This window comes from Pseudonaja textilis, chromosome 1 (genome assembly GCF_049901715.1).
Source record: "Pseudonaja textilis isolate UNSWEBS1 chromosome 1, rPseTex1.2, whole genome shotgun sequence".
NCBI lineage: Eukaryota > Metazoa > Chordata > Lepidosauria > Squamata > Elapidae > Pseudonaja > Pseudonaja textilis.
In genome coordinates this window covers 88,724,840-88,869,018 of record NC_141990.1, presented here as the reverse complement: position 1 = coordinate 88,869,018, position 144,179 = coordinate 88,724,840, and the positions used below count along the sequence as shown (strand labels likewise).

Sequence of the window (144,179 nt, the reverse complement as noted above, 5' to 3'; positions counted from 1 at the left end):
TTGGGATTAGCTTTGTTTTTTTGTTCTTTCCCATGCTATGTCAACAGCTCAGAAGTTATTAAATGGAATATTTCTGTCATGATAAGCTTCACATTCCTTTTCAAAAGAATATTGATATACTGTATACCCAACAACTTTCCTCAAACTGGTACATGTTGATATTGGGTATTTCAATTTCCAAAATATCTAGTCAGCGCAATCTTTGTACAGAATACTTCTTGATACGTTTAAGATTTTAAATAGAAGATCTAAAAAAGTCATTTTTATCTATGCAAGTAAATTCTAAAATCACTAGTATACATATTCACATGCTTTGCTTGACTAAGATAAAACCGTTTGCTCTCTACTCCTTTTAAACTTGTGAAGACTTTGTATTTAAGTTTTTGCAAGGGACTCACTGCCATGCACATGCCAGGCTGATGAAGAGCATCAAATTCTTTAAGTTCAGTGCTTACATTTCTTGCTTAAAGCAGGGCTAGTCACACCACTGCAGCTGTTATTTCCCTAGCTTCCAGTTGAAATTAAAGGTATCATATTGTTCTGTGATATGCTGATCTAAGTGTCTTTTATGACATGTCCAACCGAGGCTTCTGTACACATAATTTTCAAGCACTGAATATTATGTCTACAGAAGCTTTCTGAAAGTATTGAACTAGGCTTCCTGCAAACAAAATGACTTCTGCTATCTCTGAAGGCCAAATATGCTGCTTCCACAACCTAACTTGCGCTGTTGAAAGAAATTAAGAGTGTCTCACACAACCCTACTTTCTACAAATGTTAAAACTACAAACCTAAAAAAACAATCCATCAAAAATAGCAGCTAAAATAATAATATCTTTGCATCAATGCTGCTATTAAGACATTGTCTTAGGTTTTCAAAGAGGCCTATTTGAATGGCACCTTCTCTCATATTGTTTTATAAACATGGACAGAAAAGTTATGAGCACAATGGAGAACTCCCAGGTTTGGAAATTTGGGCAGTGACGGCATGCTTGCATAACTTGTGCGGGTAGCTGGCAACTCTGTTACTCTTAATCTGACATTATTTCCTATTACTGCACACTCAACAAATGAAATTTTGGGGCCAATTGTGATCATTAAGTCAAGAACTACCTGTAATACACTTGCATATAAACAATATATGTGCAGATTGCTTTGTACTTACTGTTTTGACAGTTCCATGGATATTTGCTCTAAAGAATATCCTTTTGTCTCTGGTATACAGATAATGAAAAAAGCTAATGATGCTAGGCTCATCAGGGCATAAATGAAACATATCCAGGGTAAGCCAAGTAAATCTAAAAAGAATAAAAATTGTTTGACTCAGATACTTTAGGGACACAAATTCTTAGACAAGCAATCTGAGGTCACTCAAAATTTGCTGTAACATACACATCTTAGTACACAGAATAACCGCAACAACGAAACCAGCTCAACATTGAAAAATGCTCAACAAACATTGTAGAAGTTTCATTTTCAACGTATAGAAATTACTAGCTTACAAAACAAAATCTTATAGCAGATACTAGAAAGGATATTATGAAATATTTAAAAATACTACTCAATTGTCCATTTCCTTGGACATAACAGGTAATGACTATTTTCCTTCTTTTACTTTATTTTCATTCTAGGAGTGATTTTGTTATATAATACTAAAAATATCCTTCTGTCTACAGAAATCCTGTAGTCCAAGGGTCTCCAACCGTGGCAACTTTAAGATTTGTGGACTTCAATTCCCAGAATTCCTCAGCCAGCAAAGCTGGCTGAGAAATTCTGGGAGTGGAAGTCCACAGGTCTTAAAGTTACCACGGTTGGAGACCCCTGCTCTAATCCAACTCCTTGCCTAAGAGCAGGAATCCTCATCCTATCTCAGACAAGTGGTTGTCCACACTTTGCTTAAAAACCTCCAGCAATGAAGCATCCACAACTGTTTGGCCTTTCCCAGTTTCCTGGAATTCTGCTCAAATATGCATCAATTCACTACATGTTTAAAGGATTACCCCAAGAGGAGAAAAAGGGCTGACTATGTAATTCCCCAGCCACAGCGGACTTACTTGTTATAGTCAAAAATGTTGATGAGATAAGGAGATTAACCCCCCAATTGATGCTTGACGTGAAAGCAATTGCTCTTCCTCTGATCCCTCCAGGAAATATTTCACTTAACACCAACCACGACACTGAAATAATAAAAAAAAATCAGTTAGCTAGTCAAGTTTCACACTTCACATTTCATAGTTCCATTAAATTCTGGATTCTCAACTATAGCAGAGGTTCTAGAAGCAGCAGAAGTATGAGACCCATAGATAATAAAAATGGAAGGTTTATTTTAGAAAAATAAAATAAAAAAGTCACATAAATGATCCATTAAAAAAAAACAGCATTTCATCCAAACACAAAATGCTTGGATACTGTGATTAAAATATAAAAATAAAGCAGCTTATAGTCTCCATGTAATAAACAATGGGTTTTTTGTTCTAGGTCTTAAACAACAACCTGACTTTCTCCTGTTTGGGCCTTGAAACTCCATTCTAAGCTGACTTACATAAAATGACCTTGAAGGACTTCCCAAGTAGGCATGGAGACCAAATGAAAGTATTCTGATTTATCGTCCCTGTTGACTTAACTGAATTAGTTACATCTGCTGATCAGGAACAATAGTTCTTTTCTAAGCATGTATCTGGGACACTCATTTAATTTTATTTCGGATGTTAAACAATGCCATCATAATGCTTGGTTGCATAGTTGCAATCTAAATAAATGATTACCCTCTTCCCCATTTCCATTGTTTTTACCTGTTTTGAGTCACCCAGGGTCACTTAGATGGGATGGGTGGCCATAACAGATTGATATGGTTGGTCACATAGTCGGCCAGATATATAGACTAGATCTGGTATTTTCTAGATCAGGTATTATCAAGTCCTACTTCCCTACATTCTACCTATCAAGTCCTTCCCAAGGACCAGGATAGGTAGATGTTGTTGTTTATTAAACTTAGCACACAAGCTGTTCCAAGTAAAGCTGCCTTCTGCAATTGATGGTGATTTTGTCAATGCCAATTGTGTTCAAATAGTCCTCCAGATTTTTAGAAATCATTATTATCTAATCTTCCTTAACTGAGGAACAGTAACATCTCAAAATTAGCTACCTTTAAGTTAAGCTCCTAAATGGCATGTCAACTTCGAACCGAATTTGGCGCAGCCATCCTTCTCTTCCTCAGTTGTCACACAGAGGGGAAGGGGAGGAGGATGGGAGGCATTACTAGACACAACAAAGAGCTTTCTCATGAGAAGTGACGTCATCTCTACTGGAAACCGATAAGGCTGGGGAAGGGGTTCCTGGAGAGCCCGCCAATTAACCCAACTGGCCAGTGTGACCTGTGACACTTGGGGATGAGGTTATTTCCTACTTTAATTATACTGAAACCGCGGGAAAGAGTTTTCCATCAAAGCTGTGCTGATACGATGTATTCAATAAACAGGACATTTGAGAAGAAGCCAACTCTCAGAGTTCTGATTTGATTGGGTTTATTAGTCGGAGCCTTGACAAATAGGTAGTTGCCAAATAAAGATCTCAATCTTAAGAAGGCAGCCAAGATCCATTCACTTGCTCTTGCTCCCATACCATTCTACCACTTTTGAGGCTTCTCCTCCTTGCTCTGCTCTGAGGAAAAGTTCTTGTGCAGAAAGAGGGGGCATGAAAAAGTGAGAGGCCCCATACAGTAGCCATAAGCACAGTCCAGGTCTCTAGAAATTCAAGTACAGCTTTGGTTTGGAATGAGGCAATATTATAAAAAGAAAGTAGACTACAACAATGCCCCATCCTGGTCTGTGGCTTTGATTCATTGTCACTGAGCATTTGAAGCAAGTAATCCTACCAACATCATGTACTAAAAGCAGCAAAGTTGATGATAGTACACTTTTTCACATCTATTATTCAGAACAGGGCAAGCCTGTTCTTGTCTGGTTTTCAGCAGCCTTCCTTGGAGATGGAGACTGTTTCTTTCACATTGATAGAATTATTAATAATTGTGATTCAGGCATTTCTCAAAATAGTGAAAGGAAGGATTTACTCAATGTTGGATATTCAAGCTACCATCCTATTCATTACATCTAATCTGCTAAAGGTTTGAAGAAATAACAGACAGACAATTTAAGTTTTCATCCCACCTGATGCTCTGAAATACCACAATGGAATCAAAAGATAAATGAAGCAAAAGGGATTTTAGGAAATCTGAGCCACAGAGGCCAAAAAATTACTAATAATTACAAACAATGGGAATTCTTCATTTTTGAGAGTATTGATGTATGCATTTGTTAGCTGCTAATAATTTAGAATAACCCAGACTAAAATAGAAAGCAGAAAAGAGCTGCTGGATTTAATTTAATCACATTTAAGAATGCAAAACCGATTTTAAAAGCTCTCTTATTCCTTTTACTTTTTATGTAATACAAACAAGAACAAAACTGGTCAGCTGCCCATTTGTTTATCATGGTTTTTACAAGGCAAAAAGAGCTTTCTATTAAAAACAGTCAATGTCTTTTTAAAAGCCTAGTTGGCTTCAGGCATAACCCTGAATCATAAACCATAAACTACAAACCACAATATTTTAGTGTTACATTATTTTCAAATAGATCCCATAATGGCTTATTATGATGTGTGCACCAGCCACCGGTATCATTTTTTCACCTTGTTTTCCACAATCTTCCTTGAAGTCAGCCTAGTTCCCTGCCCTATCTAAATTCTATTTATTTTGGTTGATATATTTTAAATAAAAAAATATAATAATGCTATATAATACAGAGCATCAATTCATTTGATACCTTTTTTTCCAAAATGCCTTTGGCACAACATAGCCCATCCCTAGGTCAATAAAAGGTAAATGGCTGCAGCCCAATCTTTGATTAGAAGCTTATCCCCTTAACCTGAGACAAAGCAATGGTACACTGAGGTTAAGCACATTCTCCAGGAGTTAGAGGAAATAATGGGGTACGATATCACCAGCCTGTTTTCAAATAAATGGATGTTTTGTGACCAGCTATGTTCATGATGGCAACCATTCTCTGAATTGATCCAAGGTAACCTCTCAAAACATATTCTTAAACTATAAAATAAAATGTATCCTCCAACCTAAAAGTATTGTTTACTAACGAGACAGACACTGTAGCAGAATAAGATTTGGAGCTTTGGCAACTCTAAGATGTGTGACTTCATCTCCCAGAATTCCCCAGCCAGCCAGGCTGGGAAACATTGACCTAGTGAATCCAACTGCTTGCAAACAAATCTATTTCCTACAGCAGGGGTTCTCAATCTTTTGTTCAACATAGACCCCTTTTAAATACCTTTTGTAGTTACGAACAACCTAGACTTAACTCAAGACTTAAATCATAACACTTTTTCAAACCTTTGCAGACCCTCTATGACAGTGGTGGCTAACCTTTTTGGGCTCCTGTGCCAAAAACTACGCACACACTTGAGCAATCCCTCCCACCACACCGCTCCCTTACCTGCACTGTGCCTTTCAGCTGATTTTTGGCCGGTTTGAGGCCTTTTTCGGCCTCCCAGAAGCTTGAGGAAAGCCTCTGCAGGCTGAATAATAGGCCCATTTCGTCACTTCCAGTATTTCCAGAAATATAGAAAGTGATGAAATGGGCCTGTTTTTCAGCCTCCAAAGGCTGCAGAGGCTTCCCTCGAGCCTCTGGGAGGCTGAAAAAGGCTTCAAACAGGCCGAAAATCAGCTGGGAGGTGCACACATACGCAGTGAGGTAAGTTTGGCTGGGGCTCACGTGCCGGCACAAATGGCTCTGCGTGCCACCTGTGCCATAGGTTCACGATCACAGCCCTATGACATTGCACACACACACCGGGGTCTATGCATCACCACTGTCCTAGACATCATACTGTCTTGGCAGAGCATATGCACCAAAGACAAATTCCTTGTGTGTCCAATCACACTTGGCCAATAAAGAATTCTGTTCTGTTCTGTTCTGTTCTATTCTAGTGACTTCAACCCAAGCATCTTAACACTACACCAAAATATGAGAGAAAAATATACAAAGCAATATATGTAATACTTACTTGGTCCAAGTCCTATGGAGAAAGCTGCAACATAAACCAGCAAGCTAGCCAAGGAGAGCCATTTCAGAAAGGGTTGCACCTTGGCCGATTCAACTGCAACCTGGGAGTCTGTATGCATTCTGACAAACGTTTTGTCTCCTACTAATGTTGTCCCGTTCTGATCCTCAGGGTCAGCAATTTCATCTTTCCACCACGAGGAACTTTTAACAGGTAAAGTTGTGCCAGCAAAACGTTCCTTAAAAGTTTCATTAGCGAAGGCTCCTGCTCCCTGAAACAGAATCTCTTCCATAGACTGGTTTTTACAGACAGTGGTGACATTCACATGTATATTTTGCATCACTAATCCTAAGGTGATCAATGACACCGACATAAGGGATGAGCCAATACAGAGAAATGTCTTGCTTCCTAAGTGGTCCACAAAAAGAATAGCTGGTACCGTACTGATCACTTTAACTACTCCAACCCCGGTTGAGGCCAAAGTAGCCGCTGCATTGCTCTGGAATCCAACTGATTTCAAAACAGTGGATGCATAAAACAAGATGTTGGGTTGCCCAGTTACTTGTACAAAAAAAACGAGAGTGACCCCTATCAGGAGCCGCGTTCTCATGTTGTCTTTGGAATGGAACAAATCCAGAAAATGATATTGGTGTTCATCTTTCAAGGAAGATTTGATCATGGTGAGTTCTTCGGTAGTGTCTTCGGTTGCCCTGAGTTTTCCAAGTACTTTACTAGCAGCTTCATCGAAACCTTTCATAACCAGAAAACGAGGACTGGGCAGAAGAAAATATAAAGCAACTATCTGTAAAACCCCCAGTGGAATAACAAGGCCGAACATGTACTTCCAGCCATGAGAAACATTAGCAAAGGCATAATTGGAAACGTAGGCAAAGAGAATGCCCATAACAATCATGAATTCATTTAAAGACACAAGCAAACCTCTTCTGTGCTGCGGGGCAATCTCTGCGATATACACACATGTCGCAGTTGAAGAAAGGGAAACAGAAACCCCTATCACAATCCGTCCTGCTATAAGTAGTCCATAGGAGGCAAAAACGATCAGAATTAGACTGCCCACAACTAGTAAAGCAGATGACAACATAATGGTAAATCGCCTCCCATATTTGTCTATCAGGATTCCACTAGTTACTGAAGCTAATAAGGCACCAACAAGAACTATGCTTACAATAATTTCTTGTTGTCGGCACGAAAGTGTTAGGAGGCTAGTTAGCTGAAGAAGAGCTCCAGAGATAACTGCAAGCTCATATCCCATCAAAAATCCACTGATGGCAGCAATGATAGATGACAGGAGAGTGAGCATTCCACAACCTGGAATTAAAGGATATGAGAAAAATCAATTTAGTTTTTTTGCATCAGTAAATATATCTTAGAAACCATACTTTTCTATGACGCTCCAGCAGTTAAGATGGAGAATTATATAAAAAGAATTTTAAATAGATTAACTATTTTTATTTCAAAAACCAGAATGCTGCTGTACAGTGGTGGAATTCAATTTTTTTTACTACCGGTTATGTGGGCATGGCTTGGTGGGCATGGCAGGGGAAGGATACTGTAAACTCCAGTCAGAGGTGTTATTTGCTGGTTCTCCAAACTACTCAAAATTCCCGCTATCAGTTCTCCAGAACTGGTCAGAATCTGCTGAATACCACCCTCTGCTGCTGTAGGAGCCCAGATAATTAAGAATTGACTAAGGAAATAGTTAGTCATGGGCAAGCTATGTCAGTTTTCTGAATCCAGAATGGAACCAAGGTCTGCTGATGAGTGGAGTCCTACCAAGTATCATATATTTTTGTCATCAACAACAATTCCATGACAGAATGGGCTGGTTAGGAGTTGAAGTGGTGTATTCACAACATAACATCTTTGATCTCCATAATTAATTTTTTTAAAAGAATTTTCCACAAGGTTTTTTTCATCCTTTAGATTTAAGATTCAGGAAAGGACCTAGGTTAACTATACTAGAATTGCTAAACTGCAACATGAATTCACATGAAGTTCCAATTGAAATAATGTAGCACTGTAAAATTGTTCAGATAATAACTCCCACACTATTTATTTGCATTTGGTTTTGGTTTTTTAACAAGGAAATCACAACACATCGCAGAAAAGACATCATAGATGAGGCATACAAACACATTGTATAAAACCTATCCACATGAGAGATTGCAGATTATTATTCCATCTCTCTCTCTCTCTCTCTCTCTCTCTCTGTATATATATATATATATATATATATATACATACACATTTAAGATCTCAATCTATATCTATACACACACACACATTGTATCTGTGTGTGTATGTGTAAAGTTTAACTCATGCAGACTGTCTTGTAAGTCTTAGGTTTGTATTATTTATGATTTAAATTTTTACCTTAAGTTTCCCCTAAGACACATTTTAATAATTTAAGTTGGTCTTTCCAAGGACTAGAATGTGTGTTCCATTAATTGCACTGTTGTTAAATAGTGCGCCCAGGATCAAATACAGATCACCATGTTCATCATTAAGGAGAAGGAAGAGATTGAGACACTCCTTATTTTCAGAATAATCACTGAAAACAGGTAATAGAAGTTGATTAGCTTTCCATGAACCATTACAATTTATTTTTAAGTAGGTAGTTATTTAAGACAGAGTCTGTACTCTTTGCTAGGCATTCTGTCTAAGATGTGTTACAAAGACATTGGCTCCCAAGTCTATTTTAATGATTAATTTCCTTAGATTTCCTTTTACTTGGTCTTTTTAAATTATTTCATGCTACATTTCACTTTATTTTTGTTAGTCATAAAAAACTGTACCAGTCAATACATAAACCTGAACAGTAATTGCAAAAAGTATTTTTACTTAATATTGAGAACCATTTTTAAGTGTGTATCCATTACACTAAAAACAAATTACTTTTTTATTTCTCATACTACCTGTTATTATAATTGCATATTTTATTAGCTATAAATTCAACATTTGACACTATTCTGAAATGGCTTATTTATTAATTAAATAAGTTATATGCTGTTCATGTCACCATAGCGATTCATAGTGATTAAAAAATAGTTTACAGAAATAACCCCAGTAATATAACACATGCCCAATATCTAAAAATCATTCCATTTTCAGTCAAATAAAGAACTAACAGATAATCAGAGTTGGAAGAGACCTTATAGGTCATCTAGTCCACCCCCACCCCACCCAAGCGGGAGACCCTACAGGCCTACACCATTTCTGACAAATGGCAGTCCAATCTCTTCTTGAAAGTCTCAAGTGATGGCGCTCCCACAACTTCCCAGGGCAAGCTGTTCCATTGGTTGATTGTTCTCACTGTCAGAAAGTTTCTCCTTATTTCCAGGTTAAATCTCTCCTTGTTCAGTTTCCATCCACTATTCCTTGTCTGGCCTACAGGCACTTTAGAAAATAGATTGACCCCTTCCTCTCTGTGGCAGCCCTTCAAATATTGGAAGACTGCTATCATGTCTCCCCGGTCCTAGTAGAACAAAGAAAGATGGAACCTGATTGTCGTGCAAATAACATGACCCTGGTGCCATGTAGAGCTATATAAGTGATGACAACACCTTTTAATTGTACTCAGAAACCCAATGGAAGGCAACACAGTTTTGGGGTTTTTTAATGAACATATTCCAAAACACCCAAAGCTGCCAAATCACTGCATGAAACCTTTTTCATAGATGGTCCTTAATGGAACTACAACATTAGAAAAGTTGCTGGTGTAGCAATGTTCTTACTTGCATTGTCACTGCATTGTCACGACTATTTCCCCTTCGCAAAACCGGGCGTGGGTGTGGCCAGCACGTGACGCATCCGGACCATGCACTGCAAGTTTGACAGCCCTGCTCTATGGCATTCAAAATTCTATGAGCAAGAGATCTCTAGTTTGGTCTGGAGCTTATGGCCCCAGACTACAAACCAAGACACTGTAAGTTCTAGACCCATCTTAGGCAGGGTAACTTTGGACCAATCCCACTCTCTCAGCCCATGATATCAGGCTCAGGTGACAAGCTGGTTAGACTTGTTACAACCAATGGATCAACACTCCACTGAAAAAAATAGATCCTGCACTTGCTGGAAAATACCAGGAAGAAAAAAAAAGCAGAAGTTCTGTTAGAAGTTCTAAAAAGTTCTATGGTATAAGAAAAAATTGCTGGTGTAGCAATGTATTGTCTGGATTCTCTTTCTCACCTCTCTGCTTGCTGCTGCCAACTATTTCATCATAGATGGGAAAGCATATGATTTGGCTAGGTGAATCATGCTCTGGGATAAGAAAAGCCACCAATCAGGAAACAGGGTGGAAAATTGTAATTGCCTATTCAGTCTAATGAGACCGTGAATAACTAATGGAGAAAATGGAGATCACCAGAGACTGTTGTTTTTTGGCTTAGTCAGGTAAATGAAAAATTAATGATGGATAACTGGCACATATTTCAGTCAAGGTAATCAAGAAAATAAAATAAAATTTATATTTCAAAGTAGCATAAAAATAATCTATATATAGCATCCAGATTAGGGCATACAGTATACTATTCTCCAAGTGATTCTAATATTTAGGAGTGGGAAGTATAGACGAATGACAAACATTTGGAAACTCATATGAGAAGAAAGTGAAGGTGATGATGTCTAAAATGCTACTATGAAAATAAGAAAAACATAATCTGGCATGATTCCAGTTTCCCATACATGTTACTTTATTAAAATCCACACATAATGCAATTTATTTATTTCATTAAATGCATTATAGCGGCCATTTCCAGCACACTACTCATACTCTTTGTCACTCTTTTTTAGGACGGCTGAGTTACAAAGGACCTTTCCTTTACAAGCAGATTTTTGATGAAAAACAACATCATCTTCTTAGAATTATATGAAGCCTTATGATTCCAGAGGTGGTATTCAGCAGGTTCTGACCAGTTCTGAAGAACCGGTATAAGAAATTTTGAGTAGTTCGGAGAACTGGCAATCTCTGACTTGCCCCGCCCCCATCTATTCTCTGCCTCCCGAGTCCCAGCTGATTGGCTGGGTCTTTTTTTGTTGCCCTGCACAGGAGAACGGAGCTGGAAAGCAGGTTAGTGGGGTGGGGAGAGAATGGGAATTTTACAGTATCCTTCCCCTGCCACACCACCAGCCACACCATGCCGACCAAGCCACACCCACAGAACCAGTAGTAAAAAAATTTAAATCCTACCACTGTATGATTCATCACAAGATTTAATGCCTGCTTCTTTTAGTAGCATTATTAGAAGTTTACTAATATCTAAGCAATAAATTTTAAATGAAGGTACTTGCATTTGTTCTTGTACAAGCATGTTTACTTGCCCAGGCTTGGATTTTACGTTTAGATTTCCATTTTACATTTAGAATTCGGCCTTCCCCAACGCACAAACATCTACTGCATAGCTTTCTAAAAGTATGCACTTCAGAGACCAAAATGGCAAAAGGTTCTCCAGGACATGATCTAAATCTAAATGTCTTAAATGCACAGCAACAGAATTGTCCAAAATATTGTGTTGCTTACACTGTTTATACTATTCCTCCCCTATTTGCTTTCTCTTTCTCCAGGACACAGGTAATTTCAAGGACATTTGTGGTTTGAATGATCAGAGGTAGAATTCTGGTTCTTCCAACTTTTGTACAAGCAGAAGCTTTTCTAAACTTTTTAGCAGTTTACTAACATCTAAGCAATAAATTTAAATATGAAGGCACTTGAATTTGTTCTTGCACAAGCATGTTTAATTGCCTAGGCTGACTTGCACTAGTTTGGATTTTACAATTAGATTTACCTTTTACATTTAGAACTTAACCTTCCCCAATACACCTATACTTGAATAGCTTTCTGAAAATATACACTTTAGACCAGGGGTCGCCAATCTTTTTGACTTCAGGGACTACCAAACTCATAATTTTAAATCCCGCATACCACTAATATGAATTTTGACTGATGGTGGCTTGGTGACGTTGATGGGAAAGTCGGTCCCATATTCCAGAACTGCAGTAGACACAGGACTGGCCCTTTGGTCATCCTGGAGCAGCTGCTCCTCCACCTGGGTGCACCTGCCTGCCATGGACTGGAGGAGCTGCTCTGGGATGATCAAAGGGCCAGTCATGACCACTGCAGCTGTGGAATATGGGACTGACTTTGCCACCAACATCAGCAAGCCATCCCGGGGTAGATTTCCCTCCCCTGCTGTTGGTCTTACCTTCCAGTTCCAGCTCGCGTGGCTCTACTCAAGGTAAGATTTGCGCTCAGCCAAAGGGTGGTGGCCAGCGGGTGGGTGGCCCATGTGGGTGGTGCAGCCTGGATTAATTGCTTTGGAGGGGTGCTTTGGGGGTGGCATTTCTCTGCGGACCACCAAAATTTTCTCATGGACCACCAGTGGTCCCCGGCCCACCAGTTGGTGACCACTGCTTTAGAGACCCAAGTGTGAAAAGGTTTTCCTGGACATAATCTAAATTTCTTAAACACAGAGTAACATAATTGTCCCAACTGCTGTGTTGCTTACACTATTAATACTATTCCTCCCTTTTTTGCTCTCTCTTCCCTAGGACACAGGTATTTTCAAGAGTTAGTTTAAGAAAGTTTCAAAGGTAGAATTAAACATGTTCTTTAACAAATCAGAGCTGGTATATTATCTTTGGTTCAGGGGATGGGGGCTGTTTACCCATGTATTTTTATATAAGAACTACAAAAGCACTTGGGTAGTTTGTTATTTCTCCCTTCAGGAGAGAAAAGCAATGGTCACAGAACACTCAATGTTTCTCCACAAACCTGTGAGATTGGTTGGGTAAAGAAAGACTGACTGGTCAATGTCACTCCATGAGCTTTCATGGGTGACAAAAGACTGGATTTCTTTAGTGCCTATCCAACATGTTCAGGAATGACTACAGGAATGACACTGAGAATAAGCGAAATGCTTATTCTCAGTGTCATTCCTGTAGTCATTCCTGAACATGTAGCATAAAAGTAGCATAAAAAGAATGAATGTATAGCATCTGGGGCACACTACTCAGCAAGTAGTTCTAACAGTAGTTCTTCTTAGGAGTGAGAGTTATAGGCAAATGACAAAACTTTGGAAATTCATGGAAGAAGAAACTGAAAGGGATGATGTCTAAAAGGCTACGATGCAAATAAGAAAAACATAATCTGGTATGGTTCCAGTTTCCCATACATGTTAGTTCATTACAATTAGCACATTTTATTTCTTTCATTAAATGCATTACAGCTGCCAACTCCAGCAGACTTTACTCAAAATGATAACTTCTTATCTGGTACTACAGAATTAAGCACTTAGAAATTAAGTAAGTGCAAAGAAAATTGATTATTTATTTATAATTTAAATTTCTGCCCAATTCAACACTGACTCCAAGTGCTATACTAATTAACATTACATGAACTGTTTGACACATGTTCTTAGGACAGCTGAATTATAAAGGACCTGAGCCATCTCCTTTCCTTTTCCCCCACAATCCTGTGTGGTTGGTTGGGCTAAGAAAGACAGAATAGAGTGGAGTGGAGTAGAACGGAATGGAACAGAACAGAACAGAACAGAACAGAACAGAACAGAACAAAACAAACAGAACAGATAAATGGTTGTCCAATCCCTTCTTAAAAATTTCCAGTGTTGGAGCATTCATAACTTCTGGAGGCAAGTTGTTCTACTAATTAATTGTTCTGTCAGGAAATTTCTTCTTAGTTCTAGGTTGCTTCTCTCTTTGATTAGTTTCCATCCATTGCTTCTTGTCCTGCCCTCAGGTGCTTTACAGAATAGCTTGACTCCCTCTTCTTTGTGGCAACCCATGAAATACTGGAACACCGCTATCACGTCACCCCTAGTCCTTCTTTTCATTAAACTAGACGTACCCAATTCCTGGCTGACCAATGTCAGTCAATGAGCTTTCATGGCTGACAGAAGACTGGATCTCTTTAGTGCCTGTCCCACACGTTCACCACCACATGAATGACCCCGAGAAGAAGCATTTCTTGTATATTTCATAGTGAAGAAATGCATATAACATATGAAGAAAGAGGGGGATGTAGAGACGTCAACCTTAAATTACTCAGCTGCATTACTGCCAATGAATTCAGGTTAATGAACAACATGCTCCTAAGATAACATCTTGCTTCACTTCCCAGTGAGGCTAGAATGCTTCTACTCCACCTGCTGTTCCAACGTTCCAATGAAGAGGGAGAACTCAATAAACTGTGGCAGCTACTTTGCGTTTTTGTCCTACCTACTCCTGCTCACTACGTTATACAAATGGCTTTCAGAAGAAGAAAAAAAAACTACATGGGGCTACTATGAAAAGTATCCAAGAGCTTCAACTGGTAAAAAAAAAAATGTGGTAAATTTGTACATTTTACATTGCAATTTCATTGTACACATGTTGTACACTGACAATAAATTTTTGATTTGATTTGCAGGCAAACTTGTGTTCCCAAAGAATGCTACCTGAGATGCACTGAGTACTAGTCTGCTTCCAGGTTCAATTCAAGGTGTTGGTTATAGCCCTTAAACCTGTATATGGTATGGGGCAGGGTTACCTATGGAACCATCTTCATCTCGTCACATCAGCCTATCCCACCCACTCAGACAGGGATAGTATTCTGTGGATCTTGTCAACCAAAGAATTCTGACTGGTGGGGTCTAGGAAGAAATCTTTCCCTGCTGTGCCCTCACCTTGTGGAACACTCCCGCACCCTCCAGAGGTGATGCAGGCCCCCACTTTCTTGACCTTCCGTAAAGGTGTAAAAACATGGCTCTATGCCCTTGCTTCAGGTGTGTAGAGGAACCTTCAGCCATAGGGTGGGTTAGCTCCCTGAAAGTGCTCCCTAACTTTTAACATTCCTTGCCTCTTTTAAATTTTATATACCATGTTATGCTTTTAATATTTTACCGTACACCACCCAGAGTCCCTCTGTGAGAGAGCTGGGTGGTTCTTAAATATGATAAATAAGGGAAATTTACAGAACTTTAATGTTGATTAACTTCTAACTTGCTAACCTGAATAGCACGCATATATCAACAATGTACTGTGTGTACATTATGTCGTCTTATATCAATATAATATTAACAGTCTCAGGCAGGCAGTATGGTCAGGTGCATTTGAACTCAGAGATTTGAATTAATGGTCGACAAAAGGAAGACAACAGAAATAGAGCAAAATGAACGAGAAGGAAGAAGTAGAAAACAGCACAAAAAGAAATACTAGGAAGAAATGGAATGCAATGGATGCAATGCAATGCAATCCAATCAACTTTCACTTTGAAGATCTACAAACATTGACATTCTTTTAATCAAAATATAAGCCATTGATGAAAAGTCTAAAAAATGTGATTTAATTATACTGTAAAGCCTTTCTAGGCATTCTTTCCTAATATAAATTATGAACAACGTAACAGTGTTTTTTATAGTAGATGCAGCAAATTTAAAAGATAAAGGGTTTTTACAAAATACTCACATTCATGTGTATATGTGCATATGTGTGCATGCATTATATGTATGTGTATGTATCTATGTATGCTTATGTGTGTATGTATATACATCCAACTATTTGCATAATTAATATCTACATACTTCTTTCTGCAGCCATATATGGTCACTGGGGATGAGGAGCCTTTGAAATGATCCAAAATCTAGCCAATTAATGTTGCAGATATATGAAAGAAGCCATTTTCGGAACATCATTTTATTACATTATCAATGGGGGATTTTCAGGGGGGGAAACCAGTTATTTTACATATAACTGGATATAAGGTACTGAATAATCTAAATCTAATCCACATTTAGACCATTATCAACCAACACAATTTTTACCTCTACCCAAACCTACCATCTGAGAATGTCATTCTGGGACAGATGCTGCGGCCCTCAAATTCAGAACGGTCAATATCCATTGTGTTGACTGTGTGATGTCTCTTTAAGTGAGAACAACGGATATCTGCCAGTTGTCGAATACAATGTTTCTCAACCTTAGCAACAATATGCTGGCTGTGGAATTCTGGGAGTTGAAGTCCACACATCCTAGGTTTGCCCAGGTTTGCTTTACTTATTTCTCACCTTTATTATTTTTACAAATACCTCAAGGCAGATAACATATCCAACATTTCTTCCTCCATCTATTTTCCTCACAACAACCACCCTGTGGTAGTGAGCTTGGTTGAGAGTATGTGACTGGCCAAAAGGCCATTAATTTATGGCTAAGGCAGGACTTGTACTTACAGTCTCCTTAACCACTAGGCCAAACTGGCTCTCAAGCTGGTTGAGAAACACTGGTCTAATGAAAGAATACCATAAGCCACAACAAACCTGACCCATTCAATATATGGGTCCCATTCCCTCCCATTACCAGAATGCTGTTATCAAACAAAGCAAAGGACTGACATGGCCCCCATCAAAAACACTTGCTAGGGAAGCGAGCTTGGCAGCTTCAGGGTTTGAGGTGAGATGGGAAGTACGTTAAGAGATGTTAAGAGATGGAGGCAATGAAGACATGGGACCTTTTCAGGTAGGGATCCCTGAACTCTGGAGATGGTCACTAACACCAAAAGTAAAGGCTTCACAGGAATAGGTGGCACTTCTTCAGGGGAGCGCTCCTGTTCCATATTTGCTGCCAATTGGATCACGCCCCTGGAACGCTCCTGACTTTGTTTAAGATTAGAGCGAGTACTCCCTCTGTTAGGGTGACTTCTGTGTTAGTCTGGCAACAGTCAAAGGAGGTATAGGACATTTGGCAGCTCCGTGTCTGGGTTGTTTACAACGGAAGAAGGTAAACACCGCTCGACCTCTTTGAGGAGGCAGTTGTTTTAGCTCCCAATAATCCCCTCCGACTATTACTTCCAACCTCACTCTGTCCTTTAAGCCGACGTAACCCAGAATCCAGTTGGGGGAGATTGGGGGTGGGGGTTTTTTGGTGCTAATTACAGTTAGTTCTCGACTTACAACCATTCAGTGACCGTTCAAAGTCACAATGGCATTGAAAATAGTGACTTATGACCATTCCTCACACTTAACCACGGCTGCAGCATCTCCATGATCATACGATCAAAATTAAGATACTGGACAACTGACTCATATTTATATTCTGAGGTCATGGGATCATTTTCTGTGATCTTCTGTCAAGGAAAGTCAATGCGGGAGCCAGATTCACTTAATAATAATGTCACTAACTTAACAACTGTGGCAAGAAAAGTCGCTAAATGGGGCAAAACTCACTTAAGAACTGTCTTGCTTAACAGTAGAAATTTGGAACTCAATTGTCATCGTATGTCGAGGACTACCTGTGTACTTGCTCCTTCTGTTAATCTCCTATGCCATTTTCCATGAAATTCTACTCCCTGCTTACTTAAAAGGAGGGGGCTGATCCTGCCCATGTTCTTTCCTCAATTAACTAATCTAGCAAGTAGTCAAGGTTAATCAACCATACCCATTAGTCCTTATCTCGTACCAACACAAGTTCTCTTCCAACCTCCCACATTCCTTGCTGCAGGCTTTTAAGAGAGGGCATTTGATGAATTCACTGGCTAGAACAGAAGTGCTTCCTAAAAGGATTTGTGTGTGTATTGAAAACAGTCATCTGCACAAGCCATTCCAAGTATCTCAGCTGTCATGTGAAAGTTAAATCCTTAGCATCAGCACATTGTGAATCCACCCCATGTAGCTCTTTTGTGTTACTTTTGGAAATCTGCAAAAGACCCAAGGAGGCATAAACAAAATGGAACAATAATGACATTGCAATCTTAAGGGTTTTTGAAAACACAGATGATACCAGTCTTGCTGTGCTCTGAAATCAGAGCCAGAATCATCATCAAACATTTGGAAAGACAACCATAGTCAGATGAAGAATTGAAGCTTCAAGAGAGGCAGGTGTTGTTTTCATGGTGTACTGCAAAGAGCACAACAGTCATTCTAGGTTATAATAAATCTTGCAATAAGTTTGGGTACCTTGTCTGTCCAATTAAACCAGGAAATAAAATAGGTGCAAGATAAACAACCTGCCCTCACATGCAAACTGATGCAAAGGCCATTCATTGTTCAAGGATCAAAGTGCTGTAGCAGAAGGAGACTTAACTGGACCAGGAAAAACTGCATTAAAACTGTATTAAAAAAACTGTATTAAAACCTATTGTTTAAATGAGAGCGAGTTGATATACATAGCGATTAAGACTTCAGGCTAGAAATTGGGGGGCTTGCATTCTAGTGCTGCCTCAGACACTAAGCCAGCTAGCGAACTTCAGCCAGTCACTCTCCTTCAACCAGAGGCAGGAGGCAATGGCAAACTACTTTTGAAATCATGCCAAGAAAACCGCAGGGATTTTCCTGGAAATCATTAGAAATCAAGACTGATTCCAAGGCGCACACCCTGCCTGTCTTTGCTCAGTTTTATACACACCACACAGAAATGCTACCAAACTAAAATAGAACAAGCAGAATTCTTTCTCCTTCTGCCTCCTCTGATCGCCAAATGTACATATACCTATAGTGTAAACGTCCAGCACCTTTCTAAAAAAAGACAGGAATAAGAAAGTGGAGCTGACAAAACGATTGCAAAGTTTCCGAGATATTTTGTTTTGCCCCTCGTTGTTGTTCTGTTTCTTGAAACTGGAAAGTTACAGGCGCGCATTTTTCTGCATCTGTTAAGTCTGCAGGCATGACCGCAATCCGGATTCGGCTGTTTTACCTGTTTGAGCTGGAGGTTCGTGAAGGCTCGTGCATGCGGTACCCTCTTCTGTCTCGCTCTGGCTTTTCGGACGGAGGTCCTCCTTGTTCTGCCCGAGTAACATGGCTGGAGCCTGAAAAAGCTCAGGGGCCCTTCGAGACTCAGACGCCTTTACAGGAGGGCCGCCTTCGCCAGGCGCTCCAGACCGCGATGAGTCTCGCCTCCCTGCTCATGGCAGCAGGATGAAATCTGAAAGTTACTACAGCGATCCGCGAGTAACTTTTCTTTCCGCTACCGCAGGCTTTGCCCTTTTCGTTGACCCGGCCTGTTGCTATTCTGGCGGAGCCTATCAGCGGCGCGAAAGGGAGGGTTTTCCCCCCCCCCCCTCTTCTTCAGACGTATTGTTTTCGCTTTGAACAAATAGCTGAGAACCCGAAGAGGAGGAACGCGGAGCTCAGCCGAAGTTCTGGAGCTCCTCGTTCTAATTTAAGCTGTTTCTCCGCAAGGAGTATTTTACCCCGCTCCTATTTACTCCGTCCCCCCACCGCCGTGTGTTTGTGTGTGTGTGTTTTAAGAACTGAAGTACTTGCAGGGCCTACACAAACAAGCCAAACGAGCACACAGGGTACCCTCCGTACACAGGACCATTCTTTTTATACCTTTATTTTTAACCATTCTGAGCAATTAAAGAAATGAGGGAAAGAGTCTCCTAAGACAAATTCAATGCTTGTTGGTCTTGCTTCTTTTTTGTCCCTCCCCCCCCCCCCTTTTTTTCTGGGAATGAGGAGGAAGCAGAACCCTGGATATGTCTGAAAAGAAAAAAGGGGATGCTTATAAAGCCAGCTCGAAAATAGATTATTTCTATAAAAGTTTAAAGATGTTTTGCACAATCTTAGGATGTGGGTGTGCATAATGATTTTGGATTCAGCTGTCCTGCAGAAAGTACATGAGAATGTAGCATTACCTACGGTAAATTTAATAAATATATTAATCTCATGATGTTCTATTTAAGTAGCATCATTTCCTGAACAACCCTGTACAATTTCCTGTACAATTGTTTGGGTTCACACATAACCACTAAATTATAAACCAATTGGAGGATTACAGGATTACAAACCCCAGGGGTTGATTATATTGCACAAAGCAAAACCAGACTGCCTCAGTACAATGTGTCATCCTGCCAGTAATATTTTAAGTACTAAATTCCTGAACAGGTAATGCTGTAAATGTTGATCATGGCTTTATAAAGTGTGCCTTTAAAAAAAAAAGAACTATTCTAAATTTCAGTACGTGCATTCTGCTAGCTTTGAGGACAGTGGAAAACACAAAGTGGGGTTGTCTGTAAAAGTGAAAAAAGTCAAGAGGAGGGCCACGATTGTGTGGTTGAAGCTCTGTAGCTTTTCACACAGAGCATATAAAATGTGTATAAAAAGTGCGTATAAAAAGAAATGGGGATTTGATCATACCACTCCTGTCACTACCTTGACTTTTTGATAGAAGCACCCCTCAAGAGCTCCTGTCAAGAATGTTACCAGACTTCATTTAACTTAACATTTAAGCAGGGTAGACTATGATTCCATATTCATTCAGTGTTCTCTGCAGTGGAATTTATAGTAACAATCACCTGGTGAATGGCAGAAGTACTAAAATCAACAGAAAAGTGAGGAAAACCCAAAGCAAATGAGAAGCTTCAAAGATGCTTTTATTTTAAAGACAACTGGACTTTCTGGTTTCTCTTTAGGACATTTCACTTCCCATCCAAGAAGCTTCTTCAATTCTAACTAACTTGAGGGGCATGGAAGGCGTTTATACTCTCTTCAAACAGCCGGTCAACAGTCTGAGGGTTGTTGAAACTACCTTGGTGCTAATAATCTGTGTCCTCTCACATAGAATAGAATAACAGAGTTGGAAGGGACCTTGGAGGTCTTCTAGTCCAACCCCCTGCTTAGGCAGGATACCATTTCAGACAAATGGTTACCCAACATCTTCTTAAAAACTTCCAGTGTTGGAGCATTCACAACTTCTGGAGGCAAGTGGTTCCACTGATTAATTGTTCTAACTGTCAGGAAATTTCTCCTTAGTTCTGGATTGCTTCTCTCCTTGATTAGTTTCCATCCATGGCTTCTTGTCCTACCCACAGGTGCTTAGGAGAATAGCTTGACTCCCTCTTCTTTTTGGCAACCCCTGAGATATTGGAACATTGCTATCATGTCTCCCCTAGTCCTTCTTTTCACCAAACTAGACATACCCAGTTTCAGCAACCATTCTTTATATGTTTTAGTCTCCAGTCCCCTAACCATCTTTGTTGCTCTTCTCTGCATTCTAGAGTCTCAACATCTTTTTTTACATCATGGCGACCAAAACTGAATGCGGTATTCCAAGTGTAGCCTTACCAAGGCATTACAAAGTGGTATTAACATTTCACATGATCTTGATTCTGTTGCTCTGTTTATGCAGCCTAGAACTATGTTGGCTTTTTTGGCAGTTGCAGCAGACTGCTGGCTCATATTTAAATGATTGCCCACTAGGACTCCAAGATCCCTCTCACAGTTACTACTGTTGAGCAGGATGCCACATAAACTGTACCTGTGCATTTGATTTTTCTTGCCTAAATGTAGAGCCTTACTTTTAGATAGCACCCAGTGTTCAAGTCTGTCAAGATCCTTCTGTATCTCAAGCCTATCTTAGTAAGAACTGAAGAAGCTTCTTGGATGAGAACTGAAATATCTTAAAGAAAAAATCAGAAACTCCAAGTGCCTTTAAATAAAAGTGCCTTTGGGACAATTGTGACTGGGATGAAAGGGAACCTCTATAGAAAAACGAGTAGCTGTTCATCAAGAAGAACTTTAATTGTACTTCCAATGTGGTCTCATTATTTTCAAAGAGTAATTCAAAGGAAAGGTTCATCTATAAAATATTTTTCCCAATTCAACAATGGGACCTGTAATTTTTTTTAAAGTCAATATTTGTACTCAGATGCAACTTAGTCGTTTTCTTTCCTTCCCTACTTTCTGTACTGCAGGGTAGAACAGGAAAAAAAGTCACTACTGAAGGGCAAATGTTGCACTGTATAAAAAAAATGAAGACATCATTACATCTTCACTTCTTCAATTCATAACTACAATTGGGACCAGAATTTCCATTGCTAAGCAAAGCAACTGTTAAATAAATTGTGTTCAATTTTATGACCTTTCTTGACTCAGTTGTTAAGTGAATCACTGCAGTTGTTAATAATGTAGAAATTAAGTGAATGACTAGCTTCCCCCATTGACTTTGTTTTTCAGAAGTTGGCTGGGATGTTGCAAATCGTAATTACCAAAGGCGGGATGCTACCAGTTCGACCCAGTTCTGCCGAGCCGATAGCTCCGAAGATCAGTGGGGATTGAACCGTTTTGTTCCGATGATCAGCTGTTGGGCCCACCTGCCCGCCCAGGCTCCCATACTGACCTTTATTTCTTGCTTTTGAAGCGCGGCTGCTTTGTGCGGCACAGCAGATTGCTGCATGTCAACTATTGAAGACACAGGGAAAGTGCAGGATTGCACGAGGTGAGTCTGAAAGCCTCTGCATGTGCGCAAAGCATGCATTTGGCACGTGTGTGTGTGCAAAGTGTATGTACATGCACAAAGCATGCCCACCAAGCCACAGCCACAAAACTGGTGGTAAACCACTTTGAAACCCACCACTGGTAATTACATAACCGTGAGACATTGCAATTGTCATAGATACATGGTAGTTGCTAAGACCTGGATTTTGATCATTTTGATCATTTTGATTTTGACCATGGGGATATTGCAGTAGTCATAAGTATGGTTTTCATAAGCTCCTGGTCATAGAGTAAGTCATTTTTTTCAGTGCTGTTGTAACTTTGAAACAGTCGCTAAACAAATGGATGTGAGTCAGGGACTATCTGTATTATTCCTTTGTTATCAAGGCTTTAAAGTATTCGTGCTATTCAAGCTGCAAAAAACAAATGGCAATAAAGAGAGGACGCGCATGCGATGTTGAATTTTTCAACTGAGAAATTCTTAGAAAATGTCATTAAACCCAAAACATTCACTGAGTACTTACAGTCAACCAAATGGTGGATGAGGGAAGATGTGACTACATATATTCAGGACAAACATACATATAACTCAAGGAGCAATATATTTCCAATGAGAAGACAGACCCTTGCTAAACAAACCCTGATATACCGTAGTTCATACCGTACTCTCCAAACCAATGTCATATACCTATTACAGCTGTTGGATTTTTTTTTTTGGTACGTTTTTGAGTCATTGTTGACTCTGGGTGGCTGCCTGGACTAGACCCTGCATTTTTCTTGTCAAGATTTCAGAAACGACTTGCCCTTGTCTTCTTCCTAATGTTGAGAAGGACTGACTGTACAAGTCCACTCAGCTTTCTTTGTACTTAAGGCAGGACTAGAATTTTTGCTCTCTCGCTGTCTAGCCTGGTTATATTGATTTTATCTACAGCAAATATTGACAAAAGTGTATTATTTTCAAAATATTCACTATGATTAGGTGTAGCCCCCAAAGGTGCAAGTATATATGTAGAATTCGTTGGAATGTAATATTGGCGTCTTCAGATAGCTAAACAATACAGAGCTGTCTTTTGCAAATGCATTCAGCACAATCTATTCAGCAACAAACTACTGTAAAGGATGACAAGAACAGCGCAATACAACCAAATCCAGTGAAGACACTTGAACGTGAAATATATTGCAAGGATCAAAACCAGTGGTGGGATTCAGTCAGTTCACACTACTTCGGGAGAACTGATGGTTAAGTTTCTGAGCAGTTTGGTGAACTGGGTGTTGGAAGAAATCATTAGGGTAGAGAACTGGTTGTTAAATTATTTGAATTCTACCACTGACCAAAACCAGACCAGAAAAAATATAACTGTGGTTTGTTGCATGTTTAGATTGGATTTGGCATTTTTATCCACCTACTAAGTCATTACCAAGGACCTGGGATAAGCAAACATTATTGTTTGATGGTGTTAGAGGTATAATCATAGGATATAAGCAGTTCCAAGTATTTGCTGCCTTTTGCAATTGACTGATAATGATTTTTGTCAATGTTGATGTGTTCAAGTGCTCCAATTGTTTTGGGATTGTACCAGAACAAATTCTCCCTCTTTTCATGTATTTCCTTACACATGGTTTGAAATTCAAGCTTGTTAAAAAATTAAGTTCAACTTAGTTATCACTTGAGATTGATCGGCTCCATAATTAGACTCCATATAATGAAGTGTAAATTCAAGTAGATTTTCATATTCACTTCAGGTCCTATCTTGGCTTTCTTTTGTCACACTTGTTCTACTTCTGTTTGCAGGTCTTTTTATTTTGTGATTTTTCTCCAGTTCTTTCTCTTATGTTCTGCTGATAGTCTAAGTACTATCACATCTACACCTTTTTGTCTTTCTTATCAACAATTTTTACATCTCTGGTTATTATTATTATTTATTAAATTTATATGCAGACCATATCACTATCATGTGACATGGGTAGCTGAGTGCCTGCAACAACTTTTAGGATTTGATCATGCCTCATAGTTTATAAATTAAACTGTATGATTTATTCCAGGATGTCAGCTTCCCCCCTCCTTTTTCTTTTTCTAATTTATTTCAAAAACTAGAAAACACAACATCTAGAAACTTCTTTGTTGATGAAAGAACTATTTGCCAATCACAGTCTTTTCATGTAGGAGAACATTTTAGTCTTTGAAGTAATGCTGGGTTTTTGTTGTTTACTGTATGAGTCCTTCATAGCACTTTGTAGTGGAAATCACCATTGTTATCTATATTGTGTATTCTGTCAGACTAAAAAACAGATGAAGGCTTCAACTGAAGGTTTAGTAAATTGCAACCTGCCTTCAATAGATATTTCCAAACAGAAGTTAAAGAACAACAGCTATAATGAAGTATAACTATAATTAAGTACCATTGTCCATTAAAACAAATTCTCCCTCCTTTAATGTGTTTCATATGGTGTGAGATCTAAGCTTGTTAAAAATAAAGGAAAGATCAACTTAGTTATTACTTGAGATTGATCTTATTACTTGAGATTGATCTTCCCTATAAATAACTGCTCACGTGTGCTGAATAATTAGATTCCATATAATGAAGTGTAAATTCAGGTGGATTTTCATACTCACTTCGGCTGAACTGCATGGCTGAGTTACATAATTTGATGGAGGGTGGATTAATTTGGAAATATTTAGACCAGTAACCTTTATTTTTTGAAGTTATCCCCCCCCCCTGCATATATTTCAAGTGAGCATATATTCCTCTCCAAAGGGAATAATTCTGCACATCCTGTGAGCATTGTTTGTGGCCTGAACATTATCCCAAGTGGAAAGAAATATCTTCTGTATAACACATCTCAATAGGATTACTGTGATTTTGTTTTATAGAATCGGAACTCATTGTCAACAAAGTGTTGGCTTTTCTTCTTGGATTTCTTCAGAGATTTTATTTGATCCTTTTTTGCAACAGTGTGTTTATGAATTCTTGGGTACCAGTTCCTGTACTCATCCTTGGCACCAAAAAATGATAATATGAAAGAAACAAGCAGTGTTTTTCATTAGGGATGAACAGGAACAATATAAAATATATTCATGTTTCTTCCACTAGAGGTCATCAAAACAACATTTTTGTCTATTTGCTCTTCTAGTAGGCAATATAGTTCAACCAAGTCTCAGGTTAAACCATTTGCAAAATGTTATCATTTTTAATATTTTAAACATGCAAAGCACATTACAAATTTAATTATATACTATTTATAATACTTCCATGTTGGAAAAAAAGAGCCAAGGCTTAGCTATTTGCTCATTGGCAGGCTGGACACACTTTATAATAAGCCAGAATTTTTATTATGATGTTAAAAAATACCAGTATATTTTGCTAATTTTGGCTCTTTCTGGGGGCATGATTAGCACAGTATATTTGTTAGATTCATGCATATCTTGCTTAGCATTGTGTCAAAACAAGATCCTTGTTTTGTTGTTCTTTGAACAAGCCTGAATTAGAAACTAGAGATTTGTTGTATTCTCAGTTTAAGATTATATTTTATGAGAAAAGCAGTGATTCCACTTAGTTGTAACGCTTAAACAGGCCATGGTTAAATAATTCTTGCTTTGATTAGCTACTCCTAGCACCAAGAGGCAATCACACTGTTAGACTTTTATGAACCAGCTCGTTTGCGTAATCCCAACAAGTCTGGACTCACAACTACCAACTCTGATTTCATAACACTCTTGTTGAATCCAGATCTAATCAAGTCTAAACAAAACAGTCTCAGCCATCCAGATCTAATCAAATTCCTTCTTGTCAATCTATCATTTCACATCATACTTATAGCTCATCCAACTTTAATGTTGATTCTTCTTCAATGAGAAAATTCAGTTTGAAAATCTCTTATTTATTCAGTCTTTATATTAATGTACATTGCTGCCATTTTAGAGATCATAGTCATAGTATCATAACGTTAGAAAGGACCTTAGAGCTCTTCTAGACCAAGGGTCTTCAAACTTGGCAAGTTTAAGACTTGTGGACTTTAACTCCCAGAAATCCTGAGCTAACATGACTGGAGGAGGGATTCTGGGAGTTGAAGTCCACAAGTCTTAAAGCTGTCAAGTTTGAAGACCCCCATTCTAGACTTGCTCAAGGCAGGAATCCTTATACTATCCTGGACAAATGGTTGTCCAATCTTTTCTTGAAAACTTCCAGTTGGAGAACCCACAACTCTGGAAGCCAAGCTGTTCCTTTGATTAGTTGTTCTCACTGTCAAAAAATATTCCTTCTTAGTTCCAGGTTGAATCTCTTTCCAATGAGCAATGACGCATTGCTTCTTCTCCTGCCTGCAGGTGCTATGGAGAATAAATCAACCTCCTTGTCTCTTGACTGGTCCTTCAAGTATGGGAAGACAGTTATCATGTCACCCCTAAGTTTCTCTTCATTCATACCTGGTTCCCTTAGCTGTTCATGATACCATTTAGCCTGCAGACCCCTTATTATCTTTGTTGCTCTTCTCTGCATTGTTTTTAGGACCTCAGCATTTTTTTGTATTGGAGTGTCCAGACCAAGTCAAGTAATTGTGATTTCCTTATCTGGAAAACAAAGAAACCTATAATTCAAAAATGGTTGATGAACAGTTGCTAGAGAAATACCCATGAACTGGGTTAGAGCATTGATGGGGCTAAATTATAGGTTACAACATGTAATCCCACCTGCTTTGTTGTGTTATCAAGTAAAAGCTTCCATGAAAAATTGAAATGTTAAAGAGAAGGTTGATATGGAATGGATGCCTATCAGTAAAAATAAAAAGAGTGTGTTAGCACTGAATGTGATTTAGACTGATGTGATTTAAGCCAAATTCAAAATCATCCTGTTTTTGTGATAATATTAGCATTTCGTCATTTGAAATCACTGGCAAACTAAGAGAGTTTGGTGAACTAGAATAGGTAATTCTACATTTGTTGCATATTCCGTATTCTTTTATTTTTGTGCAGCATCAAAAAGGAAGAGAACCCCTGTAGGGCTGCATGTAATTGGTCCTGGATTTCCTCAAAGGCATTGTTTACATTGTCAGGATCAATCTATCTAAAAGCTGAACTCCTATCCTGGACATATTGATTCTTGATTGATTAAAATAAAATGTGTCTTGCGGGGGTGGGGGGGGCTGTGCATGTTTTTACCCCGCCTAAACTGAGAAAGGAAAAATAATCATAGTTGTGACATAATATGTACAATTTGGTTTCTTTTAATAAACTGGGTTTTTAAAATCAATCCCATCTGAAATTAGAAAAAATAAATAAAAGCAAACCAACCAATCTGGATTAGGAATAGGAAATGTGGTCCCCATATATATTGTGTCTAAGTCATGCCCTTGGTTCTTATTAGACTCCTCTCATTTGATTTAATCAATATGCTTTCACTGGTAACTTCTAATTTTTAAGTGGAAACCGTGTATGCTGCAAAATAAAGTGTCAGGCATTATCCATTTGGTTTTTACAGGATTTCCCCTAGGCTTCCTATAGTCATCTTAGGCACTCTTACAAAATAAAAAATGGATATAGTCTATATTTCATGTCGGAGCCTATGTATCTTCCCTCCTCCCACTGAGAGAGAGAAGCTGTAAGAGTTAAGAAGCTACAGCCTCATCAATTTGCTTTGACTCACTCCTTCCTTCCTTCCTTCCTTCCTTCCTTCCTCCCTCCCTCCCTCCCTCCCTCCCTCCATCCCTCCCTTCCACCATGGCAGCCATTTTATATCTAGGTATTCTGTTTTTTATTTTTTCCAATGTTCTGATCCAATATTCTCAAAGCCTTCAAGATAGGGGTCACCAACCTTTTGGACCTCAGGGACCACCAAACTCACAATTTTAAATGCCATGGACCAGAGACCCTGGGAAAATCCCCCCAAAAGTCTGCAAGAAAATTCCCCACCCTGTTTTCCTACCAATCGATCATTCCTTATTTGGGATTGTAGGATACCATCTCCAGCTCTGTTCTCAGGGGGAGAGAGAGACTTTTGGCTTCATGCAAGGAAAGGTGCAGAAGGAGCAGAAGTCTTTCTTTCTCTCCCCCAAACTCCACCAGAAATGAGTCTTTGTGAGACTTGTCACCCCGGTGCAGCCTCTTGGAGCAGGATGCCTTGTAGGGTCCCAAAGACTCGTTTCTGGCAGAGTTGGGGGGAGAGAAAGAAAGACTTTTGCTGCTTTCCTTGCGTGCAGCCAAAAGCAGAAGAAGAAAGAAGTGGAAAGAAGCAGTCTGGTGGCCAGGCCAGGTGCGTGGGGCGAGTGGGGCAAGTTCCCCCCTCCACCCTTTCCCCACTTCCCTCACTACCTCATGTTGTTTGCAATGCAAGTGACGCAAGCCTTGTGTTCCCATGGGCCATGTGTTCAGCACAGCCTTGTGTTCCTGCGCAGCCTGGATTAATTGCTTTGGGGGGGGGTGCTTTGGGGGTGACATTTATCTGCGGACCACCAAAATTTTCTCGCGGACCACCAATGGCCCCAGGCCCACTGGTTGCCAACCACTGCTTTAAGATATCCATTTTGATGATCTTATCAGTTGTTGCCTAGGAACTGGACTGAAATGCTTCCTCAAAATTCCATCTCCAACATTTTGACATCTTTCTACCTTTTTAGGTAAGATGTTTGCAAGCCGCCCAGAGTCACCTCTAGACAAGATGAGTGTCACACAAATTTAATAAATAAATAAAATTATTTCTTGTTGTTATACTTTTTAAATCTGCACACAATTTGCAACATAGACCTCCAGAATCCCACCCACCCCCATTGGATAATATTAGTACCTTATTTTTCCTGGTATTGCATTAGCCATTTGAAGCTTAAAGGATTAAAAAGCAATTTGGTCCATTTTGTGGAACAGGGCACTGATCTGCAAATCTGTAGCAAACCACATGGTGTCACATTTTATCTACATTTCACTGTGCTGCAGATTACTCCAAGGGAAAATGTGCACTGTAAACTTGAAATCTCCTGCTGACTTCATGATTGATTCTAAACAAGGCTTCATTGTGAAATGACCCATTTACAGAGATTTGTTGGGGATACAAGTGCAGTCACTTTTCATGTCTTAACCTTCCAGTGTTTTCGTATTGTTTTTCTCATTTTTTTTCCTATTGCAGAAAAGCCACTGATTGGGAAGCCAAATAAGAACCTGCAGCGCTCCCAATGTTGCTGAACTATAACATCCAATAGCCCTAATCAGCATAACCAGTGACATATTTGGGGTTTTAGTTCAACAGCATCTGGGGAATCACTTCTGGACCATGTAACAGGCTAAATGAATTTTACCTTCTACGAACAGTGTGTTTGCTAGTAATGAAAACATACAACATAAGCAAAGACACGGACATTCTATATTGCCACATAAACCATTTGTCCAAAACAGAGGAGTCTCTCATAATTATGAAATAAGCTTCAAAAATGAGGAACGGTGATCTGAAAGAAATTTTCAGAGACCATGAGGAAATATTTGAGTAGGGTTTATGTGTATAATGCATTCTTCTGCCTATTCCCCTTTCTTTCTGATTCCTTTGTAAACCATCTAGCTTTAACAGCAAATTATCTCTTGGTATATGTACATACATGTAAGGGCCTGGCTCATTATTGTGTTTGTGTCTGCACTTTCTCTTAAACCCAGCTGGCTAATGTTTTGAGAGGGAGGATGAAAGTACTTGCATACTTTGCCCCCATGGTAGGTGGGATGACTCAAATGTTTGAATCATCAGGTGCCATCTGAAAATATCTCTTCTGCTAAGCCTACTAAGCTTAGCTTTGGACATGTTTTGGGGCTGTGTTAGAAGGGTATGTGGAAAACAAGCAGTGTTGGACCAGGTGGCCGGTGAGGTACATGATACTGAAGATTCATCCACATTAAATTTCCATATGTTTGATCTTCTGTTGTAACTGTGACACAGCATAAAACATGTCTAAACCCCTGTTTTGCCTGATTCAGGCACAAGCAAGTATATATTATTTGCACAACACAATTATTTGAGTCATTGGTGGTGGTATCTCATGGGAATACAAGGAGCAAATTCTCTCATGCAATTAATTTAGATTTACTCGAAAGACATCTAATTCTTGCACTGTACTTAAAACTACACCACCCAGCTTGTTATGTTGTAGGAACTTGGGGGGGGGGCAGGAACCTAGTAAGAAAAAGAGCAAATAAAAAAGCAGGCTCACTACTGAAACATAACATTATAACCTCCCTAAATCAGTTGATGATATAATAAAGTTTGCCAGCCCTCTCACAATCAGGACAGGTTTGTTGTAGTAGTGAAGGTTCTGGCCTAGTAACCAAGAGACAGTGATCTCTGGGCCTTCCCTTAGGGATGAAAAGATGGTAGGTGATTTTGGGCCATTATTCTCTCAGACCAACCCTTCTCATGAGACGATTGCTGTGGGGAAAATAGGGGGAGGCAATATTAGGTATGTTCACCTCCTTGAGTTACATACATGCAAAGATACGAATTGGGTAAACATTTAGTAATAATGATAATAAAGTGTTCGTGAAATACCACCATGCATTTCTTGGAAAAAGTGAGTGAGGATTCTGTATTCCCTAACTTATGGCTTTTGAACCATGTTAGTGTGATGCTATGCTCCCATGGCTACTATGGTAGTTAGGCCCCTTGACTGGCTAATGAGTTATGCATCTCGAGAATTCCTTTCCTTTGTAGCATTTTCTTTAGCAATAGCACTTAGACTTATGTACCGCTTCACAGTGCTTTACAACCTTCTCTAAGCAGTTTACAGAGTCAGCATATTGCCCCTAACAGTCTGGGTCCTCATTTTACTGACCTCGGAAGAATGGAAAGCTGAGTCAACCTTGAACCAGTCAGGATCAAGCTCCTGGCAGTCAGAATTAGCCAATAAAACTGCATTCTAATCACTGTGCCACCACGGCTTTAGCATCCGGTTAGATCCCTAGTTCTTTTCATTTGATCAAGCTGACTGGGCTATCATATTGTTATAGCTAGTTTCTAAAAACACTGACAAATTGTAATATGTATAGAAGGGCAAGGGTCATTATAGTTCTGAAAATAAGCTGACCAAAAAATCTTGGTTGCTAAGGCCTGGAGAAAATATGCTAAAGGTGTTATATAGGGAGGCTACACTTATTTTGTTGCTCTGCAGACTAGAACACTGGGTCCACGTTTCAAGAGATTTCAGTTAAACATTGAAGAAGTGCCTAATTATGAGATGTCTTGGTTAAAAGTGTTAGTTAAAAAGAATATTCTTGCCACTGTTGGAAGATATAGTCAGGTATGCCACAAATGTTGCTTTACAATATTGCATTTCTTTCATTTAACAAAGCAGCATTCGCAACCAGGACACAATTGAGGAGGAAGATTTTTGTAATGAAATAAACTTGATAAGAGGAGGTCATTGATCAGATCAGTCACCTCTTCAACTTTTCTATTTTGTATTGCATTGGGATAGGACATTTGGAGGCTAAACATCATTATGTCTGGCAGAGAGGGAGGGAGAAATAATGGCAGAGATAACTTTCAGATCTATGTTCCATGCCCTATAGTAGCCACATAACAATACTCCATGACTATAATTTTTCTGATATTCTAATTATATTAGACCACTGGAAATTGTAAATAAAAAAAACACCTTCAGAGTGTGCATTTTTTTTTCTACCCAAAAGTCACTGCTGTGTATCTTTAGCATTGTTGTCCAATACTGCAAACAGCATTCTGAATCATTAGTGGCAGGTTTTGACTCTAATGTGCATTCTGAATAAAGATGGAGAAATAACGTGAATTTATAAAGACACTGAAACAATTAATAGAAATATTGTCCAAGATTTTACTGCAAACCAATGGGTTTGGTCACAAAAATGGTACATATTATAACCATGTTAAGTACATTACAATGATGGTATACATTATGAGCCTTTACAGTTCTTTTTCTTTTAAATATTTCATTTAGCATTGCAATCAACTGTACACATCTTTTTACAAATACATACAACAAGGAATGCAAGCAAACAATACCCATAAATAATGCCCAAGTTTACAGGTTATGAACAAAAAAATTGAACTAAACCAACAGATTAGCAGACAACAGCTGGGGCATTTTGGTCCATAGAAACCATTTCTAAAAATAGAAATATTTATATACATATATATCTGTATATATATATTTCCATAGCAGCAATGCTTTCTTCAAGCATTTGGGATACAAGTAGTTGAAGCCCATTTGAACTATATATTTTTTTTACATATTTTTCTTTAAAAAAATCACTATCTACATTAATTTATTGTCTTCCAAATATGGAAGGAACAAACAATGCCCCACACTGTCCTCCAAGTGTCACACAGACACCTCTGAGCCAAGTCCATCTGTGGAAATTTACAAACCACACTCCTGCCATTTGTCCACATTACACACTCACTCACACATGAATCCAAAAGCACTCTGTGATAAAAAAAACTTCAGAGTTCACAAAGATCTCAATGTCTGGAGGGGGAAAAAAGGCACGTCTTCATAAAGTTCTCTTCACATCCAGAAATATCTCAGAGTTGGAGCTATGCTCACCAATCAATCAAGGACACAAAGAGTTTTGTTCCGAGGCTTATACTCTCTAGAGCAATCTATGGCAGCAGCAGCTTTTTTTTCCCTTCTCCTTTTAGTACTTTGCAACCGTGATATAGCACCACTTGGGTTGGTGAGTGGGAAGAACCAGTAGTGAAATGTCATGAGTTCACTCCAAAGAAGTTAAATGTGCTCTTCCAGTTGGACAAGAACACCCCTCCCTCCCCCCAAAAAAGAAAAAAGCTTTCAGCAAACAAGAGTTTGAAATTAAGGCTGCAATGCTGCCACACAGTGGGAAGATGTGCAAAAAAATGTTTTATCTTTCAAGATGACCAGGCAACTGGCAGCTTGATCAGAATGCCAAAAGAACGACAATTATTATTTTTTTTAAAAAAAGAAACCACAAAATTCAAAGGAAAGAATCCATGGGGGGAGCATAGGAAAAGCCCAGAAATGCTTCGGCAGCCTCTTTGACGCTGGCAGTGATGAGGATGCTGTCTGAAGACTGGCCAATGGAGTTTGGGACAGGTTCCTCTGTAAACTCGGGGTCAAAGTGTCGCAGATCACTGGGCCCACTCTGCAAAAAAGAAACCGGGAGGTATTTGGTTGTTAAATGATAGGCTGTAAGGACACTTAATACACTACACTGTCTTCCAATTCAAAGTGAGCACTCAAGGATCTAATGAAGCCACATTTTCCCTAAGTGTAATTGGAAACCAATTCTCAGGTTTCTTCTCACCGTTCACCACTCCTGAGGTCAAATAAGGTCCAAGCCAACTTTCTGCATTCTGGAGCCCTCAAAGGTGCTAAAACTGCAGCTGCCAGAATTCCCAGCTAATGTAGCCAAATAATTCTGGAAGTTGTAGTTCCAGGTTATTTGGTGGCTCTTATAACTAATATCCAAAAGGCACCCTCATTCAGTAGCCTCGGCAGACATGTTGGATCCACAAGTTTTGTTGTAGCTATAAGGCTTGTAAGCTATAAAGCTTCTAATCTAGCAGAGACATGTTTAAGTCTTGTGTTAAATACAGGTGAGGTTGGTTTTGGTTTTTTTGTTTTTGGTAATGGGTATTAAGTATCTGGAGAACTGAAATTTCCTGTGGAATCCTGACACTTGCTCTTGATTTATGCACACATATACTTCCGGCATCCCCACTAAAATAACTCTTCCCTGGCCATTATGCAATTAGAAGAGCGCTTACCACATTTGGGTTAAAAGGTGGTGTAATCTTCTTATTTATAAGATCATCCCAGTTAATTGGAGAGAAGAAAATGTGATTCTTAATCTCCATCTGTTGAAATAATGGAAATTACATTAGTTTAAATGCAAAGAACTGAAACAGTCTAGACAAATGCTCAAATGCTTTCACCTCTTTTCAAAGTTATACTTACAAAGTCTTCCTTTGCTCCTAGCCTCTTGGTTCTGTCCTTCTGCAAAAGTCCTTCCAAAAGGTGTCTAGCAGAGTTGGTGATATTTGGCTTCAGTTGTAGAGGTTTGTTCAAGATGTTGTCATACATTTCTGCTGTGTTTCTGCTATAGAAAGGGGGCTGCAAGAAGAGAAGGGATATTTACTATCCATTGTCTAACCTTACTATTTTTATTTATTGATTTGATTTGTGCATCTTGTCTTTCCTCTGGGAGTTCACAGTATCATGCCCACCACTCTTTTCTCCAATTTTGTCCACAACCACTTGTGATGTAAGCTAGATTGCAATCCTACTCAAATATTTTAACCACCCCACCATACAGTCTCTGAGCTTTGATGCAAAACTTACTTTAATGCAGAGGTCTCCAAACTTGGCAACTTCAAGACTTGTAGACTTCAACTCCCAGAATTCCTCACCAGTATAGCTGGCTGAGGAATTCTGGGAGTTAAACTCCACAAGTCGTAAAGTTGCCAAGTTTGGGGACCCCTGCTTTAATGTAATATCCATTAAATAGCCAGTTTGGTCTAATGGTTATAGCACCAGGCTAGAAACCAGGAAAATGAGTTCTAGTCCGACTTTAGGTATGAGAAAGCTAGCTGGATTATTTTTGGCCAGTCTCTCTCAGCCCAATTTATCTTACAAGGTTGTTGTGGGGAAATAAGGGAAGGAAATGTATTGGGTATGTTTGCTACCTTGACTTATTTATAAAAAACAAGGCAAGGATTTAAAATAATTTTTTTATATGAATTATCAAACCCATTAGGAGAGCTGCTGAGGAACCTCACCAGCAAATATTGGCAACCCTGACATTGCTCCATAAACTCCAAGTGAATATCAGTAGCACCAAAAAGTTTGTATTTATTTCCTCTACTATAATTACTGAAGTGGCAAACATTCCCAGCAAGCAGATTAAATATGTCATTTCTGTTCTTACTTACCAATCCATAAAGCATCTCGTACAAGACTGCCCCAAGGCACCACCAGTCCACAGTCCGGTCATAAGGTTGCTTGTGAAGGACTTCAGGGGCAAGGTACTATAGGACACAAATGAAAGAATGGGAACATCTGATTAGAAAAAAAAACCCTGAAAGCTAATGGCAAATCTAAGATAAACCTACCCTTCTTTAGGCATTTTGCTGAAGGCAGGGATGGGGCACCAGTATGGGGCACCTGCAGCCCTACAGTTCAATTCTCTTGGCCACTATCTTGTCAACTAAGATGGATTGGATACAGCAGACCACAGATTCCTCAGCAAAATGCCTGAGGCTCACATATATGAACTAGGGGCCAGGTTAATCTGGACAGTCCAACCAGTTTCTACACCTTGAGCATTTTGTACAGGAACTCTCAGTAGATTTTTTTAAAAAAACTCTTTAGTGGCATATCCATCAAACAAGACCATTCACTTTCACAAGACTGGCACATAATGTCCTATCGTCTTATCGGGGAAACTCCTGCCATGGTCATGCAATTGTACACTACAATACCGTCATGAGAGAAAGCAGAACTCAGACTTACTTCAGGAGTGCCACAAAACGTGGAAGTTGTGCCGTTTTGTTCAATGTTCTCTTTGCAGAGTCCAAAATCCGTCAAAACAATGTGGCCCTGAGAATCAAGCAAAATGTTCTCTGGCTTCAAGTCCCTGTGGCAAAGAATATGAAAGACGGGTCAGCTTCAAATCTTACCTGTCTGAAACTCTAATTCGCATTTGTCCAATTTACAAGCTTTTCTCCAAATAAGCCAGTGGCACATATAGTTTTCTAGACCATTTTTACCCATATCCAGAAACAGCAACCCCTAACCCCTAATTATTTAGGAGTATAAAATTACTGATCCCAAAGGCCATAGTTTAGCATTTTGGCAAAACAGCTTATAAATTAGAACTACGTTCTAATTTAATATGCACACATTAAGTTTGGTGCTTACCGGTATACAATGTTCAAAGAATGCAGGTAACCCAGTGCACTAGCTATTTCAGCAGCATAAAAACGAGCTCTTGGCTCCAGGAAGCAACGTTCCCTTTGGAGATGGTAGAACAACTGCAAGATAAGGAGGAGGGGAGAGAAATCTATTACTGATCCCCAAACCTTTTAACAATAAATTTAATTTAAGCACAACACACTAAGTTAGAGAGGATAATTGTCAGAAATGGCCTAGTAATCCTCTGTCTATTTCCTGCTATTAGAGGCTGGCAAGCAGGAGACTGAATCTAGCTCCTTTACTTCTAGAGTCCCTTTTTTTATATAACAAACAAGGGCATTTAAAGTGTGTGTTACTGTGGACTGACTTCTACTTTCTAGCAAGAACCCAATTCCGTTCAACCACCCTTCCCTTTGGAGGGCCCAGGTGTCCTTTTTTGCTCACCTCTCCACCGTTGATGTAGTCTAGGACAAAATACAACTTGTCAGCTGTCTGGAAGGAAAAGTGAAGTCCCACCAGAAAAGGATGCTTCACATTCTTAAGGAGGACATTGCGTTCAGACATAATATGTTTCTCCTAGAAAATAAGAAGTATGGAATCATTTGTTAGTATTTTGCCAGAACAACACAACTGAATTGTTATAAAGCAAAACCAAGACCACAAGAAACATCCTGACTTTACACCAACTCTATAGGGCATAAAACAGCGACTAAGAATTTTTGGATTAATTTTCCACATTCTACTTCAAAGTGATGTCCTTAAAAATAGACATTCTGTAGGCTTTGTGATGTCTTTTCTGCTTCCTGCCTACTTTTTGTTTACCATTTCACTTTAGGAGGAATTCTGAGAAGCTGAAAGCTTGCTCATTATATTGTAATTTATGAACTGCCGTAAGATAGAATTATTTTCTTGTTTGGTATTTCTTTGGAACAAGATAAAGTCAATATTTACCTCCTTCTTTTTCAGGATTGCTTTTTTCTGGAGTACTTTTACTGCATAGAATTGTTCTTCTGCCTTGTGCCTTGCAAGAAGAACCTGAAAGAAACCAAAGTTTTTGTAAGTTTAAGGGTGATTCCAAAAAAACAAGTTAAAACTACAATTTCCTTTTTGATAGTTGAAAAAATACAGTTCAGTATAGTTATAGGCTTAAGGTTTTATATCTGAAAGGTAATATTTTAGAGACAGAGTTAGGTAACGAAGCCATCAAACTCTTCTTGAATATAATCCAAATTCTCAGTCTTTAATCGTTCTTTCTCAAGAATATCAATTTAACTGCACTTAATTCAATTTATTTTCTCTACTTCATACTAAGACAAATGTCTTGGATGAGACTGACTTTCCCAAAGCCATGGGGGAGCATTTTAAAATAAGCCTTCAGAACAGAGGATCCATCTGGCTATAAAAGCAATGAATGTTTATCCTTAAAAAGCAATAAGCAAAATCAAGACATAGCTTACCTTTCCAAAACTACCTTTCCCAATAACTTTCAGGAAATGGAAATCTGATGGTTTAGCATGAGGGTTAGATGATGGGCCAAGATTGATTTGCTGAGATGGACTTGGCTGCAATGAAAAACAAATCAAAAAGTGTTAGATTTTTGTACTGAAATAGTTGGATACAGACTTTAAAATCAACAAATACAATTGTCAGCTTTTTTGTGATGGGGCTTCAGAAAACGCACCCATTTAGCTTCAGGGAAATAAAATTTATTATAGAGCTTATTTTAAAATGTTGCCAAATTTCCTGCTTTAAATGAGACAGAGAAGTAACTTTTTAAAAAATCTTCCCTTTTTAAATAAGCATGCTGGATTTTTATTTTAAAACATCTCTTTCCAATACATGGAACCCAGGCCACTTACGGGAGGAGAAGGATTGGCATTCATCAGTTCTGGTTCTTGGGGCTGGGAGATCTTCAGAATTGATTGTACTTCAGGACTGCAAGGATTAGACAGAATGGAATTAGCCCAATTACAGCATGCTTGGAACATGGAAATTATCTCACCGCAAGGTGGCAGGCTAACTCTACTTGAGCAAAATTCAGGCTGGCAAACTTAGAAAAGGCAATTGAAACAGCTTATTAGGTTTCAAAGGTAAGATGGAAAAAGAGACAACAAACCTGAGCAAACAGACTCAGTTTTTTTCAGTAATTATAAGTCAGAATGAAAAGGAATGGCAGAGATAAAATAAAAAAAACCCAAACAAGATGCAATTTCTCTGGACAGTTTTAGCCCCTATTGGAGCAACAGAAACACATACTATTTTCTAAAGCCAGCACATGCCCTGGCCCTTCTCAAAAACAACTCCCAGTGAGTTCAATGAGGTTTGCTTGCAGGTAAGTAGTATAGGATTGCAGTCACTATAACACATACTTCTATAGTAAAATTCTGAACAAATTATTAAAGCATCCAAACTCACATTCTTAAACAACTTCCTAAATATGCTGAACTCTGTGGAACCTGACTCTGTAGTTATCCTTAGACTAGAAAGTTCAATTTACAAACATATCCTGTTTCAATTTACAGAACAGATCCTGTTTCAACTCCTCTCCTCCCTGGGGAAGAAGTTAGGTAACATGCACAAGGCTGTAATTAAGTTAACTTCCCTGGTATCCACCAGGCAGAAAAGCAAAACATACTTACTGTTTGCATGCATAGGAGTTGGTGGCTATTTTTTGAATGAAGTCGTTCAGCCCCATTCTTCTCTGTTTCATAAAAGCTGCAAATAAGAAAACACAGAAAATGAATCCTGATCAATCGACAAGTTCGTTTCCTTCATGTTTTTTTTTTTAAAAAACACGTTTAAAGTGGTTTATTCGGATGCTCTTTAAATATATTTAAATTTAAAAAAAATTAAAATTAAATGTAAATGTATTTATTTAGGCGCTCATTCATCCGGCATTCCGAAAATAAATTTCAAAGGGAAATCTTTTTGTGAACGGCTGAGGAGGTGACGCGGCTCGCTAGTCCCCGCTCGACCCCGCTACTCACCGATCAAAATCGCCACCATGCCCCTCATCTTTGAATAAGTTAGCGTGGATCCAGAAGCTTCAGTTTTGACTGTCATCGCAGAGCGAGTAAAAGGGGAAAAAAAAAAAAGACGATAGCAATAATCCAAGCCGAGGGGTGGAAAAAAACCCAAATCGATCTACGACCGAGTTAAGCGAAAGGTGAGGGAGTCAGCCAGCTCGTCCGCCAGCCAGCCAGCCCAGGGGGGAAAAAAGCGCAAAGGACGCTTAGCAAAGCTCCGGCGTTCTCGGGCTGCAAAGGAAACTCCCGTCTCCAGCGCTCGCCAAAGGCTTTATATAAACGAGGGCCCGGCGCTAGGAGTGGGGGGAGGAGAGGAAAAAGGGGAGGAGCTCGCGGGAACAATGAGGAAGAGTCTGAGTCGCCGTTCCGGGCGCCCGGGAGCCGCCAGAAGATACGCAAAGCCTGGCGCCCAGCCGCAGGCAGCGCGCAGACCGCCCTTCCCTTCCTTCCTCCTTTCGCTTTGACGTTTCCAAAGAGTCAGGCCAGGCGGGCAGGCGGGCCTGCGGGCGGGAAGGGGGAGAGGCAACCCAGAAGCCCCCCCCCTTTTTTTTCAAGAGGTTAGGAAGAAGCAGTGCAACGTTGGGGCCGGAATCTAGGAAGGTTAGAGGATATTTTTGTGGGTAACAAAAATCACTGGAAGCGGGGCTGGTGAGGGGGGGAGGAAGGAGGGAGAGGGCGCGAAAGCAATAAGGGATTAATTCTCTTTCCCCACCCCGCCTTTTGAGACCTAAGGCGACCTTGGCTGCGTTCGTAGAGGGTACGTAGCTTGGAAGAGGGCACGGCGCGGTTTACAAGTTGGGCAAATCGGCCACTAGGACGGATTGCTTCTTTCCAAACGCAGCGCGATTCCAAGGCGGCGCAGCCCGGTGTGAGACGCGGGGTTGGTTTCTGGTCTGTCTTAAGTATTTTGTAGCTTTCCTTTAAGACTTTCACTAGTGGAACAATTGAATGCCTTGGGCCACACCCTGCCATCTCTGTAGCGACGGGAAATGTGCCCCCTCCCCCCGGTTCCTGAATCGGGTGCTTGGTGTCGCTTAAATACTCTCGAGGAAGGTTTTAGACCAAAGGGGTGTCTTTGCGTTTGTTTGTTTGTTCCCCCCGACCCGTGCATCCGTCTCTTTCCCGCTTCCTTTGCCCCCAGTCCCGAGAGAAATCTATCTCTTGATCTACTTACAGCACGGTGGCATTTTGATTGTCAGAAATGCCCCTAAGGGAGACCTTATTGCAAGATCAGCTTGTACTACAGATAAGAATGATCCTTGCGACATTCCGGGTAGTTCGCAACTTTTGGCCCCGAGGAAACTCACAAAACGGAGCGTGACGCTGGCAGCTCGCTTTTGCTACCCACACCCCGGCATCTGCTGAGCTCGGCCCCCGAACGATATTCTCCCTCCCATGAGGGATTGAGAATTACGGCGAGCCCTTTTTTTGTCTTCGTCAGCCTTCTGCAATCTGGTCTGTTCCCCCCGCCCCCGCCCGCAAATGGTGGGCTTCCAATGTCAGGATTCCCAGCCAGCCGTTGCAGGCCGGTTCCCGAAGGGCGCCTGGTTGGGAAACTAGTCTGCCTGTTTGCTTAATCCTGTAAACCGTTTAAGTGTGCCAGCTTAGTTATAGAATATACAAACATTAAACTCCAAAGTGCCAGTAAACTGCATTCAAAGTGGTTTGAGAAGAATTCCTCTCTCCCTACCTGAGCTCGCATACACACGAGTTCCTAATACACACGGGTTCCCAATTCAGTTACTCTTGCAGCACACATATATAGGAATACATCTCATTAAAGTCCGTATGAATTAATGCAGTAAACACGGTCAGTGTGGACATTCTCGCGTCTATTTCAAAGCATCGCAATCCGCAAAACATTTTGGCAACCTATAGTTCCAAACTGTCTTTAGAGTCCGCTCTCCAGTAATTGGTATTTAAAACTGGCAGCCTCTTTGAAAACCAAACCAGACTGCCCCTTCCCTTTCTCTTTCAAAAAATAATAATAATCCACCTCAGAGCAAATTCCGGCAGTGAAACAATAACCGCTGGAGCCCTAAGCAAAGCCTGGGCTTATCAGATGGTATTTATTAATGACCCAAAAGCATACCAAGCGCAAGAGCTGTCCCTTGGCTACAATAGCTGGTACCACCTCAAGGCCGCAAACAGCCCCCTTTAAAAGGAATCCTTAACCTAAAGGAGGCATCCGGGGACGAGCGGGGGGGCGGGGGATTAAGTCTGCTGCCACTCAAACTCATCAAAGTCGGGATCTGGGGGAGGGGAGGGGGAGGGAAGCTCGTGGTTTTCCAGAGGCAAGGCAGTCAAGTAGCCCCCGGAAAGAAAGAAAGCGTAACAATCGTCTATCCATTCATTTCTTACCAAAAAGCCTCACCAGAAATAAGTACACTTTTTCCCCCCTTCTTCTTTGAGCCTCAATAAGCCCTTCTTCCGTATCAGGTCTTTTTAATACAGCCTTTCACCTCCGTTACGAAGCAAGGGGGAGCGGAGAAGCCCGGCTGGCGCGGTTCAAATTTTGTCCCTCAGCAGAAGCGACCGCAGCAGCGAGAGCCGGAGGCTGGTCAGGAATGGCATTTTCAAGTCAAGGAACCTCAGGGAGGGACTCAGGGAAACTGCGATTTCCTGCCCGGCTTTCTCAGTTCAACAAACAAGAGCCCCTTTGGAAGCAAGATCTTGGAGTTCACGCGGCTGCCTCGGGCTGTTCCCGAGAACGCTTGGAGCCCAAACATTCCAATACAAGTCGATAGATAAATAAATAATAAGTGGAGGGGGAAGGAGAAAAAACCCGCACGAGCTTCCCGAGCCAAAGGAGGCAATGGAAATTTCCATACAGTGTTTGCAAAAGTCGTGGAAGGAAACGGGGCGAAAAAAGTTGATTGCTTTACCCTATTATTATCATTGCCGTGGGATCCCAGAAGAACGGTGCGTCCCTTTGAAAGACTATGTATCTATACGGCCGCTGCAGTACGGCGGAACCCATGTTGATGGGTTATTGTTTATGAATGGATGAGGCCCAGATATCGCCGGCCGGTGATCCAAAGCGCAGGTGGCAGGCAAGGCCCAGACTTGCAGATAAGTGATGGGCGCGAATGGATGAGGAAGGGGTGCTCCGACACCCATTACCCCGGAAACAGGGCACTAGTGGAATTCCCCTTTTTTTTTCTTCTTCAAGGGGCACCTATAGACCTTTTGAGGGAACATGAACGGATGCCCCTCCTGGTGGAGGCCTTGACCGCTTATTGATAAGACTGCATCAAATAATATAGAATCGATTACACAACATACAAGGGGGAGGAGATAGCAGCCTTCTCCACAGAATAGAGCTTTCTCTTGTTGAGTGTAACTGCCGCCAGGTACTGCCTCTGTTGTCACCTTCCCTCGCAGATAGAGGTGGAGCTCTCGCCTCACAATCAGGTGGCTGTAAGTTCGATCCTAGGTAGAGGATAATATTTGGAATAGACTCTCCCGCTCGAGCAGGGGGTTGGACTAGATGACCTCCAAGGTCCCTTCCAACTCTGTTATTCTATGGTAAGCACACTTCATAAGGATGGGTGGGATATGGGAACTCTGGAGGCCACCGATATGGAGGGGGGCGTTGAATGGGTGAAAGCTTCAGAGTTCATCCCTTTGCATCTTTAACCGTTCTTGCAATCCTACGCTTGAGATCAGTTATGAGAAGGAATGCTATTGAATGACCCGAAGGGGTCTTTATCACGTGTTTCTTTCTCAGACTACCTACGACTCCTAGACGAGATTTTGGGGGAAATACAGCCAATCGGATTTCTTCCCTTCAACCCCCCCCCCTTTTTTTTTTTTACAAACTGCCCTTCCCCGTTTCCAACGTAAATCTGCGCGCGCGCGCTCGAAAACATTTTTCGCAACCGAGAAGCGGAACGGATGCTTTGTAGTGCAGGTTACAGTGCCGCAAGAAGAACTCGGCTAAAGGGGAAGAGCGCGCGTTGGAGGCTGAGCTGGACCAGGACTAACCCATTGCTAATTCTGTTTCTGGATATGGTTGCTTTAGCGAAGGAAGGCAGAGCGCCCCCTGTAGACGACTGTAACGCCTCTTACACATTCCATTGCCGGCAACGCGCATGCTCCGTCTCACGGTTTTTTTCCGTTTGAGCCAACACAAGGAATTTCATCAAGGCACAGAAACCGTGAAACTATACTGTGCCGGTCCTCCATTAGTTCCCAAATCTGAGGCAGGAAACATTGGGCCCTCCAAGTAATGCTGAGCTACAATTCCTAGCAGCAGCAGCAGCAGCAGCAATGACCAGAAGTGATGAAGGCTGCGGTCTGTAGTTTTGTAAGGTGCACAACAAGGCCATTCATTTCTAATTTGAGTTCCTTTCTTTTTTGGTCTGTTTGTTAGCATTCTTCTCAAGGTTGTCGAACTATGGAATTAGGTACTCCAAGTCTCAATGGCACTCAATGGGTGCCACTCAGAGTAAATGCCCCTGGAACAGTTTAGATGTTCCGGGGCCCTATTCTTAACAAAAGGAAGAAAAGCCCAGGATCATGTCAATTAGTTCCAATCAACAATCCGTCGTAACATTGATGCAAAGGATAATGGAAAGCACCCATAAAACACTGGAGGAAGCCAATCCTTACAGCATGAGGACACCAAGTGAGGGGAGCCTTAAACGATGTGCAATCCCACATCTCTATTTGGGGCTTGTCTAAAGCCTGAAGAGCTATTTGCAGTTGTATTCAGAGTGCTAGCCAGTCTACCTCAATATATGACAGGTTTCACACACAGAACAGTCTGAGTGAACAAATCTAGTCCAAAGACTTTGTCTACTTGCTCAAGCCAAAGACAACTCCTTCACTGAACTTACAGACCCATGGTCCTAGTGCTACTTCATCCTTTTATACAGAGTCTTTTCTCTTTAAAAGCCCTGGAAGGAAACTAAAGTCTGCATAACAAGCTGAGTTCAAAGCAGCTATAGCTTCCACCCCCACTGGGATTCTCTGAAGAAATTCAGTTCCACTACAACTTCCTCCATTTCACTCCTTCAGTTTGTTTTAAAAAGGGGGTTTCCATCATTTCCACAGCACCAAAGAAAGAAAGAAAAAAGTCCCAATCTTTGTATGGCTTACTTGGTAAAAGTAATTACAATTTGTAAGCATCCCTTTCAAAGTTTCAATCATTGTTCCTCCAGAGAAGTTGTTGAAAAAGTCCCCCCCCCTTTATCAATATTCAAACAAAAGAATGGTTAACAAAACAATCCTGAACTAACCTTTTAGTGAAGACTTTTCTTCTTTCTCTCTCATGGTTCTCACTTCCCCTCTTCCTCAAGATCCCACAACAGAAGTGCCGTTCTGTACTTTTAAATCCTTTAGCTTGTTGTAATTCCCAACAATACGTCTCCTTTGGACGGCTGTCCGCCTCCCAATCAGGTTGACAGGAGGCGGGCGATGGAGGAAAGAAACCAGCTGATCTTGCTGCCCACTTTATGAACCTTGCATTAAGGGCGATTTACACACAAAGAACTAAAGTTCAACGTTAACCACGTCGTTGCAACATAACCCTGAAATGTTGCTTATTGTGTACACATGCCCACACGCACACCCGGTGTGCAACTAGAAATGCAGGTCGCCTATAATTAAGCCCAGTAAGACTTGAATCAAAACACAGCTGAAGAAGAATGTTACAGATAGATAGATAGAAAACCCAAGCGGCATCAGATGCCGGGGAAGGCGATCCCGAAATGCTTTTGGGGTATACCGTTCATGCGACTATTTCAGTGGGTGTGATTTGTGGATTAGGGTCGCTAGGCTAGAGTTTCGGGGCACGATTTTGTAGCGCTGCTTGTTTCATCGAGTGATTCGCTGCAGCAAGCATCCAGCAGCCGATTCCCAAATCGATTAATCTGGAGTATCTACACAAGACAGATGTGACTCCTTAGGGCTCCGGCTTATTGCCTTTGAAATCGCCGCCGAAAGATGGGGAGCAGATGTTCCCCTGCTGCTGAGCTGGGGTGTGTGTGTGTGTAATAGTTTTTCTGCGTCAAAACTGCGCGAGAGGACGGCTGCCGCCGGTGTCGTCCCGCTTCTCCTTCTCCACCCAGCCAGCCTCCCACGCCACTTCCCCTTTCTCTTTTTAGCAGCGGAGGGAGACATCTGGGCTCCCGAACATGTGTCCTTTCAAAGGAAAGAGAAGTTGTTGAGACCGGGCTTTCCTGCCGGCCCAGGGGTGGAGGCTGGAGCAGGCGTCCCTTTTCCAGGCCTGGCACCAAGCACTTCCGAACAGGAAAGTGAGAGACACACGGCACAAGGGCTTTCCCGCCTCCGGAGTCCGAAACCCAGCCTGCGGCCGCTGAATTCCTCTGCTCCTCTCGCTCTCCTCGCAGGGGGGAGGAAGACAAACGGCGAAGTGCCGACTTCTCGCAGCAATCTTGAACGGGGACGCCGGGGGCGCCCGAGTTCACCTTCTGAAGTTGGGGGGGGCAAGGCCGGCCTTGCAATCTCATGGAGATCCTCGCTTTCAAGATCACCCGCAACCCTGTGACAATCGCGCCTTATGCTGAGTAGAAACTAGGGCCGGTAGATCAAAAGAGGCCCGCTGAAACTCTGCCATCTGTTCTAGGAAGCGATGGGCTTTGAAAAAGAAGGCTCGGTTTGGCAGGGTGCTCTTGAGGTGGAGGATGAAGTCTGCAACACAACTGGCGAAGCTGAGGCCAGTGACTTCCAGCCGCAAATCTCCACCCCTCACCCTAACAGGACTTGAGGAATTCCCTGTGTGGATTTCAGACCTTGATGATTAAGTAAAATCTCCTGAATCTGTCACTTTCATTAGTGTTACAGTCTCCACATTGGACAAATCCTTTTCCACACATTGGTTCTTTGCTATTAAAGGCTCTGCAGCACTTTGGACTTGGTTTCCAAAAGATACCTTGTAGTGCATAGGGCTATGAATGGAGATTGTACAGACCTACAGACAGGTGCTTCTGTGCATGGAAAGCATTTTTTTGGATCAAACCGGTTCATCTCTAATCTTCCTTCCTTCCCTTAATACTTTCTACAGCAGGGGTCTCCAACCTTGGCCACTTTAAGGCTTGTGGACTTCAACTCCCAGAATTCCTCCTCCAGTCATGTTAGCTCAGGAATCCTGGGAGCTGAAGTCCACAAGTCTTAAACTTGCCATGTGGGAAGACCCTTGTTCTAGATTATGGCTTCTGGTCCTGGGCTGACCTGGTGGTGCCCCATCCAAATTCTCTCAAGGCCTCACCACGCACAGCTTTCAGAAGTTAGCCAAGCTTGGTTGGTATCTAGTCCAAGGGTTTCCAACCTTGGCCACTTTAAGACTTGTAGACTCTAATTCCCAGAATTCCTCAGCCAGCTTTGGAATTGGAGTCCACAAGTCTTAAAGTGGCCAAGGTTGGAAATCCCTGTTCTAGAGAATAGCCCCTTCCCCCCAAATCCAAACTAGCTGAGTTATTGATAAAAAAAATTCTAAAACCCAGACTGGACAATAGGTAACATAGGCTAAACCAAGATCACCAAACACCTTTCAGATTTTCCAGAATATTAATTAGATAAAATACTGAACAAAGGAAGGAGAGTGAGATAACCATTCTGGAATATTCAAACAATAGAATCTGCTTATACTGGACTTCAGGTGGAAAATATGAAAAAACTGCACATATTCAAACTGGAAATAAATGCATTACAGCTAAGTAGTAGCCAGCTCTCTTCCTCCCCTTTGTTTTATCAATCATTCTGTATGATGAGATATTCTAGAGAATCTGAAAACTTGCACATTATAAGTCTGAACTGTCTAATAGTAATGTTCTAACATAGATTTTACTAGGGAAAAAAAGGTTATGTTGAACATATTACTCTCTATTTTGGAATAAAAAAAATAGGTATAAGTAGTCCTCAACTTACAACCATTCATTAAGCATTTATTCAAAAGTTATAACAACACTGAAAAAAGTTACAACCAGTCCTCATGCTTCAGACCATCACAGAAACTCCATGGTCACGTGATCAAAATCTGAGCACTTGGTACCCAGCATGTATTTAGGATGGTTGTGCCCCACGGGATTATATTGCCATTTGGGAGCTTTCTGACAAGCCAGGTTAATGAGGAGGGAGCCAGGTTTGCGTAACAATTATATGATTCACTTAATAACTGTAATTCAATTAAAAACTGTGGCCAAATTTTTTTAAAAAATTCATGTGCAACTCACTAAACAACTGCCTTGCTTTACAATGGAAATTCTGGTTCCAATTATGGTCGTAAGTCAAGGGCTATCCAGTACATTGGTAACCATCATAAGCATACAGCAGTGTAACTTTGCCTTACACCTTCTTGCCACCACTGAAATAGAAATGTCCTTACTTCATCCTTCTCTCCTAAAGTCCTGTTTCAAAATTGAGAATTTGTATGGTGGACACATACACACACACACAGCCTTGAAGGCTCTCCACTAAAGTGAAACAGTTAAAATGCACAATATTACTGGTATTGATTTGGGAAAGGGTGATCTGGGATTTTTGTGGATATCATGGAACTGAGATTGAAGCTGAATGATTTTTGACTTGCAACTTGCAACAACTTATTTTTATTACTTTCATATTGCTAATAAGTTGCCTGGCATAAAAGGAAACCCCACATACAATCCTGTACTGTATTTATATGTAAGCTTAGGGAAGTTTCTTATAAATTATTGTGGTGGAAGAGTGGGTGGGTGATACTAAGAGAGGTTACAACAGTAGGTTACAACAGTCTTAATACAGATACTGTACTGAAGCTGGAGTCTTAGTGCAAGGCTACCAGAGTATGGTGTATATGGTCTCTGGACTATGAATGAATCCTCTACTCTAGAAATGAAGTAGACCTGCATTAAAGTGATTTGCAACCATCTCTCAAATAGCTTATAATAACATTTTGTTCTTTGTTTCTCTAATATAGTTCAGTGGAAATTCCAAATAATATAGGAAATTGTGCTAGTATTTTTCTAACTTTTATCTTATCTGCAAAGTACTCCCCATTTTCTGCCCATACTATATTTGTTAGATTCTGACTGTCTAAATGTTCCTTTAAATATACCTGTGGCCAATTTTCTCCCCCCCACCCCAAATTAGGAAATAAATGCTTAAGCTGCAATATACTGGATGCACTGATTGCTGCATTAATGAGATATCTTTTTTTTAAAAAAAATGCAAAAGTAGCTGTTACTACTGCAAAGATCAGCATTGCAAGCAAACACCAACATTGCAAGCAAACAAGCTACTGCAAATAACTGGGAATTACATAAAATTATACCCTCTATCTACAAAAAAAAAATCATAGAGTTGGAAGGGGCCACTTAGGTCCAACCCATTCTTAGTGCCATATCCAAATTAAAGCTTATCAAATGACTATCCATACTCTGTTGGAAATAAACACACACAAGTTTTTTTTAAAAAAACACCACTTCTATCTCTCAGATATGTGAGACTCTGCATTTCTTACTGTGCAGGGACTTTTAGTCATTTAGTAATCTTCTCTAAGAGACATATGTACAGGATCTTTCAACAGATATCTGCAATTAGTGTATCAGGACTTTTGGCATTTCCCATCACCAGCAGCCAATGGTTGAAGGTGATGAGAATTATAGTCCAATATATCTTGAGAACGCTGGATTGGAAATTGCTGTCCACCATATTTTCTAGTTGAAAAGTACCCATTTAGCAGCATTCATACCAACAAGAAAAGATGGTAAAGGCAAAGAAATGGGCTTATTAGTTCGTAAAGAATAAGAAAGTATTTGATAAACATTTAAACCACCATTATATAAGTTTTTTAGTCTTATTTAAGACTCTGCTTCTCCCAGATTTGAATAAAAGAAAACAATGCCAATCCAGGGGCTTTCATTTATTAATATCTAAATATTATACGGGTAGTCCCTTACTTACAACTGGTTATTTACTACTATTCAAAGTTACAATGCATCTCCCAGAACTATTTATGACCCATTTGCAAAGTTACAACAGATGCACAAATAACCCAGTTACATTATAGGTTTTTATGTGTTTGGTGACAGGCTCACCTTTATGGCCTCTTGTAGCTTCCCTCAGTCATATGATCGCAATTTGTGACATTTTTTTTGTCAGTTTTCAGTATTTGCTTCTGGTTTCTGGCAAAAAACACCCATTGGGAAAAATGGATTAACTTAGTGACTTCTGTGTTTGCTTAATGACCACTGTTAGCTTAACAACCCTTGTCAAACAAGTTGTAATTTTGAAACCAATCACGTGATGCCTCAATTTATGTCCAGGCTCAATTACAATTGTATGTTGAGGACTACCTATAGTCCTATACAGTCTGTTCTTAGTATATTTGCTCAGATCTAAGCCGCACTGGACTTCTAGTTTGTTTATATACTTATTATATGTTTAGTTATCCCAGTGACCAAAAATCACTGAGTAAAATATTTAATACTGGGTAATTATTACTTTGGCCACCTAACAAGAAGGAAGGACTCACTGGAGAAGAGCTTAATGCTGGGAACGTTTGAGGGCAATAGAATGGGACAAAAGAGAATGAGGTGGCTGGGTGGAGTCACTGAAGCAGTAGGCATGAGCTGAAATGGACTCCAGAAGATGGTAGAGGACAGGAAGGCCTGAAGGAATGTTGTCCATGGGGTCACAATGGGTCGGACATGACTTTGCAACTAACAACAACAACAGCAGATGATTATTCAAAACGTTAGTAAGTTTTTTTCATTAATATACCATCTCCTACATTTTTGAAACATCTTCTGCTTGAAATATTCAAGGACGTGATGATAACTTTGCCTACATAAGGGTTATTGTTATAGGATAGTCATTTAGTATTCTGGGATAGTTAATTCCATTTGCCTTGCTAACAGGATTACAAGTCAGCAATAGACCAATGGATAATGACTAAGGAATGTACAGAACGTTTTTACTGATATAAGACTTGCTGAGCTTGTCAAAAGATTGCCAGAAACCTCAAACAGAATTGACTGAAAGAGTTCCAGTAAGCTGCTTTGAGTGTCACCATCCAGACAAACAACACTACCCAGACAAACATAAATCCATTGTCTGTTTGATTTTACCCCAGTGCCAATCATATGGCATGATCAATTAAAAACTTTAATATTCTGGGATTATAGAGGCAGGATGAAGAGTGTTTCTGGACAGAGTAATTTCCCTATATGGAAAATCATGGTTTCTCTTAGTTTGTTCTATGCTTAAAATGGCTTTGAAAAACCATGATTTAGATACTTCCACTTTTTGGTTGCTCATTGAAAAAACCTTGCAGAGTGAATTATCAGAGTCTACTGTTTATATGTCACATGTATTTGAGCATAGGATCCATGTACCAATATATAATAATTAATTTATACAGCAGCTCATCTCCCCCAAAGGAGACTCTGAGTGGTGTATAATAATAAAATTCAGTCCTGAAGCTTATAACTAAATTTAGGCCATATATATTCCTTATATGGATAGTATATAGATCTCTTTTCTTTCATTTTTCTTTATTTAGTTTTTCTTCCTTTTATTGTGTTTATTTTAATCTATATGTAGTCTTTAGATTCCTTTTTTCATTATTTTTCCTGATTGTGCTGTAGTTATATATATTCCATTCTTTAAAGATTAAAACTAGCTGAAAACTAGCCCCATTTCATCACTTCCGGTATTTTCGGAAAAACAGGAAGTGATGAAACGGGGTTAGTTTTCATCCTGCAAAGCCTGCAGAAGGCTTGCATCTAAATTTCGATCACATGGGACTGCTGCAAAGATTGAAAAAAAGATATAAGTCACTTTTTTCAGTGCCATTGTAACTTTGAACAGTCACTAAATGAACTTTTGTAAGTTGAGAACTACCTGTATTGGAACCCTTTTTATTATCATTCAGTATTCTCAGTTTTAAGTTTTTACCTAAGACTAACTTTCAATTCCAGGCTACCTATATGTACCCTTATATCTACATATAGTGCAATATTAATGCAATATCGGGTTTTCAGTTCAATTGTATAGAATGTGAAGGATTTGTATTTATGTTTTATTTTTATATTTATAATGTACACTGAAGATGGCATTTAATTTCATTGTACGTGGTGCAATGACAATAAAGTAAACTAAAACTAAATATATACATACATACAGAAAGCCTCTATAGCCCTCTCTTTTTTACATAAATCTATTTTTTCTATTTCCAATGGAACCTTTAGTATTGTTTTTTAGGAAGCCAACCCATCTTGATTTCCTTTTTGCTTCAGCTTATTCTGTGAAGGAATCCAGCTTACCATTGTTTATTAAAATACACTTATTTCAAGTCCAGGATTTTTGACCTTAGTCAGCTTCAGTCTTCTTAAAATCTAGAACTCTAACAAAAATCTAGAACTTTAACATAAGATCACTATCACCAATGTTTCTGCTACTTCTGCTTTTCAAGGATAATTGATCTTTTGGTCTCTCTTTATTGAAGGAGGAAATTATCAACAAGACAAATCCAGCATTTTAGGAGGATCACTTTGCTGAATTTGTCTTCCAACTAGTATCTGAGTAATTAATATCCCATATTTTAAAACAAATATAAAATGAAAAGTAATGTTTTTTAGTAGAGAAAAAAGTAATATTTTCTTCCAATTCTAGGGTCCAAAGTTATTGAGGCTTCCTTACACTGGCTGTTTACATAACTAAAGAGCATATAGATTACCCTCTCAACAAGGTTGGCTCTGAATCTCTATTAAAAAGAGAGAGCTAAATACACTGAAATCAAGGCCAGAAAATAATATTTTCCTTCTTTGTCTTAAAAACATTATTCTTGAGCCATGTGAGTCTGATAAATTATAAAAACGGTTAACCTGGAGTAGAGAATTGCTTGAATATTGGGATAGCCAAAGAAAATATGAAAAGTATTGGGTGGCCTCTTGTAATAGTTCAAGTTGGACATGGATTTATTAAAGAGCTGAATGTCCAGAAACATACCTAATAGGTCTAAAGAAAAATGAAGTCTGTTTTATTAGATCTTTGCCTATACTAGGGTGAATTCTTTGATGAAGAAAACAAAAATGTAGGAACAATAAGCCCAAGGTAATGACTCTTATTTCATTCAGATAAAAGGATATTTATTTCATTCAGATAAAATAGCTGCTATATTAGTTTTTGCATTCCAGGAGCCCAAAAATATTTGCTGATCATGTCCATTTAGATGCTAGCTTAAATGATCATTTCTCCTCTGATCTACCATAGCACAATTTGTACAGTAATTAGCCATCATTTTCTGACATAATAGTCTTCATATCTTACATGGTGATGCCATAGACTGATCCTGGAAGAGGATTTTATAACTCAGCTAGTATCCTTCCAAATGTTATGGTTTCCCAATTGAAAGCTGTGGTTGGGGAAAAGTTAAAATGGCCAATGAGCAAAAACTTTCATTTCTGCCAGTCTTCAGTGGGATAGTTGATCTGCAACTGAAACTCAGCCAATTCAAATGATAGATGTATATAAAACATAGCATATAAGTATGGAAAGCTATAGATATCAGAACTATAAAGATTCTCTCTCCTTGTACCAGTCTCCAATTATTTACTGTGCTTCAACAAATCTAAACATTCTTAACATAAAAGGCACATTCCAGCCAAGCCAGTGGGGGAAAAATACAATTTGGAGTGAAACTGTCGATCAATAGCAAGAGGATCAGTCCACTGATGGATTCAGGCAATATTTATTTTCAATGTTGGGTTGGAAGAATTATAAACAACATTTTAGCAAGTAATATAAGAAAGCACGTTCTTCTGGAACCCAGAAAAACAGAATCTGGATTTGTAATCTGTTGATTTATACAGTCACAATAGAATTTCTTTCAAGTTGAGCATAACCCTTGGTGATTACATGGAAAGTTTTAAGTTGTCGTCTTGTTAACAATATGGGATGTTTTTATGGGATTTTGTTTTTAAATTTTCCAGCTGGTTTGTAACTCCAGGATTTCTTGGTGATATCTCATCAAAGTCATATTCAGATCTTATTCTGGTTTTTGAGATCAGCCAAGGCTAGTGAGGCACTGTGTAGATGTATCTTACTTCAATTATACATGACATCAAAAAAATTCAGCTATGCAATTCAAATATTTTTTTACTTGACTATCTACATATTTTAAATACATACCATAAGATGCACAAATATTACTAAAATATGTCATGGGGTCATTTTCTTAAGATATTAGAATTATATGGATCATGACAATCAATTTCTATATCTATAAAACTGATTGAAAGTTGATTCTGAACCCTAGAGTCCTTAAATCCTCATTTTCATCTGGACAGAAGATCTGCTTTCCAAGAACAAAAATGAAGACATGAAAACTTAAAACTTTGTTATCAACATTGCATTTGATAAAAAAAAATAATACTACAAATTACTGTATCTGTTTTGCACCTGGCATTTAAGCATTGACATTGCACCACAAAACTGCATGTTATTATATGACTGTAAGTTACCCTTTGGTAAGATGGGCGGCCAATAAATTTGATAAACAACAAACAAATAATTTTTTTCATGTATTAGGGGATTAGACAATTGACATAATACTTAATTTCAATTAATTAATAGTGTTCTTGGTGCTCTGTGAGCTTGGTTGTTTGCTTGAAGTTTCATTACCCAACTGAGTAACATCATCTGCAAGCAAATAACCAAGATCAGAGAACACCAGAAACTGTAAAGTTGAACCCTGAGCTACATATATTTTTCCTGAATTAATCAATTACTATAGTACCCTCCTGTGCAAATTCTCAAGCTGCTAAAACTAATAACATGCAAAAATAAAGATATCCTTAATTTATTTTAAATAACGTGCAGAAATATCTGTCATCATACAGAAAAAATCCTACTAGCCTAGGTGTATGGATCACTTCAGATCCATTTACTGTTCTGACTGTAATTTAATTCATTTTTAAAGGGAATTATCTGCCCTGTGAAAGACAGTCTCCCTGGGGACAAATAAAAAAAATCTGCATCAAATACCTAAGGGTTTGTTATCAACAAAGCCTTAAAAATGTAAAGAAAGATAAGCTTTTTCATTGATACAAATCACAGGAACCCATCCCCTTCAGCTCCTATCATCCAACACTAGATTCCTTGAAACAATTGCTACACTTTTGAAAGAAAAAAACACAATGGAATTAGAAGCACCCAATAAACTAAATGGACAATTACATAAATCTTTTCTCAGATTGCCCAAATTTATTTTTAGTATTATTGTGCTTTTTTAGCCTAAGAAGATTTCTCTTCAATTTTCTCCATCTCTTTCCATGGTTGTTTTTGCTTCCAGATCTCCCAAAACAAACTATTGCAAACATTCCTAAGAATTTAATATTCCTTGCCAATTAGACATATGATTTCCTCTGCCATCAGGTTTGCCAAAATTCTCTGTATCCAAGTTTCATAAGCCAAAGTGTATAATTCTTCAAGCTGCATTTTTATACAAATACTGTATCATTTTGCTTTTCTTCCCCAAAGATACACCAGGTAACTAACAATATAAAATTCATAAAATAAAAATCCAATGGAAAGAGAAGAGCCAGGCATTTTAAAGACAAATCTATTTGTTTTTACATAAACTTCTGAGATCACAATCCAGTATAAACCTTTGAGAGGATTACTGTTAGAGGAGGTGAAGAAAAGGAACAATAAAGACAGAAAAAGTGAGAGACAGAATTACTTTGAGGAGGGAGCAAATTTTAAGTGGTACTTAAGAATGACATGGATAATCTTGTTTTGAATAACTGTTAATAATAATATAAGCAGTATGATGGAATAGAAGGTTTGTTTAATCAGTGATATAGGACATTCTAAGAAATTCTGAATCACAATTTCAGTGGAATTTAACTTTTGTCATTCAGATTCTCAGGTATCATCATTCTGAGATTACAGGCAAAGCAGCCTGAGGAACTAAAATATTATTCCACCAATTGGGCAACCCTTTGATTTCCAAGGTCAGTGTTTGCCTATTTATACTTTTGGTAGATAGGTAACCTACTTGTCCCTGCTTGAAAAACTAAATGGGCCATTGTCACCTATGTTGCAAAAGATTAACAGAGCTACATTTCTAGAAGTTGAATGAAAGGTCAGGTTCCCCCGTCAACTTGAATCATGCTGACATTTTACCCTTCCTTCTTAACAGAGTATTTTATTGACATCCCCATCTAGCTCATACCTTGGCATATGTTATTCTTGGGGAATCTCCCATCTAAGTATGAAGCAGCCCCATCACTTCTTAGCAGGGGTGGGATTCAAATTTTTTAACAACCGGTCCTGTGTGCATCGCTTAGTTGGTGGGCATGGCTTGGTGGTCATGTGACTAGCTGGGCGTGGCCAACTCAACATCACTCACATTGAGGCACGCATCTCCTTGCCTGGCCTCTCACGACTGTGGGGATGCTGCAACAGTTGTAAGTGTGAAAAATGGTCATAAGGCACTTTTTTCAGTGCCATTGTAACTTTGAATGGTCATCGACATAAGCAAAGTACCAGCAAAGGAGGAAAAAAAACCTCCAGAGAAGTTCCAGAGACAGGAAGTCTAGTCCTGTCAAGAATGTAATAATGGTTAACAGAGAGGCAGTTTTTGTAAGCAACACCAGAATGTTTCCTTCCTACCTTCCTTACAGGATTAGGCCAGTAATTTCTTCTAACAACCGGTTCTCCGAACTGCTTAGAATGTTAACAACCAGTTTTAGAGAATAGGTGTGAACCTGTAGAATCCTACCCCCGCTTCTTAGGTTCAAAGCCCAAGGCGTGGGCAGCAAGTGAGTCCAACTGTTGGGGATGGGAGCTGGAATGGAAGATAATCTCCAAAATCAGAACTTATCATGGTTTCTAAAGTACAAGCAACATGCTATGAGTTGATCACCAACTCACGGAATATGAAGAGAGGTTAGAAAAATAAATGAATACTAGATATTGGTTATACACTGCCACCATCACTGGGGAAGAAGAAACTTAGGAAAGAAAGAAGAGTAGACTTCTAATAAGTTAAATCTCTATTCATGCCGATATGACACTTCTTCTGTTCTTTCCTAGAACCCTGACAATCATTGGTTAAAATGTTAGGATAGAGTTGGAGAACTCCAGACTAAACTCTCTCCTCAGTCATGGCAGTTCTCTGGCTAACTTTGGGTCAGCCTCTCTTAGCATAGCATACCTCACAAAGTTGTGGTTGTGGCAAAGGAGAGGAATCAATCATGTGCTGTGCTTTGATATAAGCCCGCAATAAAACCTTAAATACCAAAAATACTAAGCCATCATTCACAAGTTTGCCTTTTAACTTTGCTTGGGTTGGGGAGTAATAGTCTATACCACTATACATTTCTGGAAGGAGGTAGTGTTCTGAAGCTTATGTTTTTGCTTTCTTATTAAAGGCAATAACTTTTCTATACTTACCAGGATCATCAGTATTCCAGAAAGTTCTCTGATCTGATTGAGTCAGCAAGTCTTCTTTGCCATAGAGTTCTTTTATCTATAAACCAGAAAGAAGATAGAACTTATTGTCGAGTATTGAGGCCTGAAAACATTAGAAATCCTTTCTATGAAACAAGGAAGTCTTTTAAAGAAAAAAACCATAGGAAGAAATAAGACCTGCACGAAATATAAATCTAATCAGTATGGAAGAATTTTTTCCCTACATTTCCTTCTTTGGTTGATTTAAAGTTTACAGCATTAGAAAAGAATCTTATTTCAATCGTAACAGTCAGGCTGTTTGCACATGCCTAACTGGAGTCCCTTTGGCAAATTAAAACTCTCTGTGTGGTTTAAGAGAGAAGTTAGATTGTGTCCATCCTCTTTTCTTCCATACAGCATGGATTACAAGTGTTAAAATTAACACGATAGTGGAGATCTTTATTTAATTTCTTCTACGATTCAGCCTAATCACCAGAGTTCGAAGGTTGAATCCTGGTATCCCAAAGGGGAAGAGGAAATCCACATTATTAACTAATAATTGATGCCTTACATGTAGGAAACTCCAATTATAGATTATGTAGGAATTCTTCTAATACAGCATTCCTCAACTTTCTAGCTGGGGATGATGCACCCCCCCGCCCAAGAGGGCAGCAAATTAAAAAGGCTATTTTAGCATATATGAGGTTTATAAATATTAATGTAAAGTATGCATCCTGAACAAATGTCACATCCTGCTAGCTAGTGGATGCTAGCACTAACCATAATCTTATGAGTGAATCCATAATCAAGTTATGCCTCCCAGCAACTTTTCGGTTCAAAACATTCTCATGTGATGTTGCAGATAATCGACTAAGCTGAAAGAAGGAGGAAGGCTTTGTTAGTTGCCACAACAGACTTCCTGCATGTTACTGAGAATGGATGTTTGAATCTTGTTTCAGTGAACTATATTGGGCACTCTTGTTTGAATAAGGATAGGATTACCTGATGAATGGTGAGATGTAGCCACATTTTATTTTGCTTTGATGATAGTGGTATTTTTTATATATAACAGAACCCAAACTTAGTTCCTAGTAATTACTTGATTCATCCTTTCCCCTCCCATCTCATCTCATTGTATCTAACTGCAGTTTATATGACCACCTATCTTAAACAAAAAACTCTTGATAAAGAAGAAACAATACACATGAAAAATCATACAGTAAAATGAATATAAAACAAGATCAAAATACTGTAGTTTGATGATAATCAAGGCACAATAACCACAGCATCTCAGAACTAACTCATACATCAAAACACACATATCAAACTCTACCAATCTGTCCCTAACACCTGAGGAAAGCTGGGTATGCATGGCCTTCCAGAGAGCTACAAGTGTTTGGGCCATCTGGATCTTAGCAGAAAGTCTGTCTTATAGCTTAAGCACCACAACAGAGAAGGCTCATCTCCTGGGTCCCACCAGACATTGTTTTACAGAAGAGACCTGGAGCTCACACACTCTGAAACCACTGAAGACAGATGGATCCACAAGTACACAATGCAGGGCTCTAATGATGATAGCCAATCCCTTGAACTGCACTTGGAAATATACTGGGAGCCGGTGCAGCTCATGCAACTCTAGCATCGTATAGGCACACCCTTGATGCATCCAACACAGAGGTGGGTATTCAGCAGGTTCTGACCAGTTCTGGAGAACCAGTAGTGGAAATTTTGAGTAGTTTGGAGAACTGGCAAATACCACCTCTGACAGGAGATTTTGTAGTATCCTTCCCCTGCTATGCCCACCAAGCCACGCCCACTGAACCAGTAGTAAAAAAATTTGAATCCTACCACTGATCCAACAGTACATATATTGGTGTAATTTGGACCTGCTAAAGCCCTCGTTTTTCAAGAGTGGTATCATGTAGAACTTATTGCAATACAGTAATCCATTCAGGAAATGACTAATGCATTAGGGACTATAAACAGGCCTCTCAATCCAGAAACCCGATCCAATCCCGGAGCCCAGATCTTATATCAGCTGTTTAGTGGATCAGAAAGGTATTTAATGATGGATGGAATATCTTCAATTTCAGGAAGTCCCAAATACCACAATGGATCAATCTTGCTAGAATTGAGATATATTACATTCTTCATTGTCCAGCTACTGGGAAAGAACCTTGATGGCATACTTATGCAGCCCAGGCCAAAGGTGATACCTCATCCTGTGCCAGTTAATGATCTCACCCAACAGCTTCACGTAGATGTAAAGTAGGAGTGGGAAGAGAGTCGAGCTCTGGGATATACAGTACACTTCAGGGTTCTAGAGCTGGACTTCTCCCACTTCCTCCGGGGACCTTTGAAAATGTTAACCTATCATCCTCTGAACAGCATTACCAAAATAGGGAAGATTTTAAACTGGAGAAAAATTATCCAGGATTGTTGGATCCAAAAATGGCTTCTTGAAGATCAGTTGGACTACCGCCTCCTTCAAAACAGAGGGAATGTATCTTGTCCTCTTCAGTTTTTTTCATTTAAAACAGATTTGCTCTAGCAAATACAATTCTTGTATGCTTTTTTGATGCCTCCCAAGGGTATGTTCTAATTTTTTTTAACATGGTCATAAAAAAAATAGTGGTAGAGATAGAGGTACAATGTTTAGATTAGGTTAAGTTAGTCTGGATAACAAGATGATTGTGGGTTTTCTCCTATGTGATTGTCTGGTACACTTAAGCTCTGGCAGATTATAACTAAAGCTGGTCAGATACTTTAAAGTGCTAGCAAGACAGGTTGATCAGAATTCCAAAACTCTGTGCAGTCTATTATGCTATGATACATTGCAAACAGAACCTCCAATTTTCTAGGTTCATTCTCCTTTGACCAACATAAATACAATAGAAATACAAGCTGGGAATGATCTACCCAAATGATTCTTATTTATGGAATAAGACTCCAATGATTATTGAGGTAGTGGAATGCATTCCTTAGTGGAAACTTTTTATGAATTCATTACCATGATTGGTACATTATAATACTGTACAAGAAAGTACAGAATAGTAGAGTCTTTTAACTTACAAGTGGCTTTTGTTTTGGAAATTTCCTTAAAGCAATTTCCAAAAAGATGCCAAGTGTTTTATTTCACAAAATCAGATAACAATAAGTCATAAAGACAGCTAACCACAATCTTCACAATTAAAGACTCCATCAGCAAACCCCATAAAGCATTACTGTACAGTAATTCTCCTGCCCAAAGAAAAACCTTTTAAGAAAAGGAGTATCTATATCTTTTCACTGGAAAGTCAGAATAAAAATGTAATTAAAAAAAAAAAATCAGAGCATCATGGCAAAGGCCCAGTCATGCTTAAAAGCCAGCTGTTTTGAACAAATGACTTGTAGGAATAATATGACCATTGTCAGGCAATGAAATGCCATTGAAAGCCTTGGGCCTGGCCCTTAGCTTACTCTTGGTTATGATAACCAAGAAAGATTTCCTGCTAGAAAAAGAACAGAAAATGCAATCAATTCTCACTTATTGTTTCTCAGAATTTCTGCCTATGGGCATTCTACTTTGGTCAAAAGAATATATAAAATCAGGTGTTTTCCATTCTCTCTGCTTAAGCATGATGATCAAAGTAACTTAAAAGGGGAACTGAAAATTATGCCCAAGAACTTTCGACCTCTATGCTTCAGTTGGCATGATTAACTTGAGCTAGTACAATACTGGTTGGAAAATTACAAAGACAGTGGGGAACTTCAGAAGTTTCTTAAGATGCCTTATACTAGTCCTGGCAGATAGCAAAACTATTAATCTGATAAAATTCCCAGTAAAAATATCTCTGGTTTCAAATCTGTATGTTTTTTTGTCATTTTTTCTAACCACATTTTCAACTACATATAGCAAAGATTTGAAATACTTGATTGTAAATGTATTAACAGCGGCTAGGATTGTAGTTGGTAAAAACTGGAAAAATGAGAAAATACTATCGCAGGAGGAAATCATTAAGAAAATATTGGAATGTGCTGAAATGAGTAGATTGACATTTGAAATTAGAGAACAAGATGATACACAATTTCATAAAACTTGGGACCTTCTTTATCAATGGTTAGATAATAAAATGCAGTAATGAAATATGTAGATTTTTAGAAAATAATAAATATATAAAGATGTACTTCTTTTTTACTATATCTACAAAATGCTTTTAGGATAGATTTGGGAGGATAATATGAATTGTTATAAAATAAACTAAGTAAACTATGGTTATCTTGTAAAATATGAATGAATGAAATTATAGTCAAATGATTGATTAATAATGATACTAGGGTATTCAATTTTTGATTGAGGATATGAGCTATTATGCAATGTAACTGTAACTGAAGACTATGAAATGGATGCACAAAATAATTTGTAAACCAACCGGCACACTGCTTGTATACTTATGGAAGAAAGTTTGATGTTTTTATGTTTTGTTTGTTTATGTTTGTTTTTAAAAACCAATAAAATTTACCCCCCCCAGAAAAAGAACTATTAATGTGAGATACAGCAAATAGGTACTATACTTCTCACCCAGGGGTGGGATTCAAAAATCTCAGCAACTGGTTCGCTGCCTGGTTGCTGTGTGGGCGTGGGCATGGTGGGCATGGCCTACTGGGGCTTCTTGTTTCCGGCTCCTGGTGGGCCTTCAGAGCCCAGGGGAGGTTGTTTTCACCCTCCCAAGGGTCCGGAAACTTCCCCCAGGCCTCTGGGAGGACAAAAACAGCCTCCCCCGGGCTCTGAAGGCCGACCGGAAGCTGGAAACAACCCTGTTTCCAGACTTCTAGTACTTCTGGGAGGGCTATTTTTTGCCCTCCCAAGGATCCAGAGGCCTCCCCTGGGCCTCTGGGAGGGTGAAAATGGCCTCCCACTGGCTCTGGAGGCCCTCTAAAGCTGGAAACAGACCTGTTTCCAGACTTCCGGAAGGCTCATTTCCCCCCCCCCCTCGAGCCTCCGTGTGGACCCTGCACTTACCTGCATTGTGTGGAGACTCCAGGGAGGGGAGGGGTGGAACGGTTGGGCCAGCCGGTTGGTTGAAATACCGGTTCGATGAACCAGATGTAACTTTAACATCCGATTCGTCAGAACCAGTCCAAACTGGTAGAATCCCACCCCTGTTCTCACCCCATATTTGACTAATATTTTTCATCGCATATGTACAAAGATTTATTTCAGTTACCCATGTAATCTGCATGATGGTAATTGTTCTTTTCCAGGTCATGAAGAATAATAATAGTTGAAGAATAATAAGATTAATAATATATACCCCAAATGCTGTTCTCATTGGGGACAAGCAATGTTATATCAATTGCAGAAAAGGAACAAGGGACAACAGTATCTTTACCTTTTGGGCTTCCATTCAGATGCAATGGACAACATTTTATTTAAGATTTCCCCTTCCCCCAAACAATAAAATCCATGGAAAATCAATGTAACTGACAGCCATTTTTTATTTTTATTGATTTATGCATTTATACATTTATTTATGCATTTACTTATTTAACTTACATTCCACCAATCTCACTGTACAAAGCTAACTTGGGTGGCTTTCAACAACTATTAAATATGTAGTTTATGTAATAATGTTAATTATATTTTACATCATTTGCACCAATTTGCATAGCTTGCACAAATGACATAAAAATTACATTATTACAGAAACAAAATCAAATGAGGTAAATTTGTGTATAAGGAGATTTGCATTTAATGGATGCCCATTCCTGGAAGTAATCTGTTACATTGAAGTTTTACTGTAGAAAGTAAAAGAAATGAAGGATATGAAATTAAAAAATGAATATTAAAAATATACTTTAAAGAAATAATAACTACTTTGGCTAACAAAGTGGTGTCATCATCTCTATATTCAAACTGTTACTGTTTTGGTCAATGGTGGGATTCAAATTTTTTATTACCGGTTCCGTGGATGTGGCTTGGTGGGCGTGGCAGGAGAAGGATACTGTAAAATCTCCAGTCAGGGGTGGTATTTGCCAGTTCTCCGAACTACTCAAAAAATTCTGCTACCGTTTCACCTCTGGTTTTGGTCCAATTTTAATTCCAGCTACCGCCTTTTCCGATACCTTCATTTATATATTTTAATCATTTTTACATAGAGGGAATCAATATTCAGCCATTGTGAACCAATTTTTTTTTAAAAAAAATTTTAGCACAGCTTATTTCTCTGTCATATTCCCCAGCTGCTATTTGTCATCCAAACACAAAGTCTATTTAACCTCCATAAAGTTGCTTAATCACAAGTTGAACTTGCAACAAAAAAAAGTTCATCATCCTTCTGGCAATTTAAACAATGCACTATGGAATTTTGAACAATTTTCTTTCAACATTTTATGCATCTTTCACTCAAAATCAATCACTGCTTGTTTCTCTTTTCATCTATAGTTATCCTTTCCTCTTTTTCACAGAATTGTTTCTTCTACCTCAGGAAAAAAATGACGCTAATTTATTTGGTGTTGCTTACAACAGTTGAAATTAAGTACTGGCAATATTTTGAAGTCATAGGATTGCCATCACGGCTATAAATGCTGCACACCAACTCTGGCCAACTCCTGAATAAAACTGTTTTCCATTTTAATCTTTCTGTAGTCATGGAATTTGCCTTGATGGTCTTGGGAATCACACTGGTCAAGATTAGAACAATGGAAATGTAAGCACTCGCTGTTTTTTTCCCTATACTATTCAGAGTAATTCATTTGGAAAGTCTGAGTTATGATTTAGAATTTTGCTTGTCCATCTTTGCTTCATTTTGGATGGCCAATCTCAGAACATGGTTTTGCCAATTGCAGAGTGGCAGATAGGACAGCACTCCAGAGGGTTAACGTCATTGCCTGGAAGATCATTGGTTGCCCTCTCCCCTCTTTGGAAGAGCTTTATAGCTTCCGCTGCCTTAAGAAAGTTCAAAACATTCTCAAAGATCCATCTCATCCTGGGCACACTTTTTTTGAACTATTACCATCTGGCAGACGGTACAGGATAATAAAAACAAGGACAAATAGGCTGAGAAACAGCTTTTATCCCAGGGCAGTAACTCTGTTGAATTCTACTGTATAGTGCAATATTAATGCAATATCAGGGGTTTTCAATAGAATGTGAAGGATGTGTGCTTGTGTTTATTTTCATAGTCATAATGTACACTGAAGATGGTTTTTAATTTCGTTGTACGAGGTGCAATGACAATAAAGTAAACTTTACCACCGCAGAGAAATGTCACCCCAAAGCACCCCCTAAAGCAATTAATCCAGGCTGCATGGGAACACAAGGCTGCTCTGCCCACATGGTTCGTGGGAACACAAGGTTTGCGTTGGAACAACACGAGGTAGTGAGGGGAGGGGGGAAAGGACAGAGGGCGGGGAACTTGCCTGGCCACCAGGCTGCTTCTTTCCACTTCTTTCTTCTTCTGCTTTTGGCTGCATGCAAGGAAAGCAGCAAAAGACTTTCTCTCCCCCAAACTCCGCCAGAAATGAGTGTTTGGGACCCTGCAGGGCATACTGCTCCAAGAGGCTATGCTGGCAAAGACGCATTTCTGGAGGAGTTTGGGGTGTGGGAGAAAGAAAGACTTCTGCTGTTTCTGCTACTTTCCTTGCAGGAAGCCAAAAGTCTCTCCCCCTGAAAACAGAGCTGGAAATGGTATCCTGCAATCCCAAATAAAGAACAATCGATTGGTAGGAAAACAGGGTTGGGAATTTTCCTACAGACTTTTTTTGGAATTTTCCCAGGGTCTCTGCAGACAGAGACCCTGGGAAAATCCCCCCAAAAAGTCTGCAGGAAAATCTCCCACCCTATTTTCCTACCGATCGCAGAATACCGCCCCTCTCTCCCCCTCCCCCTGAGAACGGAGCTGAAAAGCAAGTTAGGAATGTGGCTGCCATGGAGGGGGTGGGCTATGTGAGGGACGTGTGTGTGTGTGTGTGTGTGAGAGAGAGAGAGGGGGGGGGGGATCATCACCAGCCCTCCGAGGTTAGATCAGATATCTCTCTCTCTCTCTCCCACCAACGTCAGCAAGCCACCGTCAGTCAAAATTCATATTAGTGGTCCCCAGGATTTAAAATCATGAGTTTGGTGGTCCCTGAGGCCCAAAAGGTTGGCGACCCCTGAACTAAACTAAACTAAAGTAAACATACTCCTTTCATAGCTGATCCACTGGATGCAGGATGATTCTGTACAACTTATCCAGTACAAAACTGGCTGATAGATGGTGGGGTTCAAGTCAGTTTATTTATATAATAAACAACTGATGTGCCATTTCTCCAGTTTGAGTCATGCAACAGATTTATAGATTCCCCTTAGCGTGTCATTTGTTCTGCTATTTACTACTTGCAGAGAAGAGGAGCAGCAGCTGTGTACTATAGAGCTTTATGTTGTTAATCAGACTCTCACATAATTTTATCCTTACCAGTTTGCAGGTTGCCCCCCTTTGCCCTTCCCCATGGAAGTACTCTTTTGTGCTCTACAGTTTGGACAGATAAATATTATCCTTAATAACCTGTCAGTCCATTATAAAGCCATGAAGGCCAACTACTTGCAATTTAAAATTAAACCTCAAAATGCACACTTTGCTCCCCCAGCTGATCCTTCTGGCTGTCAATTGCTCCAACTATGCAAATAAAGAAAATTTAAAAAGTATCTTTTCCTTTTCAATTTGCCCCCCCGCTTTCATTTAAATTCAACAGTTATTTAAATGTTGTTATATCCAGGATTGATTGCTGCTGGTACAATGACTTGTAAAGCACAACGACTTGATAATAACCAAAAATTGGTGTTGAATCCTGGAGGTAAAGGATCTCACAGCCTGGTATCAAGGACTCCTCCTTATTTGGGTTTGTATCAAGGTTTTTATCCAGACTTTATTTTAATTTATCATCTAAATTATGAACGCCAAGAAGACCTCCTTTCTCTGTTTTTACAAAATCCCCCCAAAATGATAGGCCTATCTTGACATGCGTCTATAGAGCCCATTTTCTTCTGGAAGGTCTTTAGTGTACTTCTAGGAGGCATGAGCTTTAGACTTAAGACAGTTTCAGTTGTGGGTTTAATCTGAATGTTTTAAGGATTCGTTTTAAAAGTATTTTAATTTTATCTCAGCTATTTGAAAAAGAGCAATAGTAATGTTCAAAATAAAGATGAAAAAAAAAACCCATTTCTTAACGACAGGTAGCACTCACTTAACCACAGTAATTGTGACTAATTTCCATTGCTTAGCAATGTGATTGCAAAGTGCAATATCGCACAATCGTATTGCTTAATGACCACAATCCTGGGAGCCTCTGTTGCTGTTGTTAACTGAGGATTGTGGATCATTAAGTGAAGATCTCACATGGCTGGGGCTTGCAACTTCCTGCCGGCTTCCAATAAGCAAAGTCAATGGGGAAGACTTCAGAAAATTGCAAAGCCCAATTCATGATAAGCCTTTCCTTAGGCAGCGCACAAGCAGGCTGGTGGACAGATGAGTGCTATGAGAGGCAGGGGAGGCGGGGTGCTAGGGATGGATGCAAGCATGACTGTGGGGGAGGATGCTGTAGCAAGGCCCAGTTGCAGGTGGGATGGATGCTGTGATCCAGTGCAAGTGCAGCTGCAAGGCTGCTGTGAGATCAGAGGTGGTATTCAGCAGGTTCTGACCAGTTCTGGAGAACCGGTAGCAGAAATTTGGAGTAGTTTGGAGAACTGTCAGATACCACCTCTGACTGGCCCCGCCCCCACCTATTCTCTGCCTCCCGAGTCCCAGCTGATTGGCTGGGTCTTCTTTTGTTGCCTTGCACAGGAGAACGGAGTTGGAAATCAGGTTAGGGGGGTGGAGAAAGAATGGGGATTTTTCAGTAACCTTCCCCCAGGAGTGGAGAGGGAATCGGGAATTTACAGTATCCTTCCCCTACCACACCCACCAAGCCACACCCACAGAACCAGTAGTAAAAAAGACTGAATCCCACCACTGTGTGAGATGGCACAATTATGGTCATGTGTGCATATACACATTACGGAGCATGGGCCGAGGGATGCTGCACTGCTGAGTATGAAATCCTACGGCAGGGTTCCTCAGGAGGAAAAGGGTTGACTTGCAACCTAGCCTGTTGGCTTCCCCATTGACTTTGCTTGTGGGAAGTCACCAGGGAAGGTTGCGAATGGTGATCACATAACCATGGGACCATCATAAGTGCTTATATCAAGATCATATAACTGCTGTGACAGCCACGACTTGAAACTGGCTGTCAAAACTGGCTGTAAGTACCACTCATTTGGTGCTATTGGTGAACTGAGTCTATGTGTAATCTAGTGCAGATATGGGATGCAAACATACATTCATGAAGGTTTTTGTAAACAAGTAAGCAAAAGCTCTTGATTTTTCTAGCAATTATTCTCAGCCTCTTTTTCAACCTATGGATCAGAGACCGAGACGAATGCAAACCAAGAGGACAGAACAATGAATTCTGCTTTTAAGACTTAACTTGAGAGCAGAATCCTGCACTAGGGAAGACTGCCGTAAGAGGAAGCAAGACTATATTACATTCTATGTCCAAACAAAACAAACAAAACATTATATAGATATATTTCTCCCCCATTATATCTCCCCAGAGTCAAAGACTTGATCACTCTTGATTCCGTTGAAATCACATTAGCACAATGTTTATATCAACTGTCAGCCTAGTTGTTGAAAAGGGACCATTTAGGAAATAACTTGAAACGGTGACTGCAAAAACAGTATTTTCCATTTCAGAGTGTTGCTCTGTCAAGTAAAACGATGACTCCGAGGCTTTTGCCAAGTCAGATAAACATAACACTTTGGACGCCAGCTGCTATTGGACTTAACAGTGAAGAACACTGAAAATGGCAAACTCTAATTGCTTCTCCCATAGCATGTTAACTTTTCAGATGAAATAGCTAAGCTCTGCAGCTGAGCAAATGAGCTAAAATGCAACCCCTTTTCTAGGGCGGAAGGGAAAAGGAAGAAAGAAAAATGGCAAATCTGTAAAAGAGCTGCCAGCCTTTCTAATGCTCGGAGGTATCTGTATCTTAAGTCGCAATATCAGTCTCACAAATTTGCCAAGCCTAGCCAAAATTATCCTCCTGCTTTTCTCAGGAAAAACTCGTTAAGTTTCACTGATGTACTTATTTTTCCCCATGTACTGTATTTTTCAGACTATAAATGAACCGAGCTTTTGGGGAGGAAAACAAGAAAAAAAAAAAACCTTCGGCCTCTGCCTCCCAGCAATTTGCCTCCTTGCAGCAAACAGCTGCTGCCGCCTATCCCCACTGCCTGGAACGGGCCAAAAACAGGACACATGGAGGCTGAAAATGGGGCATATGGAGGCGGTGATAGGTGGCAGCAGCGATGGGTGGCGGCGATCCCCGCAGCCTGGAACAGCTAATTGGTGGTATTCTGGGAGGCAGGTCCAACTGCCAATCAGCTGCTCGTGCTAAATCAGGCTGTGCTGAAGCTGATCAGGCTTTGCTGCAAGGAGGCAAATTGCTGGGAGGCAGAGGCCGAAGGGTGGGGGCCGGTGGGTGGGCGGGGCTTTGGCAACATTCACTGTATAAGACGCACAGAGGTTCATCTTATAGTCCAAAAAATATGGTATATCGTGCTACTCTTTTAGGACAGAAAGGAATGATCCGAAGGCAGTGGAATCTGTGTCAATGTTTAATCCCATTTGTCCATCCTCCTGGAGTATTCCCAGATCAGAAACTCCAAAATTTACAGCATCAAATGGTAATGGCATAATTTGCCACCAGTTTTTTGCAGGGGAGGGGACAGCATGGGTAAACCTTTGAAATAATAGTCTCAAAACACTCTAACTTAACCACAGCCTACAAAAGTGACTTCAACTAATATGATGTTATGTCATTTTGTAAATAACTGCAGCTTTAAAAAAAAGTGTTCCCTCAACTTTCCCATAGTCCCTAGTATTAAAAACTCAAAATAGTACACAGAAGAGCAATGTCCTTATTTTTATTTCTCATAACACCAGATGGATTAGGTAGCTTGGACTGTGAGGTACAGATTAGCCATAGTTAAAGTGGGTCTATGTTTATAATGGCATGTGGGAATGACCTTGGGAGACAGGAGGAAGAGCTGCAATCTAGACAATGGTCCAATAACATGTGAGTCCAAAAGAGTGGGGTGTGGAAAGAGCTTCAGAAGAAACCCTCTGCAAAGCGCACAGAACCGGTAGCACGCAATTTGGAATCCCACCACTGATGGGGATGCTGCAACGGCCATCATAATCTTTTAACAACCTTATAATCCCTTGTGGGGTAGAGTGTAGGCAATTGAATGGAGTTGAGTGCTTACTTGCCAGATGCCCTTCCTGTCACCAATGTGAAGTTTTGTTCAGCAGATATATTCTCAATGTGCCCAGGGAGAGAAACATCTGCCTCTACCTAGGATCAAACTCACAGCCTCCTGATTGTGGGGGTGAGAGATGCTACAATGGTCATTAGTGTGAAAAATGGTCAATGGTCACTTTTTTTCAGTGCCGTTGTAACTTCGGACAGTCACTAAACAAACTGTTGTAAGTCAAGGACTACCTGTACTCATACTTGAGTTAAGAATTAAAATAAATAAATAAATGTTTGTTCCCAGTCTTAGTTCTCTTTGGCAGGCAAAGAAGAACTTGGTTGTGGAGACACAAATGGCATAGCTAAATGGGAAGGACAGATTGATAGCATCCAATTTGGAGCTATGCACGTCTCCCACCTACTTCAGAATATTCATGTAGGAGTTGCCCTTGAATTACAACCACAATTAGAATTGGAAGTTTGGTCCTCAGGGCAGTTGATAAGCTGGCCATTATGTGACCCGACTTGATTTTGCCATTGTTTTTACAACAGTTGGAGGCATCACAGTCGTGAAGCAAACCTTGTGGTCATTAAATGAATCCAGCATATCCAAGGGCTGTTTTCTGTACAGAAAATGTTTTTTTTAAAAAGGTCACTAGTTGCGATTTGTGACTACGGGATGCTACAACCATTTGTCAATGCGAGCTGGTTGCCAAGCGCCTAAATGTGATCATGTGACTATGGGGGTGGGGGCTGTGTGATATTTTATGATATTCAGAAGTGCTTTAGGGGCTGTATGCAGGGGTGGGATTCTACCTGGTCGGACCAGTTCTATAGAACCGGTTGTTATAATTCTGCCCAGTTTGGAGAACCGGCAATCGTGCCACTGGCTGGCTCCTCCCCTCCCCGCCCACTCACACCTTACCTGGTATGTCTGCCATCAAACTTGCCTCCTAAGTTGCTATTTTTCCTTTTTTATTTACCCCGCCCCTCAGCTGTTCTGCTGTGCGGGAAGATTTAGATTAGCTAGAAAGCAGGAAATTGTTGGATTTCAAGGCTTTCTAGCTAATCTAAAAGCAGAGCTGAACCTTCCTTAGGCCTGAAGCTTCTATTTTTCAGTGCAGACTCAGGTAGCCGATTGCAGAAAGATAGATCTCTGAGTGAATCTATGATTCTGTGAGCAACTCAATCTACCTGCCTGCTTTACCTGATTTTGGGTAAAAGTTGCTTTTTTTAAAATAAAAAATTAAATATTTACATAAATATTTACAATATTTACATATAAGCCATGCCCAGCCAGTCACGTGATCACCAAGCCAGACCCAGTCAGCAAACCACACTCACCCAGTCACATGACCACCAAGCCACCCACAAATTAGGCCACGCCCACAGAACCAGTTGTTAAGAAATTTGAATCCTACCCCTGGCTGTACTTCAAGCACTTTTTCTGAAATTTCTGATAAAAATGAAGATGAAGCGGATTAAACTTTCAGCCTTCTACATATCATGTATATGCAATATCCCAGATATTTTTTTGGCCTTTCTATGTGTTTAGTGGCTTAAAAAAAAGATTAACAGAGTTGGAAGGGACCTTGTAGGTCATCTAGTCCAACCTCCCCACCCAAGATGACTCTAAGTAATGGATTCATTTAGATGACTTGGGGCCTACTTTCTTGCAACTGTGTACATGAATAAGCTATTAAAACAGGTTTCTGCATCAGTTAATAAAATAACTTTGAATCTACGGAAAAAATTTTGGAGCTGATTTTTTTTTCTGAAACAGTAAAATCAGGAGTTTGTCTTTTTCTCTCTCTCTTTTTGATATAAGCATGTCACACAGTTATAATTTAGCCAATCACACTCCTAAGGTAAGTAAACAAACAAACAAACAAGTTAATTTTGACCGAGAAAATCTTCCTGAAGGGCTTAGGCATTCCCATGCTAGTCTAAGAGTTCTATAACCTGTTGTTAGAGAAGAAAAACACCACCCATATTAAATGAAAACTGGTCTTCAAACTTGTTTTGTTAGCTCTTTCAAAGCTAGATTACTCACAGTAGGCTCTATTATATAATAATGCACAATTTCCTTTGTTTTGAAATACGCCAAAACAAAGTGCAGAATTAAGTACAACCTTCATTGATGAAGTTTATGTAAAGTCAGAAGTCGAATGGATAAACAAAATCATGTAATATTCCTTAGCTTGGCCAAAAATTCTTGGTAGACTGTGAATCAGTATTTCCCTACTCACTTACAACTCATTTCCTGACTCACAACTGGCTGTTTTGTCGTCCAGAATTCTGTGCAACGTGTCTGTCTGTCTGTCCATCTATCCCCCAAATCAATCTCATGCTCCCATGCTGGAACTTTAGGGCTAAACTGACAAAAATCAAGATGATATAGCAGTTGTCTAGAAGACTAAGATGGCCCAGGAATTGATAGCCTAGGTAGGACCTTTGCAACACTGTCCTGGCATTTTCTCTTATGTCTTCATTTCTTCAAATGTACATCCTGTTTTAGGCCACAATGTAGCAATGAAGATTCAGATATTTGACCAAAAAAAGAGCATTCCTAGTACACCTTGGTTAATGTTCAGAGACCCCTGAAAAGTGCATAGGCCCATGGACATCTGCAGGAGGTCACAAGCCTTTTATGGTTTGGCATTCAGGTACATTCAGGTACTCCCAAAGATTACCTTCTCCAATCAACCTTCCTGGCCTGTGTATCCTGGGAAAAGTTGCCGGTGATCACTCACTTCCCCAAAGTTGGTTCATAAGTACTGCTTTTCACAGACAATGCCTATGTTATGGAATATCCTCTCTTTGGAAATCATGTTGCTGTTATTGCTGTTATGGTCCACCACACAGATAGCCAGATGTTCAGACTGGGTGTGGCATTTTTATCCATCTATCAAGTTCTTTCCAAAGACCTGGGATAGGCAGATGTTGAAGTTTGATTGTGTTATTGTTGCAGGATGTAAGCTGTTCTGAGTAAAGCTGTCTTCTGATGATGATTACTGATGATGAATTTGTCAATGCCAATTGTATTCAAATGATGCTCCAATTATTTTGGGATTGCACCTGTTATTATTGGTACTATCCTTGGTTTCTTTTGCGACAATTGCTCTATTTCTATTTGCAAGTTTTAGTATTTTGTTATCTTCTCCAGTTCCTTCTTTTCTATTCTGTGGTCTTCAGGACTGCCATGTCCACACTTCCATGGTCATGTGGCCAGCACGACTGTATGCCAAAAGCACATGTAATGCTGTTACCTTCCCGCTAAAGTGGTACCTGCTTATCAACTTGCATTTGCATGCTTTCGAACTGGTTGGTAGGCAGGAGCTGGGGAAAGTAATGGGAGACAGGTCACTTGGGTCTCAAACCCTGGCTGACAAGCTCAATGTCTTTAGCCGCTGAGCCATCACACCCCTATATAAGGAAAGGAAATCTCATTACTCAATACTCATTATTTCATGAGGCAGCCTCCTCCACTGACTGACACCTCATACAGTCAAGATGTTCCTTCTGAAGTCTAGCATAAATCACTTCCTAGTTTGAATAATTTTTGGGTTTTGCCTTTGGGACTACAGTCTCTCTCCCATGTGACAACTTTTCAATTGTTTGAAACTTGCATTTATGTTGTGTCTTCTGTTAAATAACCAGTCCCTTTGATTGTTCCTCAGAAGGTTTGATTTCCAGCTCTCTCACCATCTCAACAGCCATCCTATGAACTTACTCCAATTTGTCATTTAATTTTTAAAACTGTGGGGTCCAGAACTGTGGGGAATCAGTCTTATAAGTGAGATCTGATCAGGACGAATAAATGTAGTATTATTATAATTTGTGAACTGGATTCTATGTTCCTATTAATACAGCCAAAAGAGCATTTGTTTTTTCAGCAGCTGTATTATGTTGTTGGCTCATGTACAAAAATTGGACAGTAAGGGACAGAGTCCTACGTCTCTGAACTGGGGCCATTAATGAGCATTCTTTAGGTGTACCCTGGCCATGGGTCCTTGAATTTATTGAAATTAGCTAAGCTTATTTGTATATGTATGCCTTCGAGTCAATCTTGGCTACTGCAGACTGCCTGGACATGACCCTGGAATTTTCTGAAAAAGATTTTCAGAAGTAGCTTGTCCTTGACTTCTTCCTCAGGCTGAGAGAGAGCTGATGTCACCCAGCTGATTTTCTGCCTAAGGCAGGACTAGAACTCATAGCGTCCCAGTTTTTTTAACTGGGTGTCTTTAACATTCTACACCAAAGTGGCTCTCAAATACTTTTACAGACTTTCTTTCTCTATCCTAAGCTGCAGCCTCCTCTTTCTTCCAGGAGTGTATAGCAAGAGATAATGACCAGGTAGATTTCCATCACCCTTCTAAGAGAAGACAAATGTAAAATGCAAGTTCTGCCTTTCCACCATTCCCCATTGCCAATTCACCACTTCTTTCATTTAACATTTCTTTCTTATGTGCCCGTATAACTCTTTTTTGCTGTTTTGTATCTCTTGGTAGTCTCAACTCATTCTGAGCTTTAACTTCCCTACTGCAGTTCCTATGTTTCTAGAGACTATCTTGTTTCATCTTTGCTTATGTGCTCCTCCTTTCTATTTCCTGTATATGTCTTTATTTCTGCTGAGTATTTTAGAAAGCTCTGCGTCTATCCAATGATGGCTTTTGGAAATTTTCTCAAATTTGCCATTCTTTCAGAAATTGTGATTGTGCTTTCGATATCTTGTTTCACAAAATTTTCCATCACTCCCAGACACTTTTCTCCTTTAGAATCATCAGATCTGACCTTCCCTTGGATTTTACCAAAACTTACTCTTCTGGAATCCAATATATAGGCCTGTTTCTTTTCAATTCCTCCCTCTGGATATCATTAATTCAGTGGTATCATATTAATTTCTCTCTCCTTTTATTTTTACTCAAATACATTAAAAAAAACCCTCCATTGTTTTTCCCCAAGGTACTCATTCACCTTCCTTTCTTGAACAAATTCCTTCCCTTTTGTAAGGATTTAATCCAGGATAGCAGACTCTCTTTTCTTTCTTTTACTTTCTGATAGACAAAGTTATCAGCAAGAAAGGGCAAACATTTGTCAGCTCTCTGACTCATTAGCACTGTTTCGATAGTGGGAATACAGAAAGGATTTATTAATTTCTTCTGCCCTGCATAATAAACTCCCACAATGGTATCATATTAATTTCTCTCTCCTTTTATTTTTACTCAAATACATTAAAAAAAAACCCTCCATGCTCCAGTTCCTGAAATTCTGTGCAAAGATATTTTTTTTCTTTACCTAAAGTGAAACATTCTCACAGTTTCTGTTGACTCTATTCATTCCGAATGTCAGGATTCCGGTGATTGCCCTAATTAAATGAGCCTCGAGCCAAGCTTCAAAAGAATCCAAAATATTTATTAGGAGCAACACGTCAGCATTATCCCAGTTGAAGCCAACTCTGACACACATAATTCACGGTCACTTGTGACTCTCCCCCCGCACCCCGGGCATGTCATACATCAGATTCTCCAACAAAGCACGTTCACGGGCTGTCATCAATCACACTCTCCAATGAAGGATCTTCATGGGCAGAAGATCCAGTAGCCTAGCTACAATCTTTGTAAAATAAGTGTGGAATGTACTTCTGGTTCCCTCCCTCCCCCGCTTATGGCAACTCTGAAACAGGCATGTTTTTTGAGTTGACATCGAATAGGTTGGAGCTTTCCGGGGCTATTTGCCAGCCATGACTATCATCCTACCCTGTTTGAATGACACATCTATCAAAAATTTGCCCCAGGACTTCCAATAGATTCTAGCTAGGCCAACATTAGGCTTACACATCACATTAAGTTTTTTTGTGACACGACAGTAGTGCAATTAGATAATTTCAAGTTCTGGATTTAAGGTGCACAAGCTCCTTCTTAATTTTCAGTGGAAATGTGTATTATTCCATACCATTCAAATAGTCCTAGGCCAGTCAGCTAAGGTTTGTAGACTTTTATTTTGCTCAGGGAGACCTGGACTTCTGTTGCAAAGCTCTTCCTTGAGGCCCCAGGAATATATAATCACTTGTTTTCTGGCAAATTCACTATACCAGTTTCACCATTTACAATGTTACAATGACTATACTCCCTATTTTATGAATGCACAGACCAGCACGAACTCAAGAATAAACAGAATAGTTCCATTTTCATACTGAAGATGAATATCAGAATAATGCTGCTGAATCAGGCCAAGGGCTACTTATTTCCATAATTTGTTTCTCACAGTGGCCAACGCCAACCATATTCCTTTGGGGAGTTGTAAACATAATTAAAACTGTATCCCTCTCTTGCCATTAATCCCTTGTAACTGGCCTTTGGAAGCATGGGGCCTCATGACCTGGAGTTACATTAAATCTTCAGAAATAAGAATCTTGATACCTCTATACTCCCTTGAATTTCCCCAATCAACTTTGAAGTCATCAAAGCTGGAAGGCAAATTGTCTACAACTTCTTGGAATGGAGTAATGCTATTAGGCCCTATGACATATCATTAAAATTGCTTGGAGAATGAATCTCGGATACCACAAAAGCTGGATATAAATTATTCTTCTGACAATACATTGCACCAAATAATAGTTTACTTAATCATGCTTGGATGAATAACTTACAGTTGGCCTAGTTTAATATAAAGTTCAATTAGTTATCCTGGTTTATTGACTACAATTGTTGGTTTAAATACAAACAGATTTAGCCAAAACAACTATCCGCATTAGTGGAAAGTATGAATATATATATATGGAGGAGGAGGGGGAGAGGAATTCATTTGCTTTAACTTTCCATGTTCCTATATAAAACCACAGACAATGCTTTAAACTGGATCACAGTGTGTTTTACTGTATTCATTGTTTTTATTAAGCAGTACTGTTGTCTCCCCTGCCTCTTAACATTTCTCCAGAATCTCCAGCAGAATGTTTCACATGAACTGCAAGGAGCCCTTTCACACAATTGGGTCAAGAGATGGTATGGGGAAGCTGAAAGAACATGTTCTTCCACCCGGCATTGTCTTTCAATGCAGAGTCAACACAGACAACAAAGACTGGACGGAGGATTTCGTGAGAAGCTCAACTGCTTTTGAAAGATCTACCTCACTCTTGAATCAGTGAGCTGCGGCTCCATTCCCATCCCCCTGCAAAGTTTACTATGTTCCTTTATGATCACATTCTGACTATAAAATGTAGGAGTCGAGCCTTTCTGAAGAAGTATCTGTTTCAGATGCTCTTTGGGGGATTTTTGAGCAAGGGCCCTTTCCTGCTTTGTTCCTAAATTATGAAATGCACCAGGTACATTAGGCTTTTTCCTCAGTCACACTTCCTTTCAAAATGGAGCAATGCCGTGTCTCTTTTGCCAGGCTTTAATTGCTAATTATTTTAGCACTGGTTTTTAGTATGTATTTTGGAGCTCTTAGTTGTACTATACTTAGCCTCGACACGTGTCTGGCTGAATAGAAAGATAGAGTATATAAACCAAATAATTAAAGCAGACAAATATGTGAGCGTTTCTTAGTATAGCCACCAATGGTGACTGATGAGTTACTCAAATCACATTGATAGGGCTATGGGGTTTTTTTAATCACATAAATATGCAAGAAAGAGGCCTGCTTACATTGCAGCTCCGGGGTCCTTCCCAGGAACAGGGTTCAGAGTCCTGAGGGGTGATCCCTTTTGGAAACGTGTGATCACTGAAGCACATCTGGCAAAACGGGACTTCAATGTCAGGCTCCCCCTGAGGTATGTGCATCACAGTGGCACTCGGATATTTGAGGCTGCTTGTCTGATGTTTTTCCATGCTAACCATTGGGCTCTTGATCCATCTTCGTACCTGTAAATATAAAATAAACCTGTACGTGTAAAGACTGTAAAGATAAAAGCTTTCTTGGACATTTTCTATTATTGCCTTTTTCCTCATGGAAATCTAACAGTCACAAAGAACAAGATTAGGATGTAGCCAGAGGTGGTATTCCGCAGGTTCTGGCCAGTTCTGGAGAACTGGTAGCGGACATTTTGAGTAGTTCAGAGAACTGGCAAACACCACCTTTGACTGGCTCTGCCCCCATCCATTCTCTGCCTCCCGAGTCCCAGCTGATTGGCTGGGTCTTCTTTTGTTGCCCTGCACAGGAGAACAGAGATGGAAAGCAGGTTAGTGGAGTGGGGAAGGAATGGGATTTTGCAGTACTCTTCCCCTGCCACGCCCACCAAGCCACACCATGCCCACCAAACGATGCCCACAGAACTGGTAGTAAAAAAAAAAATTGAATCTCACCACTGGATGTAACCTTCAAAGAAAATAACAGCTTTATAGATTCGGGGGTGATACATTTTGGAAGTACCTGCTCATTTTTCGGCTCAGTGGATTTTATTTTATTCTGCTCTTAGCTGGACTGTCATGCTGATTTACCTTCTCATTACTTTCTGTTATATGGAATGGAGCATAATGGAAATATGTTGGCGGGATTTGAAGGAGTCAGTTCTGAGTTTCCAGTGAAGCATCCCCATTCATATCTGTGAGGCTTGAAGTCTCATAATTCCCAGCCAGCATGATCACCATCCAAGGTGGCTGGGGATAATAGAAACTTGTGTTAGCCTCAGACACAAGCACATTGTAAAAAAAAATGTTTTCAGCTCTTTATCTTTTCCCCTTTTATCTCCAACAGTTTCTGGCTTGAAGATAGTCCGGAATGCTATTCTTTAATTTTTTTAAACAATACCATATCAGAAAGATATCTTCTCTTTTATCTCTGTGTATTTGTGTGTGTGTGTGTGTGTGTGTGTCTTTCTTTGTGCCCTACACACTCCTTAATCAATGTTCATCCCATGACCTGGTTCCAGTCTACTAAGTGTTTTATTTTTCCATAGAAAAGTAAAGACAGCCAATGATTCATTCTCAAGACACTGAGGTGATGTGCATAGCCAAGCTGAATGCTTTATTAAATGTGCATTAGTATTTGTGCAGGTTTTTAAAATTGCAGCCATGGGGGGGGGGGGGCGGAATAAAGGAAGAGGAGAACAAAAGCATGCTGTGGGGAACAGGGGTTAAACCCTTCTCTTGTTGCAGCGAAGATAAATATTTATTGCTGTTCTCCCAGGAGACAAATGTGCAGTTGGATGAATCTGTACATGGAGATGGATCTTAAACTGTATTACTGGATTGCTAAGATGAGGAGGAAAGCACTTGATGACTAACTAATTACAGTAACACAAGATGGTTTGACCAATTCCCCATGCAACTTCCTGTACTACACAAAGTGTCACTCAGCAGAGCAATTGGGATGGCTTTTGTTTATACCTACTGGAGTACAGCCAGGCTTGTGCTCTGAATGAAGCAATTAACCATTTCATGAATCATCCTGTGTATTGTACAAAGCCTGAGAGTAAACCTGGCACTTGGTTGTCAAGGATGCATGGTAAACAGCTACCATAAAGTACAGACTCAAATGGTGACTGATGAGTTACTCAATCACATTTATAGGGCTATGGGGTTTTTTAATCACATAAATAAACTTCTCTATGGACACAAAACAAATAAAGAGCATGCCTGTCATTTTCCCATGCTTTCTATGTTTGTATTTCCCCCTCTGAAGTCCCCAGTGTCTCTTGATTAGTTTAAAACTGGGTACCTTTGATGTTTCTTTGAGACCTCTGTTCTTCTCAATCCTTCAGAATCTCAGAGCAGTTGCAGATGGGTACATGATTCATATCTTGTCTATGTTTTCCAATAGAGCACAGAAATGTCTTTCTTTTTTCCTTTTCTCTTTCCCTTTCTTTTATTCTTTCTTTCATTCTCTTTCTTTCTTTTCTTTCTTTCCCTTTCTTTCTTTTTTCCATTTTTCTTTTCCTTCCTTCCTTCCTTCCTTCCTTCCTTCCTTCCTTCCTTCCTTCCTTCCTTCCTTCCTTGGATTGATTGTTGCTAAGTGTTACAGAGCCAGAATATACCAATGTCAATGTAATTCTTCCTTTCTCACACTCACATATATCCAGGACAAAACAGAAAGCAAATTAGTTTTCCAAGATGCAAAATACAAATATGCTTTTGATCTAACTTTTAATACATTTACAATTCTTTCATTCCTTCATAGGACACGAGAACTGTTCTTTTATTACTCCATTTCTTTAAAACTCCTGCGTGCTATTTGTCTCCTTTGTTTCAAGCACAACAACTTGATTAAAGAAAAATTGGCAAGTTTGTGTGGCATTTCTTTTGCCAAAGAAAAATGATTGCTAAGTACATTCTTAGGAGTGAAATCATAACATTGTGCTTTGACCTATTTACCAAAGCTTGGTAGCTTGACATTAAAAAAAAAAACTCTTGGATGAACATACATTCAAACTGGAAAATAAAGTGTATTGTTGAGTTATGCATATCAGAGCCTATTTGGTGTTGCAGTGATTAATAAATCTAAGTCTGACTAATTTATATCACACCCTGATGGGACCTGAAGGATTCTACACACTGATTTGGAAAAGTATGCTTCCCAGCTGCCTGGTCCTTTTCTTATTGGTTGGAAAAAGAATGAAGCCTGGAATATTGGTTGGAAAGAGAATGACTGCTGGATTATATCAGTCCCAGTCTCCTAGGAGCTGGTCTCCCCAATTCAAGGGACATTGCCAGGTTCAGATCTTGGAGGAGAGGGGGCTGGATTTCTGGGCTATTCAAAGGCTGAGACCTGGGACTGGGCTTCAGATTTCCCAATTTGGTGAGGGCTTTTCTGTCTCAGATGAAAGCAAAGCAGAAATGCACAAGAGGAACAGAGATGTAGAATAGACAGCAGCTTGAGGGGCTGATTCGGGGCAATTCTGCATTGCAGCCTAAACTTCTTAACCCTCTTGTTGCTTTCATCTATTTCTTAAGCCAATTTCAAAAACTTGGTCCAGGTTATGGTAAGGTGGCAACAGGGCCAGGCTAGTGGTTTGACTGAATCGTGTACACTTAGCAAGACTTGAATGGCCATTTTCCTCTTGCTTGCCTTTCTCTTTCTTTCTTTCTTTTTTTCTCTCTCCTCCCTCCCTCCTCCCACCTTACTTCTTATCTGTCCATCTCGCCCAGAGAAAGGTTTCTGTGCTAGATATCTGAGGAATTCCTTGGCTGAAGGGATGTGCTGGCCGATAAGAAGAGAGGGTTGCAGAGGAATGGGGTTTTGGTGACAGGCAAGAGGCCCTGAGAGTGAATGTACCCATGGAAGGAAGGTTTAGTGCGTTTGACTCATTGCTTTTTCTTGCTTTCAGTTCTCACACCAGGAGCCAGAGGTCCACATCCTTCAACCCCAGGGATTTTGGCTGCTGCTATTAAATGCCAGGTCTGTCGGTCTGATCCACACTCAGCCACAATCAATTGAAACTGGCTGTGAGAGGAATGTTACATTCTGTTATATTACTCTCTGGTTATAAAAGTCCTTTCCAAGACTTCTTGTTTCTCGAGTTTACCAGCCTCTCAGGGCTTGACATTAGTTTGAAAAAAAACTTCCCAAAGTAATTTTCTTTGAACAGCTTGTACCTAGTATAATTGAGGCACAGTTACTCTGGTCCTCCTGCTTTCCCGCCCTGGACACTTCTGCAAATGGGCCCTTTTTCCAAGTTCACTATTTTGCTCCTCCTCTGAACCCCCAAAATATTTTTATGGATTTTTATCATACTTAGGGAGTGCCATCCGATGGGCTTTGAAAATGGAATTTTTAGTAGCTGCCCCAACTCTCTGGAACCAAGAGGAATCTCCCAGCTTTGTTCCTCTTCACTGTTGAAGTCCTACCTCTTCTGCCTGGCATGGGAAGAGGGTTTGCCCTGAATGAAGGTGGGGCTTGTGGCACATTACATTTGAATTTTTCAATTTTTAAATCCTTTTTTGATTTTGTCATTGTATTCGTAACCTGGGAGTTTGGGTTGCTATTTTGTTTTACATTGACGGTGTTAACTTCCCCTTGAGCCTTTTTCAGGAATGTGTGGCATATGAGCAATGAACATGATATGAAATATTTACTACCTCTGTTCCTTTGCTTTTATATTCTAAAGATATGCTTTATTTGGAATTAAAACTTCTCAGATGTAGCTTAAGAAGCCACGTCAAGCCAAAAACAATATAGGCATGAGGATGCTTTTTGCTCCAGGACAATTATTTCCAGTTAAGTCTTAACTCTGTTCCCGGCTGGCTTATTATAAAGCTACCCAGAAATTTAATTTAAATGAATTTGAGAAACAAACCAAGAAGGTCCCATTATAAGCATAAGGAAAACTGGAATATGATTACTGAAAAATGGAATATGAATAATCTAATAGGTAAAAGCAACAACTCATTGGAAACAAATTAGCAGTTGAAAGAGAACGCTTTTGTAAGTTAGTAAAAACATGCATTTCTTCTTCTTGCTATCAGCATCTAACACAGCTGAGTAACTACTAGGACCAACACTTATCCCTGTGTAACTCTCTTGAGATACTACCACTAAATAACTTGCAGTTCTAACTCTTGATGTGCTACAAACATCATCTTCTCATCTGCACCAGGTGACAATCATTCCTTCTTTCATTGCAACTGGATAGTATAAGAAGGTCTACATGAATGGAAAACTTGGGGGTTTTTTTTAGACATGAGCGCAAAAGCTTTCCTGTTAGTTCCAAACTTTGAAGAAATATTTCTGTCCTCCAGCTGATGTAGATTTGCCTACTCTACTGCTAGAATCAAAGAAACCTGACTTGATAGTGTTTGGTTAGGCATAGTTTAAGTTCAGTGTTCAGCCAAGACTTATGTGGTTTGTTAGTTTAGCAGAAGTAGTTTAAGTTTCAGTTCTGAGAGCTGCTCCAAATGAACCCCACAACCCAAAGAAAGTTTTTAAGGTCATTTAAGCCAAAGCTGAATTTTGCCAAAAGCTCCTGGAAACTGAGCAGACATTCAAAAACTCTTGCATTTACAATCATCTGCACTCAGCAAACCTCTTAGCAATTCTGTCAGTTGGCAGACATGAAATCTATCTTGTATTAAGGCTATGTTAAACAATTTAACAAAACACATGCCTATTATCATTGGAACATGCAATGGAAAAAAGGGATAACTTATTACTGACAGTTATCCAAAAACATTTGCAATGTAGACATAGAGCTGCAAAGAAAGAGGTTCTGACAGGTCATTCCTCTTTCTGTTGCGTCAGTACTATCAGCAGACTATCAGTATAGTATTGTATACTTTATTGATTAGTCAGTTGAACATACCAAAGGAACAGACTGCCCCAGCCACATTTGAGAGCATTTTCCTGGTACTTAATGCATTACCTTTATCAGGGAAAATGTACATGTTGAATTTGATGAGACATACTATATATATTCTGTGAAGCAATCTTTGTTTGACACAGGAAAAAAAAAAGCAGAAGATATCAAACTGTAATTCCATCTCATGGAGGTTTAAAATGATAAAAGTTGCATAACACATTGTCCTACTAGCTCCTCCCCTTGCCATTTGAGTAACATCACAATGCAGATACAAAAGGGATAGATCTTATATATCAACAGCACAATGCAGCACTTCCATCAAACTGATTTGTTTCTTCCTGCCTAAAGATTGGTTGTACTATCAGAAAAACTCTAAGTTAGATACTTGGTCCCTAAAGTCTAAGGAAGCAGAGAGGGAGTTTTCTCTCAACAGTGGTGACTGATTTTTGTGTGTGTCAAAACTAAGGCGACCAACTTTTTTACAATGAGAAGGAGGACACAAATAAATTGAAGAAAAAAACAAAGCCACTTGCGCAGGGAGCACTCTCTCAAAACAATTCTCCTGTGTGGAGTGCATGTGTCTCATAATTACATCTCACCACACTGTACTGAGCCTTGACGAATCATCATGTCAAATACAAATATGTCACCTCACACACAACGGATCGGATTGGCATCGATCAAATACGGAGATTTACAGATTAGTCTTCAAATATCAAAAAGGAGGACACGTAGGAGGACACTTTTCGAGAGAGGACAGAACTTACAAAAGAAGGACTGTCCTCCCTAAAGGAGGACGATTGGTCACCTTAACCAAAGGATCCCAAATATGGCACCTTTCTGATACCGGTAGTACAGCCACAATACAATCACGAGCTGTGGAAGTATGTGACTCTGCGTGGTGTACAAAGTTAAAAACGTAAAACAATACATCAAAATAACCAAAAATATGAGAAAAATTCCTGCAAACGCTAAAAAAAATTAAATGATTAAAACCTGTTACAAAAACCTGTTACGCTCTCTGTCAGAGAGTGCACTCAATTTCTCTAGCCACTTTGGAGGAAAGGTGGCAAAGCCATGACTTCAGCTCCTTCCAGAAGCCAACAAGATAGGGGACAATCTCATCTTGGAGGAATGATATGCCAAAATGCTGGTGCTGCAGCAGAAAAGGCTGTTCCCCAGGATCCTGTCGGAGGACATTTCTTTATGGATGGGACCTACAATGTGGCTTTTCTTGCTACATGGCACATTCTGACCAGTTCTGGAGAACCGGTAGCAGAAATTTTGAGTAATTCAGAGAACTGGCAAATACCACCCCTGTCTGGCCCCGCCCCCATCTAGTCTCTGCCTCCCAAGTCCCAGCTGATCAGCTGGGTCTTCTTTTGTTGCCCTGAACAGAACAATGGAGCTGCAAAGCAGGTTAGTGGGGTGGGGAGGGAATGGGGATTTTGCAATATCCTTCCCCTGGAATGGGGTGGGAATGGAGATTTTTGCAGTATCCTTCCCCCACCTCGCCTGCCACGTCACGGCCATAGAACCGGTAGTAAACCTTTCTGAATCCCACCACCGGATTGAGGAGAGATGTCAGACAATGAGCAAGGGCAAGACAAAGCAAAGCAAAACTTTCTCATGGTAAGCAGACACCATTCTGCTTTTGACCTGTTTCATAACTACCTGCTGTATGTTTCTCTGGTCTTTGTAGATGATAATTTCTCCATGTATCTAAGAATGCTGGTATAACACTGAAATCTAAAACACCCTCATGTCTGAGTTTCAGTCACCTACTCCATCTTAACACTTGTAATCCAATCTTCTCTAATCTGATGCTTCCCGGATGGAATGCAAATGCCGTTCTCACAGTTCCTCAGGGACTTGGTAGCTGGGAGTTAAACAGGTTGAAGAAGTTGGCTCTACACGACAAATATTTGTTTTCCACCAGACAGCTAGGGCTGATGTGACTGCATGTCAGTAATACCAAGCGTCCTTTCACCCTCTGAATCTAGTTCAGTTCATTGGATCTATCCTTTATTCCTGTGGGCATTATCTCTCTACTTTTTGGTGTGTGTGTGTGTGTGTGTGTGTGTGTGTGTGTGTGTGTGTAAATATCAGGAAATCCACTTTGGACCATGAAAAAGATAGTTTGATCGAAAGACCCATTGTCTATGATGTATACTCAGCCACTTAAATAAGAAATTACAGGTAGTCCTGGACTTAAAGGCCTCAACCGAGCCCAAAATTTCTGTTCCTCTGCAAGAGAGTGAAGTGAATTTTGCCTCATTTTTACAACCTTTCTTGTCACAGTTGTTAACTGAACCACTGTAGTTATCAAGCTAGGTTGTTAAATGAATCTGGCTTCCCCATTGGCTTTGCTGGTTAGAAGGTTGCAAAAAAAAGTGATCACTTGACTCTGAGACACTGCAAACATCATCAATATGAGTTAGTTGCCAAGCGTCAGGATTTTGATCACATGACCATGGGGAGGTCGTAATGGTAGCAAATGTGAAAAATAGTCATAAGCTATTTATTTCAGTGCAGTTGTAACTTTGAACAGTCACTAAACAAACTGTTGTAAGTTGAGGACTACCTGTAATGCCTGCATACTAATTTATTTCATCTTCGGATTGACTTGCTCTGTTATGCCCCAATGGAATAGTTGAGGAACCAAGTCGGGTTTTTTTTCACTTTTCCAGTAGGGCATAAAAAAACAAAATTTGGGAAACAACAATATTATTTCATTTTAAACCGTAAAACTTATCATTTTCCTAATAGTCACCACGTATTCATTTGAAATGAAAATGAACAAACAGAAGAGCTCTTCATTTAGAATTAATCTAGGGATGAGCAATCTCAGGATTTCTAAGAGTAAATAATAGAAGTTACCGTGCCTGTTTAGACAGTGAAAGAGAATTAATGCAATGTTTCTCAGCATGTTTTGTCTGACTATTTCCCTCTCCCTCCAAGCCGGCATTAGCTCACTGCTCCACAGCCAGTTCTGACCAGTTCTGGAGATCCAGTAGCAGAATTTTTGAGTAGTTCGGAGAATCAACAAATACCACCCTTGACTGGCCCCTCCCCCATCTATTCTCTGCCTCCCGAGTCCCAGCTGATCGGCTGGGTCTTCTTTGGTTGCCCTGCACAGGAGAACAGAGCTGGAAAGCAGGTTAGTGGGGTGGGGAGGGGAGGGGAGGGAATGGGGATTTTACAGTGTCCTTCCCCTGTCACGCCCACCAAGCCATGCCCACCAAGCCATGCCACGCCCAGAACTGGTAGTAAACAATTTTGAATACCACCACTGTTCCACAGGTGTCAGAAAAGAGAAGCTTATTTGCAACTGTGCAGTTTTATAGGTGAGCTTCCTGCTGCAGGGAAAATGATAGAAATACCAGGTAGCCCTCGACTTACAACAGTTAATTTAGTGACCGTTCAAAGTTACAATGTCAGTGAAAAATGTGTCTCATGACCCTTTTTCACACTTAACTCCCATGGTAGCAGTCCCATGTTCACCTGATCAACATTTAGAGGCTTGGCAGCTTGACTCATATTTATGACCGTTGCTGTGCCCCAGGGTCATGTGATCCTCTTTTATGACCTTCTGACAATGGGGGAAGCCAGATATACTTAACATCCACATTACTAACTTATCAACTGCAGTGATTCACTTAACATCTGTGGCAAGAAAGCTTGTAAAATGGGGCAAAACTCACTTAACAAATGTCTCACTTAGCAACAGAACTTTTGGGCTCAGCTGTGGTCGTACGTCAAGGACTACCTGCAGTTAGATCCAGTTCTCAACCCCAATTTCTGAATTTCAAAGAATGATTTTGTGCCAGTCTGTTAAGGTTGCTGAGTGAATAAACAGATAAGGAGCAACTTCCAGAAAAAAAAAATGGGACGTAAATATTATGAATAAATCTCTGATAAATCACCTGAATACAAAACAATCATTTTACCATAGCATCCTTCTTTTAAACTCAGTTTTAAACCATAAAACACAGATAGAAGAATCATTATTCATCTATAGAAGAACAACGACCCTCTACCAATCCTAACACAAACACCTACATACACCGTGGTAAGAGCCGTGGTGGCACAGTGGTTAGAATGCAGTATTGCAGGCTGATTCTGCTGACTGCCGAGTGCCAGCAGTTCGAGTCTCACTGGCTCAAGGTTGACTCAGCCTTCCATCCTTCCGAGGTCGCTAAAATGAGGAGCCAGATTGTTGGGGGCAATATGTTGACTCTGTAAAACTGCTTAGAGAGGGCTGAAAAGCACTGTGAAGTGGTATATAAGTCAAAGTGTTATTGCTATTGCTACATGATGAAGTTTCATCACAGGTGTTGCTGTATGATTCAGTTACCAGTCTAATCAAATACTGTACAGAGGTCACAGTCTCATCTTTGAATTTGCTATGACTCAAACTGTGCAAATTGAAATGGCCATATACCTAGGTTCCATATGCGGAGGCACCTGATCAACCAATACTAGCAGCAACACACACCATACAGGTGAAATATGGGGGTACGGATTTTGAATTTCTTTCATACACTGTTTTTAAATACAATTAATTCATTGAATACCGTTCTAAGTAAAAGTGTACTGATAATATTGCACATAATCTCGCTAATGAAACTTGGGAGCTCTATTTTCTCCAAAGAGCTGCTATGGTACGATTTAGATGGTATAACTAGGTTTAAGGAGCCCCCTGTGGAAGCCTTTATTGTGTTATGAAGCTCACTGGTTAGTCATGGTCCATGAATTTTTTTCAGCCTATACTAACTTAAATGGTGGTCACCTATATGTGTGTTGAGCAGCTATATAAATCTGCTTAACAGACAAACATTTGTCCTAGATAAAATGAAGGCAAAATAAGCACATCCCATGTTGTTCTCAACATCCATTCTGGACTGCAAGTTACTATGTCCATCTTCAGTCTTAGCTCTGGTGAAGCCTATATCTAAGGTAGCTTTTTTTAAAATTGCCCTGCTATACACATAACCTGTATTGTTTTTCCTGCTATGAATGTGTGTCTAGCTAGTTTAGTTTCACAAGTTTGTTTTGGTGAATAACCTCCACAGTATGATGACAAGCTGTACAGTATACAGGAGACTGAATGGTACATTATATCATTGAGACCAAATAGGAAGTTTAAGATTTCATTTTGGCCCCCATACAGCTTCATGTTATTCTTCTGGGTCAATGTTTCAAAATAAAATGGCTCAAGTTTCCTTCACATTTAAATTAACCTATCCAAGGAAGAGATGATAAGTATATGATAGTATGTTCATGGGTACACCAAATCCAGGGGTGGGATTCAAATTTTTGACAACCAGTTCTTTGGGCATGGCTTAGGTGGTGGGCATGGCTTCATGGTCATGTCATTGGGTGGACATGGCTTGGTGGCCATGTGACTGGCTGGGTGTGGCCAACTCAATATCACTCACATCGAGGCATGCATCTCCTTGCCTGGCCTCTCATGACTGTGGGGATGCTGCAACAGTCGTAAGTGTGAAAAATGGTCATAAGGCACTTTTTTCAGTGCCATTGTAACTTTGAATGGTCACTCCACACAAGCAAAGTACCAGCAAAGGAGGGGAAAAAAACTCCAGAGAAGTTCCTGAGATAGGAAGTCTAGTCCTGCCAAGAATGGAATAAGGGTTAACAGAGAGGCAGTTTCTGTAAGCAACACCAGAATGTTTCCTTCCTGCCTTCCTTACAGGATTAGGCCAGTAATTTCTTCTAACAACTGGTTCTCTGAACTGCTTAGAATGTTAACAACCAGTTCTAGTGAATAGGTGTGAACTGGTAGAATCCCACTCCTGACCAAGTCTGTTGTGATTATCTAACAAAGTGGAGATATTCTTTCAAAAATAATTTCCTGAATTTTTAAATATTTATTTGCATTTCTCTATTCCCAGAATTATATTCAAAAGATATAATCATTTATGGAAAGTGTGGAAGGCCCAGGAAGGAATAACCTGTACTATCAGCAATTTTCATTTAATTATAGGAATTGTATATATCGCCTGTTATTTCAATATTGGCTGCAGGCAATTTTGTTGGCATATTATCTGAACATATAAAAATAATTATCAATAGCTATAGTATAACTCGAAGAATTATATTACTTTGATGCTGGTAATATTACTAGGATATTAATTTTATTACACACACATATGCATACATAGACAATGTAGATGTTGTGGCCTTAGGTAGCTATCATTTAAACATGGAATATTGTATAGACCAATATATCTTGCCTTTTCTCTAGGAGCAAATGGTGGCATACAGAGCACTGCCTGTTGAAGTGCACCAGCTCAGCCATGGTTGATGATCATTAATAACTTTCTTTTGGATGAAGGAATATGTGAGTGAATGGAGTGGGACCAGCATGTTGGTAATGCTAGCATAGTTGGGTGGTTGGCTCCAAAGTGATTGCAACAATTGTGTGTAGACTCCCTGGTGCAGCAGCAATGAGCCTTCCTGAGGTATGGAATCATTGTCAATTATGATGGCTTACTTGAAGCCACTGTCCTAATAATGAAAAGCAGCTAGCAGACTGGTCCTAAATTCTCTGTTCAAAGCATTTGCAATTGTTCTTGTTTTGCATGTTGGATTTCCATTTGCAGATCTCTGTGTGTCCATACAAAACTATTTACAGAGCCAGTGGGCTCTTTCTCATCGATACATTAATGGACATTCTTCCAGTCCTTAAATCAACAAAACAGCATGGTAGCATAAATCTCTCATCCCTAATCACCACACATTGTTTTGTCTTAGATGAAGCCAGAAACTGGTATTCAGACTTAATATAAGAAGTAATTGGTACTTTCCCTCAATTTTGTTTTCTCACTTAACAGTATATATTGGTTGCAAAACCAGGCAGTAATATGGCCTTAATATGTGGTGGAGTGCTCTTAGCAAAACTGGGTGGGTGCCTAGAATGGAGTGTTTAACTTTAGCCATTTTGCAAGTTGTCTGTGATAGATGGCAGGCATGGAAGTACTCCACACTCATAAATGACAAATATGGTAGTGGGGTTATTAGAAGCACTGAGGGTAGAAGATAGCCAGGTTGAACCTGAGAGAGGGGTCAAACGTATCATCAGTCTCAGATTCCTTTGTGTCCACAAGAGATCTAAGTCCAGCCCATCTTGCAATCCATCGACTCTTATCTACCACATATTGGCTTTGACTGATAGTAGTTCAGATTCTTGTAGAGAGCACAAGTTTGCAATAAACATTTATATATTTTTTGAACTGCTTGAGCTTCCTGATTTTCCCATGCTTGACACTAGGTACTTCCTGCTACTTGCCTCCAGGATCTGTCAATCAGCTAAACTAGACCTGCTAAACTTATATGTAAAAATAGCCTGACTGATAGACCACAGCCATGGAGAATGAATTGCATGAAACACTGGAGTTGCTACCCTTTTTGTATTGTGTCCTGTTAATGAGACTGGAGTACAGACATAAATTCATTCTTCATAGGAGTGTCTACATACAACTGCATGTGTAATTGAAGTATTGTTTTGTTTGCTGTAAGTGACTAAGTAATCCAGTTCTGGTTTTGTGGCCAGCAGCAACTGAAAATAGCCAATGGAATATGCAGAATGGTAAAGGAATAAGCAAAACAATGTCCCTTACCACAAATATAGAAATGGCAAATGCAGATGCCATATGATGCTTCTGGTTTCTAATAGTGGTGGTGGGGAAGCATGCTTTTGGATAGAACCTCCAACAACACAGCTGGCAAATCCTGGCTTGAACATAGAAAGCTAGCCCTGTTTTTAAAATATAGGTCTGGCACTCTGTCAAAAGATAGCCAAACCCATTTATATAAGGACCTCATTTAATATCGAAGCATTGTTTCACAAAGGGCTGAAGTTTAATGGCATGCTGCTTGGTAGCAATCGCTACACAATCATTTAAATTCAGTTCAATCTTGTTTTTATGAAACTACTGTATAAACAAGCTCCGACGTTATTTGTTGCTCGAAAATGACAAAGTAATCTACACTCTGGACATGGTTGTCATTACATATTTTGTTGGTAAGCCTTAGGCACGCTGGCCTCCAACCACCTCAGGCAAGTTGCCCAAATGGAGGGCCAAGCCACAAGATAATAACACTTTACAATCCACAGCCGGTTCTGAAGTCAATCAGTCAACAGCATTCTCAAAGTGATTTTTGCTTAACCTGGTTAGGGAACAATTTAAAAAACAGCTGCCAGTTAGAAAGCCAAAATGAAAAATATTTCCTCCTTGAGTGGATTAAAGGATGGAGAGTATAAATGAGAGACTCAAAGAGGAATCAGCACTGAAAGTATTAAAGGAAATATTCAGCAACACAATAAATCGAAGTTGCAAACCCACTTATTAAAAGTGTAACCATCTTACTCAAAACCCAAGAGGAAGATAATCTCATGTTGCTCATCAGTGAGCCACTCAGAGTGAAATTTACAGGTGCAAGTTAAACAGCAGGTTCAATAGAAGGAGTGAGGTTCCTCTAGTCATCCTGATGTTGTCTTCTATTTATATACTACTAAAACTCTTGTTGGGTAAAACACTGCAGGGTAACAGTTTTGAACAAAAGTATCTCTAATGTGCTAATCTACAAAATGCTTACAAAATTCAGGACCCATGACTCCCAAGGGAATGAAATTTGGGGAAGTTGTGCCTCCTTCAGTGCTATTGGCTGCTTGCTGTGATCACCTAATCTTTACTTTTAATGTTGTGTGACAATTTCTCAGTCAGTCTTGCAATCCTTCGCTCCTGCTCCCACTCAGCAGCAGCCACTTACTTACCTGCTGGGAAAGGAAGATTTCTGATGTTCCAAGCCAGATTCTCACAAGGAAACCCAATGGGGAAGCCTGCAGGAAATCAGAAGTCACTTCTCCCACTGCTTTTTTTTTTTGCCCACCCTTGGACATTCAGTTTTCTTGTTAGGCAAGGAAATATTTCTGAAATGATGACCCAATGGGACACGGGTTGTCTAGTAATATTTAAACAGTGGCTTTCCAAAGACAGCAACTCTGTTCTTATTGGAATCACTCATTGGCTATAAAAGGTATTGCTTTAAAAACACTCCCATAGGGGTAAGTAAAATCTTCCTCAATGCTTAATCTCTAATATATGTCAATTCTAAGCCAAACATAGAAATCACTTCAAAGTCACACCAGCTGTGTATTGTCTTCAATGAACCCTGCATCCTAGCTACTTTCTTCTAACCAGGTTGAAGGGTTAGCAACTTCTAGTGGGTCGCCTTTTCTTCAGTTTTCTCAATTTCAGTGGCCTATTATTCCAAGGGAAATTAGCAAGGTCTTCAAGTGTTCAGTTTTGGCTGGATTGTGTCCTTGGTGTGTTAGACAGAGTTTGGGGGAGACAGATTGCTCTTATCTTTATTGGAGATGTGCATCACAAATAAATATTCTGTTATATTTGCTTGCCTTTCATGCTGAAAAAGCTCAAAGGAAATTCAAAAAGAGCATCTCATGAATGGCAATTAGTGCCTGGAGGGTGAGAATGGTGAGAGAGAACAGGAGGCAAACCTGCTAGAAGGCAAGGCTTTCCTAATGAATCATTTCAGGAAGAGATGAGCAACTTTGATTCTAGATGCAGGAATTCTGATGGCTCTTTATCTTTTTGTAAGCATCTAAAAAGTATGCCATTCCCACCCTCCCCCGTACACAATTTCCACTGAAAAAGTTATGGATATGTAGAGCATTCCTAGTTTTTTCTTCCTAGAATTATATCCCCTTTATGATTATTAATCTGAATAAATTTGCACAGGTGCCCTCTTTCATCTGACCATGCACACTTGAACCTAGCATAAAAGGAAAAACAGCTTATAAAAATCCTTGCTTCCCCTTGCTTCTCCCAGGTTATGAAATTGTGACAAAATATACAGCCTCCAAATCAGTGGTGGAATTCAAAAATTTTACTACCTGTTCTGTGGGCATGGCTTGGTGGTGTGGCTTGGTGGGAGTGGCAGGGGAAGGATACTGTAAAGTCTCCATTCCCTCCTCATTCCTGGGGGAAAGTTATTGCAAAATCCCATTCCATCTCCCCACTCCACTAACCTGCTTTCCAGCTCCGTTCTCCTGTGCATGACAGCATAAGAAGATCCAGCTGATCAGCTGGGACTTGGGAGGCAAAGAATGGATGGGCCAGTCAGAGGTGGTACTTGCCGGTTCTCCAAACTACTCAAAATTTCCACTATTGGTTCTCCAGAATTGGCCAGAACCTGCTGAATACCACCTCAGCTCCAAATTCACTTTCAAGATTGTGGTGCACTTTACTTTCTTAAGAGTCAATTTGCTCTCCAGGTGTGTGTGTGTGTGTGTGTGTGTGTGTGTGTGTTTAAATGATATATGCTTTTACTAGAGAAGGCTACTGACAAGGAAGTTTTGTGTGTTTGTTCAGCAACCTTATTCCCTGCAGGAGATGAAACCAATAACTAATTTTCCCTCAGGGCAGGGCAAGGATAACAATTTTTCCCTTTGCATTTTGTCCCTAGGCAAGAACTGAGATGTATAAGCATATCCCATTTCATGCTAATGAGATAGGGCATTAAAGTGTCAGAGTTTATGTTCTTTCCCAAAATGTGTGGCATTCAGCCTATCTATTGGATAAGGTAATTCCCTTCCCAGTCTACATTCAAATCCAATTTATTATTACTGGCTTTCCCCTGGCAAAAATGTATAGCTTCTTTAATTACTTAAGAGTAAAGAGCATTTACCCAGCAGTACAATCTAGGTTATTTATACCAGTGCTGTTGTTGTTGGTATATACTCTTTTTTTTAGGGAGGGGGGGTTGCCTTCAAGTTAGTATTTGACTCTTGACAACTGTCTGGGCTACTTCCTGCAACTTTCTTGGCAACGTTTTTTTGGAAGTGATTTGGCCCTGTCCTTTCCTTGTGGCTGAGAGAGAGTGACTAGCCCTACATCTCCAGCTGGTTTTGTGCCTAAGGCTGGATTAGAACTCATGGTCTCCTGGTTTCTAGATGAGTGCTTTAACTGCTACACCAAACTGGCTCTGATGGTATACTTAGGCTTAGATGGAACCAAACTCCACAACTGGCTATTCTCAACCCAGTTATGGAATTGCATGCATGTAAATGATCTTGAGCATGTAAAATTTGTGTTGTATAACTGTGTTGTGATTAACTCTTTTAGTAGAGGCTGATGGAAGTTGAGGTGGAAGATTGGCAATTTGGCATTAGGGACATATCATCTTGTAGGTCTCCTTTTTACCAGGGCTGCAAAATTTATAATAGAATTGGGAAAGGGCAGTTCCTCCTTTCTGGGGAACAGTTCAGGAATTTGTTTTTATTTTTTTAATTTTGGGTATTCGGGTAGTCTTGGTTTACCAATTCCCTCAGAAAGTGACCGTTCGCAGTTAAGACAATGATGAAAAAGTAATTTTGTGATCAATCCATGCCCTTCTCAGGTGTGTAAAGCCAAGAAAAACTGATTGTGACTTAAGTGACTGCTTTGATTAATGATAGTATTGCTGGACCCAATTGTAGTTGCTAAACAAAGACCGTCTGTACTCCATCTTTTTAAAAGCTTCCATTAGAACTCTGTAGCATCTCAGTACTGCTAATTTTTCTTTCTTTAGAAAGAAACTGCCAAGTTTCAACCGCATGGAGCCAGGAGTCAGCTAAGGCTGAAGGAAGGACTGATAGATAATTGCAACTTCTTACACTATTTTGCATTTACTGCCTTACCAGCACTATATTCTAGGAATAAAATACAATAACATTTAGTGGGGAAGTAAAAGATGGACTTATTTGACAGTCTGGGACTTAATAATGTTGGCAGAGCTAATGATGATGAATTACCCTTTCTTTTGCCTGAGATTCAGAGAAGCGGTTGGTCTCATAACAAGATGGTGGTTTATGTTTATGGAATCTTGGACAGAATAATGGAAAAATAACTTCACTAATGGTGAAGTGATGTTTACAAAGCTATGTTAACATTTTTCATGCCGAAAAACTGGCTACATTTCAGCCAACCGTGTGATTAACTGCAACAATACACACAGCACATTTCCAAAGGTAGTGGTAACAACTCTATGCAGAAATTCTTAAGGTGAGCACATTCAACAGAAGTGTTGAGTAAGCATTCATTATGCCTGGCCAAATTTAAAACACTTTGTGGTCTGGCTGATTTATGATAAGCTTGTACTGACATCATTTTACTGAAAATGACAGAACTAAAAAGAAATCTTGACAGTGGAAGTTGCCCTACTAATATAGGGAAACTGTACACTAATAAAGAGGATAAATATTGATCTGATCTAGTCAAAAAGATGCATCTGCCATCTTGACTCTGATTAAGGAGTCTACACAAAGCAGAACAATTTTTTAGCTGAAGGAGAACCGGGAGTTGTTAAACCTAGGATGTCATTTCTCTCTCAAATTATCTACTACAGGTAGTCCTTGATTTCCAACAGCTTGCTTAGTGATTGTTCGAAGTTGCACTGAAAAAAGTGACCTATGCCTGTTTTTCACACTTATGACTGTTGCAACATCCCCATGGTCATATGGTTAAAATTTGGATGCTTGGCAACTGGTTCACATTTATGACGGTGGCAGTATCCCAGGGTTATGAAATCACCTTTTGCAACCTTCTGACAAGCAAAGTCAATGGGGAAACTAGATTCACTTAACAACTATATCTTTAATTTAATAACTGCAGTGATTCAGTTACTGAATGGGGCAAGAAAAGTCATAAAATGAGGGGAACTCACTTACAATTTTTTCACTTAGCAACATAAATTTTGGGGTCAATTGTAGCCATAAGTTGAGGACTACCTTGGAGAACGTGAAAGAAGTGTTCAAAGTTTTACTTGCATTGCATTATAGCAGCAGAAACAGTAACTTCTTAGTATCCTTCAGGAAGATTACAGAAAAGCCAAAACTCTACTTTATCGGATATATGAAGTCATACCTTCTTTGCATAAGAGAGGAATATTTGCAAATCAATCACATACTTAGGGCTCCTGATTAAATTTGGCAGGGAGGGAAAAGCACACTCACAGACTTCTTTCTTTGGCACAATTATCAGATCGTTAGGGAAGCTGTCTGGGAAATACAGTTCTTGAAATGTTGACAGCATTCAGCAGTGACAAGAAGAAAGTATCTATTCTCCAGCATTCATAGCCCAATCTGATATACTAGTATTTTAGTGGAAAGGTAATTCCTTCCTGGCCCCAGTCTTGCTAGCTAGGTAAGATATACCAAGGAAGAATACCAAGATTGTTCAGATGATTTATGAGGACAAAGCTGCAATCATGATCATCAGACAAGCTACCCTAGGAATCTGAATAACAAGTCCTATTTCTTCTTCTGGAGGCAGATATAACTGACATACAGTAAAACATGTTAAAATGATGCTTTCACAATTCTTCTCAGTCTATTTGACATGTGCTGGAGCCTGCAAATCCATTCAGCTTTTATCTGAAAAATAAGAACCAAGTATCATCTTTTTCTTTGCCTCAGTCCCCTAATAAAGTGAAAGAAAGACTGGCCTAAAATTACCCTTTTTTTTTTCTTTCTTTCTTTCTTTCTTTCTTTCTTTCTTTCTTTCTTTCTTTCTTTCTTTCTTTCTTTCTTTCTTTCTTTCTTCTTTTTTCCTTCCTTCCTTTCTTTTTCTTTCTTTCTCTTGATTTCTCTCTCTCTTTTCTTTCTTTCTTCCTTCTTTCTCTCTCTCTTTCTTTCCTTCCCTCCTTCCTTTCTTTCCATAGATTTTCTGCTTTTTTTCTCCTGGTCCCACATCACCTTCATGCAATTACAAACCCAAAGAAACAAAGGTTTAAGAAAAATAAAAGATATAAAAACAGAACATGATTCCCTCAGATGGGAACTAAGAGCAGAAAAATGGATATTTCCTTTGTCCTAATTCCCTTTTTTAAAGCCTTCTGCCAGGTTTCCCCTACTACTCCTTTCATGTTTACATAATCATTGCTCAGGAGTTTCAAAGCAATCTACCTTGTGATTTTAGTCTTGCTCTTAAGCTAGAGATCAAAGGGAAGCCCCACACATTTTGCTACCTGAGGGGCCTAAGCAAATGATGTTGCCTCCTACTTACCTAATCCAACGTAATGTTTAATAATATTTTTAATTTGACATGTGCTTATATCTAAGATCCATAGACCAAAGAAAATGGTTACGCTTTGGAGCCAGAACATTCAACCCTTCATGGACTTTTGACCCAATCAATCCATAGTACAAAGAAAAACATGCTCTACACTAGTCCTCATTATTTATCCCCTTTATAACATTAAGAATTTGAAGAGTCAGGTCATTCAGTGTTTCATATGCCTAAACTGGACTGAGGCTAAACAATTGCCTGGCCTTAGTATCGGCTTATTTATACATTTCAAACTAAATCTAAATGTATAAACTAAATCTAAATGTATAAACTAAATTTATACATTTCAAACAAGTATCAGCTTCTCAGAAGCATGTCTTCTTCTCCATCTGTGTAGCACATGGAGTGCCAAGAGAAATCTGCCTTCCCTGATAATAAAAGAACACTAAGATTCAGCCAAAAAGATGCTAAGCATTTGCATTATTTTTACTAAAAATAATTGAATTTCAGTGATTCAGTTGACTAGTCTTCAGAGTAAAGCATGATGGGAACAACATTTGCATCACCTATTTTAAAAAAAACCTTCAAAATGCTATTTACTATAACTAAATTGAGAGTAAGGGAAACGAGAGAGAGAGAGAAATTGCTTCCACTTATTTTTATAGCTGTAGGGTTCTGTTAAAATATAGGCAGCTAGCCCAGATCTAGCTGGCATTTTTGATATTCCCCATAGGAAAAATCATTATCATTCTAAAGAGTCTAGTTTGCAGCCCTTTCTTGGAACTTTTCCTGGTTTTCTAATGGCAGTATTGCAAGTAAACAAAGCATAAGGAATCTTTCATATGAATTAAACTGGAAATGCAATTTACCAGAGCCAGGCAACTCCAGATGACCGTAAATATAGTTACAGGCAAATAATTCTGCAACCTGCCATTTTCCCAGGAGCAAGCCATCAGGCTCAACACACTATTCCATGCAGTCTGCACCTATTTGCAATTTATCCCCTCCTCTTCGCCTGCAAACTATAATTAGAGAAAAGAGTCCATCCTAGAAAAAAAAATCATTCAAAGAAATCAATTCTGAAAGTTGTTGCCTAAAAGAGTAGACTGAAATCTATCTGTTCTGTTCATTGCACCAAGAAGAATTTGGACAAATATTTGGAATACCTTCAGGGAACAATAAGATAACAAGAAGATCGAAGAGTTAGTCATACAAGGGAAGGGGGGATCAAGGAAGGAAAGAAGGAAGGTGATGCATTTAGGAAGAAAAGATGAATTATGAGAACTGCCTTCAAATATCTGAAGGGGTCTCATAAGGAAGAAGGCCATGTTTTTCTAGTCAACAAAGAGTTCCGGATTCAAAGTGAAGGTCTTACATTACAAGAAAGCAGATTGCCATTGAAGGACATTTCCAACAGTAAGAGCAGTTTTACCACAGAACCAATTATGTAGGGAGATGGAAGGCTTCCCTTTGTTGGATGAGCTCAAACAGAGATTGGTAGCTTTCTGTTGGAGATGCTGTAGTATCTCTTCTTGCAAGGTGTAATGGTGGAAAGGGCCAGAAATAATGGCCTGACTCCTTCATGATTTATCCTAGCCTATCCCAGGAGGCAAGACTAATGAGAAAACCTTCTCATTTCTGGCACTCTGAATGAAAAAAAAATGTATTGATGTTTTGTCTGTGGAGATTCTCAGGTATCCAGGTCATAGTTCTCTCAATGGTACTTTTTCAAAAGGCAACAGGACTGGTTTTTTTCCTTGAGGAAAAGAACACGACGTTTTATTTCTCATTCAAGAAACTCCCTCAGTTGTGATAGCCAGAGTGGGGGAGGGGGGGTAGAAGAACAGGTGTTGCGAGTTGAGACTGGATGATGGGGGATGGAAGGATAGGTTCTGACAGGATGGGATGGTGGTGGTGGAAGGATTGTATTTGTTTGCAGTCATCTGGTCATTAGCACTCTCTCTGAGAGCTCTTGAGGCCACTTGGGGATTATTTTGTCTCTTATGGTCACCTGAGTGCAAATGTGTGTGGAAACTGCTGAAAGGACTGCATTGTAGACAGGGGATATGTCACGCAGTGGTGGGATTCGTTTTTTTTTTTTTACTATTGGTTCTGTGGGTGTGACTTGGTGGGCGTGGCATGGGAAGGATACTGAAAAATCTCCAGTCAGATGTGGTATTTGCCAGTTCTCCGAACTACGCAAAATTTCCACTACTGGTTCTCCAGAACTGGTCAGAACCTGCTGAATACCACCTCTGGATCTGTGGTGTCTCATCCCTCCCCTCTGTTGAGAGATGGCTGCTCAATGTAAATGGCCTCTTTTACCCCTCTTGTTGATTTTCCAAATTAAATCGGGGGTGGGGGGGCTTGTTCAAGTCAAGCTTGAATCCTAGTTATTTCATAGGGACACTCAACTTTCTGACAGTGAGAACAATCAACCAATGGAACAGCTTGCCCTCAGAAGTTGTGGGAGCGCCATTACTTGAGACTTTCAAGAAGAGATCGGACTGCCATTTGTCAGAAATGGTGTAGGGTCTCCCGCTTGGGTGGGGGGTTGGACTAGATGACCTACAAGGTCCCTTCCAACTCTGATTATCTGTTAACTGGCAACTATGTGGAAATAAATTATTGACTTCTTCCAGATTTTTTTTTTCATGTTTCATCCAACCTCCAGTCCTGTAATTTTTGGGAAATTTCCCAATTTAGTGCTACTGAGACCCAAATCTGTTTAGCTACCAAGCACAGCATTTGGAAGATGGTTGAAGAAAATATTCAAACATACCCTGATATTGTAGCTAAACTTGACTTTATTTGTTACTTGGTTAAAGCTCTTTGAATTGGTTATCCAATATAAGCTTTTCTATCTTAATTATCAGGCCAGTGAGATTTGGCTTGTTTGCAAGTACTGACTTCATAATGTTGCAAGTGTGTTTATATTTTAATGTCTATTGTTATACTTCTTGTATCTCATATAAGATCTATGACACAGGGTGAGATAGAAATGTTTTTGAAAGTACAAACATTCACTAATGATAGATAAATTGTTAGCTTGATAAGTTCAATGGAATTGTTTTCTTCAATATCAGAGTAGCTTTATATTCTAGATACTAGAAACAAACAGCAGTAAAAGGCCATCATAGGTATACCATCTCTGTAAACAGCTGGGTTGATCTTTGAAAGAGAAATGGTACCAGGTTCAGCAACACAAAGAAGAGAGAATCTGAATTTGGACAGAGAGATTGTATTGTGAGAACAAATTCAATGTATTTTGATTAGGATGAAAATTATGCCCAGTTATGTATAATCCACTCAGAAATATTTTTAGAACTTCAACACTGGACCATGCCAGGAGGAAGGTAGAGTCAAAACTGAGACAGGGAAAGACATACAAGTTGGGGTCGGGGGGGGGGGGGAGCTTGCAAGAGTCACAGAAAGATACTTTATTACCTGAACAGAAGGATTTTAGTCAATCAGAAATATAGCATATCAGTTCTACTATGAAGCTATATTGTTTTTTCAAAACTATCCTGAAAATAAACTCTACTTTTATTTAAAATTATAATGAAAGGAAAACAATTTTCTCTTCCAGCTTCCATGTCTTCTTTCCCCAGCTCAAGGTTGATAGAATAATCACTATCTATTTTTAAAAAGTGAACCAGATCCATTATCAGCACTGTGATTCATAAATCCTAACTTCAGTTTTTCAAAAGCAAAGAAAATTAATTCCCGTCTCGTGCAGAAGGCTACATTCTTGTTCCCATTCATCATCTATTTGTTGTTTTAGCCTTTATCCAGCAGATAAATAAGCTTTCTTTTAGTAAAATTGGAGATAGTTGAGTTTACTGCTTTTATCTGTCACAGGGCTTAAGCAGAGCATCATTTCAGAAGTTGTGAAACTGCAACCATTTTCCCCTTTCTTCTCTCTCCCACACTGTACAATTTGATGTAGAGCACCGCATGATTTCATGAAATTTGGAGCTGATCTATCATAACAGGCTGAGCAATTAGCCTTCCTTTACACAATGAAAAGCCAAGATAAGTGAAAGAATAAAAACTTGCACTTCAAAAGAGCTCTTATTAAAACCATCTGGAGACAATTTAGACCTACAAAAAGGGTGTCAACTGTTTAGGTTAGATAGCAAATGTATTTTAAATATATTCTCTCCATAATCAGATCTGACTTGGATTAAAAAAAACAAATGGATATGCTTACTGCCAGAACTTAATTTTGCAGAATATTGTTCTAGTTTTTTAAAAAAGGCAATATTTTCCTCAACTTTTAAGGAAAATTAAATTTGAAGAATATAGAAAAACCTAACTAACAATGATAATTCACTAAAACCAATGGAGTTTTCATGAAAATCCTGACTAAAAATCCTTCCACAAATCTCCCCCTGCCCTGGTAGCTGAATGTACATGTAAAATCTTCTGCAAATGTGCGGGGGTTAGGATGATGGGACCAGTGGAAATTAAGTACTCAGATAGCTTGGCTTACAAGAAATAATACATGAATGAAAGGAGTGGCAAAAGATGGAGTCTTTTTGAATGGAGTAATTCTAAAATCACCAAATTTTAGTATTTAGCCAGTAGAAATGTAGAAGTTAAATAGAACAAGGGAGATGGGACAGTTTAGAAATAAAATAAAGTAAAATAAATAAAATAATCGAAAGAAAGAAAGAAGAAAGAGAGAAAGAAATCAATTTCAGTTCAAATGGTAAGGCATAAGGTTTTTGAACAGAAGACATTTGTTTTAACATGACAAACTTAACATAAAGTATACAGTGGTACCTTGGTACTGATGGTTAATTGGTTCCAGGAGGTGTGATGAGTACCAAACAATGTTTTTTCCATATGGAATAATATAGTGGGTTACAAGATAGCTGACACCAACAAGTTCTAGCTTGTGCATTGAGTACCAAGTAAATGAGGAGTACTGGGACAACATTTTCATGTCAAAATGTGTTCAATACCAAATTTGATGAATTTCAAAGCAGTTGAGTACCAAAGTATCACTGTCATTATATGGTCTGGAGTTGTGTGCTTTTTAATTTAGTGAGTTTGTTCATGGAACCGAGTTGATAGATGACTGATCTGTTGCCCTCTAATTAAAGATGATGTCACTTTGCAGACAGAAATGAGCAGGATATAAATTTAATAAATAAATAAATTAAAGATTCTATTTGAAATAAGGCAACGCCGCTCCTTTGGGGGAAATAGGGAGATATACCTGAGAGCGCCTGAAAAATTAAAGGATTCTGTCTTTAACTTTGCTCTTTTTAAAGATACTTTTAAAGTTATTTTCTGAATTGAATTAATATTTCCCACAAATTTCTTGATGGAGAAGTATAAACCAACAAACATCCCACAAAAAATAAAGACAGACTATTTCCATATCATGCCAAGAAAAATGGTAAGATCTGTTAATGGATGTAACTGAATTTAAAGTGATTTTCCTAGGTTTTTTTTAAAATCTTACATACTTATGTAAAATGAGTCACATGAATGAAATAATCTATATAGTCTGCATTTTATTTCTTTTTGACCTTCTGCTTACAGTTAGCAGCCCTAACAGTGTGTGGATGGCTATGTGTATAACCTATTTGTGTGTTGATACTGGTAAATCATGTAATACAGAGACTCTGCTTGTACCATATTTTAAGCTAATGACATGAACTTCAGGGAAAAGAAACAAGCTCAGACTACAGGAATGCATACAGAATGCATTCCAGGATATTGCTTCAGGGTGCATATCAATTATGAATTGTACATTATTGCTTTTGTGCTCTTATGACTATAGAGTTGTGGAGACAAGGACAAGAATGCATTTATTTCCTGTTTATTGAAAGTCAGTTTCATTGCTCATAGCTTGAATATTTAATTCATTTCCACTGTAACTGAAAACTTTTTATAAATTATAAGGACAAAGTAAAAAGGGATTCTTTAGATGCCTGATATTATTGGATATAACTAATATCATATCTGAATCAGCTTGCTTGCCCCTATTTGTACTATTTTAGTATGTTAGGGATCTAACTGGATATTGCTGGCCTGGTGTAGCTTGCAAACCAATCTCTGCAAAGTAATGGGTCTTGAATTCTAGCTTGGGCATAGGCTGTGGGAATACAGCACTGATGTGAGAATAATTTGAACCACAGATCTCCATGGAAGCAAATAATATAATAGATCTTTCCTCCAAAAAAAGCTTACTGGAAATTGATTCTAACTCTAGGTTACAATAAAAGCCATTCATATTACTCAGTATATACTGTCAGTAGCAGGATATTTGGGATTCCAGCTCAATACAAATTTGAATTTGTATGTTAGGGATGCCAACAATGATGTACACAGGTAAAATAGAAATGAGAAATATGAAGGTTTGTGTTAAGCAAAGAATGATAATGCGGAATTGCATCCAAATTATTTTTGAATTTACCTTGTCAATGGTTTCTATTGTTCACTCGACTCTTATATCAGCACCAGAAAAAGCAAGAATTTGTATAGAATATGTAACCTTATTCCACAGTGAATGATATAGCTTTATATTAACAATTGGTCTTGTAACATTAATCTGCATATGATTTTCAATGGGGTGTACCTGTTAGGACCATGCAAGCAACTCCCTGGTCCTTCTACCTCCTCAATCAAAAGCCTTCCCTCTCTCTTTTGTCTCTAGCATGACTTGGTTAGTTAGGATCTTCAAATATGTGTTTCAGTGTTCCGAAACAACCTGCGTTATCTGAGAGGCTAAGGGCAAAAGAATTAAACTTCACTCCAGCACAGTCCATTTTTTATCTACAGCTTTGCCTCTTGATTCTGGGACTTTGTTTAAATCCATAGCCTAAAACAGTCTGAAAACCCGTGACTTAGCCAAACTCAATAGCCTAGGCAATCTGCCCTCCACACACACATCCCACACTTTTAACAAAAATCTGACAATACACAGTCAGAATCATAAGATCTGTGGGCTTCCAGTCTTTGGGAGAAATGCTTGCTGAGTTTAAGCAAAACATGTTGCTAATTTCATTGGAAGGTGAAGCAATTGGGATGGGATTTCCATCACTGTACAAAAAGTTGTAGGTTTTTGATTGGAGTGTCACACCTACTTATTTTTTCTATTTTATTTTATTTATTTATTTTGCAGATTTTGACACACCTCCCAATGCCCCTGTGGAATAATAGTCCTTCACACCCTACAGGGTTTGCATGGGATGTTTGCAGCAGAATTGTGATGGGGTGCATTTTTCAAGGTCAAATGCACTATCACTGGGAAAACTCTGCCAAAGGACACTACTGTAATTCATCATTTTGTGTTGCTGTACCATCAGTTTGGCTCAAAAGTTCCCTTTTGATCAGCACTGCTTGCTAGCAGGCCTTACCAAAACTTTTGCAGAAATGAACAGTGGACTGGCTTCATGTTTTGTTGAATAATACATACGATCTTTCTTGTAGGATATCCCCTTCTAACTGGTTATTGTATTGATTTTGCCACTTTTATTTTCTGAAATATAAGTTTATGAAACTATTCTGATATTGAATTTATATATGCACGCACACATCCACATATATGCAAACCATTTTACTTCTAATGTCAATAGCAAGTTTATTTTGCCCTAAGATCCACTACTGTTGGTTAGATTGTATAGTTTACCTTTGCATGATCTATTAATAGGAATTTCAGCAGAACTCAGCAGATATTTTATAACAATATCACACTTATCTTTAAGTCATTGAATACTATGCACAGACTAGGCAAACATATGGAAGAAATCAGGATAAGTGAAATTTAGAATATGTGGTTGAACTTAAAACCAATATTAATCTCTTGTGCATTCCCATGTAATATCCAATTTCCCATAACTTTAAATATATATTTTCCTTAGGTATCTATAGAATACCCTAAGCCACACATTCCATACAGTGAGTTTTGAGCTGCTAGGTATCCCAAATATTATTCCAGTGACTAACTAGCCATCAATGGGACAAAACCCATTCACTCACATCAGCATTGTAGTCTCTACTGAGAAAGTTGGTTTATCTACTGACAGGGCAATAATGATGGGTCAAGATGAGCAGAAGCATTTTTCTAAAGAAATAAATAGGTGTCCTGACCTCTAATGTCTCTGATTGGGACTATGCAGATGGAGAAATGAGAATTTGCTTTGGCCTGGAGCACTGAGTGAATAAAAGCCAGAAGTCTCTTCAAATGGAATTTCACCTCAAGTGAACCAAACACAAGGCATGGGTGTTTATACAAACCAGCAATTATTATGGCGTACATTTCTCACATTCCACAGTTCGGTCAGAATGTAGAATTTGATGAGCACGTGAGAGAAAAAGAAAAGGCGCCAGCTGAAGTAGCATTGATATTTTTTATATGAGACATGTGTCCACCAGGGATGCCATAACAAATAGCACTGGAAGGGGGAAGAGGTTTTGGCATGCTGCAGTGATTATCCCTGACAAAACTTCAAAGACCTACTCTCATATACAGTTACAATTCAGTGACAGGTAGTCCTTGACTTATGACCCCAATTGAGCCATTGGTGGGTTTTGTCCTTTGTATTTTACGACATTTCTTGCCACAGTTGTATAAGTTAATTACACAATTTTAAAGTGAATCTGGCTTCCCCATTGACTTTGCTTGTCAGAAGGTCTCAAAAGCTGATCATGACTCTGGGGCAGTTGTCTGAATTTTGACCACATGACTATTGGATGCTGCTACTGTCGTAGGTGCAAAACATGGTCATAAGTCGCTTTTTTCAGTGCCATCGTAACTGTCACTAAACAAATGGTTGTAAGTTGAGGTCTACCTGTACAGAAAACAAACTAAACAAATGTGAATTTGAATAGAATACTATATAATGAATCTTTATCCACAATAATACTAATGATATTGTAGAAGGCCTACCTGCCAAAGACTAATTGTGATCTTACTTAAGACTAGGGCTGTGACCCTCATTTATAACAAGGAGTAAACATTATTAAACTCAATGGTTTTACCCTTTTGTAGATGTCTGTAAGATTGCAAGTTAAGCAGACTCTGAGGAAAGCAGCTTGGTACAGAAAGGGGGAAGACCATGTACGGTTACACCAAATGTGCAGCTGTGGGAATTGTTTCCAATTTTCCACTTCATGCATCAAAATGAGTTCCTTGCGGTGCCCAACTGGGTCACGCTTTCTGCTGTGGCGAGTTAAGAGAGATGGCGCTTCCGGATTGGAATCTCTGTTCTGCATTTAACCACTGGGCTAAATGGAAGTGACAGTCTCCTCCATATAAGGCAGAGGGAGGGTGAATGGAAATTGGTGAATGAAGGAACAGCACAATCTTCCTACTCTTACTATTGTACTTCACATTAAATATATGGTTCTAATATAAACACACACACACACATATATTATCCATGTAGAAAGGATTTAGGTAGAAACTGGGCTGGAAATCTCTTCGCTCCTGTTTCTTAATCATCTGTTCTCGATCTCTGTATTGCCATTCTAAGAGGGAAAATGTTGCCTGGTTGATTAGCTTATTCTCATGAAATCCAGAACTGCTGAATGAGAGGGTGCAGTTAGCAGGACTAACAAGGAAGACTTTGTAGGCAGCTGTGAGCTTGTACCCAGACAAGGGGGCATCATCAGCTAAGCATTACATCATGGGCACAATTTTCCCCACCTCAAAAGCAAACTGGATTTCATCTGTTATATCACATCGTGCAACAAGCTAAGAAGGAGCCAGAGAATTTAGCGAAATTAAGCTCTGTATTAGTCTTCCAGTGCAAACAATTGTTGCCAGTTCTTCTTTCCTGCCTTAGCACATAGGATCGCGATTGCATGGAACAAACCTTGCATGGAACAAACTGTGGTTACTGGGTAGGTTATAGAATGTGACACAGTTTTGCTGAACCTGCAAATAGCTCAGCATCCAGAGATGAATGGAGGAGAAATAATGCAGCACTTTGGGAGATTATGAATGAAAGGGTCACCAACGGCTTGAATGCTAAAATCTAGCATTCAAAAAAAGCTAAAAGCCACACAATGGGAGAGGCTATAACAGGGCTAACAAATATCATTTTGCTGTTCCTCAGTATTCTGCCTTCTATTTTCATGCACAGTTCTTTCCAACATTTGTCCTTTCCATCTGTCCAATGACCAAATCAATGACCAATGACCATTTTAGTGGGGGAGCAAAGTAGGTCAGGGTGCATTCCCATTTTCAGATGAGGAACTGTGAGGAAGGAGAGAAAAATGAACAAACCTCCCCCCCAACAAGAGAGCATACAGCCAAATGCAGACTATCAAGCCATAAACAAAGTTGCGATGGATTGAATCAAAGATCTATTGAATTCAGTGAACTCCAGATGCCTCTGGAGAGATCACAACACAAGATGCAAAGGCAACAAACCTCTCCATCCTCTGTCTTTGCCATTCGATATTCCAAGATACACTGCCTCTGAGCATGGAAGCTCCATCTAACCACTATTGCCAAATTCTGTAGAAAACAAAATGTAACCTCCTGAGTTCGGTTTATACAGAACCACTCTGTCTACCATCCAAGCTCATCCTGACCGCAAAATTAAAACTGATGTACTGCCATGCACTTCTGCTTGGTCCTCCACTTTCTGTTTAAAACAAATCAAGAGTCCTGATGTCACTCAATTGCACTTGTAAAACCATTCCAAATGAGACCATTCAGAGAGAGAGAGAGAGAGAGAGAGAGAGAGAGAGAGAGAGAGAGAGCTCAGTCAAATAGGCTTTAGCATCACCAACAAGCCCTGGGTTGAAAACATTCTTCTTACCCTCTTCTTAAAAAACTGAAAAGCGGAGCACTTCTTGACAGGAAAGCCATTCATGTCTCTATTGACCATTTTCCTCGAGAGAGAGGCGTCCAAGGGGATAGATCCAAAGCAGGGCTTGCTTAGCGAGTCGGACATCCGTTTCCCTCCATGCCTCTCCTGGAGACGGAGGCTGAAGACCGACGAGGAGGAGGAGGGTGGGGGAGGAGGAAGAGGAGGAGGAGGAGGGAGGACCAGAGAGGCAGAGCAGCCTCTGCTCAGGCGGCTTCGCCCTCACACCTTCATTGTGCTGAGCCGGCTTCTGCACCAGTAGCCTCTCCCGCCTAGCCTTGCCTTGCCTTGACTTCTTGTCCTCCCAACCTTCCGCTTAAAACATCCTCGGCACCCCCCTATCCGCATCGCCCGGGCTGCTGCGCAACCCCAGAAAGAGCCTTCCTCGACTGAGGAAAACGAGGCTCGCTTGGACGCGGTCGCGTTTCCGGGCGGGCTCTCCTGAGGTGATTCGGCGCGGCCGGAGAGGCGGAGAGAGAGAGAGAGAGAGAGAGAGAGAGAGAGGTTGACTGGGCGACTTCCAGAGGGAGGATGCGGAGCCCTAGAGAGCCGGAGCGTTCGAGCAGAAAGCAGGGCAAGGGATGGGGGCAAGCGAAATGAGCCCGAAGCGCCCGAGGCGATGGGCTTGCGGAAGAGGGGTGGGGGGAGATACCGGCTGGTCGGACGTCCAGGAGAGTCATCTCGGGACCGCCGAGGGGAGAAAGACGCTGGGTGCTGGGCTGTCTCTGACTCGCCCTGTCTATTGCTCCCCAGGGCTGCAGCAAACCGAAGCAACAAAGCGAGCTGGAAGGACCGCCGTATTTTTTTCTCTCTCTCACACACACACACACTCCCCCCCCGCCAAAAAGCCGAATTTGAAGATGTGAGGGACGTGGTTCGACGAAGGGAGCAGAACTATTGATAAAACCATTACAGTTGCTGCAGGAATGACAGGCGGGAAAACGTTCGGAGCATCTGATGCATCCTGTTGTAGAGCTTTTACGAGGACCACGTCCTTATTGAAGCATCAAGGCTCAGCCCGTGGATGACACTTGCTCTTCGTTTCTTAGGCACATTTATCCCCTGCTGTGCTCATAGATGGTTTCCTGAGAGAATAATAAAAGGAGGAGGAGGAGGAAGAAGAAGAAGAAGAAAGAAGCTCCTTTTTAATGCTGGCAAAGATGGAAGGAAAGAGAAGAGAAGAGCCAGCAGCAAGGTGGATGGTCTGTTATAATGGCATTGAATGCATCCTTGGGAGACTTGAAAGAAGAGGTTAGGGATAGCATAGAATAGAATAGAATAGAATAGAATAGAATAGAATAGAATAGAATAGAATAGAATAGAATAGAATAGAATTCTTTATTGGCCAAGTGTGATTGGATACACAAGGAATTTGCTTTGGTGCAAATGCTCTCAGTGTACATAAAAGAAAAGATACATTCATCAAGAGTCAAGAATCATAAGGTATGACACTTAATATTCATAGGGTACGATAAGCAATCAAGTCATACTAGGAAACAGTCAATATAAATCATAAGGATACAAGTGACAAAGTTACAATCATAGATTGTCATGGAGAAAAATCTGTCTATATAGTATCTAGAAGTTGAAAATAACTTGATGACACACACACACACACACACACACCACACACACACAATCCATCAATCAAAATAATAAATCAAAATACGCCATTCTTGATCTTAACCAAAATAACATCATAGGAACTTCAAAGTGCAATGTGCAAAGGCCTTTCCCTTCTCTCAAAAACCATAGTCTCAACATATTCAGGACTTTCTCAGTTCCATTATCCAAATGGGTTTCTTGTACAAGATCAACATGAGTTTACTACATTTCTCCTGCTCAAGAATTCTCAAGCTACCAAAGGATGGTATATTTGTCTAGTGATATTCCCAGGATAGCAGCCACAATAAGATGAACTCCTTGGACTTCCCTGTCTTCTAGTTCAATCAGCTTCACAAACACTTCTCCAGAGCTCTGGTTGTGCGCCTTGCCTTTCCCCTTCTCACTCAGCCTTCCCCAAGTTGTCACTTTGCATATTGGAGCTACAGCTGCTACCATACTCGGCCAGGTCTGAAATGAATCCAGTGCTAGAAAAGGACAAGTTGAAGCACAGTGGATTAGAGATTCTGGCTTGAAAGTCATTCACGGTCTATTTCTGCACCGTGGAGTCTACTTTGTTTTGTAATAGAACACTGAGATCCATGAACTCAAAGTCTGAGCAACAATATACTAGGAAAGAATTCCTGGCTTACCAAGTGTTTTGAATAAAAAAAAAAACCAAGTACATTAAACATAACCACATATCTGCCACACAAAAAATCTCTGCACTATTGTGTCAAGCTTCCTTCATTTCAGTTTATAACTTAAAGGGGGAAAATCATTTTATTACTGTTATTGTTACAGGATGATGATGATATCCACTCAGTTGTATCTGACTCTTGGTGATTCTATGGGCCAGGTCTGTCCACATCTTCTGATCTTGCACTATTTCTTTGAGATTTTCTATGCTCTGGCTGGTGTCAATTTTGATGATGTCCAGCCGTTGTGTTCTTTGGCGGCCTGGTTTCCTAAATCTTCCCAACATAATTGCTTTTTTCCAGTGAATTTCCCCATGTGACATGGCCAAAGTAAGTGAGAGACAGTTATGTTACAGAATAAGAAATCTCAAATCTTTGTTGACCTCTGTCCAAATCCCATTCACAATTCTGTACTACCCCAAATTAAAGACCATTTTGAATACACTGAGAAATCCTTTTATGCACTTTCCAGTTCTCTATTGGCACAGAGATGAAACTCTGGAAACATATAGTAGAGCCCCAAAACTTTCTCCTTATTCATTTTGGTGTGTGTGTGTGTGTGTGTGTGTGTGAATGCCATGGAGCCAAATACTTTTATCCATCATGCTTTTCAGATAAAAGAAGACAATAAATTGGGATGCTCGTTGGCCCATGGAAGGCGGCAAATCTATTTTGCTCAGGATAAAATAGAACACTTTCCCACAAGAATTGATTGATATTACCACTTTTTCTCTACAACTAACTAGAAAGATTAAATTGAACGATTGTTCACAGGCCTGGGGGCAGATGCTATCAAAATTTTTCCTCCCCATATATTTATTTTAATCGCTTCTACTTGTTTGTAAAAGACCAACTTTGGTAGGACAAAGGATGGAAATCTTTACAGACAATCTCACACATTGGTGTTCCCAATGTAAAATAAATCAATTCATTGTCTGATTCAGCTCCACCACTCTCTTACACACTCTTGTGGAACCATGCTTCATTGTACTTAGTTGAACTTCTTGTTCTATACTTCTGCATAGAATTACCTGCATCCAATGTATATTGCCAAAAGTCAGATATGTCTTGTAACAACCATGCACATAACCAAGTATTTGCTTTAAAATCCCCTGAGCCATCGGAAAAGGATGCAAGAAAACATGGGCTTCTCTTGAGTTATTAGACATTAAAATTATTGGGTTGGAAAATTTAAAAAGAGACGTAAATTGAGGATCTCTGCTGATGATCTAATATAAGAGCTAATAGTGTCACCAAAATGAAGAACTTGAAGGGTTTTGGTGCATTAACCAGTTTTAAAGCAAATAATCAAAAAACCATGAAATTGGTTAAGACTAGGACCACAGGAGACCAAGCAACTTTGATGAAAAAGACTGATTTCAAAATTGAGAATAAGGATAAATTTCTGTGGGTTACATTGACTAAGGTGAATTGTATGTTGTTTCAACAACTATGTTAAAATATGGAATTATATTCCCTCCAAAGTAATAAAAGCTTTTCTCAAAAAACCCATTTGCCAGGAGAAAACCTGTACCACAGAATCAGCAATGTACAGTACATCTGGCAGAAGCTGGATCTCTTTTCTTGCTTAAATCTATCTTTCTATGCAGTACAAGACTACTACTTTCTTAGATTACCAATCCTGTTTTTCAACCCAGGTCACACAACCCAACAAGCACTTTGGGAACCACTGGGCCAGGTCCATGATTCTACAGAAGCCTGTTTCAGTTTCTCCACCATTTAGCCCAAATGGTTGTGGAAGACAACTTCCAGGGACCAAAGAGAAGAGGACATGTCTTCAGCAGCCTAAAGTGTTTAATGAGAACTGGGTAAATCCTATCTTTGACCACATCAGCAACTACATTGTTGATAAAGCAGGCAAGAATATAGTCATGGCCAAAACTGTGTCAGAAAAAGATGGAAAATTAATTCCTAGGTGTTTTCCCTTAAAGTTTTATTTAAGAAATCTAGTCCATCCCTTTCAGCCTTTTCCCACCACTGTAGCTTAATATGATTGTGCACCTCTTTTTGTAACAATGTTTCATACCTTTTGCTGTTTTATAAATTACTTAAATGTGGTTGTTCTTTTAGCATATCAACATTAAACCACAAATTTTTGATGTCTTTTTCTGACAGGAGTAATGGTTTCTTCCTACTTGGATTAACTGTATCTATAGGAATTCTCATATGGCCACCATCTGCCCACAAATGTTTAGAAACTTATTTTCCCTTTTATTGGCTTCCAAAAGTTTGGGATATTGCTTTACTGTCATAACACAATATTCATGTTTCTGTTTTTGTTGTTGTTCTGAAATTATTTAGTAGTAGTAAGATTAAGCTGATTTCAATTATCCCATTAGGGTAAGTCCTGATTGGTACACTGAGTTATACAAAATGAATAGCAATCATAACTTCATTAAATAAAGTGTCTGATTAACTGATCCTGAAAATTAACCTACTGTAGTTGGAAATCCATAAGAACTTTTGAACATTTGCTTGTCCATCTGCCAGATATCAACTACATATGCTACAAGGTTGTCTTAGGGACTGGGGGAAACCCAGCTCTTTGTGCTATTTTTATTTTGTCATCATGAAGAGCTTGTGGATTTTGACAGGAAATAGCAATAAATCTTTCACTTTCCTGTTAGTGAGAAAATGAACACTTCATTAAACAGCTAATAACATTCTGTTGATAATATCCTTGCTTGAATTCATACAAATATTCCTCATCAAAGCCATTGCTTTTCTTCCTAAAAATATTGAGGTTTTTTTTATTTTCTTAGTAGGATCTATTTTTATTGTTCACCTTCTTACTATATTCAATTATGTATCTGTTCATCTGTGCCCCAGAGAATGGAAAATTTGTCAGTTCTACTTTTATTTTCACAAATTCCAGTGTGGTTAGGAGAAGCATTCTGTATCCTGTACACATATTTTATTTGAATAAAATAAACCATAGAATTGTATGCAATCATTTAGATAGTATCCCTAGCTGATTGTTGCCTAGATTCTGCTTAAACACAAGCCATTATTTTTCTGGGTAATTGTTTTCATTTTCAAACTGCTCTTACAATTAGCAATGTTTTTTTTAAACAATCAAGAAAAATCTATCTTTCCGTTCCTTAAATTCCATACCCTGCACATTTAGATGGTTTTGTTTTTGATTTGATATTCTTCCAGATATTTGAAGACTGATATCAAGTCTTTCCTCATTTTCTCAAGAATAAATGGCAATAGAACTTGGACTTATGTACTATTTCACAGTGCTTTGCAACCCTCTTTAAACTGTTTACAGTCATCATATGGCACCCAACAATATGGGCCCTCATTTTACTGACCTTAGAAGGATGGAAGATTGAGTCAATCTTGAACTGGTGTGGATCAAAGCCGAACTGCAGGCAGCCGGCAGTCAGCAGAATTAGCCTGCAATAGTGCATTCTAACCACTACGCCGCCATGGTTCTTAAAGAGTCCAAATTCCTCCAGTCTATTTTCATAAAGAATAATGTATAGCTTCCATGATTTTTCCATGTCAGCCTTCTCTAAAACAGTTTGACCAAAATCTTCATAAGTACTTTCCTTATTTTAAATTATTAGCTATTTTGTCCAATGCTATGCTATCTTCAAACTGATTACAGATCTTAATTTATGTCTTATCACCATAATGGAGCCCAGAATTTATGACTGTCGTAAATGTAGCAGTCCTAAATTCATTTTTTTCTCACTTTAGAAATTTAAAGTAATTCAGAATAAATATGTATTTTTTGTGCATTCTTTATTTGTGTCAGTTTCAAACTTTAGTCTTACCTCTAGATTTTGTTATGCACAATTGAATGGTAGATCACCTAACTACTTGCTGCAAAAGGATCAAGCTAAATTTGGAGCTGAATAGCTCTGTTCTTCTTTGTTATCTATTAACATTTCATCATCTTCATTAAGCAGCTAGTATACCAGCTATTGTTTTTATCATCCTTCAACCTTCTGAGTTTTAGTTTTGCTGACACTTGCTTTACAATTATAAGATATCTATATACAGTCTTTGGTGGTTCCAGTCCAGAGGTGGTATTCAGCAGGTTCTGATCAGTTCTGGAGAACTGGTAGCAGAAATTTTGAGTAGTTCGGAGAACCAGCAAATGCCACCTCTGACTGGAGATTTTGCAGTATCCTTCCCCTGCCATGCCCACCAAGCCATGCCCACAGAACCGGTAGTAAAAAAAATTGAATACCACCACTGTTCCAGTCTGTTTATATATCTTATATGTAACATTTTGCGTTTTCACTAAGCTTTTTGTACAGCAAAATTGGTTTCTTTTACTGTCTTCTATTTTCCCCCATACTATACTGGAATTGTTTGCAATTGTGCTTTCAATATCTCCTTTTTAAGAATCGTCATCCATCTTGAGCTCCTTTTTTCATTAGCTGCTGATGCTATGGAACCTCAGAATTGTTGCTCTGAGTTTATTTTAAAACATTTCCCTGCAGTTCAAAAATTCATTCTACTCATTTCCCTTTAGAATTGTAGCAATATATGATCACTTTCCTTCGAAGATAGTTTTACTTCCTCTGCTAAGTTATCCCTATTGTTCTATATCAAATCAAAGATACATAGCTGCTTCTCTGGTGTTTTCCTCCATCCTCAGAAGGAGAAAGTTGTCAGCAGAATAAATCAGGAATTTCCCTGAAGGAACATACTTGACAAAGTTTGTCTCCCAAGTGAAGTCAAAAGTCATGACTCTCCCCAATCCCTACCATTGTATGTCTTGCTGAAATTTACAATGTTATTTATATTTCATTTGTATTTCTACTAAGTTTAACATCAGCATAAGCTTTCATAGGATGCAACTCACTCCATCAGATCCATAGAATGGCTTGACTGATACCATATTTAAATATGGATGAAGTGGGGAGTAGACAGAAGGGGGAACAGACTGGTTATGCAGGTACAGATTACATGGGAAAGAGATTACCTTATCAATTAAGAACTATAATATGTCGACAACTCTTGTTTTGTTGACCCCTATTGAAATAGCCAGAGATTTTGTGTGTATGACTTCAATTCATGAAATGTATACAAAGTATGAAATTCTATATCAGTTAATCCATTCTATACATCTGATGAAGTGAGTAAGGAAAAGTGTTGCCAGATTCTTTCTGATTGGTTTAACAAATGGTGTATTACCACTATTATTTCAGTCATTGATGGTGGCCTTCCCAAGTAGATCAGGTAGGAAACAGACCAGATGAGCTAATTCTACCTTGTTGTAAGGTTACACTAACAGAATCTTGCCAGTCTAAAAGTAGAAATACCCCAGCATCTCTTTTTACAGCCTGATTAGTTAGGGAAGATACTTTCTGAGTTTCTTTCTCTGCCTGTTATGCAATTGGGGGATTCCCAACCGATCATCCCTCCATCTCTTCCCTCCATTTCCCAAGGACATGCCTGCACACCATTACATCAATCAACCCCATACAGTCTTTGATATACTCATTAAATCATTTAATATGCCTACTCAACTCCTGTACTACGAGTCAAATGTATTTTGTTAATCTTCATACATTCAGATATCAATGATCCATAATGCAGCAACATTTCTACTTCCTTTCATAATTCACAACTCTTTATCCGAGGTTCTGACTTCAGAGTTTTTTGTCTGTTACCACCCCCCACCCCCACCCCCCCCACACAGCTCAGTTTAAAACCTTTTAATCTCGTTTATCAGGGTTTGGCCAAATGTTTTTTTGGTTTTTTTTTTACATAAAATGCTACTCACCCTGTTCTGGTAGTATTACAATTTAAAATTTAGGATGATCTGAAATTAAATCATTCTTCCCATCATCATTTGTGTAGCTAGTCATTTTTTCGTGTTCCAGTTTTCATCTGGGGGAGAAGAATTTTTTAGATTTTCAGAGTCCATAGCAATAACATTCATTGCAGCCACAAATTATCATAAGATTTCTCTGTCATCTTGAAAGACACAACCACAGCTCTTCTATCCTTTGGAGATCACCATCCTGTCCTTTGAACCACAATGATTTCTTTACTTCCCCTAAAAGCTGAGGGCCTCTTTATTCTGAAAGATCCTAAAAGCTGTTTCTGACTTCTGTTCGTACACAGTATTCCGTACATATCTCTTGCTTCTGGTTGTTACATTTATAAATCACTATAATTTGTTTTACCAACCTTTTTGGGAGAGTTGTTTTCTCTAATAGTACCTTTTTGTAACCTTGTTTGTTTGACCTGATAAATCTTTATACACTCTCATCAGCTGAAGTCTGACTATTTGCTTTTACAATCCTCTGATTTTTTTTCTATCAAGCCCCTCAACAATTTGGCACTTGCTGTAAATATATACCAGATTGTACCAAGCCATCTGCTACAAGCACTGTAAGTTACAGCTGTAGAATTCTGCACATAGATCTTCAGTCTGGTTTCTTAACACACTGCCATAGAAAGTGTTTATTTGTTCTCTGCACGGGTTACCTGAGTGCATATTGCTGACTTAAAAAGAAAATTTCTTGGAAACATAAATTCTTTTTCTGTTTCCCACTTTTTTTGCTTCAGCAATGGTTGGCTCTCTCCCTCTTCACTTGCTCAGTAAGTTAGCTGCCCCATCCATCCTACAGTCTCTGCTACTTCAGCAGGAAGCAGTTGCTCAACCAGTGAACAATCGGCCTCTTTCTGGACGTACACCTTGCAATCAGCAACTATTAAGGAGATAACATTTTCACCTGCCAAAGCTGAACACATAATTGTAAGAGAAAAATCAAGAGCCAGAAGTTCTCAGGGCAGAGATGTCATTCCTGCCAACAATCCACAACTGGCTATGAAATCCACTTTAGGCTATGAAAGAGAAAGCAGAGTCTTTCAAAACCTGGAAAATATGAGAAGAAACACCATTGGTTCTAAATCAGGGGTGTCAAATTCACGTCGTCATGGTGGCATCGTGTGATGTATCGAGACTTTTTTCCCCTTTCGCTAAACCAGGCATGGGTGTGGACAGTGCATGATGCATCCGGCCCATGGGCCAGGAGTTTCACAGCCCTGATCTAAACTGTAAGAGGGGATTGCACCCTCATGCTGAGAGATGGTAATCAACCAATGTAGCTTCAGTTTTGTTTTCAGGAAAGATCCCAATCTACCTGCCTGTATCAAGCTTCTGAGAAATTTCTGTTGAGCAATCAAGTTAAACTGTGCAGAATGGAGGACTAGAGATTTACAGCCAAATTCCAGTCTGAGAACCTGACAACAAACTTGGAAAAACCTACCATTCCTCCTGTATTTCTTATCTGGTTCATCTGTTAAAATTCAGTCAAACTCTATTAATTTTTTTGTATTTGTTCACATAGTAAATACTCCCTGGAAACTGTTTTGTATTCCTTATATATGCAGTAACTGCAGAATAAATACAGAGTTATCTCCAATGGTGATTTTGCTTTGGTGGAAACCACTTTCATTTAGGCTACTTTAAATTACCACTTTTCACATTCCTCCTTGTCTTCCCTCTATCTGTGTGTGTGTGTGTGTGTGTGTGTGTGTACACACATACATACATATATACATATACATATATACATACAGACTTTTTTTCTGAGGTAATTGCAACGTTTAAGCTTTTTGAGCTCTCTGTTTCTGCAGTCCTGTTTTTAGCACACTACTTAAGCAAAAACTTTTTAAAAGGAACTGCTCTTTTCACAGACCTTCCGTGTTTTCAAATATTGTACAGAAAAGAGATGTTTAGCTGTCTTAGGGCTGTTTTTCATATGCCAGAAGCAACACTGTACCTTTAGCTAGTACCAGTGACATGCCCAGAGAGCTTGAAAGATAGAAGGACTTAGATGTGGGCTTCAGTGGGGCAATTGGTCCAGTTTCTGGGATGCTAGGCCGACTGTAATACAAGTATCTCTATTGCTGACAGATGTATTTTCCTCTTATTTCTGTCCCCTCTAAGTACACTGGGACAATCTCTTCATTCTGTACTGCACTTTTCACTTTGTAAACGCTCATTAGATACTCACCTTCTTTAGAAAAGTGGCCCATTAAAGCATATTCAAAAGCAGAAGTGCAACATTCTTGGCATGTGGCTTGAATTTGGCAGAATAAGGAAATTGTGAATGGTTAAATCGCTTTTTAACCAAAGTAATTACTGCAGTGCAGAGATGTTACATTGAATCAATGTATGTGACATTTATCAGAGGTGGGTAATTTGTACTCTCCATAACACATATCCTTTACATAAATCACCTCAAATGCTGAGGAAAATCAGGAAAATTAATCTTGGCTTTTATTTAAGAGATCAGGCAAAATAGAGAGAAGCTAAGTACTGACAGACCAATTTTTCCCGTCCTCACCAAAAGAGAAAGACACAGAGGGGGAATTTCCAAGATCATGAAATCTTCATAAATAAATAAATCAAAAATTCTGGAAGGCTGAGTGACTAATAGAGGCAGGTGCTTGTTGCCTTGTGTGAAATATGGGTCACTTCGTTGCTGCTTCCTGCTTTTGCAATGGTGGTGAAACATATCCATTCACAAGGGAGACAGTACAGCTTCCTAAAAGTACCTGTGAAAGCTCAAAGAGTTATGTTTCCCCTTGTGTCCAGTATTGCAGCATTTACTTGGGTTTGAGAAATCATATATTTATCCTAAATGCAAAATAGTTAAAGTACATTTAACTATTTTCTAGAAAAATACTAACATTTCTCTTCTTTTTTTTGTTGGTTTGACATTAAAATATATACTCTCCTTTTCTGCTTATGTAAGGTTCAAGGCAATTTATACCTAAAAACCAAAGGACAAATTACAAAGTATGACGTTAACGTTGATAAAGTTAAGATCAATTAAAAGTTCTGTGAAATTTTGACCATTTCCTTCAGTCCTGGAGAGTGAGAGTCAGACCCAAGTCTTTTAGAGAATATCTTCCATGTCCTAGGAGCTGTGCAGAAGAAGGCATTTTCAAACAGGCTTGGGAGATCTTCAGATATGCCTCACTTGCTCATTTCAATCATTAGGCAACACCAACACTTTCAGCTGTGCCCACTAGAAAGCTGACAACTAGTGCAAGTTTTTCCGAACAGATACCACGTGATCACCATTCCTTGTACCCATTAGTAGCCTGGTCACCATATGTTGCAACAATGACAGTTTCTGGATACTTTTGAGGGTAAATTCACATGAAGAGCATTGCACTTCTGTAGTTAAGACAGGTAGTGACCAAGACATGCTTAAATTGTTGGCAAATCTTACCAAGTCACGAAGGATCGTATCTGGTGGTCTACCCATAATTGTGCAAACAAAGTCATCACCACAATGCCTAGAAATAAAGAAACACTTCAAAACTGTCTATTATTTCTTTTATTTGTTTTATCTATTATTTCTTTGAGTGCAGTGACATCTCAAGAACTTTAATCTCAATACTTGTTGAGTTTTACCATCATCTCCATGCTTTCTATCCTTCAATCCATTATTAAGATTAATCATCATCATCATCATCATAATAATAAAAAGAATTGAATACTTTAGAGTTAAATGGTAAGGATCATTAGAACTGTATATTATCTACACATGGTTGGCATCCCACTTTAAGATTCCAAATGGTCCCCCTTGCTGTTTTCATAAAGGGGACAAAATGGAACTTTGTGAGGCATAGCAAGTCAATGACTCTGATTCTTTAGAATTTTCCTCTGGACACATTTGACAAGAAGGCATAGAGCCATTGCAATATAGTGCACTGAATGCTCAATTAGTCCAGATGGCAACTTCCGATTTGAGCTTCTTTGGCAACGGACTGAAATCTGCGATCGTGCACGTTTTTGATCCGTGCTCACCACCAGAGCGCCCCGAGCCACCTGGATTCAGGGCTCAGCCATCCCGTACAGATGATGAAGAAGGGGGAGACTGTCAGCAGGGTTGAGGAGAGCCACATCTATCCTCCTCAACTGGCCATTACTCCCTTTCTCAAAGGTGGTTTCAGCGGTGGTCAGAAATGGCCACCTCAAAGAAGAACTCGACCGGAAAAGAATGTGCAGGAGGAAGATAAGAAGAAAAAGTTTTGGTTGACCGGGTTAAACTGAAAAAGCAACAAAGTAAGGTACCCAGGAATTTGAACTATAAAAAATAACATTGTTCCCAAAGAAGACTTTGAAGCAGTGAAGGAGAGAGGGAAGGGAAAGGATTTGCCTTTTTTTTTTCTTCCCTTCCCTATACTGACAGCTAAGAGATTTAAGCAAGAAATTGACAAAAATCCACTTTGGTATCAATAGGCATTTAAGCTGAAAATAAAATGTCAAGGGGATAATAAAGACTTTTGGATACTCAAAAACCTTTAAAAGCAGGAAAGGAGAGAAAAGGAAAGAATAAAAAGGCGGGATCTGGAAAAAATGGAGGAGACTGCCTGGAACTAAAAGGAACTTAAAGTGAAACCTTAACAAGATTCCTAAAAGATAAATTCTAACTGAAACTTTGTAACAAAATAATAGAACCCCCAGGAAGAGAAAGTGGAAAAAAGAAACAAGAAGAAATGGCTTTGGATTATTTGGATTATTTATTGATTTTTGGATTTTTGGCTATTGGACTTAAATGACTAAAATCAATTGGGTGGTTGTTTAAAAGTGTTTAAAATGGCATCACTTTTGGAAGAACTGAAAATGGAACTTAAAAAATAGAAAGAAAATGCACAGGAAGGAAGAGGTTCTTTTGGCTTCATATTTCAATTTTTAGAAATGAAGATCTGGAACTATGAGAAACAACAAGAAATGCTTGTAGAACAAGAAGGTTGGGACAAAGAAGAAGCCATCTTTAATGATCAAGTAATTTTATGTGGGGGAAAAACGGAAAGGAGGAAAAAAGAGTGAAAAGTTTAAGATTTGAAAAAACAACCAAAAAAATAATAGTTTTGAAAAATAATTACAATATTAGGAAGCAACAGAAGAGAGAATTAGAAGTTGAGAGACAAGGGGGCAAAAAGGGGAGGGAGAAGAAGAGGAGGAAGAAGGAAAGGAAAAGAAGTTATAAAAGACAGAAACAAGATATAGGGAAAATGTATAAGGATTGAAAGTATAAGCCTATTTAGAGATAATGGGTGAAAATTTAATTGAAAAGGGGATTCTGCAAAGGTATATAAGGTAGTATTGTTATATTAGAAATAGAAATAATTTTAGAAAATATGAAACAATATATGATTAAAATGATGGATAAAATGCTTATTGTAATGCAGTGGAATGTTTGTTAATAAATAAATGAAATAAAGTGAATGAGAGAATGAAATTAGGAAAGGATGGGAACATTTTAATTATTATTAATGATTTATAAAAATATAAGTGAAGAGAAATATGGAAAAAGTAATAATTATGGAAAGTTTATAAGTGTTCACAAGGAAGTATGATATTCAATTGAAAAGAAATGTTAAAGATGTTAAGATTCTAACTAATATTAATGATAGAATTGAATTGGAATGGAATGAGTGTTTTATTTACTATTGTTATATATATCTAACAATATATATATCCACCATCCTAAGAAACCCTAAAGACAAAATCAAGTTAGAAAACCAAGGAGTATATGAAATCCCTTGCACTGCCTGCCCCACCACATACATTGGACAAACTAACAGAAGAATAAGTGCACGCATTGAAGAACATAAGAACTCAATCAAAAAAGAAGAACCAACCTCTTCCCTGGTCCAACACCTCAAAGCCACAGGACATGAGATTGACTTTAAAAATACCAGAACTATCACCAAAACCGAACACTTCAACAGCAGAATAATCAGAGAAGTCATAGAGATAGAAAAACACCCACACAGCATGAACAAACGAGATGACACCTCCCACCTACCAGCCATTTGGAAACCCGCCCTCATGAACAGATGAGTACCCAACATGAAGAATGACACCAGACCCATGAGGGCCACACAAGATGCCACCACCATACTTCCACGTAGAAAGCAGACTCACACCCACACAGAAGATGAGACACGACCACGGACCAGAAGCCGCACTGCAGCTGCATCACTACCCACTTTAAACCCCTCCGAGCCATACATGAAGTGAACTGACACCCACCATGAAGATGCGGTACGACCATGAACTCGAAGCCAAACAGCAAGATCACAGCTCACCAGCTCAAATCCCCCAGCAACTAAGACTAACCTGAGCACAACCAAGCCCCCACCTGAACAGATCACACCTCCAGCCAATCAGAACACGGCCAGCCCCCCAACCAATCAGAACACAGCCAAACCCCCAACCAATGAGAACACACCCCCACCCAATCAGAACACAGCCAACCCCCCACCCAATCAAGTCACACCCCCACTAGCAGTTAAAAGAAAGAAGCAGCTGCAAGCTCACATCACTCTGAGAAGCACAGAGCTGAAGACACAAGCCTGAAGATAATGAATGAGACTTCATCAAAACGTTGCCTAGATACTTCCAATCTTATGTGGGAGAAAACCTGAAAAACCAAAGATCCACATACAAATACCCGCGAGAATCTCAGAAAACACACACACACACACACACACACACATATATATAAAGAACATAGTGTGTATTTTAAGAATGTACCAAGCAGAATTCGATTGGAAGTTATTTACTATATTGAATGTTATAATTTTAAAGGCATAAATTGAAGTTTAAATAAGAGTTGAATGGATAAAATTAAAAGATATAAAGATGTCATACTCCAATTAGTAACTACAGGGGAAAATTTGTTTAATGAGAAAAGATAATATGAAATTGAAACAGGACAGACAAAAGTATAAATATAATGATTGGAAAGACATTGAAACTTAGAAAAAGATATATAATATTTAGATATGAGATAATTAAAATAAAGTTGAAAAAACCAAGGGAGCGTTAAAATTATGGAGAAAATGTTAAAATAGTAATAAGATATGGAACAGAACACAAAGATGAATATGAAATTGAGTTTGTGTCTGTATGAAGAAGTGATAAGCCGGGATCATGCAATTCTCAAAAAAGATGTTTTATTTGTATTATGTTTTTGTGAAAACCCAACTAAATTTATATTAAAAATTAGTCCAGATGGCTACTGTGGTGGTTGGTACATTTTATAAGGAATAAGGACCTGTATATAAGGATAAGAGTCTGGTTCAACTTTAAAGTCACAGTTGGAATAAATCCAATCAATCTATGAAAATTGCTCCCAATTATTCCCAAGTAATGTGTTCTCCTCCAATATTTTGTGGGAGAGATGCCATAGAACACACCCCTCTTCTTTGCATGGATCGCCACAGAATAGGAACCTTGACTTGGTTTTTATCTGATCCTTCTCAAATGTACCTTCATTTGCATTGTGCTCTATCCCTCTAAGTATCTGTTTTGCTGTGCTCAGTACTATGGGAAACCAAAGTGCCAATTTAAATGCAGGAGGGGAGAGGATACTTAGGAACAATTGTGTCAACAGCTTAGGCCATCTGTGTCTTCCATTGCTTGACCAAACTTCAACAATAACATTGACAAACAAGATGGGTGATTTCCTAAGCACTTGTAGAAAAACCATTCAGGGCCATCCAAGATCTTTGTCAGGATATTACGGTAGGTTTTCTATCCCTGCAGAGATTTGTAGCCGATGCCAATTTAAAGCTGACCAGTCAGTGATCTGTCCCTGACAAAAGGGTTAAAATGAATGACTACAAATAGAGCTACTGTATTCATCAAAACAAGACAGATTCTTCAAGCCAAGTTTGAAATGGCGTTAACCCATCCTATAATAGTATGAATACTTGATAAAACTCTTACTTTTTCAATAACAGGTAGATAGGATCGGACTTCAACCTTTCTTCTAAAGTCACCAGATCCTTTTATATAATTCCCCTTCATTGGTCATCCTAGGAAGGAAAGGAAATATGTTGGCTATAGTGCAGGGTTTGGTTTCCTCCTGTATCCAGGAAAACTGTGTTTACATTTTTAAGGAAATGTGTTCTTTACCTGAAATAAAATCACACTGAAGAATTTTTACAACAAAATAGCCTACAGAAAACGGGGTTGGGGCTTCCTGCTTCCTGCATTTCATTTCTCTCTCAGTAGCTCAGCAGTTGCATTTACTTGAAACAAATCATCAGAAAAAGCTTTCCTGGAATAACCTGCCTAACTGTCCTCCATATTCAGATGATTCATATAAGGTTTCAATAGTACATGATTATACTGACACTGAATTTCTTAAATTCTGACACTTGGAAATTGCACTCAACAGATAATTGAAATGCAATTGTGTTTAAAGGCTTTAGTGCTACAGTATTTCAAAGAGATCACACAGCAGGTCACTTATTGCCTATCACCTTCCAAACAACAATCCATCACACTTGGAAGAAGCCCAAAGATCTCAAAACAGCACTGACCTCTGTCAGTGAATGACAAGTGCATATCTCAGAAGGATTTAATTTGCATTTATTGGTGACCAGAAATCCCTTGTGGACTTTTTGGGGAAAAAAAATAAAAACTGAATTTATAATTTATGTTTTTGATGATTAGATAGGATAGATCAGGGGTGTCAAACTCATGGCCCACGGGCCAGATGCATCATATACTGGCCATGCCCACCCTGATTTAGCAAATAGGAAAACAGTCTGAATACATCACATGATGACAATGTGTTGCCACAAGTTTGATACCCCTGGGGTAGATTATAGAAAGAAGAGAGTCAGGGTATAACTTTAGACAGAGAGGTTTAAATATAATTGTACCTATAGCTTCTGTGAAGATCGGAAGCCAATTCTTTATATATTTTATATATTCTTTTTCTATTTTCTTCCGTGTCTGCTTTTTCTGCACTCTTAACTCTTTTTCTTTCTTTTTAATTGTACTTTAGTTTTTAATAGTCTAATTATTGTTAAAACTTTCAATAAAAATTTGTATGTGTATGTATGTACATATGTATTTAATTTGTGTCTGCCATCATGATACATTATTATTGCTACATTCTACTCAAGATTTTACATATTCCAGTCAGCCAGTCCAGCACACTGAGCATCAGGAAATTAATGCAGGATTTGATTTTCAGACTTTCTAACAGATTACAGGAAGAATAGATTAAATCTCATTTTAACCCAGGGAATTATTCCATTTAAGGTAGGGGGAACCTCATCTTCTTTGTACTGTATTTGTCTGATATGGTCTTACTTAAAGAGGCAAGAGGTGCATGGTGAAAATTATCTCAGCCTATTAATTACATTTACGTGCTGCAATGCAATTTGGGTAGGATGCATTTAAAAGCTGGAAAGGAAGTTCTTTTAAAATACCTGCAGGGTTAGGACACAAAATAATGTCCTTTCAGCTTGTAAAAGGGAGATCAGGTTAAATGTTAGGAAAATCTCATCAGAGTAAGAACAACCAATTGAAAAAAGAACTGATTACTGATAAAAACGTTGCATTTCCTTTCGCTAAATATATTCTAGCAAAGATTGGACAATCTTAGTCAGGGATGCTATAATTTGGATTCCTGCATTCAGGAATTATCTAAATGTCCCTTTTAATCATCAGCTCTATTCTGCGGAAACATTGGTTGATTTTCCTCTGAACACCCTTCTTATTTGTGAATTCCAACCACAAAGATTTTATTCAATGGAAGGGTTGCTGACTTACTCTCTTACAGTGACATTTTGGTGTTAAATTAGTATTGTCTCCATGCAACTTCCTTCTGCTCAGTTTTATTCTTTTGTGACTCTCTGTAGCATCAGAGTATTGTTTCAACATATTTAATATATCTCAGCTTGTAAGATATATTAAAATGCACTGATAGCATAACGGAAGAAATATAAAAATGACATTTTTAGGCAAAAATTGTAACATGGCTTATACATGTTCAGTTCGGATTTAGAGGCATTCTGATGATGAAGCTGGACTGAAAAGGAGGAGGAGGAGGGCTGTGTCTCGAAGGTCACTTTTTACAAGAGTTTCATCCATTTTTCAATTTTGGCATCTGCTTTCATACGAAGTAGAGTTTTGAGAATTTTGAGAGAAGAGTTTCAAAGTAAAATATCTTTCTAGAGAGATTTGAAACTAAACATTGCTTTTTGTTAGGAATGAAGTCTATTTTCGATCGTATTTTTTCAGTGAAATTTCATTATATTCCACTCTAGGGTATTTTACACGAAAACAAAATAATGTGGGAGGTGGCTTGGATTTATTCCAAATTAAAAATGCAGCACAGCTGTTTTGAGCAATTATTCTTACAACAGATTTTAAAACTACCCTAAATGGATTTTCACCATTGTCAACACTGCAGGCTTTTTGCCAATTTCATTTAAATATCTTCAGGAGTTTTTAAAGTAACCAGAAATCTGTTCAAAGGAAGCCAGAAATATTTTAGAACACATGTCTCAGAAGCAAGGTTATAAATATTGCACATATTGTGGGAATGCAATTTCAGAAGCAAAGAAGTGTGAATATAATTGACAGATGAATTATATATAAATGAATAGCTCTCTGGCATTTTTAAGAGCATTGTACAACTTTAATAGTATAATTGTATAGTGTAATTATATAAATTTAAGAATGATTCCAGATGGGAGTAAATGCATTAACATTTCTTAAAAAAAGAAAACCCTGCTTTATTCACACATGGTATTTCCCACCCATGTTGCCCAGACTCAGCTAAATATGTCAGATTCATATGGAAATGCTAGGTGGCTTTCTGTAATATATGTTGAGAGTTTCAGCCCACCCAAGAGAAAACATATTTTTCTCTATAATCATTGACCACACAATTTTGTGAAACAGGCAGCAGTACAGAAAGCTAGAGTATTCCATTGAAAGCTGATGTTTGCGATATCCAAGTAGCTTAGAGCTGGTTTTATATTAGGCTTACATAAAATAATACTCCCTGGATCTAGCACTGTCTGAATGTGTGTGGAATGTTTTTGAGGGTTTGGTCTTTAAATCTTTGCCTTCTCATTTTCTGAATTTAAAATCGCCCTTCTTCATGATTTCAGGCATTTATTGTATATCTGGATTCTGAGAGAGAAAAGTGTTGTATTTATATACCGTATTTACTAGGCAACATGTCATGTTGAGTCATTGTTTAGGAAGTGTTTCCTTACCTAAAGAGAGAAACAGAATGACCAAGGACAGGCAAAAAAGCAGGGGAAACAGGAATGACTTTTGAATACCTTCCAGTTTCCCTACCAAATGTCTGTCTCTCTGTCTGTCTGTCTGTCTCTCTCCTCCTCCTTCCCCTCCCCTCCCTACTTAGTGGCTGTTTTTAGGTTATGGGTAAACTCACTGCATCACATGACATTTTGCAATATTTTCCCCTGTGTGTGACATATCTGGCCTACAGGTCGCCAGTTTGACCCCCACCCCCCACCCCGTCCACATGATGGAGGGAGTAAGGGATTGTGAGGCTGGCTGGGAAACTGTCATGAAACATTGAAAAAGAGGATCGTGTGACCCACAGCAGCAGTCCAATAGCATAGCATTAGCCAGTAGCACTGGATTAGCCACAATTTCCCCAAACTTCATTCCTTTGGGAGTCACAGGTCCCAGATTTGGGGTGCATTCTGTAAATTAGCCCATTTGAGGTACCTTGGTTCAAAAACTGTTGCCCTCTGATGCAGCATTTCTGCCACTTAAAGATCACGAGAGCATATAGATAACCATAATCATCATGCCTGTTGTTTGGAACAGCATTGCCCCTATATTTCTTATGGCCCTGATTCTGTTGTATTTTAGGGAGACCTTCAGAATCTATTTTTCCTGCAGATGCTGAACCAGAGTGATTGACCATAGGGGGTATTACACATGTTGATTTTTGTCTTCCTCTGGCACAGTTCTTTTATTGCATTAATTTTGGTTAGTCATAGTGCTTTTTAACTGTCCTTGTAAGCTGCCTCAGTTGTTTGCCAATTGGGCAGCCTGGGAGTTGAATAAATAAATGAAACTTATAACAAAACACTGTATTTTCCATTTTTATAGGTAAGGTCTTCTTAAGGCAACATCCTAAACAAATGTCAACTGTAGCGGAATTCTGCGGAATAAAATTGTAATAAAAAATGAATGTAAGATCGTATTTAAATTTTCCAGGCCCCAAATATTGAAGTCCGTTTGCAATCGCTAAAATGCATCACCATAGATCCCAATAACTTTTTCTTGTAAAAAGTTTATAAATGAGGGCAACAAGTGGAGCCAGCAGAAAATAAGATTCTATATCAATGACACCTTATGAGAAGCTAACGAAATAACAGAATTGAGCCAAGCTTCTGGTGGGATCATGAACAACCTTGTGCAAATGTTCATTAACACCAATCAAAGAGAACTAAAAATGTTCTCTTTTGTTTCAACAGAAGTAGCACACATACGTTTTTTTAATTTTATTTCTTTTATTCATCACTCTAGTTTATAGTTATGAAGTCCATCTAGTAGTTAAAAGCGTTTACAGACATTTCTTCTGTCATTGTAAGAGGAGTCAGCAGAATCTGGATGTAGAGTCAAAAGAGGGATCTGCCTAGAACTTCTATGTAGCCACAAATAATCTAAGTCCAATCTCCCGTGAATTCCAATGAACCTTATCTAACAGTTATTTGAGTACATCATAGGCATGATTAGCAATAAATCAGTTTAATTGGACCTTCGTATGTAGACCTGATCTTCGACACCTGACAATCATTGGAGAAGGCATATAGCTGAAGGATGGCATAGCAATTAAATAGACATTTAACAACATTTGAGATTCATGAATGAAAAGCATCCTTCTGAGCTGTGACTACAGTAGTTTTCAACATACCACTGTAACTGAGCCCGGAAATGCAGTTTTTGAGGACACTCAGCAGGTTACCATAACACCCAATTTTGCAACCTTTTTTTGCATTTTTTGGTTGTCTTTGTGGACATGATAATCCATGTAGTTTCTGTTATGTCCAGGAGATCGGCCCCAGGTAGATCGGTCCCGGGTAGATCGGGTTACATAGAGACGCGAGACTCAAAGTGCACATTCAGCTCTTTATTGTATATACAGTTCAGTCCAGGACCTGCGAACCGCTTGGCTTTATTCAGCCGGCCAGTGGCTCGGCAGCCAATGGCAGCGCTTTGAATTTCCTGTGATCGGCTCGGCCAATCGCAGTAGATTCTTAGTGTGCCAATCACAGTTGTTTAGTTAACCAATCGGGTTGCAGTCCACGTGGACCAATCAGAACTCAGGATTTGGAGAATGTTAATATAGAACAGTTTCCATGATTAGTCAAAAGAGATGGAACTCCATAAGCGTCCTAGGGCTTGTCCAGAAGTGGTATTCAGCAGATTCTGGCCAGTTCTGGAGAACCGGTAACGGAAATTTTGAGTAGTTTGGAGAACCAGAAAATACCACCTCTGACTGGCCCCGCCATCATGTCTTCTCTGCCTCCCAGCTGATTGGCTGTGTCTTCTTTTGTTGCCCTGCACAGGAGAACAGAGCTGGAAAGCAGGTTAGTGGGGTGGAGAGGGAATGGGATTTTGCAGTATGCTTCCCCTGCCTTGCCCACCAGGTCACATGATGCCCTCCAAGCCATGCCCAAAGAACAGTGAAAATCTGTGAATCCCACCACTGGGCTTGTCCCCCAGTCATAAGGCCTATGAGATCAAGTCTGTATGTTTATCTAATGGCCAGTAGCCAAACAGCTGAGCTTAACAAGAAACAAGTCACCTTTCTAGGCTGGGGTGAAATGAAAAGAGAATAGCAGGAACATTATTTTTGAATCAATAAGTTGCTCATTTTTGTGACCACAGGTAGTCCTTGACTTACAATCAGTTATATAATGATTGTTTGTTATAATGAAAAAGGTGTCATCCCCTTATGACTGTTACAGTGCCCCTGCAGGCACATGATCAAAATTTGGGCACTTGGCAACCAAGATGACTTTATAATATAGTCACCAGATTTTCATTTGTGGCCTTCCCAGCCACCTTCTGACAAGCAAAATCAATGTGAGAAACCAGATTTTTTAATGTCTGAATGATTTGTTTAATAACCATGGCAAAAAGATTGTAAAATCAAATGTGACTCACTTAAGGACTGCATTGTCTAGTCATGGTAATTCCAGTCCCAACTGCAATCTATACTTCCCTAAGTAAATATCCATTTTCCTCCCATATTAAAGCGATAGTCACTGATCATTTTAAATTCACATTCAGGGAATTGCAGCATCATTTCTAGCAAAGATCCCAGTAGGGAAAGAAGTACTTTACATTTTGAAGATTTTGCTGTGTAGCTTTCCATTTTAATTACCCAGTATTTTCCAATAGAGTCTCTGTAAACTTATGTAGAATTGGTGCTTGTATTCTAGAACTTACACAATCAAAAAGGGAATGGAACTTCTTTTGTGTACAATGGTAAAGGTAAATATGCAAGAATAATAAAACATACATTTGATATTTTAAAGGTCTCCATACCTGCCAGATCCTTGGGGGAAGTTCAGATTAAATCTACATGTCAACACCATGATTTTTCCATTGTTTCCTCTTTCAAACTAGCCTTCTGCAGATATGACTATTAAAATGCATTTTTCTGAGAATTTGTTCACAAAAATATATATTTGGAGAACTAATTATGAATTAAGGTTGCGTGGATTAATGGGAAACTATTTTGTTATCACACTACATGTAGATGGGAATGATTTTGCTTCATCTAATTTCTCAATGGTTTTTTAAAAAAGTTCTAGCATATCCATAATTGTAATTCAATAAGCTTTTTATAAGTTTTTTATCATTCATGTTTTTGTATCGTCCATGTATAGTCAGTTTCACCATAGGTGATGCAAGTCAGGAAAAAGTTAAAACATTTGGTTAAATAATGAAAATAGGATAAAGAAACTAGAGATAAGACAAGGGTGGTTTTAACTAGCTCTTAAGCAAATTAAGTAGTGGGGAATGGAGGAAAAAGAAAGTCACTTTTGAATACCCAAAGAATTAGTTCAAAAGCTTCTAAAAACTCCAAGTCTGACAGGATAGAAGAAGGAATGGATGGATATTTACAACCAATGGATCAGGGACACAAAGATTCACAGACACACACACACAAACACATGTGATCTGTTGGGATTGCGCTTCTTGCAACTTGAGAGTTGCGAAGAATTCAGGTGCATTGGTTGTTGAGAACTTTACACTTTCATTGTATTGAATAAAGTATTATGAGGATTTAAAAAATATGTATAAAATAAGGCCCAGGGATGCCTTATAGAAGCTTCATCATCTTTAAAATGCCTTGTTTGTCTCCCGCCATAGTGAGTCATTTAAGGCACCACCTTTGCTAGCAGAATTAAAATGTGCATAAAGAGATTTAATGAAATACAGTAGCCAACCCGCTGATAAAGAAGATAATTAAGGCTTTAGAGCAAGAAATCTTTTTTTTAAGTAAAATGTTTAATTTTGCTTCATTGTTTGGAAAGAAATCAGGCAAGCATAGGGCCTGTGAAATGGGTAATCATGAATGCACATAAAAAGTTGGAAGGGTAGAAGGCTGAGGAAAGTGGAGTTTCCATTGGTATATCAAGAAAGATGAATAGACTCTGCATTGGATAGAACTATCAAGAGTTAATCAAGAGCTATCAAGAGAAGACTCAGAATGTGTTGATAAATTAGAGGTAATATAATGATTTTTCATGGGCTCATTAAGGATTCAGAGACAGTTATGTAAACAATTGCCTCCAGACAAATTGGTTCTAAACTGGGAAATCTTCAGTTGCTGAATTTTTCTTAATATACATTGTATATCTGCAGCTTATTTTAATAAGGGGATATTTATTTATTTCATGCCTTTATTATTTTTACAAATAACTCAAAGTGGCAAACATATACAGTATACCTTCCTCCCAGGGGTGGGATTCTTCCACTTCGCACCTATTCACTAGAAGAATGTTAACATTCTAAGCAGTTCGGAGAACTGGTTGTTAGAAGAAATTACTGGCCTAATTCTGTAAGGAAGGCAGGAAGGAAACATTCTGGTGTTGCTTACAGAAACTGCCTCTCCGTTACCCCTTATTACAATCTTGGCAGGACTACACTTCCTGTCTCAAGAACGTCTCTGGAGTTTTTTTCCCCTCCTTTGCTGGTACTTTGCTTGTGTGGAGTGACCATTCAAAGTTACAATGGCACTAAAAAAAAGTGACTTATGACCATTTTTCACACTTACGACTGTTGCAGCATCCCCACAGTCATGAGAGGCCAGGTGAGGAGATGCATGCCTTGATGTAAATGATGCGTGCCTCAATGTGCTTGGCCACGCCCAGCCAATAACATGACCACCAAGCTACATCCACCCAGTCACATGACCTCCAAGCCATGCCCACCAACTAAGCCACGCCCACAGAACCAGTTGTTAAAAAAATTGAATCCCACCCTTGCTTTCTCCTCCTTCCCCCACAACAACAACCCTGTGAAGTGGATTGAGAGAGTCATCCAACTTTCATGGCTAAGGCAGGATTTGAACTCACATCTCCTGCTTTTAGTCTGGTGCCTTACCACTAGACCAAAATGTCTCTCAAATATGAAAAGCATCCTGCTTATAGAGCAGTGGTAGTGAACGTATGGCATGCGTGCCAGAGGTGGCACGCAGAGCCCTCTCTGTGGGCACATGAGCCGTCACCCCAGCTCAGCTCTGCCCTGCATGCGCACACGCCGCCCACTGGCAAGTTGGTCTTCAGGTCTCTGCCATGCATGTGTGAGGGTTGCACGTGCCTGTGTGGGAGTGGGGTGCATTCATGGGGCCACACGTGCATGTGGATGACTGCGTGCATGCACAGAGGGTGCGGTACATGTGCGGGGATGTGTGTGCATGCATGGGCATGCCTGTGTGGCATGCGCACACATTGCATTTTGGGGGCTTGTGCACATGCGCACATTCACATGCATGCACATGCTTTGGGCACTCAGTGCTGAAAACGTTAGCCCATCACTGTTATAGAGTATAAGATCTGACCACAACTGATGGCCAATTAATACAAAAACTTCCATTTACATTTTAGACAAGGAAATTGAACAAACACAATCTGGGCTTCTGTCCTATTTATAAAATTCATTTTAAAAGCTATTGACTTTTTATTTTCTTAAAAATCCCAAAGACAACTTGCTTTTTCATTTGTTGTAAGATTTGTAGCCCTATTCCCTTATTCTTCCTTAAAAACATTCCTTTTCATCATAAACGTTTTCGCCTTCTTTTTGAACGAACATTTGGGAATAGAGAAAGGATGTGTGACTTATAACATTTGAGGAATATTGGTGAAAAATGTAGAGGCTGTCTAAATGTTGTCTTGAAGTATAACTTAATTGCTAAATTAGGAGAGATGTTTGATAATATGAAAACATTAAAGTGATTAGTCAACTTAGTATTCAAAATATTGGCAGATAGTGTATAAGAATGTGTATGTTTGTGTGTGTGTGTGTGTGTGTACATATGTTTCTATGTATGTACTCCTCATTCTCCTCCTCCTCCACTTCCTCTTCCTCTTCCTCTTCTTCTTCCTCTTCGTCTCCTCCGCCTCCTCCTTTTCAGAGCCAAGAACTCATTTCCTTTTCGCTTGATTTCGAGATTACACATAAGCTTTTTGAATAATTCTCCTAGAATCTTATTCTTACAATATTTTCCCTTAAACATATTGATAGGAATTTACCAAGAAGTTTCTTTCTTTCTGAAGTCTGTCAGTTGGATAGACAGACTGCTATCTGTACAGTACAGCTCAGAGACAGATGTAAAATACCGTATTTTTCAGACTATAAGATGCTCTGGACTATAAGACACATTAGCTTTAGAGGAGGAAAAGAAGAAAAAAAATCTGCCTCTGCCTCCCAGCAATTTGCTTCCTTGCAGCAAACAGCAAACAACATGGTCAGCTTCAGCACAGCCTGATTTAGCATGAAGAGCTGTTTGGCAGTTGGATCTGCCTCCCAGAATTGTTCCAGGCTGCAGGGATCACCACCGCAGCAATGATCAGCGGCGATAGGCGGCAGTGGCAGCGATTCCCATTGATTGGAACAGGCCAAAAACGGGATGCACAGAGGCCGAAAATGGGACATGTGGAGGCCAAAAATGAGGCGTGAGGAAGCGGTGATAGGCGGCGGCAGTGATGGGCGGCAATGGTGGTGATGGGCGGCCGTGATCCCCTCAGCCTGGAACAGCTGATGGGCAGTATTCCAGGAGGCCGATCCAACCTCCAATCAGCTGCTCGTGCTAAATCAGGCTGTGCTAAAGTTGACCAGGTTGTTTGTTGTTTGGTGCAAGGAGGCAAATTGCTGGGAGGCAGCAAGGTGGACATCTTTTTTCCAAGCTTGCATAGAAATCTAAATCAAAAAGGTCTAAAGCTCTTTTTCCAAACTAGTTTCAGGGGGCCCTAATTATTATCTACTTCCCATGTTGGCAGATAGATTGAAATATAGGGTATAGATTTTGATTAATTAAATGAGTAGCAGGAAGACAAAAGCTCCCATGGTATAATACAGTGTCTAAATATCTCTGGCATCTTCCCACAAGGCTGGAAAAAAAAATCTATCTAAAGCACTGTAAATAAACTACTAGTCTATATTGGCAGTATTGGCTTCATAATAGTAGCTTCCTATGTTTCTATAAACTGTAATAACCTTGACTTAGGTCATCCAAATTTTAGTTGCCTTTTATAGTGGTTTACACGAAGACAAAAATAGGGAACAACTGCTTTAAATCATGTTCATGTAGATATTATTTTGGGTGCTCTAAAGCACCATTTAATTTAGAGCTGTGTCTTCCAGTGAGGGAATAGAGATCAGATTTAAGGCCGTGCACTTCAAACATATAATTTGACATTCTTGTGAACTGTAATCAAGGATACAAGCACATGTGCAAGGAAAAACTCTATAACAACGTTTAGGGAACTATACAAGTAGCAGATAGGAAGGATAATTCAGTGACACGGATTTTGAGAAATCAGGAAGTGAGTCAACAAACATAATCCCTGGTTTATGAATCCTGTGATTGGGAAGAAGCCTGTTCCTGCAATTTAGTTATCGAACATCCAGGAATGCATGGATTAGAAATGCAGCGGACCAGTTGCGGATAAATGGGCACGGATCGTCTTGTCATTTCATCTTTCCCTTAAAGGTAACATTCACTTTCCTGCCTACACATTTTGAGTGTAATACCTCAAACAACCTATTTAGAGCAAGCCAGAGATGTTATACGTATTTTAGCAATAATTCTCATGCCTTGTTAGAGAAAAGTCAACCATAAACCATAACAGCCTACCACAATCAAAGAATGGTACTTTGGAGTTCATTATATTGATGATATGACAGAACATCATTATGAAGATACACAGGGAAATCAATAGGTTTGTCTGTTACTTCAGGCACTCTGGTCCATTAGACTCTATGGCCAACCGTGCCCTTCTACTTATGACAGACAATTGTAAATGTAAACAAGTATGATTGTGGACACAAACTAAAATAATCTAGGCTTAAAATGCTCTTGTTTAGCTTCATGAAAGTTGTGTGCTTGCTAGTCACTTGCTACAGCTAATATTGAAGCTATTGCTACCTTGATACATAAACGTTGTACAGAAGCAATACATCTGTGTATAAACACAGATGTATAGGAACCAAATGCTATTTTAGGTGTGACTATATGTCTAAAGGGCTTAGGGAGCAGGTGGATAATAATTTCATCTTTTATAGATGTAAATCTAAAAAAAAAATCAGCTGGCTCTGATATTATCTCTGTGAATTTCATTCTTTTAAAAGCTTGAAAGTTTTCCTGATTGTACATTGCATTCTTATAGATCAACTTACAATCACAATTGAGCCAAAATGTCCATTGCTAAGCAAAGCAGTTGTTAAATGAGTCATGCCCCCATTTTACAACCTTTTCACCATGGTTCTTAAGCAAATCCCAACAGCTGTTAAGTAAATCATGCAGTCATTAAGCAAATCCAGCTTCCCCATTGACTTTGCTTGTCAGATGCTTCCTAGGAAAGGTTGCAAATAAAAAAATCAGAACCCAGGAATGCTACAACCATTGAAAATACATGCTGGCTGCCAAGCACCCGAAATTTGATCATATAACTGTGGGGATGCCTCAACAGTCACAAGTAAAAGAACTGGCCATAAGTAAAAAAACCAAAACTGTAACATTGTAACCTTGAATGGTCATTAAATGAATGGTTGAATGAAGCCAAGGACTACCTATATTTTGACTCAATCAGATCTTTGATTATTGTTATTTTTTATAGTAGATTCATTCAAGCTGTGCTTTTGAAACAACCCAATGTAAACTAGCAGGTTAGTTGAACTAGGGACAAGCTAAGCAAGACATTCCAATTACGAAGTTTAATTTCAGAGGCTCAGAAGCAAACTATCAAAACTTTCATAGGTTTGGCTTCTGTTTCTAGTGTCTTCTGGGTGGACTGAGATTCAGAGTTTTATTCTTCCTTTTTGGGTGTTACAGTCCAGAGATGCATAACCTGAAGCCCCATCACTCTGTTTGCTCCTGAGTGCCTTGGGTTTGATCTCTAGAGACCACCAACATTGGATTTTTTTAATATCAAGGGAGAGGAAAAGTATTAAAATACATGACCAAAGAGGAATCCCATCACCTTGAATTAATTTTGAAGAAAGTGAAATGAAATGAAATTTGGATTTGATGTTGGGCCTTTCCAAGCATTTTCCTTGCTTGCAAAAAGCTATTCACCTGTCCTATCATTTGTGGATTTGAATAAATTAGTATAGTGATTTGAATGGTGACATTTATTTTTAGCTGAAATAAAAATATTTGATGATCTGTAATTGCACACAAATATATACACATGGATTTATCACAGGAAAAGTCATTGTAAAAAAAATGGATTCTTGCAAATGGATATGCCAGAAATCAAGACAACTGGAAACATATCAAATTATGAAGAAAATCACATTTAGATAGTATTCCCTATTTTCTTTTCTCGGTTCATTCTTCATATTCTCAGTGTGTCAGAATAGAGCAGCAAATTGATGAACTGAGGGGAATAGATTTCTGTTACAATATTTCTCCAGGTGAAACAACCTCTACAATGTCAAATATTTACAGGACACACAAGACTTGAAAGTTGTACACAACAATATACAACCATAAAAGAACAGGCAGAAAGTTTCTAGCAACATCTGGCTCATCATCTTCTAGATGCAGATTTGGCATTTTAAAATAGAAAAGTTTGTAACAAGTGATGTCAGATTATTGTTTTGAGCATTTAGAAAATTAGAATAAAACAATTTTCTATTGCATACTTTTTATACATATGGAGGTTTTCTTCGGGATTTTGGATGATACAGTTAGTCATTTGTTCCCTGTAATTCAATAAAACAGGAAGAATTGTTATCACATCTCCACCAACTGGGCTTGTGTAATATTTTAACACATCAAACTAAGCTATATTGTGCTTAGGCTTAGTGGATTGCCTGAACTTGCACCATTCCCCTTCTTGCTGCTCCAAATTGTTTTGACCAATGACAAAAGGCTCTCTGCTACCTTGTCTGCTGTAGAAAATTAAGTTTAAACAATGTGTATATGTGGAAATGCTATTAGAAATAGGATATCACATAAGAAATACTTATAACATTCATGTATAAAGTGTAATATAAAATATAACAAAGCATATTAAAGTGATTCACCTGCATTATGACCTTTCAGGTATGATATTTCCCTGGTGTTTTTAATTCAACCAGTTTTACAGTTACTGACATAGGTTTTTTTAATTATTTACAGTTTTGAATCATTTTTCCTTTTTCTTTTTAAAAAGAAAATTATTGTTCAGTGAGCTCTTTTTATTCGGTAGTCTAGCAGCAAATTCAGTCAAGCACGCCAAGAAAGTTATTACGAAATCCAAAATTCACACAGAAATTGTGCTGGGTAAATCCCTGAAATGACCAATGGATACAACTGATAATTTATCATCTTTTATTTATACAAGACAGACTGATTTCAATTTAATGCAAGCATGTCAAAGCAGGGAAAGGCCAACTATTTGCTAGTTAGAACAGAACATCAACATAAAAGCACCAAGGTTTTTTTTTTTTTCAAATCCTTTTCTTGGCTAACATTACACTTTTCATGAACATTGCCAGCAAATAAGAAGCTGGTATTACACAAGTATATAAAAGTAGTTGTGAAACTTGGAATATTTGTGCTTGGAGTCCTGGGAAACATTAACAGATTTCTTTCTAAATTATATTAGAAATCTTTTCAGATTGTCTATCTTTCCAAACACACATGATTAACCCTGAGATTAGCATTATCAGATTTGAGACATTTGAGTTATCAGATTTGAGTCATCAGCCAAGAGATCTATTGTTGTTATTTCCTAGTGGCAATTCAGATTTTTTAAAACTCAAATCTGATAGACTAGAGCTGAAAATGTTGGAAATACTGATAATATTAAAGTCCAGATCTTAAAATAATTGTACATTGGCTAATGAACAGTATTTCTATTCAAATTCACTTCAAGAATTTCCTAGAAGGGATACTTGCCAATAAGCAGGTATCACAATAGTGTTGTATTTCAAGCCATTAAATAAATATTTGTTCTACATTATGTTTTCTGCATGGATAGCAAAGAACCAGCTTTCTTCCTTTTATGATTTGTTACCAGTTCCTCTAAGTAATAATAAAGTTCAGAAAAACCAGATAACTACATTGGAGAAGAGAACTATTCTGATGAGTGCAGCAGAATCTGAATTTTGGTCATAAATCAGGGGAAGCGTGAACATCTACTTTATGTTGAATTGGCCTAAAGGTTTATGTCCAATAATAGCTAACTAATTGAATGGAGGGAATTTCTTAAGTGAAATAGAAATCCCTCAGATTCATTGGCTCACAAGAAAATTAAGATCATCTGAATCCAGGGGCAGGAAGACAGATCTGCCCCACACCCATCCACCTTAGATATGCTTGAAAAAAAAACCAACTCCTCAGGGGACATACATCAACGTGCACTCTGAGTTTTCCCCAACCATCTCCAGTAACATTCTCAGAGGTATGATCCAAAAGGAAGGTTCATCAAATCCAAGACTATTTGTTTTCTATCTGAGATTCTAGGATTGTTTTCTTCATTCTCACTGTATTCAGTGAGGAGAATCCAAACAAAATAGTTCACAATGGAGAGGGAAGATCATTCTTATTTGGTACAATTTAACACAGCTTTCAAAGTAAGGGGTGAAATATTACTTCTCACATGTACTCCGCTCCCAATTTAGAATTGAAATAAAAGGCATGAACGAACAGTCCACCTCTTTCTGAATCAACTGGTTTCCTGTCTCTGAAAGAATCCAATGACAAGAAAGTATACAGAACAAGGATAAGTCTTGTTCACTTGTTGTTCTCAACTGCTGGTCAAAGTAGGCAACTATCTAGAGCAGGGGTGTCAAACTTTGTGTCATCATAGTGGTGTTATGTGACATATTGGGACTTTTTCCCCCTTTGCTAAACCGGGTGTGGCCAACATGTGATGCATGCAGCCTGTGGGCCATGAGTTTGACAGCTTGCATAACTGAATTTTGCATGCCGGCTGGGGAATTCTGGAAGTTGAAGTCTATATACCTTAAAGTTGTCAAGGAAGAGAAACAGTGGTTTAGACTATTAATGCCCTGCTGATTTATAGAAATAAGTCTCCAGTAATAGATAAGATATCATATATATTCAGAGGAAAACTTGCTATTACCTTCTTGCTTTAACAATAAAGCAAAACTCCCTTGCCAATGTAGGTGGATTTCTTAGAAGATTGCAAAATATATTTTTTCATTTTCATTTCCATAAAAATGGGTTCCTATTAAAATTCCTAACACTTAATTATGAGATAATTTCTTGCTTGTAGTACTAATTATATTATATAGCCTGACCAAGCTTTAAAAAAGAACATTTATTTCTAACCCTTGACTAGTACTCCGAGAAGAATTTACTTTTCAGAATATAAAACCTGATCATCAGTGCTCTAGCTGAAGTTTATTTTTTCCGGTCCTGCTATTATTTAACACCATGGTGTAAATTGAGGGAACTGTGAACTGCAAACAATAAAATAAACATGGAGTTGTTAAAAAGCCAGTTTCCATATTAAGATCCATAGCCCTTAGCTATTCCATCTGCTGCTCTGTAATTTATGAGTTCTCATTAGTCTGTCCCTTGTATTTCAGAAGAAGAGTTCCAAAACTTTCATGAATCTAACTAGGTTTTGTGGCTTGCTCTTTCTTCTAGTGTGTGAGAATCTGTTCTTCCAAAGAATAAATCAAATTTCCATCTGACAGGAATTGAATCATACAAAATGATTTTAAGATGCTAAATTCAACAAAATCATGCTGTAACAAAGTCAGCTAAGATTTTGTACCCTAATTTTTGTTAGCAAATGTATACATGTAATTTTAATATGAATGATAAAGCAACCTCTATTATATAATAATGTAACTGGTAGCAGTTGATTAAATCCTAAACATCTAATGATCTTTCCTATTGCTTTGTGGTTCCCATGAATTTATTTGGTACTGTTAACATATATTTTACACATTATGGAACTTGTGTGATGTTGCTTTGAAACTATTTTTATTTTTCCAAATTATTAACTTCCAGATTTTTGATTTTTTCTTTATATGTTTAACACCTAAAATATGAAGTTTGTGTTGTTTTAGGCTTACAATGCAGTCTTTATATTGGAAGTACCCTAGAGCTATTTTCATGTAGAATGATTCATTTTATTTTGACATGTGAAATGCCTTGATTTAAATTACTCATACATTTAATGAGTTGATTGTTGCTTTGCAAAAGGGATCTGAAACACCTTTGATTTCTTGGCTTCCTGAGGATCATGAGAGAAGGCATAGAGTTCAATGGGAGGTCCAAATGAAGTGAAGTCATGTTTTTATCTTCCTGAAATGCTCTGATTAGCATTTTTTGAAGTTCAAGAACAAACAAATCATTGTTGATGAAAACGTAGGAATGAATCTTGAGGCATAATCTTCTCTTTGACACTTGTGACTGAAATTTTATGGGAACTTTGAATCTGAAAGGCAGATCTACATTAAGTTAAAAGTGCACTTGGGAGCACAATTAAACTGAATTCAACTTTAAAATCTCTTCTGTTCAAATTCTACCCTTTCTTTGCAAGGTCAATGCAAAAGCAGATTTAACATATGCATTTATGTTTGGGGTTGGTTAGACATTCACCCCAAGCACAAACAGCTATACTGTTTACTGCTATCTGATTGTGTGTAAGTGGATGACTCAGAGCAAAAATTTTAAACTGTGGAAACAGGGACTTTTGCAATGAGCTGTGATTGACAATCCACCAGATTCTTTGTATAGAATCCAGGAAGGATTACCTGGTGTCCTACTTTCCATTTGTATTCTGCTACTGTTTTGCATAAAAAAGGCTTAAGGCTAGTATAACTAAAGGCTCTTCTTTGGGACTGTCCCTTCTCATGAGACCCACAGTTCTGTTTCTCGTAACTCAAGAAAGAGGTATAATGAATGTAAATTGTTCCTGTTGTTTATTTGCTGATGTTTAATAAATAAAAACTACATTTTGGTCAGCCACACTGAGTGCAGTGTTCCCTCTGATCTTGATATAGAATAGAATAGAATAGAATAGAATAGAATAGAATAGAATAGAATAGAATTGAATTGAATTCTTTATTGGCCAAGTGTGATTGGACACACAAGGAATTTGTCTTGGTGCAAATGGTCTCAGTGTACATGAAAGAAAAGATACATTCATCAAGAGTCAAGAATCATAAGATACAACACTTAATGATAGTCATAGAGTACAATAAGCAATCAAATCATACTAGGAAACAGCCAATATGAATTGTAAGAATACAAGCAACAAAGTTACAGTCATACAGTCACAAGTGGGAGGGGATGGGTGATAAGGAGTGATGAGAAGATTAATAGTAATAGTAGTACAGACTTTGTAAATAGTTGGACAGTGTTGAAGGAATTATTTATTTAGCAGAGTGATGGTGTTCGGGGAAAAACTGTCCTTGTGTCTAGCTGTTCTGACGTGCAGCGTCGTTTTGAGGGAAGGAGTTGAAACAGTTTATGTCCAGGATGTGAGGGGGTCTGTAAATATATAGGGATTGACTAGAAGCCTATGAGTACAAATTAAAATGAAAATCATCCCCAGTAATTTCCCAATAGAGATTTCATCCGAAGGACAAAATACGTGTTGCAATATCATGATACAACCTCTACTTCTGTATATGATGTTTCAGCACAAGATGGGAAGGGGGAGAGTTTGCAACATGCTGTGGCAAGGCATGTTCATCATTTGCTGCCCCTTCTTCCCCCACCCCCACCCCCCCAGCAGCTTTGTGTACTTCCTCTCCCAGCTTCCTATGAGTGACTACTGATGCTGTTGTTCGATAACTATAGATATAAAAGAAGCTTCAAAAATGGTCAAGCAGTTCTCCTAATGGAAGACAATCTGAAATCCAAAGTATCAAATAGGCATGCCCTTGTAGGGATCTGAACCGCAAAGTCTCCAACCATTGGAACCACCATCACCCTAGAAAAATATAATGTAATATAGTTAGGCTTAGCTAAAACGGGCTGTGGTAGCACAGTGGTTAGAATGCAATTTTGCAGGCTAATTCTGCCATCTGCCAGCAGTTCGATTCTCACTGGCTCAAGGTTGACTCAGCCTTCCATCCTTCTGAGGTCGGTTAAATGAGGTCCCAGATTGTTGGGGGAAATATGCTGACTCTGTAAACTGCTTAGGGCTATAAAGCACTATGAAGCAGTGTATAAGTCTAAGTGCTATTAGCTGGAAAAAGAACAGATACTATGACTAACTAGCATGGTCTAGAACATGTCTAACTTGATTTCATTAGAGGGCTGCATCAGGGTTGTATTTGACCTTGGGGGGCCCAGGGTAGGCATGGCCAGCTTGACTTCACTCATGTCAAGGGGATCTGTGGTGGCCCAAGCACTCTGCCAGCAAAACGGGCTCCCAAGCTCTATTTTGAGCTGCGACAGCTTCCTGCAACCCTCTGCCAGTGAAAACGGCACTTGGGATGGCTGCCTATGACCCTCTTGAGCTCTGTTTGGGCTGCAGTGGCTTCCTGCAACCCTCTGCCAGTGAAAATGGAGCTTGGGAGCCCTGCCCACGGCCCTCATGAGCTCCATTTGCACTGGCAGAGGCACCACAGGTCAGTCCTTTGCTGTTTCCAGGGTGGCCCCATGGGCCAGATCGAAGCAACCCCCAGGCTGGATCTGGCCCCCAAGCCTTGAGTTTGACACCCCTGGTCTAGAAACACAGTGTAAATGGCCATGAAGTAGCCATCTCAAAGTCCAGGCTTAAACTCCTTAGAAATGTGGCCTGCCTTGAGATGTTAGAAAACTCTCAAATGTTACTTAGTTGAAGTAGCATGCAAGGTACGATGAGCAAAATTCTTGCGCAGTGATTTGAGAGGTTGATCACCAGTTGGAGGAAACATTTAGTTGTTATTGCAACCAAAGATGATGCAACCCATTAGTGATGTAAAAGAGGTGATTATTTTTTTCTCACTGCTGTGTTGCATATTAGATAACTTTGTTTATGAACAAATGAAACTCTTGGCTCTCAGTGCTCATCCAATTGGCTGCTTTGAGGTACAAAATTGCTCTCTCCCAACAGTTGATTTCTATTGTTCCTCACTAATGAGACTGACTAATGGAATTGATCTAATAATTTTCATGCGCGACAAAAAATAGGCAACTGTTGGTGGCTCAATTTCTTCTGCCACCATTATTACAACTTCTATCTACTTAGTAGGAAAAATAACTATAAATCAACTGTTAACAATGTAGTAGATTGGATTTGCTTGACAGGAGCCTGTGAATCAGAAACTTGACAGTGTTTATTTAGCATAGGCTATAGCCATGTTGACAATTTAACAATAATTCTGAAATTAAAACAAGTGTTCAAGTTGCCCAAGTGACAGTGTGTTATTGTTTAGTGGTCTGTCACTAAACACCTGTCTGACATTATTTTGGGAGAGCAATAAACACATGTTATCCTGAAATATTATTTATAGATGAGGGACACAAAGCAATGGGATGATGTAAGAGGAAACATTGGGAAAATATCAGTTGAGCACTATCCCACTTTGCTTCCAAAGCCATGTGCCATATTTTGACAGATTGCTATAAGGATCAACAGAAAAATCACTATGCAGGGTTCAGTGTCTACTTCTGTTCTGACTGCACCCAATGGCACAGCAGTGTATATCATTGTGGATTTGCTGTCAATCTTCACAACAACCTTGCACTCTTCCTCCTTCCTTCTGGTTTTGAAAGAGATTTCTCAAAAGAGAAGTCTAGTCACCTCTCCCAAAAGTACTGAACACATGTTTTGAAGGAAGTCTAGCTTTGCTTTGTAGACACAAACAGAGTCAGAGTTAGAAACACAGACAACTGGTTCTGTAGGTGTGGCTTGGTGGGCATGGCATGGCTTGGTGGGCGTGATAGGGGAAGGATATTGTTAAATCCTCATTCCCTCCCCACTCCTGGGGGAAGGTTACTGCAAAATCCCATTCTCTCCCCACCTCACTAACCTGCTTTCCAGCTCCGTTCTCCTTTGCAGGGCAACAAAAGAAGACCCAGCCAATCAGCTGGGACTCAGGAGGTGGGAAATAGATAGGGGTGTGGCCAGTCAGAGGTGGTATTTGCTGGTTCCCTGAACTACTCAAAATTTCTGCTACTGGCTCTCCAGAACTGGTAAAAATGTGCTGAATATCACCTCTGATATAAGAACAATGCTTAGTGGAAGCTCTGTATATGGCTGGGCCCACATTGCTCTATCAGGACCCATAATTTTACACACAAAAGCCTAAGGAGATT

The 144,179-nt window shown here is 39.2% G+C and overlaps 2 protein-coding genes and 1 long non-coding RNA gene across 8 annotated transcripts in view; 1 reads left to right on the top strand and 2 right to left on the bottom strand.

Annotated features, from left to right (window-relative positions):
- The window catches only part of SLC2A12 (solute carrier family 2 member 12), a 20,868-nt gene extending 1,711 nt beyond the window's left edge, over nucleotides 1–19,157 (bottom strand). The window contains exons 1-4 of one of the 2 annotated variants that reach the window (XM_026705525.2): nucleotides 18,772–19,157; nucleotides 6,076–7,401; nucleotides 2,055–2,177; nucleotides 1,166–1,298 (exon numbers count right to left, since the gene is read on the bottom strand). In XM_026705525.2, the coding sequence (XP_026561310.1) occupies nucleotides 1,166–1,298; nucleotides 2,055–2,177; nucleotides 6,076–7,401; nucleotides 18,772–18,874 (1,685 nt within the window). In that variant the 5' untranslated portion in view covers nucleotides 18,875–19,157. Of the gene's footprint in view, nucleotides 1–1,165; nucleotides 1,299–2,054; nucleotides 2,178–6,075; nucleotides 7,402–15,924; nucleotides 16,043–18,771 lie in introns of those variants that run through there. The other variant, XM_087940690.1, reaches the window with a different exon arrangement.
- Nucleotides 19,158–32,094: 12,937 nt separating this feature from the next.
- Nucleotides 32,095–107,243, bottom strand: SGK1 (serum/glucocorticoid regulated kinase 1). Of its 5 annotated transcripts, XM_087940662.1 has the most exons (14): nucleotides 107,045–107,243; nucleotides 76,577–76,792; nucleotides 56,621–56,696; nucleotides 38,825–38,900; nucleotides 38,045–38,120; nucleotides 37,643–37,747; nucleotides 37,137–37,220; nucleotides 36,630–36,761; nucleotides 36,192–36,304; nucleotides 35,784–35,907; nucleotides 35,204–35,299; nucleotides 34,230–34,385; nucleotides 34,040–34,129; nucleotides 32,095–33,414 (listed from the first exon to the last, which is right to left on the bottom strand). In XM_087940662.1, the coding sequence occupies exons 1-14, from the start codon at nucleotides 107,177–107,179 to the stop codon at nucleotides 33,247–33,249; spliced, it is 1,647 nt and encodes a 548-aa protein (XP_087796788.1). In that variant the 5' UTR covers nucleotides 107,180–107,243; the 3' UTR covers nucleotides 32,095–33,246. The 5 variants fall into 5 exon arrangements, with proteins under 5 accessions (XP_087796788.1, XP_087796792.1, XP_026561312.1 ...); XM_087940666.1 differs by lacking the exon at nucleotides 76,577–76,792 and having other exon boundaries at nucleotides 107,045–107,230; XM_026705527.2 differs by lacking the exons at nucleotides 56,621–56,696; nucleotides 76,577–76,792; nucleotides 107,045–107,243 and adding an exon at nucleotides 44,455–44,624.
- LOC148127719 (uncharacterized) lies at nucleotides 39,682–40,865 on the top strand. Its single transcript, XR_015744981.1, has 2 exons — nucleotides 39,682–39,811; nucleotides 40,388–40,865. It is a non-coding gene; the product is annotated as an uncharacterized LOC148127719 (long non-coding RNA).
- Nucleotides 107,244–144,179: the final 36,936 nt, after the last annotated feature.

What these genes read in the sequence shown, in the direction of transcription:
- SGK1 (XM_087940662.1), bottom strand. Translation starts at nt 107,179, where the DNA reads ATGTCCGACTCGCTAAGCAAGCCCTGCTTTGGATCTATCCCCTTGGAC. An exon ending in CAATCCTGAAAAAGAAGGAG is followed by an intron (nt 36,762 to 37,136) that starts GTAAATATTGAC and finishes CTTATTTTCTAG; the next exon opens with GAGAAACATATTATGTCTGA. An exon ending in ACTACATCAACGGTGGAGAG is followed by an intron (nt 36,305 to 36,629) that starts GTGAGCAAAAAA and finishes CTTATCTTGCAG; the next exon opens with TTGTTCTACCATCTCCAAAG.